Source organism: Narcine bancroftii, chromosome 2, assembly GCF_036971445.1.
Source record: "Narcine bancroftii isolate sNarBan1 chromosome 2, sNarBan1.hap1, whole genome shotgun sequence".
Classification (NCBI taxonomy): Eukaryota; Metazoa; Chordata; class Chondrichthyes; order Torpediniformes; family Narcinidae; genus Narcine; species Narcine bancroftii.
Window position 1 is genome coordinate 53,731,489 of NC_091470.1, and position 144,179 is coordinate 53,875,667.

The following is a 144,179-nucleotide window of genomic DNA, read 5'->3' on the forward strand; positions in this document are numbered from 1 at the left end:
AACAATAGAACCAATTTTCGGTTGACTCTGCGGATCCCAATCTCCGAATTCTACAAGTTGGATTGTTGGCTACAGATGGCAAACGTTCAACATCAGTTTCCGAGGAGCATCTCTTCGGCCATGAGTGAAGCTCGGTTCTCTTCCAGCAGCTTTGGATCTTGAAAACGGCGGGGAGGTTTTACTTGTCGCTGAACGCAAAGAGGGGCAAACTTTTAACAAAGCTCTCTTTGCAAATGCAAATAACCACAGGCAAACTTCTGTGAGGGCAATGCTTTACTTGTCGCTGAACGCAAAGAGCGGCAAACTTTTAACAAGGTTCTCTTTGCAAACTGCAAATAACTACAGGCAAACTTCTGTGAGGTGTCGTATGGTTGTTCCATCTCGGAACGTGTCGCACTGCTCCTGGCTGAGACAGGGTTAAGTTTGGCAGAGCTGGTCTTTGTTTAAACTGTTGTACAGGGTTCCATCTTCGACAGATAACCACTGTCTCACGGTGGGGAGGGGGGGGGGGGCGGTTGCGGGAGTAAGTTTCTAAGTATGTGTATACATCTATCTTTCTCTCATATGGAGAGAGAGAGAGAGAGATTTGCGTGTTGAATGGTGTGAGGGTGAACTTGTATTACACAATTTATAGTGGGGTTAAACCAAACATTGGTGTAATTTCCCAGAGCTTTACTACCGACTGATTATTTTTAATGCCTGGGATACAGGGTGAGATATCTGGATTTATTCTGAATTGATAACCACTCGAACGTGAATTGCAAACGTGGGTTCAACATTAGCTTTTGGAACAAGTTTTGCGCTGGGTTGGAGTTGTCCTGCAGATGGTGCACCTCGGGTAGGCGCGAGCATACTGCCCTTTACTGTTCAATAATGCCTCAAAAAAAACAGAAGTGTGAAGTAAAAGTGCGTTTGTATCCACAATTGGAAGTTGCTCAGGTTCCCGTGAAAACCGGAAACACACCTGGGAGGTGCTGTGGCCCAAAGTGTCAAGACTGCCGCCTCTATCGCTCATCCAGAGCCCGTCAAAAGCGACGAGCTTTTTCACACATATACAGTGACTTTTTCTCCCCCCCCCCCCCCTTTCCTCCCAAACCACACCCCCACCCCCCCCTCTCATCCATTTTAGGTATACAATCTAGGTTGCATTAATCCAGTCAGACAATGTTGTCATTCAACAAAATTACACCAGAAATTCTACTGAGTCCATTCTTTTCTTTCCTTCTCCTTCCATCAACTTAGGTAATGTTTGTCCCCGGTAGGTTTTCGCTATTGTATTTAATGTAAGGCTCCTATACTTGTTCGAATATTTCAATATTATTTCTTAACCAATATGTTATTTTTTCTAATGGAATACATTTATTCATTTAAATTTGGTAGTTTATTCCTTTTAATTTGGTTATGTATTCCATTAATATTTAAAGACATATAGTTCAGCGTAGCCCTTTTATATTTTGTTTATCTTCTCTTTCCGTTTTTCCATCATTACCTTTCCTCCTTTTCCATTTCTGAATAAAAGCGACGAGCTTTATTTCTTTGTGTGGCAGGTGTTGGACGGGAATGAACTGAAGGACTAAACACGAAAGCAGATTTTCAAAAAGATTTGTTTAATTATACAGAGGGTCGTAAATTTTGGCAACGGTGCGATGAGGAAATTGATATTAAAATGACCATTAAAACGATTACTTTTTAAAATTTCCGTATTAAAAGCAAGATTTTAAGTAATTAACTAAAGGTTGGGTGATTCATAGAAGTTCGGAGCACCTTATTCTCGACAATGAAGAACGGAGAGCCTAGAGGAGGGGGATTTCTGAACTTTTTTTTCTGTTTGAAATATTCTGCTCAGGCCGTTATATTGTGTTCAGAAGTTCGCTAAGATGCTCGCAATCTCAACATTTTGTGTTCACTGTCTATTTTCTGCAATACCGACCTTATAAACTCGATGTCTGAGACATTTCTGCGACTATCGTGAAGATGGACGCAATTATTCCAGTCAGCTAAGCAAAGATCTGATCTACCACTTGGTGACACCAGAGTGGCACGGAGCAAAGCCCTTCTGCGTTGACAAAGATCACAACATTCGAGCGTGGCGAGAAAGATCGTCTGAACCCGTTAAAATGATCCCGTTTGTAAAGGCGAATTTATATGAAACTTGTCCCCCATTCCGTTCAATTCACTTCCTGTGCTCTTGATGTCCAAAAATAATATGATCGGCGGTGGTTTAATCTCATCCTGAATCTGCAAAACATCCACGTCCTCTCCCTCATCTCGGTGGGGAGGTGTTTCGCATTCCAAAGCAGCAAGCGCCAACCTCATCTTCCATTGTTACTGAATTCAAGTTCTTTCCCATAGACATCCCGTGCGGAAAACTCCCAACTTTCACACTAACCTTCATCAACCAGCTCCTACGGTGCAATATTCTGAACAGTTTTACTGCGTATTGCTTGGCTCGGATTTTTTTTTTAAATCTTGTGCATGCAAATGCATGAAGGAATTTTATTTTCGGATGGCCAGTACTGCAACTGATTGTGCAACGTACTCTGGGAGTTGTGAAGAACTTGGAGAAATAAAGTTCATTGCTCAGTTCTCAAATGCATTTGACAGCAGGTGTTTAAATAGAACAGATCTCGGGTATCCTGTAAGATCTAGCACATTTTTATCGAAGACCGTGGTAATGCGGGTGTTGAAATCCTTCCCAACAGTCTACCATTAAGTAGAAACATTATTGGATGAACTCGGAAGATATTATTAAACTGGTAAGGTATTTTCAGCTAAGGTCTGCCAGAAATGGACAGGTTGGATTCGCACCGTCCACTTCTTGATTGCTCAACGAGAGCTAATTGAACCAAGGGCCTGCGTGTGATCAGGGCTTCGAGTCGCCCCCGCATCCAACTCAAAGATGGATTCCTGAACTGTGTGGCTTTTACCATGAAGAAAAAAACCATTTCCTGATACAAAATGAATAATACATACGCGTAACGTATCATAAATACACGTTGATCTTAACTACCATGGGTTTATCAACTGGAATCTTCTAATGCCGCCTGGCCGACAATGGATGCTGCGGCAAAAGCTTCTGCTCTTATGTTATATAAGACATATTTTCCGAAAGAACTGGTATATATTTTCTATTCCGCGATGAGTTTTAAAATAAAACACTACGTCAAATTAATAAACATAATGTTAACTCGGAAGAATATTTTAATGAGATGGTGAGTAAGTCCCTGGCCATCGACCACCGTTTATTTCGCACTCAAACTGCAAAGAGCAAGTTCCACACAATGCCCAGCATGAGTCCAGACTGCGCGACACCGACGAAGATTGCGTGATCATTTGAGTGGGAGACACACCATCACTCATCGGCGGAAATTTCGGGTCGATTGTGAAGGTGTTGAACAAATTTGCTAAGCAAATGAAGGCAACATATCCCGAAAACCCGCACAGAACCTGGAGGACCGAGAGTCCATTTGTTACCACTGTGCGAACAAAGAAGTCTGAAATATCTTCCCATCAGCCTCAGGAGTGAAAACTAAATGATTAACACATCAACCACCATTGCACTGGGAGAGGTTTCCAACTGAAATGAACGGAAGTCTGGTTGATTTTTGCAACCAAAAGAAATCCAGAGAAACCGCAACATCTTGTTATCACGCAAAAGGGAGTGTATTTGTTTCGAATTGCTGGCTCTCCTGATCACATTTATATAGTTAAAAGGTCCCAAGATTGTTATTTTTTTCCGAGAATGCTCACTTCCAGTTCACAGCATCAGCCACAGGTCGCAATGAAGTTGCAAACTTGAATTTGCTCGCGTGAGCTCAACACGTGGTGGAGTTTGGAGAACAGATTCATTTCGAATTTGAGTCAATATTTTGGTGAGAGGCAAGAAGTTTGGTAACAAAGTCCGGGGATGAACGAGGATTGGTGTAATTGCACCAACACTCCAGTGTATCCGGTGCGGATAACCCGGATAAACTGGATGACAGTCCTTGGACCTGCATTGTTGCCCAACATTACCTCGATCTCACCAATTCTTTAGTTTTAGTGTTGATTGAGTTTATTATAAACATATACACCAACATTCTTAATTTCTGCCCTCCGGAGGAACTTCATAGAAAAGAACTACAATTGTATACATTAAATTAAAGAGATCATTAAAAACAAAAGATTGATAATAACTTTCACGATGCAAGAAAAACGTGACATTACAAAAATGGGGACAGTCCTCTTGTCTTGTCGGAGCCGTTCAAGATAAGTTTGACCGTGTGTGGTTGAAAATCCTGACAGCCGCTGGGGTGGTGGGGGGGGGGGGGGGGGTGGGGGGGTGGTGGAAGGCTTCTGTATCTTCTACCCGAAGAAAACCGCGGAGGAAGTTGTGATCAAGGTGACGGGGGTCTTTATGACGTCTGCCTCCTTGATGATGGCTTCTTTGGATGGGAAGTCAGAGCCCATGTTGGACTTGGCTATGTTTGCTACCTCTTATATAAAGAGGTGTGGAAATGGAAGCCATTTCAGATTGAAACCAAGTCTATTTGAGCATCACATTTTACCGTCCAACTGCAAACGCTGAAAAAAGTGAAAGGTGTAAAACTGGAATGAGATTGTGACACTTTAAATCCAATGAGGCTGTGCAGAATACAAGCCCCAAACGGAAATCTAACCAATCCCAAGGGCCTCTCGAAGATGCACCTGAATTTGTAGGTCTTTTGCTATTATCCTACCCTTGGTGAGCTTGCCTGCCCTTTAGTGCCCAAAGCTTTCAAACACCAAGCAAGAATCCGTCCAAAGAACCCAGCATTTCGGCGGCCTAACTCCCAAAGGAGTTACCTCCACCCCGGCAAGTCAACTGTGGCAATCCGGGATCCGTCCTTCACGGATCAGGTGGAAGAAGCCTGTACAGATTTGTGGTGATGCACAGGACATAATTGCGAAGACCGTGGATGAGAGGAGAATATTCTGCGATCTACATAAAAGGGTTGAAAATGGAAATAACTCGCATATATACGCAATTCCCATTTATCGTGCAGCGGTGTCTCCTTAATCGCAGAACTTTCAGGCTTTGGTGTCCAAACACTTGAAACATCATTTTCAATGAACTCAATCATTTTTTTAGCATAATTTAGACTCTACTGTTGTTCAGTTTGTTCCGCCGACTTCAAGCACCACCTACACCCAGCGACTGCAACGCTTTCATTAACATCCAATTTTTACCAAATATTATTAAATGGTTGTTTTAAAATCAATGACGTAGAATAGATGGAGAGCGGTGACTATTAACAGAGCAAAGATATTAACATGAACGAAACTGAGTGCTATATGGGGCAGAAGGATACGTTTAAAACTGTAAATGCATGGGCCGATGTTTAATCTCTTGAATAAAGGAGCAAAGTACTGGGGTGGGGGGACGATGTTCCGCTTTATCTTCAGGTCATATCTCCACTTCTGAGAATATGCTCAATCAATGCGCACTGGTGATTTACTCGTTAGAGGGAGCAGCGCCGTCTCCATCATTAATGGGATTAAAGTGATATTCATGGTTAGCCACTCAGTCATCCTCTTCCGCCAGTGTGTGTGTGTGTTTTCCCCAGCGACTTTATGTGTGTTTCTTACTTTGAAATAGAAATGAAAATGAAACGACTTTGCGACAATTTGCATTTTTGCATGGGTGGTGAGATATAAAAGTAAATATCAACCTCCTGCAAATGTTTATTTTCCATTATTTACCAATCAACGCTGGAATTTTTCTGGGTTACTGGAGGCGAAAGGAGCTGTATTGGCATATTCCATGCTTTCCTACTGATTCTGGAAACGATTTATTTTCCGTGGGCTTTAATGAACAATTTTCATGCTGTGGTTGCTAAGTAATGAACTGGCTCATCACAAATTTCAATACGACTGTTTAAATATTTTTGTTTCATATACACCGTCTACTTTTGCAAACTGTAAATATTTATGAAGCATCAAAGCTAATGTTATTACATATTAGCGGTATTTGGTGTTTATCTCATATACAATACATTAGAGTTGAGAGGAAACTCCAATTTGCGAAGAATAAATGTGAAGGTTTCCACGAGATGGCGTCCCTGTATTGTCTGCGAACATGTTGTGGAGTTGCTCGCATCCGACTGAACCTGACTTTGCTACTGACTAATTAAATCCTGTACTCTTTGTTTCCATTTTTGAATCTTGGAGCACCATGCTAAAATCAAGCCTTATTTTGCTCAGATCTTATACGATCACTGTCAACTCTCTATATTGTCAAGAAGACATCGATTCGATGTTTGACTGCCTCATCGTCCAATTTCGACCCTCCAAACCCCCATTTGACGGATTTGGTAGCCCGTAAAACGTTGAACTGTTAGCATCAAAGAACATGATCAAAACTGAAATTTCGTTACATAAATAAAACCCAAGCTGTTCATAATTTTCAGCGTTGGGAATATATCTTCTAGCCTTCCCGGTTATAAGCAAGTTATGTTCCATTGGATTCTAGTTTTTCATCCTAAATGACTCCGCCAATAATGCACGATGAGGTCGATTCCGAGATTACGGGGACACAAACATTTATATGCCACTTGGGAATCAAAAAGGAGAGGAATTTGTTGCAAACGATGCGACATTGTGTATTGTATCATTCGTGGCTCTTTGGGCGAAAGGCAACAGAGGCGGTAATCTGCAGATAGTTACAGTGCTTTGTTTACGTTATGTACTCTCAGCACAGACTGTAACCTTAGCGTGTCGAAACAAGCCGCTCATTTGGACACTGCCCGAGGTAGATAGGACAGAAAGCGTTGTCGTCGCCGCGGCGACATTCACAGCGCGGCTGATATAATTCGCTTTAATGCTATTCCGATCTTGTAAAATACATTAATGCAAACGAATCTGAAATGAGAATAATTATCATAATCACCGTTAAATAAAATTCTGAACTCAATCAGTGCTAATATTACTGCAAATTTTTATTTTACCCAAAAAAGAGAATCCCATCTTCGGGACAATAACGCGAAACACCGAAAAGGTGAGTGAAGTATTCAGTGCCTCTTTCCGACTGATACCATTGAATACTCGCAAACAGCAAAGAAGCAGAAAGCTGCTACGAGGGGATTCAGAAAACCACGGGAGACCAGAACTGCAAGCTTGTGATCACAATTAATTTCCATGCTTCATCGGCCAAGATATTGAAGTCAAAACCACAAAAAAAAATGAAAGGATTCTCGGCCCCCTTTACAGGATCGATTTTCACAACTGTTACTTCGAACGGTGGTATCAATTAGGTTCCACTCGAACTTGAAGAAGTACCAACGGTTCAGTCAATACAGCTGGAATCGTATTGTTTACACAGGGATTGATTTTTGGACGCAATGTCTTTGTGGGGCCCAAGGGCAGTTTCAAATGCACGTAACCGCGCGGGGCGAGACGTTTAACAAGTTATGCTTCATATAGTTTGGTCATATTTTGAGCTGTGCTGGAATTATAGTTGTTTCCACACAAAAAACTTTCCATTTCATCGCAGTTTTCACACAAGCACTTTCAGTTGGAGACGATATTTTGCAGATTACTGAAGCCAGTTGTATTTTAACTGAAGTATAAATGAGAATGAATCTAATGATATATTTCGTCTTGGGGCATTGTTGTAAATGGATTAGCAATTTGTGTTTATGTGAAAGCCAACTTCATATTATTAATATTGTTTTTAAAATAATGATTAATAAAATTCATATTGGGAAACGTCAAAGATATTTTCCCTGATTAAATGAGGTGCGCCACAACAATCGCGATGCAAGTCAATATTTGAAATTATTTTGTTTACAAGGCGCTGGCATAAGATCACCGGCTCAACGTGGCTCTTGAGCTTTACCATTTCGTCCGTTGCAGGAGACAGCAAATTGTAATATTGCAGTGTTTTCGTTGGAGCAAAATAAAACATATGTGGATAAATGAGAGCCAAAGTATTATTTGACACCAAATGTTTTTATTTAAACATTGTGGAACATAAATCAGCGCGCACGCACACAACCCCTTCCTCAAAGATAACATAAGGCTCGTCACTCGTGTGTTTCACATTGAGATCTTCTGAATACTCACGACCTATTTACCAAAAACAATTTAATTCTGAGCATTATGTCGTTTGCCTGAACATGCGAATCAATAATATTCTTAAGTATAGGTAATTGTCCTGTATGACGTTGGATAAATAGTTAAGAGGCACGATAATGTACTCGTTTTGTTATTAAACGAGTGCAGGTAACGAGATGAAAATCTCTGTTTAGGTGTTAAAATGGCGCGGTATTTTTTTGTCATGTTGAATGTTGTTAGGATTGTTGGAATCTTTAAAATTACGAAATGCAATATATGTTTCTAAAGTACCGATTATGTCCGATTTTCTCAACGTATCTCGATTATTCTAAATATTGAATTGAAACGTGAAAAATTATTGTAACACATTCAAGGTTGGCAGTAAATTTCAAGACCACTTCAACCTGTTACAAACTATTAACAGCGGTGAATCATTTTGCTATTTTATCCTGTCATGTGACTTCAGAAAAAAATAACTTTCGAATAACTGGTAAATTAATCATCTGCATTATTTATTTTCCGAGTCGGGCCCATATTGTTTGTTCCGACTCTCCCAGTTGCAAACGAGATTTTTTTTTCTCCCTTCGTCGTTACTTTATCAGAGCCTTGCTTTTTTGTCAGTGACCTTCTACGGCGCGAATATGTTATAACGAACAACCACCTCCGAATAAGGTTTACTCAGCCCTTCCGTCTGCCGCGGTAGGGTTATTGGGATTTTGAGATGCAAGGTCGATATACGAAGTCAATTCGGTGGTTCACAGCGATTGTTCGTCGCCGACTAAACGTGCATATGCACCTCCGAATGTTCTTTTAAGTATACTTCGATTTTACAGGCCACATGTTGCCATTTAAAATAATTCCTCGGCCACATTGAAACCTATTCACCTCAATTTCGGTATCTTTGTTTAAGATGCTGCCCTGAAATTGCTGAAACGTTGCCTCGATTTTAATTTGGAATATATTCCACAATACCCGATTGAGGAAGCTAGTTGCCATTTCCGCAGCATCTTTGTTTGCTCTGGGGAAAAATTGGTATCAAAGGTTCTCTTATTTGTGTGTGTGTTTTTTCAAGAGAATTTCCCAGTGACACAATGTTATGATGGAAAGATGCTGCAAATGACAGCACCGGTAAATGTTCATCTTAATCATCGGTCTCTTCATTTAGTTTGGTGCATTTGTGTGTGTGCAGAGCAGCCGCTGACAACCTACAGGGAGTTAATGAGTGACGAGGCATGGCTGCTGTACCACATAACACTTTCCTGGTGCGAAGACCACTCACTGGGAAGTTTAGTTAACTACTGTTCTCGCAAACCTAATAATACAACCTGTAACAGAAACCCCAAGAAACATGGAGCACGCTAAATACAGAAACTTTCCATCGCTAATTATTAGCCCCAGCAGTCAGTAAAGTATTTGGCTTAGTAGACTGGGCAGCAACTGAATGGGCAATTTCTTCCAAAGTTTTCCAAGCAATGACCCTTTCAGATCACAGATGCAATGACAACATGGAGAAGATTTTTTTGGTGAGATTAATAAGCCTCACACCCCTCCACAAATATTCCTAATCCGAAGTGTTTTGGTATCACTGCATAATCATCAGTTCTGTTACACAATGATTTTTTTTTTATCCAGGTCATGCTTCACTTGTGTTATAGTTGGAGGAGAGTAGCTTTTGGTTGAAATAAGGTCAGTAAGCAGAATTACAAATTTTGGTTGTAAATCCTGTGGTTGACTTTACAACTTTGACTGTATTTACAAAACTAAATTTTATTATACTAGATCATTACAAAACATATTTGCATTTTAAATACATAACAATGGAAAAAGGTTATATTGTGTTGGAAAAGATATACTGGAATGTCCAATAAAGGGTATGTGTTCCTGGTTCCCTATAACTCTGGGGGAGGTGAAATACCCTGGAGTCCACTTCCATGTCAATATTTCTTTTCACTGAAGGTCAAAGGTAAAATTCTACAGCAGATACAAAAGAAATGAGTATTAATTTAAAAGAAATTTATTTTCAAAGCATCAAGGTTTCATAAGCAAAAAAATTCCAAAGATTTTTATACATGAGCAATTTATTAAAAATTCTGTGCTAAATCTTCCTTTCTTATTTGAAGATAAAGGGGGGAGGGGAGGCAATTGGACATTGAATGTAGCAATTATGGTATTCCTTCAGATATTTTATTTTCTCTTTCTTCTTTCAAATGTTTGTTAATGTGTGTTACTGGCCTTTTCTAATAATGATGAATATTCGCCCTTAAAATCTTTTTGTTTGCATCTTCCTCATGGGTGTTTGAATAAATCATTTGTTTTTTGTTCCAACTATTAAAAGAAAAAAAGTTTATTTGAGACTGAATTTCCCAATGTATAACTGGACCAGTTCAGAATCTAGTCAAAGATGATACCTTCCTTCTCTTCAGCCAACTTTTGAAACAAACTATCTTAAAAATGGGCAAAAAAATGAAATATCAGAACACATTGCAAGAGGATTTCCTTCATTGTCTTGCTGTTCAAAAAAAACCCAGCGTGGAATATACATTAGTCAATGCTTCAGAATTGTTGCACATTAATGTTGTTGGAAGTACTGCTAAATCACAGCAACAAGAAAGGTTCAATGCAAACAGCAGCTGTCTATTTTAAAAATCCTATGACGACCAATGCATATGAGCATGCAATTAGCTCGTTTCGATTTCTTTCCCCTTGTTAATCAACACTTTCCTTCCTGCAGAACCATAGTTGCCCCACAAAAGTAAATGTTTATCTAACCTGGCCTTTCCCAGGGATCCAGTCAGGCTAAATCATTTCATGCTACACTGAGTAAGAAAAGGAACAGGTCAGATTCTACTTTAAATATACACGGAGAAAATAAGACGTTCACCATTCGCCTTCTTTAAGCCTTGCAAGCCCGCACACCTGCACAGCGTCGGGGACCATCCAGCCCTTGCGCACATTTTACAGGTCACCTTTGGCTGACAGAGCAAGAGGATCGACCCAAAATACATGACCGCATGAAACATAGAGTGAATGCATCTTAAATCTCTGATCCTTATTTTAGGCTCTCTTTAAACTGTTAACAAAATATAGCAATTAACCACGCACCGCAAAAGTTCAACTCTGTTATTGTCACCTCTTCGCTGCTTTGAACCGATGTTAAACATGACGTTGCAGGAATTCAAATAAAATGCACAGTATTCTATGGGAAAGCCGTACCCACAATATCACAGGTTCTACGGATAAAGTGAGAGAGGATGTGTGCTGTATTTTAGACCTGGGTCTTAATCCGAAGTGCCTTTATTTGTCATCCGAAGTTCTGGCTGGCCGCTTGGTTCAGGAGTTCAGGCCATCTTCGTTTTGTTCTCTCCAGCTGCGTGTGTCTCGGCGTCCTCGTTTCACTTGTCCGAGGAAAGATACCGACCCCAAACCAAGCAGGAGAAACACATTGTAAATGTCAATGCCTGGCAAGCTCTTTCACCGCTATCAGATATTAGACATGGAACAAAGGAGGATTTAAGGTCAGGATATTTCAAGACACTGTGATGCCCCGACCAACACAGCTACAACCGGATCCGCTGTGTAACAGGAAATAACTGCCGGGTTTGAGGGGGGAGGGGGCAGATCTTGGATTTTATTGAATTTGATGGAATATAACTTCGAAATCAATCCGGATCAATGTGTCTGCAGGCACCATCCGCCATCATGGCACCAAGGTGAGCGTCAGGGGTGGTAATGAATGAGAGCAAGTGACGGAGATGTCAGGCCGGCACGGGTGTGCCGGGGTGAGACCCTCCCCAGCTTTGGGGAACCGGGCCACGCCCAATACCCAGCGCCGACACCGGCCCTTGACCCTCCGCCAGCAGCTACGGGGCTTGGGGTTCTGCTCCAATCCCGGGCAACAAACTCCTGGCCTGGAGATGAGGCCCGGGGTCGCCGCTGAAGGAGCCAATGGGCCAACCTCAGGCTTCAGGCCACCGGTCCTCGTCCCACCCCAGGCTGGAGCTCAAAAGAAGCGGCCCGACGTCAACCCGAGGCGGCGGCATCGATCGGCCCGGAGCAGCGCCAGGCATTGGGTTTGGTTTTGGAAGCTGGGATCGCGCCCTCGGCGTTGTAAAGTAGTCCCGCGCCTCTCCTCTATTTTAATTCCTTTCCTTCAAAGTATAAACAAACTTCCAACAAAAACATCAAATATTGACGTACCGAACACTATTATCCGGGCGGAGGGTGAATGCGATGCGTTTGTCGGAAGGGAGGGGAAGAGAAGATGTAGAGCATGGGCCAAGACGCAAGGTGAGACACCCTCCCCTTTCCTCCTCGCTTCTCCCGCCCTTTCGCCAGATCCCTCCGCGGAGACGCGGCGCTGATTGGCTCCGGGCCGTGCCGACGCACAGGCGCGGCGCGGGCTGTGATTGGGCAGCGAGTGAAAAGGTTGCGACGAGGCTTTGGAGCGGAGCGCCCAGGGGCCGCGATGAATTGCAGCAAGCTGGCTCCGCTCGACGTGTTTTTTAAGAACATGAAGTAGTGGCTCTCTCTTTTTTTTTATTGCTACATGAGTTGCCAGCGCTGGCGATTGCGGTCCAACTGTGTTGCTGCAATTTTACCTGTGTGTGATGTTGGACATGGGAGATAAGAAAGAAGTGAAAATGATTCCCAAATCATCGTTCAGCATAAACAGCCTGGTGCCCGAAGCGGTTCAGAGTGACACCCGTCACCGAGCTGCCCCCGAAGACGAGGACAAAAACATCCTGCCAGCACTGGAATCCAAGTCTGAAAACCTGCTCAGCAAAAGTGACGGCAGCTCGGCCGAGCCGCCCTGCGCCGAAGACAAGGACAAGCAGGAGGAGAAGAAGGCCGAGAGCAAAGAAGGGGACGGCTCGAAGGAAGGAGAAAAGAAAAACGGCAAATACGAGAAGCCTCCTTTCAGTTATAACGCCCTGATCATGATGGCAATCCGGCAGAGCCCAGAAAAGCGGCTGACGCTGAATGGTATTTATGAGTTCATCATGAAGAATTTCCCCTACTACAGGGAGAACAAGCAAGGCTGGCAGAACTCGATCAGACACAACTTGAGCCTCAACAAATGTTTCGTGAAAGTTCCCCGGCACTACGACGACCCCGGGAAGGGAAACTACTGGATGCTGGATCCGTCCAGTGACGACGTCTTTATAGGTGGCACCACGGGCAAACTTCGCAGGAGATCCACAACATCAAGAGCAAAATTGGCTTTCAAGCGGGGAGCGCGCCTCACCTCGACGGGACTGACATTTATGGATCGGGCAGGTTCCTTGTATTGGCCTGTTTCTCCATTCCTGTCCCTCCATCACCCCCGAGCCAGCAGTACGTTAAGCTACAATGGAACCACCTCACCTTACCCCAGTCACCCGATGTCCTACAGCTCGGTGTTAACGCAGAACTCTCTGGCAAACAACCACACATTTCCAACCTCAAACGGGTTAAGTGTAGATAGACTTGTAAACGGAGAGATCCCTTATGCCACTCATCATCTCACGGCCGCGGCAGCCTTGGCTGCCTCGGTGCCGTGCGGTCTGTCAGTTCCCTGCTCGGGCACCTATTCGTTAAATCCCTGCTCGGTAAATCTGCTGGCAGGACAGACAAGTTACTTTTTCCCTCATGTTCCTCACCCTTCAATGACCTCTCAAAGCAGCACTTCAATGACGGCCAGGACAGCGTCCTCGACGTCTCCACAGGCGCCTTCAACTCTCCCTTGTGAATCTCTAAGACCTTCTTTGCCAAGTTTCTCCACGGGACTTTCAGGAGGACTTTCTGATTACTTCACGCATCAAAACCAGGGGCCCTCTTCAAACCCACTAATACACTAACAAATCCCTTCGAAAAGACTGTAAGTTAACGTTTTACACACATTTGCATTGTAAATAACTCTCAAAATAAGAAGCCCAGGTATTTTTATTCAAGTCCCCATTTTTTTTTGTCTGCATTTTGTCAACTCCCGTAGGATTGTTTGTTTATTCAACTTCAGCAATGTGCAATTTGAGGCGGTTTAGATAGGAAGCCACTAGTTAAATTAATGTAGACGGTGTATTTAAAATGACTGCATTCCAACTCAGTTTAAATCAGGCAGGTCTTTTTTTTTCAATTGTTCCAACAGAATTCCATAATACTGCAGTATTATAAGTTAACATGGATTTGTTGTGGGCTACTGATTTCAATATTAACGGTAACTTTTTTTGAACTAATACGTTCAATAATTATTTTTTTTTCTCCTAAATTACCCAATTTAAAACATGCCAAATCCTTCGGTATTTTTTCCCATTTGGTTACAAAATTGTTCATGTTTACTTTTAGACCAAAGACGGGGCTAGAAATGCACTCCTTGTTTAAAAGAACAAGTACTTTGAAAATCATAGTTATTTCCAGTTTACAACACTGCCTGCAAAGAATCAGAAGGGGACAAAATTGATGAATGCCTTTAGTTTGTGTTGTGCATAATTCGATGTATGTGATCACTAACAGGTCCCTTTTCATTTCTTTATGTAAATGTAGTGAAATGTGTAAACCTATTGTACTACAAAGATAAATTTTTGCGGACGTGTAACCTGTGTTGCTTAAACGCCTCATGAATTCCTCGAGTGCTTGTTAATGTCGTCTCTAAATTTCATGCTTGTGATATTGTGATCATATGCCCGTGTTGTCACTTAAAATGTTTACTATACAGAAGGCACCGAAATAAAAAAAATAGGTTACATTCAGAAACGTTGACATCTTGTCCTTTTCTTTGTTGTGCACTGGAGTATTTCAAAGGCTTTCCAGTTCCCGCTCGACAAGGAACTAGAATCTGCCAAAGCGATGGAGAACAGAAGCAAGCGCATTTTATCCAGGCCTAAATGATACTCTTCGTTATAGTAATTGAAGATGAAGCTGAATAGTACAATATTTAAGTTGGGCTCCGATTCAGTCATTATATTCAAATATGCTGTAAATGGATAAAATATTTATTGCATATCCTGGTGCATTTATATTTATAAAATTCAACAAAATATTTAAAATGAAAGAAGCAGCTCGTTCTAAAACAAAAACCCACTCCGAATGTATTTCACTGTTGTGCAATTCTTAACATAATGAGGCATTATGTACGTCACTTACTGCACGCAGAGACACAGAAATCTCTGTGATTTGGTATATTTTTGTGCGAAGTGGTAAATCTGGTTTCAAAGAGCATACAGACCTGTCGTTTCACAGTAAACCTGAGAATTTTTTTATGTCGTTTCAACACCCACAGATGTCAATATATGTCAACAGCCAAGGCCACTCATAATTTCGAACATAAATATTTTAACTCAGCCAGATTTAAAGAAGCGCCCCATGTTATACTTAAGTTCATTGCATTTTGGCCCAATTGCAATGTTGTAATGCAAAATGCCAACAATTTTGGTCCAACAATTGAACGTTACCATTTCAGTAATGCAACAAAATCTAAATCCCCCTGTTTATAATAACCTCATCTATGTGAACAGTTATCATTTAATATAGGATTAAATTAATCTGTGCAATATTTGTGAACCCTTATTTTCAGTTTGGGTGGAGCTGTTAGAAACCAAGGCAGTGAAAGGACAGTAACAATAATAAGGGAAATCTTATAATATGACACATTGAAGGAAAACTTGTGCTGTCACATTTCCTGCAAATCCGATCCGCCTGTAGCCTGCCTTATTTTGTTCTTGTGTTGTATTAAAGATGCCCACGAGTAATACAATAAGGCCAGCGCCTCTTACAATAGGCCCGAAGGAAAACGAATCACTGCTCAAGATGTTATCGCTCCAATGTTAAGCGGGATTATATGAAAGAAGGAAGTGTGTCTCCTGAATTAAATACAAGTAAATTTATAAGGAAAGAAAAACGATAGTTTACGAGGGTTGTATTATAAGAGATGTATTATAATAAGAGCCATTACAACTGCTAAAGAAACGTGAGGGTTCATTTACATAGTGGCAAGACGCAGTGACGTTGACTGTTATCTCTGCCACTGAGTCGTCGGAGAAACTGTATCCCCCTTTCTCTCTTCAAAACCTGGGTCCCGAGACCAGAAAATAAAGTTAATCCAACTGTTGATTTACGTTGTGTACGGCTGCTTTGGAAAATGCACAGCTTCCTTGAGAGGTTCTTATTTTACCCCAAAAATCGGGTTAAATGCCCTCCTGGATTTCAGACCTGCGGTTCGATGAGATATTTAATGTTTAATTTCGGAAATAACTTGGAAAGAATGTTAGAGATTTTTGTTCATGTACGTTGTACGAAAAGAAAATCGTCACATCTTTTTGCCTGTCGGAGGCGGGTCGAAGAGCTCAGAAGCAATATCTTAAACTGGGTAAGTGAACGGTTTTTCAGTCTTTCTGAAATAATTCAGAGTGAGTTTATAGTTATTTGTGTATATTTGTGTGTGTGTGTGTATATATATATATTTGTATGGTGTTCCGCACAGAGTTGTGACGCACAATCTTTTGTTCAATGCTTGACTTGAAATGAGGTTTATTGCCTTATTCTAACATCTTAATGACCACAATAGCCAAAGAATGGTTGTTTGAAATATTGCATAATTAAAAAACCTAATGGTACGTCCAAATTAAAATTTGCGCGGGTACAATATGTAATGCGAATAAACACCAGAATACTTCTCCGAGTGGTCTCAGGCGACGAAAAAAAATCCCAACATTGCACCAATATAGTAGGCCTGATGAAACCGACAAAAACAAATTGTGCTTTACATATAGCAATTGTGTTACTCGCCTATTGTCTGGTCACTTTGGGTGTTGCCGGATAAGGAGGGGGAACGGATCGTGAGCGTATTTCTGTTTTCGGAAATGTTGGGCTGTGATTAAGCGGACAACTAATATGAATACAAACATCAGATCTCCAAATACAAAAGCATTTCCATCCGCCAACAGCCAAGTTTAAAAACGAGGCAGCAGGCTCGTTCCGCGTTTTGTTACACACAGTATAAGCTTTTAAAATCAATATATTCCACAATAAAATCCCTTAACTGATAGTTTCAAAAGACAGATTACTGTTCCGAAATAAATAGTATTTCAAGTGCATTTGTAACTTTTCCAAAGTTCCTAACCACTTGGAAAATATGGCGAAACAATTGATTATTCCAAGAAAATGCCTTGTATTATGTAACCAGAAATATATGTAGCGTGAAGTTGTGATTTTCAAAATGCTTGATCGAAGAACACATTAATCGTGTTTATAATTTGTGATAATGTTTTTATTTCCAGTCTCTGTAAAATCACAGACTGGCCTTGCGGCAATATGTTGGAAGCCATTTGCTTGTTACGTCTTACCGAATGAGGCAACTCTTCAACCAATTTTGTCTCCAAATAATTCTACTTTGATCTGATTGATCGCGAAGTGCAACCTGTACCATAGAGAATAAAAGGACTCGTTTTGTCTCTTTCTCGCAATCTTTGAAAGTCCAGTTTATGATAGTATACCTTTCGTTGTCCTTTTTACTGTATTTTCGCGCTCAACCAAAAATTAATTCTAGAGGCGAGTATGGACTAGAAAGTTTGGGCTACCCTAAGGAAAAGGTTTGTTTGTTTATTTGATGAGATTGAAAGGATATTGATTTCGATAAATCGGGGTGGAAATGTTGGTCAGGTCAAAAGTGGCGTTTCCCGGGTTAGACAGAGGTGAAGGCGAAGATCATTCGAGGTTTAAAGGATATGTGAATGGTGCTTCGGGTTCGCGCACTGTAAACCTCACTGGACAAACCTCACCGCAATTCCCTTAAACAGATGGTAAAATCACAGACACCAGGTTCATTCCATACTAGGTCGGTAACTAGCGAAGAACAGCCCAATGCTTGAAATACATCATAACTGCATCTTTTTACAACCAGGATGTCATGATTTGTACAACACTTTTACGTTTAAACTAAGACGACTTCATGGTAAAATATGTTTATACATGACTTTATTATTTTATATTCAGCGATTAGTGCGTCATTCATACATTATCAGGTACGTTATAAAGTCATTTTACTTGTTAATAACCGTTAAATTATTTTTATTAAATTTAGATGCAAATAACTAAGCCCAATTCCGTGCGAGAATAGTGGTTACATTAAATAAAAGCACATCGAAAATATAGAATTAGTGACAAATTAAGTGCTACGTGAATATAAAAAACTGGTAACTAAACTATTTTAATACTGTTAACATTGCGATTATTTAACATTCTTGACATTTGAAATCTGATATGTTATGTATAAACCGTTTGTTCGTTACTCTGTTACAGACAAACCCGTGGGTTTGCTGGTTGAATCCCCGATTCTACTTTTTTTTCTAATTCCTCCAATTTTATTCGAATTTATATGAATTCTCAATTTCTTTGAATTTGAATTTGTGTCTGTGCACATTTAGAAAGTGAAATTCCGCCAATGTGTATCATTACTTAATGTAGGATCATTTCTAAAGCTATGTTAGTGAAATAAACCCGTTCTGCACCATAGTTGCAAGATAGCGACATTGCATTTTTTTTAAATCTCGTGAAACGGATATTGAGGCGTTTGATTCACCGAGGGCTGCGCTCTGATTATGGACACACAATGTTATCGTTTAACAATCTCGCCCTGAAGCTGGATTTTTTGTTGCTTTGGTCATTCCGTTCAGGATATGACACGGGCTTTAGTTTTATACCTTTAACAGCTGATTCACAGCAAAGCATAACATATTCGATTCTACCATATTGAAATAATTCAACTTTTTGACACTTCAGTTGTTTTGTAAGGCACACTTTATTTCTAGATGCATGAAGAATTGTTTATCAAATTGCTGTTTAATATACATAAAATATACAAATACATTTATTTCTGATCCCTTATATACACGTTATAACTGGTCATGCTTAAATTAAAATAGATAGATAGTAATCTTGAAAATTACATTTTAACCCGCAAAGAAAACGACTGTTACCTTAACGAAATGAAGAAACAAATGAGCCCAAAGTAGGATAAATGCCTCTTTACTGAAACTAAAAGAATATTTGGATATATTCTTACAAGTGGAACGTGTTTGAAAATGCGCATAAAGCCACAGCAATTAAATAGCCTACATGATTATACCTGGACCCGACTTCGCTTGAGTGCTGGGGATTCAATGTTATTGACTGTGACAGGACAATTTGTCTGCGGTGTTTTCGTGTTGCGAGCTCAATCTGTGCAATGTTTTTTCATTGCCTGCAAAATGCTTTGGTCGTCGAGATATTCACATTTCGCTTGTTTTAAAATCCAAGCAATTTTCACAGAAGAGTTAAACTGGTATTTTCGATGTCACGCAAGATTTTCCAAGGTTTAACGTTGGGAGATATAATTGTGAATACAGTTCATAATGTAACGCACACTAAATTTATTTTAAAAAAAAACCAGGGATTATGCGTTTGAAGACAGGTAAGTTTATCGTCGTTGGTGTTTTGATTTTATCTTTGACAACCGCTAACATTTTCAAAAATAGATTATTACCGCAGTCAATGGTAGCGTGGGGGCGCTGTTGATAAAGCAATGAGACGCTAACAACAGGTCTCTTTCAATATCTCTTTTTCCTCCTCTCGCTTTCCTTCACAGCTTGTGTCTGTGTTTCAAAAACATAATGCATGTATTCGATTGTCTTTTCAACATTACGCATTTACACCACTATCAACACCAAGCCGTCTCGCTACTCACGGACTCCAACATTGTGGTGTTGTGGTGTAAATTCGAACTCAGGAGTTCGACGTAACTCTAAAGCCAGAGGTAGATGCAATTCTACTCGATTAGATTCAGATTTCAGGCAAACTTTACCGCCGATGGGAATGGAATCCATTTCGCAGTATCACTGCTCTCCTAACAAGTCGACACTCAAGAATTACTGCGTTGTTTGAATAACAGTTCTGTATTACGCAAAGACTTCACATATTCAGTTTTTTTTTCAACGAAAAATGTTCCCGGCATTTCCTTCAGACGTCTTTAAATAAAACTTATGTGTGATGTGAACAGCTGTTAGAATGCGAATATGTAAATCTCTGTGAACATTTTGTTTTATAGAAATGATGTTCAACATTTTTTCATTAATCATTTCAAACGAAATGTTTTTTTGTTTACGTAATAGCAGTGGAGATTTATATATAATTTGAGTGTGTAAATTTCTTTAAGGCCAAAGTTTGTACGCATATTAATATAGATACATTCCATATATTTAATACTTTCTCTTTTTGCATTATATTTGACATTTTGACATCTGGAATACTCTATGCAACCGCGCTTTCCTCACGCTGTAAACATGATCAGGCTGTCAATATACAACAATCCATTGTCGTTTTTATGGATAAACTTGTAAAAGTTCGATTTATATTAATAACTTAGTGTTTCAAATATTCACTAAAGAGATTTTAAAGATCTATTAACCCTAAAGAAAAACATGCAGTGTGGTGTCACATGTTTTGATAATTCTTCACGTCCCACTATTCAGTGTTAGATTTCCTAAGATGGTTGTCATCGGCCATAAAACAAATACACATTTTAAAATGTGTATTGTTTTAACCACCGGGATTTGATTATTAAAAAAGCAACGAATGTTTGATTTGTTAACTCTCGGCGCACTCTTTGGCTTGGCTTCGCGGACGAAGATTTATGGAGGGGGTAAAAGTCCACGTCAGCTGCAGGCTCGTTTGTGGCTGACCAGTCCGATGCGGGACAGGCAGACACGGTTGCAGCGGCTCCAGGGGAAAATTGGTGGGTTGGGGTTGGGTGTTGGGTTTTTCCTCCTTTGCCTTTTGTCAGTGAGGTGGGCTCTGCGGTCTTCTTCAAAACCTACTGTAAATATAACAGATAGCAATGTTATAAGTGGAATTTGAATAGACTGTATTTACTGAGAATTCTCCCTTAAATATGAAAGTTTAACATACATCAATATTGTGTTATTTTAGTTGTATGCAACTTTTAAAATAATACGAGTTTGCAACAATACTACGCATCAAAATAGAAACATTCTCACTGGGAGTCCATTTGATAACCTCCTATCAAAGGTCACCCTCACAATTGTTCCTTCCGCTTCAATAAATAAGTCGCTTATCTTGGTACCACCCTTACCTATTCAGTGTATGCCATAATTCCGTATTTCAGACACCACACGAGGTGAATGGAAATGTATTTTTCTGTGATGAGCCATTGGCAGTATTATGTTTTGATGAGTAACTGCGAGATATTTATAAAATCAGTGAACCGGTGCGGACTCGAAAGGCCAACATGGCCTGTTTCCGCTCCGTAAATGGTTCTATGGTTATATTTAACGTTCAAACGGTGCAGACTCAGTTAACAGTGCCTACATTCTCTATTATGAATATTCTGAAGTGAAAATATCCAATCGAATAAAAATTAAATATTCAAGAACAATCGGACGTTAACTTTGTCTTTGAACGTTCCATTGAAAACGTCCATATATGTAAAGGCTGCCGTTGAAGCTACGCAAAGATCAATATTTAATACAAAATATTGGTAATGACTTGAACACCTTGTCTATCTGTATTAATCGTTGCGGCGCCATGCAAGTTTCTGCACTAATTTTCTGTTAATGACCCACAAATTCTCCTCTCAGTCAATGATGTCTAACCATATTTTATTTTTCTGGGAACATTTCCGTTTTTCTAAAAACAGAGGATTCGACATTTGTTAATGCGTTTCAGTACATGAAGCAAAAAAATGAAAGGCTTTTTATTTTGCCATTAGATAATCCAAACGAGAAAAACAAAGTTAACCAAAATACTCATAAGAGCTTCCCACGTTTTGAGCATTATCGACATAGCGTAAATAAGAATTTGCTACTCTGATTAGTTTATATGTTCAGGAAATGGAGAATGCACTCCTATGTAATTACATTCTATAAGCCATTTGGGACTCGGTGGGGATTTATTTGCGGAAGCACGCAAGAAGGTTCGATTCCGAGTGGAAACTTAATGTGCATAAACCTCGACCTGCTGCACACATTTGCAAATAATGACGTGGAAAATACGTTCTACTGCTCCACTCAAACAGATATCTTTTTTTCAAAACTGGCAAAAAATCGTTGTTGAAAGTAGAATAATTTGGAGCACGTTCATATCAAACCAATATCTAATTTAAAATTATTACTTAAAAATATTGTAAAACAACCGAAACCAAAGATAAGCTCTTTAAATGGAAATTTCACAGCTAAAATAATTATATAAGTTTTCTCTTAAACTTGTACTAAATTATTCATTCAGTTTGCTTAAAATAAACTCTTAGTGAAATCGACCTCTTCAAACGATGTGCACAAATGCGAAAAAAGTGTTCCTAAAAATAAGTAAACAGGTCAACCATACATTTAAAATGAATCATTTATCAGGAATTGGTCACAAATTACACACGCGTTGGTTTGTATTCATTTGCGTTTTATTTATGAAATATTTTACGTCATTATTTCCATCGTTATTGGCTTGCCTTAATATGAGCGTAGTGTTTTGAAACACGGCTCTCATGTCATAAATGCGTTATAAACTGGTAATTATATTGGAAGCAACATTGTTTAACAAACGAACAATATGCACGATTTTAAAGTAGATTCCGACATGACCGCTTGGTAAATGAATGATAAAAACATTTAAAAAAACATAAGCACTATCTGTATCCGCCAACAATTAAAAAAGAACACTTCGATTTGAAAACTTGCAAGTCCATAGTAAAGCTGGTGCCATAGTTAATGTTTAATTAGCAATCGCAAAATAGCTTCATCTCAATTTGGTTACTTTCAATATTTTAATTAGTTTTAGTGTTTAATTTAAATGATTTTTCAGCCATTAGCCAGATTTGCTAATTTATCATTTGCTATTGCGATTATTTTTTCACAGAATCGTTTCTAAAAATAAACTCTGATGCCTGTCTGCAGAATGCTGGACTAAAGTGTTTAACACAGACCGACTTTAATCTAACCTTCCCCGTAATTCGTTCTGAAATTGTTCAAATCAAAACCAGAATGTATCATTAAGAATGTTCCCTGATGGTATTTGTTGGAATATTGCGGATTTTGCGATATTACATGTTTTGGTAATTTAGACAAAATACGATTTAAGTCCATAAATAGACGTAATAGGGAATGGAGGCGCGCGTACGCGCGCGCGCGAGATTCTTCTGGGCCGGTCCGACCTGCAAAGTCCGAGCTCGACTTTGGCAGTGCTGGTTAGAAGTACTGATCTCTTTTTGCTGATTTGCCGGCCCAATAGCCTGAGCTAATGCTGAGGGCGTCGTGTGAATGAACTAGAAAACACTCGACAGGTCGTGAATAATCGTTTTAATGAGTGTGTAAAGCATGCGACGGGGTGCAGAGAGCTGTCGGGTTAAACAAACAACTTGTACCCTGATGTAATCCGATTGTTAAAGTGCAAAGTGGTGTCATTCCAGTTTTCCGTTCCGTTGGTTAAAACCAAGGCTCGAACTCGCGGGAGTCCAATTGTCCCAATTAAAGAAAAATAACAATATTTTCTTAACTTGAGTGTGATCTTGTTTAATGTTAGTCTGTGGTTTAGCCAAGCATCAAGTCAGACAAAAAGGTGATTTGTGATCGCACTACGGTCTTTAATCAAAGTCTAAATTAACACATAGTATACTTCCAATCCATAGACAGCAAGGAATTGATATTGTTTTAATCAAAAGAATTTACATGTTTGGTGTACTTTATTTATCAAAGCAATTGAGAGGGCGGCGCAATGAAAATCCTCTGGCACCCGGTGAAAAGCTTCAATAGGAATATTTGATATTTTATACCCAGATGAAGCGCACAATGAGAGGTTTTCAGACATTCGAAGCAAGGAAAAGCTCACTTTGGAGGTTGATGGACACAGCCTCCTACATAAATAAGCGCTTAAATTTCACATAATGACCGCTTCCAGAATGTAGCCCCTGTGTAAATCTTTCGCAAAATGCAGAGGATTTTATTATGCCATGAAATAGTTACTAGTAATTTGGAGACAATAGGATCAAAATAAATACTTTCCATTACTTACATGGAACGACTCTCCAAAGGCGGGGGTCGGGGGGGGGGGGGGGTGGGGAATGCTGTAAATTTTTCCTATCAGTCAAGTTTAAACGTTAGAATTAAAGAGACACCTGGCGACTTGGGCGAGCTTGTGTGCATCTTCGAACGACAAGTAAACATGAGCAAATTGCGTTTCACTTTGGGAAAGAGGTAGTTTTGTCAAGAATTTAACTATCTGTCGGCATCAGTGTTAAAACATTACGGGTCAAAAATGTAATGCACAAGTTTGTGGGAACTGGCTTGGTACATATTAAAAGAGCGAGAGGAGTTATCGCTATTCTTCGAATTGAATGTTCTTTATGAAGTAATCGCATGCTTGGATACTCATTTACACTCTGCCATTTGCTATTAAATACATGTATTTTGACCTACAAAAATAATGTAAAATTATATTGTCGAATGAACAGACCAGACAGAATATCAGTACCATTCTGTAAAATCAGTCCCAGTCAGTTCACATAGCATGGACAGAAGCTTTCAGTAACTTGTTTGTTCGACGTTTCCAAATTAGTAAAGTGGTAAAGTAACATTTCGGAATGATTTCAGTTCCCACATGAAGATTACGGGTAAAAACGTTAACGCTCATTTTGTAATAACAATCCCACCAAAATTGCATTTTGATCTGGCTGTTTGTTTTCCTTGGTTTGCTGTGTAAGTAAAATGCACTAACATATGTTTACGACAATACAGCTGTGCTTTAAGAAACGTTTGTCTTGCTGAAGTGAAAACAGGTTACAGAAACAAAAACATTTACAACGTCAGAGGCAGGCGGTGACAATTCTTAACACGTCAAGAGCAACCCACGAGTAAGAGAGGCAAAAGGAAAATGGAGTGTTCCCGTCAGATTTCGATGTGACTCCACGTTATATAATTGAAAAGTATTTCTCAAATCTAAACTTTAGAAGTTGGTCTCACACCTGTTTAAAGCGCTAGGGCGATCGAATGATTGGACCATGGATGGCATGTCGCTTCATTGTAAACGAAGCCATTATCCACATTCTAACAATTTGCAAATAACATCTTTATGCATTTGTCCATTAATGCATATTGTACAAGTGTTTAAGGCCACATCTAGATGCAGTAATTGGGGGGGGGGGGGGGGGGGTGCCCAAAAAAAGGATTTTTCAGTTCCTGCTGTGGATGTTTGCACCTGGAGTATCCAGCCACACAAATAGAGGGCGTGAGGCGGCAGCCGTGCGCCGTGGCTGGGTTTGAAGAATCCACGTTGATACTTCCTCCGTCAGTTACAGCAAACGAATATGTGAATCCAAATTCTTTCTAAAGTCATTGTACCTGCTTGGAAGTAACTTCGCTCTCCTAACATAATTGAATATGTTCTGATACCCACACTGGCGCGGTGATGTTTAGGTGCAATGCTTTCGCTTGAAGGATATGGAAGTCATTGTCCGGGATAGTGCGAGAGAAGCGAACTTAAGACAACAAGAGATGTTGTCCAAAGAAAGGGTGAATGTGATGAATGAAACGCTGGTCATAGTGCACGGAGAAAATGTGACATCCATAGCATAAAGTGCTCCTTTATACAATAAAAGCAAGGTTTGGCGCCGTTACTTGTGGTCGGTAAACAGCACCTCTCTGCCGGAGTGGGAATTGCTATTGTTAAACACGCTAAAGCAATTTTGTGTAAGATAAAGGAGAAAGGCCAGAGAGATTCTTGAGATTGAATTTCTTTAAGTATTCCTTCTCACAACAGTTCACTAGTTTTTTGAAAATTACTGTATTAAAAGGAAACATTCTATCTAAAGTTCACAAGAGCAGCAGCTAAGGGTTTGCTATCTCTTTGGTCCTTTTCCCAGACTTTAGTGTGTCTAAGATGTTTGAAGTGCCTTCCATATTTTCGATAGCAAACCTTAACCTGAACTAAAAAAAAATGTTAGAATTCTGTCATCAAACTGGGAGAATCATAAATCAGGCACGTTCACAAATATAAATACAGTATTCACATCGATTTCTATTCACCAGTCTTTTTCTGTGGGTGTTATCATCAGTATTTTTCATTAAAAATGTCTAAGCATCGTTTCGGATAATTAGGCACAAATTCTGAGGTCATCTGGCGATTCTCGAAGTAGAGTTATTTTTGTGTAGCAGATATAGTCATGTATTTTGCATCGACGGCGTTTTATTGGGGATTTAATAGCACGTTTCTTAATGAGATATGCGTGGCATGACCATTTAAATTTGCTGAAATTAATCTTTCATCGTTTGGACAATTTCTTTTCAGGTTATTTCCGTTACCTCACTTAAAACAAGTGTACAATAACAATGAGATAAAGCGTTGCGAATTACATTTATATTCGATAACATATCGCTAATAGACGTTGCGAGAGAAAGCTTCAATCATGTCAATTATTTAGCTCATTTTCCGAGATAGAATCATAGCATGGGCACAGGCCATTCGGCCAAACGTCCTCGCGGTTCTTGTTTAAGTTAGAATTCCGCAATACCACAATCACCCCACCCCCCCCCCCCACCCCCACCCCGAACTCATTTTGTTACGTTATAAACAAGTTGGTCCTATTTTTGGAATGCGTTTCACATTTAAATCTCTGAACGGATGCGGTCCACCACATTTTTCTCCCCAACTTATAAAAAAAGTTCGGAATAAAAGGAAACCTTGTGGATAAAGTAACATACGCTTTGACGATATGATTTTCAAATGCACATAACGTGTCTCTTTTTAACGTTCTTGCTGAAATTGATTCGATTGAGGTCTTTACTCTTTTTGGCATAATTCAGTTAATATGATCTTCACAACGCTTCATTTTTTTCCCCCCGAAGAGCACCAGCATACTAATATTTTAGCACATTTCATTGAGAGTCTTTCAAATTTATAATTTTACTTATCAAAACACCGTTTTTTGACGTTTGCTTTGAAATTAAGTGGCATATAATAGTCCCAATTAACTGAGAATGTAAAATAAAGGTCTTTCACCTCGCTTCCCAACTGGTATGATGGAAATGTTCCGCGTTTCTTAGCATTAAGTTTGGCTTTCACATGAAACACCTACCGGTAATAACATTGTAAAATATGTCACCTTGGTTGTCGTTTTATTACTCACACGTGATCAGTAATTGCTTTCATTCATATTTTTAATCAGATTCTTCTAATGTAAACGTCAAAGCCATTCTATATGTCTATGTTAATATGCGTGTTTGTGAACGCTGCCTTTCTCGCCTTGTGAACAATTTGACGTGTTTGATGAAGAGGTGCAAGATCTGAACACCATCAGGGCACCAATGTAAATACACTTGTATACAAGTTTACCTTATAAAATAAAGAGAAGTTTCAATTTTAGCGCCATTGTGATGTTCGGAGTGCAAAATATTTTCAAATGGTAAGTTTTTTTTTCTCTCTCCCAGGAACAAGTAGAACAGGTACACTTACTGTCAAGCGACCCCACACAGCTAAGCAGATAGCAAACGGTATCTGCTAGCTAACAAGCAACCAAGTAAGCGTAGCATTGTTTTATACTGATAAAACATCATTATTTGATACATATTTACTGCAGGAAGTTGAATTTACTGGGTGGGGGGGGGGGAGGGAGAGAGACTTTGGTAATTTCAAAAGTTCTCGATGTATTTTTTAAAAATGTGTCCTCATGTGTCCTCTTGGAAACGTGCAGAATGTTTGACCTGCTCTGACCATTTTAGTAGGAAGACTGCAGCGTTGAATGTGCAATATTTCAGATCAGATGATAAATCACGCTGAAGTAGGCACATCCATGAACAATTTTGATGAGGAAATGATCCTTAATAATACTCATTGCTTAATTAATACAATTAAAATTGATTGTACTGACTTGTCACGTTGCTCCTTCGCATGACCAAATTGGCTACTAGGTGTCTGTCCTACATTAAAACATGACTGTCCCCTACCAAATACTTTTATTGGTTAGAAAGGATTTGGGGGGTTCTGAGATTATGACAGATACATTTTTGCTTTTTTTCTTAATCGGGTCATTGAATCTGATCAACGACAAAATCTTAAATCCTTGTTTAACAAAATTAATCAGTGCCTTATTCAAATACAACATTTAGTCTGCTAATCTCATGGCAACATTTTAACGTTTGTTAAATTGAAAAACGCTTAAATATAATTTTAAACCTTTTTTTCTCGCACTGATATTGGATGAATTCAAGTGGTGCTCTTTTACCCGAGGAATCTGGGGTCTGATAAAGCTTGGACAGATGGGATGATTCACTCCACAATTTGCTGCTTCTTCAGGGCTGTAACTGAAACAACTTTGAGTTGTATTAACTCAGTTTTTATTGGATTTAAGTCAACTGCACAAAACTGTCTGTAATTTGGCACCAATTGCAGTTGATTGAGCAGTCTCATTCACAAAGACCACGTGAATGGCTTGATCTGTAGCGAATGGAAATATCAGTGGGATAAGAAATACTTGGAGCCAGGCACAGCACACACAGCAGTTCCTGTTCCTGCACAAAATCTCAGGTATCCAACAATTTGTTTCTCATTCTTCTGGATTTGAACTTTCAGTGTTATAACCATTGATATACTGATGATTTAGTGACATTTTAAATGAGATTGCCACTTTTTGTTTTATTTTCAATACTTGTTTCTGTTCTGAAATAATTAGTACCACATGCTATACAAAAATTTCTAGACCAAAGATATCGAGATAAAACCAAGTTTGCATCTTAAAAAGCAAGAGAAATTCAATTCCATTAAAAATATTTATTTTCTGTAATCTAAGGGGAAACTTTCTAATTATAGCAATGTATCCCTTTTTCACTTTTCTGCAAGGTTTAACAAATAGATTGATACATTTTCTTTTAATATGGGACCATATTTTGAAACAAAATAATTTCCAATCTTGTAATCTTAAAATAGTTTTCTTGATGCTGTGATACAATGTTTAGTGCATTATTTTGAAGTGACTATTTCATATCTTCACTACTGTATTTCCAAACATGCAGATTGACAGTCAGTGTTGTTTCAGATGGGTGAAAGATATGGCACTTAAAATACAAAGTTAGGTGCTGACAGATGTTTCAAAAAAGCATACAAATTTCAATCACAGGTTGAACCGAGGCTGATTTTTTTTTGCCCCATCTGTTTTGATCACATGATAGATGACTTGATTGATTATTTGCCCAATAAGTGCTCATCATTATATCAATATCATTTCATATTTTAGAGATAAAAATACACCAGTTTCAAGAGCAATGCCACACATGCTAATTATATATTGTTTGATAATTACCTATGGAAGAATGTGTAGGCATATTGAAGGACAGGGGATCGTGAGTATGCTAAAATCAAGAATGACCTCATGCTTTAATTAACAATTTGCTCCTTTTTTGGGCATCATGTCCAGCATTCATAAAAAAAAATCGAAGCTTATATGTATTAAAAATTGCGTATTCACATTCTCCCTGCTTTGTGAATAAAGTGTGAGGTTACACAATCAAAGTTTTGATGTGATTTAATAACATTTATTTAGTGTGATTGATTAAGATAACATGCACATTGAAACTGTATTACAATGCAAACAAACAAAGTTTTCCTATTCAGATCTGTATAATAGTTGACTTGATTAACTTTTTAACCTATTTGTTCTGGTTATTACAACTGTTCAATGTTTCAGGTGCTACAAATGCATGTGAATAATTTACATTGTTAGTACAAGAAGGATATCCAATAATATTGGCATATACTTTTAAAAGCTTTCAACATTTGGGAAATAGGGATTTGTATTTCTTTTAAAGTCTTCTCATATTCCTTTTACTGGGGATTATTTTGGCTGAGCCCCGGACTGAGAAGTTGTCTGGTGAGATTTGTTTTTGATGAAGAAAAAAATAGGACGTTTTCTTATGCTTTTGTTTGTTATTTCAGTTCCTTACATTCCGATCTGCATTTGAATAGTTCCTTTGGTAAAATAAAATAGTTATTTTTATTAGCCAATCCAATAGAGAGCAAACACAGATTATATGTTTATAACCTTGACTAATACTTTGTCCAACCAGCAAGAGTTTGTATTGTCTCTGACTTTTCAGAGAGCTACACTTTTAGGTCTTTAAATCTTAAGAAAAATATCCTTCTCTAGGATAATTTAATGGAGATTAGAATTCTCGAATGTGGAATTAAACCTGGATTCCAATTCAACCATTGCATAGGCCATATTTAACAAATATAGAAAATGTTGGAGATATTCGCTAGGTGAGGCAGGAATTAATGAGATACAAATTGAGTTGACATTTTAATTTTATGACCTTCCACCAGATCTGAGAAAACTAAGAAATCAAACACTTGGCGTGGAAAACTGAGGTTATATATATATTTTCCCATATAATTTAAGCAAGCTTAAATACTACGCTTGGTTTACTCTGTGGTCAGTGCAAACTTAGTTTAGGCAATGCATAACTATTTAAGTTACTAAACTGCTCTTATTCTAGGGGCCAATAGAGCACTGTAATTGATGACTAGAGAGATTTTATTAAGGCAGAAGTAATCTTTACTGAAAGAATTTCAACAAAGGTGTTTACTCTGCTGAAGGATCTTCGGCCTGAAACATGAATTGTTTCTAATTCCAGACACCTATTCAGGGTTTCCAGACTCCCCATTTTTATTTCTAAGTTCCAGCATCTTCCAGCATTTTTATTTTGTTTTCAGAATAATTTGTATGTGAAGTTCAATTGCACATCAGCACTTGGAATTAATACATTTTTGGTGAATCTTTAATAACTTCTTCCTTTCCAGTGCTCATTGCCAGCAATTATTAATAGATTTGACAAAATCTGTCAACTGGAATTTTTCTTTCAGTGTTCACCATTACTAAATTGCAATAAGTTAGCATGCATATGCAGTTTCTTCTTTCAACATAGCAATCATTTCCCTTTATGGAAATAAATGTTTATGATTGATAGCATACAACATCACTGTTTTAATATTTGTTTTTCAAGCCACAGGGGAGGATGGTGCAACACACCAACAGTGCAAGGTTGTACTTCTGATATGCCACAAAGATTTCAGATACAGAGGTGAAAACATTTATTTTCCATGCTTATTATGATAGAATTATAACAGAAGCCACTTTAGCATTGAATAGATGTAAAACAAATTGTCGGCCTTTTTAAAAGAAATAAGATGATGAATTGTTGCAAAGGAAAAAGCACAAAGTCCACCAGTTGATTCCCCCCCATGAATCTTTCACCAATTTTGAGACTGACAATGGCAAGAGAGCAATCCTGACAAATATTGTGAAAAGGATAATGTTTGATTGTTGAAATTAAGACATGGGGAACTTGTATGAAATCACGAGATTGGTGAATTTGAAAGAAAGAAAGTAATAAAAAGGGAAGCCGGAACTTGTTCCAGCTGCCAGTTAACACACTGCAGGTGGAAGAGGGATGGAGAATGGAGTGCCAGTCAGATTTGTCTTAAATGTCATGAATTTCTCAGGGTTTATTGGAGCTGATATTATCCAGGTAAGCAGATCATATTCCATCACCCTCATGACAGGCCATTTAGATGATAGAAAGACTTTGGGCTGTTAGGAGCTGAGCCAACCCCCTAACGTAGTCTCACACAATGATCTTATTTATGTGGCTGATCCATCTGAAACTCTGATCAGTTGGACATTGATGCTGGTGGAGCTAACCAATGATAATGTTATTGAATGTCAAGGGTATGTGGTTGGAATCTCAGTAGTTAGAGATTGTTTATTGCATGAACTTGCATTTAAAGTTATTAAATTATTACAGCACGGAACGGGTCCTTTGACCCAACTCATCTATGCCGACCAAGTCAGTATTCTGGGCTAGTTCCATTCACCTACATTTGGTCCTTCTAAGCCCCAATACACAAGGTTTGGGACAAAGGCACTTTTTTTCCCCCCTTTATATGCCACTGTGCTCCACAGCTTTAAATTTACGATCAAACAATTCACGTGCAATTGAAATACACATTCCAGATTTTATTCAAGGTTATTTGTATACATTTTAGTTTAACCATGTAGAAATTACAATACTTGTTACACAGTCCCCTCATTTCAGGGCACCATAATGTTGTTTGGGACATTTGACTTCACAGGAGTTTGTGAGCACTCAGATATGTTCAATTGTTTTGTCAGTGCAGGTATAAAAGAGCTTGGCTTGCTTCTAAACTTTTGATCATCTTTTGGATTCTGTAGCTGCTATTTTTCAACACGAGTTGTGCCGATGAAAGTCAAAGACGTCATTATGAGGCTGAAAAACAAGAATAAAACCGTAAGAGATATCCTAAAAGATTACCTAAAATCAATAGTTTTGAACATCATTATGAAGAAAGAGTTCAGAGTTTGCTCGTAACTATAGAAAAGATATCAATAAAATAGAAAGAGTGCAGATTTAGTAGGATGTTGCCCAGATTTCAGGAACTGAGTTACAAGTTAGGACTTTATTCTATGGAGTGGAGAAGAATGAGGGGAGATTTGATAGAGGTATTTAAAATTATGAAGGGGATAGACCGAATAAATGTAGATAGACTTCTTTCCACTGAGGGTAGACAAGTTATAGAATGCAAGACATGGGGTTAAGGGTGAAAGGGGAACTGTTTAGAGGGAACACGAGTGGGAACGTCAGAGTGGTGTGAGTACAGAACAAGCTGCCAGCTAAAGTGGCTCAATTTTAATATTTAAGAAGAATTTGGACAGGTACATGAATTGGAAAAGATATGCAGGGCTATGGACTGGGTGCAGGTCAGTGGGAATAGGCCAATAAAAAAGGTTCAGCACAGACTAGAAGGGCTGTGCTGTAATGTTTTATGGTTCTACAGTTTGCTTTGGCATTTTATTCTAGATATAATCCACCCTCTGAGTAATAAATCTCTCTTGAATCTCTGTCCTCTCACCTTAAACTTATGACCAGTCATTTTAGTATTGTTGATCATAGGAGAAAGACTGTTTATGAGGCCACTCATATGCCTTTTATACTCCAGGAAATAAAGAACCAACTTCTCTAACCTCCTCCTATAACTCAAACATTCTAATCCTGACAATATCCTGATGAATCTCCTCTGAACACCTTTCAATTTAAGTTGCTATTTTCAGGGATGTAGGCATTTGCACTCCTTGATCTGTCATACATCACTCTCCAGGGTTCCAACATTCACTGTGGAAGTCCTACACTGGTTTGGATTACCAAAGTGCAACAGCTCAGATTTGTCAGAATTACACTGCATTTGCCACTCCTTGGCCCACCTTCCCACCTTGCCTGGATCTTGTTGTAAATGTAAATATCCTTCCTCACTGTCCGCTACACCACCTATTTCGAGCCATTTTTGTTTCACACATTACTCACATGATGCATGGTGGGATACTGAGAAGCATAGAGAACCTTAGTCCAAATAACCAGATTGGTAATGTTACCACCTTCTCACTGAACATCCAAGGCTTTATCCTTAGACCCTTGCTCTTTTCCCTGTACACTCATGACTGCATTGCCAAATTCTGCCCCAATGCAATCTCTAAATTCACTGATGACATCACCATTATTGGATGAATTACTGGAAATAATGACTGGATGAAGTCCGAGAATCTGGTTGTGTGGTGCCAGAACAAGAATCTTGCTCTAAACATCATCAAAACCAAGGAGCTTATTATTCCCTTTAGGAAGGGAAGGCTGACGGACCAGGCACCTGTCTGCATTGAAGATATCTCCTGGAGCATAATGAGGCATTTGGGAATCAGACGCACCAATGCCTCTACTTTAACAATCTGAGGCCTTTTGACATGTCATCAAACACTATCAAATTTCTCCAAGTGCAAGGTGAAAAGTATGCTGACTGGCTGCATTACCGCCTGATTTGGTAATTTGAGTGCCCAGGAATGCAGAAGGCCATAGAAGGTAGCAAACATATCCAGATGCATCACAAGCTTTCAACCTCACATCCTCTATGTGAGGAGCTGGCCTCAAGAAGGCAACCAACATCATAAAGGACCCTCATCACCCTGGTTACAACCTCTTCCCACACCTATCTTCAGGTAGAGGGTACAGAAGCCTGAAGACCAGCCCTTTAAGGTTAAAGAATAGTTTCTCCTCCTTTCTCTCCCTCCTCCCCCCATGGCTATCAAGCTTTCAAATCTCCTCTCAGTGCCCTAATCCTGGACTGCTGACACCACAAAAAGGGCTGTCTGCTGTATAGTAACATTAGGTTTTTCTTGCAGTCTTGTAATTTGTGAATATTTATTAATGGTCTATATTTTGTGCATATATTATCTTTTTAAATTTGATGTCTACTACTGTAATTGTGTTTTTTTCCCTCCCTTTATGAAGTACCTGTTTGGCTGCAGAAGTAAGAATTTTGGTGTATATGTAAATTGTGCAAAGTATATGACAATAAACTGTTCATTTGAGTGAATGTAGCACCAGTTATGATGAAGGGTTTTCAAATTGAAACATGAACTGCTTTATCTTTTCACAGATGTTGCTTGGTTAGCTGATCCTTCCAGCATTTCTGCTTTTGTTTTTAAATGGAGCATCAAGGATCCCCATGAAAATGGTCAATTGGAATCTAGGAGTAATTGTTCCAATGGCTGGAGCCATACCCAACCTCATTAGCCACCTCTGAACCATCAAGACTGGAATGGAAGTTATCTAATCTTGAGGGACTGCACAAGTAGTAAGAAGCAGATGAAATACTCTTCATTTTCCCAGGTAAACGCAGCCCCAACAACACCCAAGTGTTTTGCATAATCATGAATTAAGCAGTGCACTTTATTGGTGTCCCCATCCATTAAAATATTGACTCCCCACCACTAGCACTTCCATTAATGTGCATCCTGTGGGTTGTCTTCAAAAGGCACTGCACCCCTCACTGAAACTTTTTCGTCAGCAGCTATTAAAATTGCAAACTCCAGGCCTTAAAAAAAACACGTGCAGGATGTGCACGGGATATCCAGTTTTTGCAAGTTCCCCCAAAATTATATTCTGATCTGGAAATGCATCCACAGTCCTTCATTACCTCTAGACCAAAATATTGGAACTTCAGACTGAGCAATACTCTTAGAGAACCCTTCAGTAGATAAACTACATTAGTTCAAGATCAACACCTGAAAATCTGAAAAATGCAGATTCTGGAATGACAAAAATGATATCAATTCTCCTGAAAATATTATGCATTATCCCAATTCACAAAGCAACAGGTGGCAGTTAGCAAAGTGGTTAGTGCAACAGTTACAGCACCAGTGACCAGGTCGGGGGTCGAATCCCACGCTGTCTGTACATTCTCCTTGTGTCTGGGTGGATTTTTCCTGAAGGCTCTGGTTTCCTCCCAAAATTGCAAGGATATGTAGGTCAATTCAGTGTATTTGGGCAGTACATGGCTCATGGGCCAAAGGGCCTGCTACTGTGCTGTATATTTAAATTTAAAAATGGAATTAAGAAACAGAAGCTACATTAAATAAGATCCTGGCTGATCTTTTATGCCAGTGCCATTTTCCCCATATCGAGCCTTAATACCTAAAAAAGTCAATTAAATCTATTAAACAATACACGTTCAAAGGTGAAATTTTGAGAGTACAGAGTTTGTATGTTCCTGTCAGGAACAAGGGCAATGTTAGCAGGCAAAGGGAACCTTGGTTTGAGAGATATTGTGTATCTGGTTTGGAAGAAGGAAGAGGTACAGAGTAAGTACAGGCACCACAGAGCAAATAAGGTACTTAAGGAATATTAGAAATGCAAGAAAAAACTTCAGGAAGAGAAATCAAGAAGGCTATACTCTATTGACTATATTGAGCAATTAGGCCTCTATAACTCTCTTGGGTAAAGATTTCCAAAGGCTTACCACCCTATAACTGAAAGCAATTATCATCTCAGTTTTGAATAGTAGATCTCTTACTCTGAGATTATGACTGAGTTCCAGTTGGCCAAGCCTGACAACCTACAAATAATTTTTGTAAATCTCAATGAGTTCAGCATACATTCTTTAAACACAAGAGCAAGGGCTCGGTCTGCTAAAATTATTTTCACAAGATAAACTCTTACCCCAAGGATCTCTCCCTCTATCACAAATGTATTCCTCCTTAGGATGATGTCAAATCATAGGTGGTCTCAGCAAATTCCCAAATAATTGGAGACAAATATTTCTTATCTTAGTACTCAAATCTTCACAAGAAAGAGCAGCATTTTTTTTCCCCTTCACAATTGTTTGTTGTACTTGCACACTAGAACCATAGGTCACGAAAGCACAGAAACAGGCCCCTTTCAGCTCTTCTAGTCTGTGCCAAACCGTGTTTCTACCTAGTCCCACTGACCTGCAACCAGTCTGTAGCCCTCCATACCTCTTCCATCCATGTACCTGTCCAAATGTTTCTTAAAAGTTAAAACTGATCCTGCATTTACCACTCAGTTGAAAGCTCATTCCACACTCCTACCACTATGTGAATAAGTTCCTCCTCATGTTCCCCTAAACATTTCCCCTTTCACCCTTGACCTATGTGCTTTGGTTTGTATCTCACCTACCCTCAGTAGAAAAAACCTATGAGATATTACTCTGTCTAGACCCCTCAATTTTAAATAGCTCTATCAAATCTCCCCTCGTTCTTCTACACTCCAGGGAATAAAGTCTTAACCTGTTTAACCTTTCCCTGTAGTTCAGTCCCTGAAGTCTGAGCAATATCCCATTAAATCTTATCTGTATTCTTTCTCTCTTATTGCTATCTTTCCTGTAGTTAAGTGACCAAAACTGCACACAATACTCCAAATTTGGCCTCAGCATTGTCTTGCACATCTTTCTTTCTTTGGCTTGGCTTCGCGGACGAAGATTTATGGAGGGGGTAAAAGTCCACGTCAGCTGCAGGCTCGTTTGTGGCTGACAAGTCCGATGCGGGACAGGCAGACACGGTTGCAGCGGTTGCAAGGGAAAATTGGTTGGTTGGGGTTGGGTGTTGGGTTTTTCCTCCTTTGTCTTTTAACAGTGAGGTGGGCTCTGCGGTCTTCTTCAAAGGAGGTTGCTGCCCGCCGAACTGTGAGGTGCCAAGATGCACGGTTTGAGGCGATATCAGTCCACTGGCGGTGGTCAATGTGGCAGGCACCAAGAGCTTTCTTTAGGTAGTTCTTGTACCTCTTTGGTGCATCTCTGTCCCGGTGGCCAGTGGAGAGCTCGCCATATAACACGATCTTGGGAAGGCGATGGACCTCCATTCTGGAGACGTGACCTACCCAGCGCAGTTTGATCTTCATCAGCGTGGATTCGATGCTGTCGGCCATCTCGAGTACTTCGATGTTGGAGATGAAGTCGCTCCAATGAATGTTGAGGATGGAGCGGAGACAACGCTGGTGGAAGCGTTCTAGGAGCCGTAGGTGATGCCGGTAAAGGACCCATGACTTGGAGCCGAACAGGAGTGTGGGTATGACAACAACTCTGTATACGCAAATCTTTGTGAGGTTTTTCAGTTGGTTGTTTTTCCAGACTCTTTTGTGTAATCTTCCAAAGGCGCTATTTGCCTTGGCGAGTCTGTTGTCTATCTCGTTGTCGATCCTTGCATCCGATGAAATGGTGCAGCCGAGATAGGTAAACTGGTTGACTGTTTTGAGTTTTGTGTGCCCGATGGAGATGTGGGGGGGCTGGTAGTCATGGTGGGGAGCTGGCTGATGGAGGACCTCAGTTTTCTTCAGGCTGACCTCCGGCCAAATATTTTGGCAGTTTCCGCAAAACAGGACGTCAAGCGCTGAAGAGCTGGCTCTGAATGAGCAACTAAAGTGGCATCATCTGCAAAGAGTAGTTCACGGACAAGTTGCTCTTGTGTCTTGGTGTGAGCTTGCAGGTGCCTCAGATTGAAGAGACTGCCATCCGTGCGGTACCGGATATAAACAGCGTCTTCATTGTTGAGGTCTTTAATGGCTTTTTTCAGCATCATGCTGAAGAAGATTGAAAAGAGGGTTGGTGCGAGGACACAGCCTTGCTTCACGCCATTGTTAATGGAGAAGGGTTCTGAGAGCTCATTGCTGTATCTTGTTGGTTTTCGTGCAGTTGGATAACCATGTTGAGGAACTTTGGAGGGCATCCGAGGCACTCTAGTATTTGCCAAAGTCCTTTCCTACTCACGGTGTCGAAGGCTTTGCTGAAGTCAACAAAGGTGATGTAGAGTCCTTTGTTTTGTTCTCTGCACTTTTCTTGGAGCTGTCTGAGGGCAAAGACCATGTCAGTAGTTCCTCTGCGTGAAAGCCACACTGTGATTCTGGGAGAACATTTTCAGCGACACTAGGTCTCGTTACAACCTCTTTACAAAAGCTCTCGTTACAACCCCATCTACCTGTGATGCCACTTTTTGGGAATTATATATCCTTATTCCCAGATTTATCTGTTCTACTGCACTCTTCAGTGCTTTGTTATTTGCTGTGTATGTCCTTTCCAAATGCAACACCTGTCACTTGTCCGCATTCAATTCCATCTGCCATTTTTCACCCCATTTTTTTCTCCAGCTGGACTAGATCCCACTGCCTCATATAATTCTGTCATTTGTTCTGCCTCATTCCTTAATAATTAGTCTCTCCAGTTGGTATCTCTATATATTAGAAAACTTTCCTGAACATATTAGATGAGCTCCAAGCCATCCAGCCCTTTTATAGTATGAGAGTCCCAGTCAATAAGTGGAAAGTTAAAACCTATTGCCATCACAACCATACATTTCCTGCAGCTGTCTGCTATCTCTCTACAAAATTTTACCTCCAATTCTCTCTGACCATTGAGCGGTCTATAATACAACCCCATGTGTGTGGTCATACCTTTTCCTGAGCTCCACCCATATAGACTCAGTCGACAACCACTCTGCTCGGTCCTGCCTGACCACAGCTGTGATATTTTCCCTGACCAGCAATGTCACCCCTCCCCCTTTCATCAGCCTCAACCAACTCCATTCTATTGTGTCTGAAGCAACAGAAGACCGGAACATTGATCTGCCAGTCCAGCCCCTCCTGCAACCAAGATTCACTAATGGACACAATATCATAATTCCACATGCCAATCCACTCTCTAAGCTCATCAGCCTTTCCTACAATACTCCTTGCTTGAAATAGATGCATCTGTTAACATTTCCACCACATACAACACATTGACTTCTGACAATGCATGCAATTTTCACATCACCTTTTCCCTCCTCCACCTTTCTATCTTCTCTGGCACTCTGGTTCCCACCCCCTTGAAAATCTAGTTTAAACCTACTAAAGATTCATTAGCAAATGTGATGGCAGCAACGAGAACAGAGCATGTGCTAGATGGTGAGGGACTTTGATGATTGTTGCTGCTCTCTGACGGCAGCATTGCCTGTAGATGTACTTAATAGTTTAGAGGGTTTAGCCTGCAATGTCCTGGGCTATGTCCACTAACTTCTGGAGGGCTTTACGCTGAGGGGTATTGGTGTTCCAATACCGGACCATGATGCAGTCAGTCAGCACACTTTCCACCAAACCTCTGTAGAAATTTGCCAGCGTTTCTGGTGTCACACCAAACCTCCTGAGGAAGTAGAGGTGCTGATGTGCTTTCTTCACAATGCCATTAGTATGTTGGGTCCAGGAAATATTCTCTGAGATAGTGACTCCCAAGAACTTAAATTTGTTCAGCCTCTCCACCTCTGATCCCTCAATGATCACTGCTTTGTACACCCCTAGCTTTCCTTTCCCGAAGTCAGCAATCAGCTCCTTAGTTTTGGTGACATCGAGTGCAAGGTTGTTGTCATTGAATCATTCAATTTCCCTCCTGTACGCTGACTCATCCCCTTCCTTTATACAACCCACTACCGTGGTATCGTCAGCAAATTTGTAGATAGTGTAGAGCTACACAGACGTAAGTGTAGAGCAGGGGGGTAAGAACACAGCCCTGTGGTGCTCTGGTACTGGTGGAGATTGTGGAGGAGAAGTTCTTAAGAATCTTCCCTGATTGTGGTCTTGGAGGTGGGGGAGAGAGTGAGGAAATCCATGATCCATTTACTCAGTGGTTTTGAGGGGATGATGGGGTTAAATCCCAAACTGTAGTCGATAAAGAGCATCCTGATGACTTCAGCTTGTGCAGTAATCACCCATGGGCATCATATCTGCCTCCAAATGTAATGAAATGGAATCAGTCACGATCTCATGCTAAGTCACACAAAGCCATAGGCCAAGTTGTAGCTGGATTCACCCAACCTGATTGATATTTCATTTGGACTTCTTTTTTTATGTCTTGACTGAGCCCTCATCTGAGTCCTTGACAATAAAGCTCCATGTGGTCACAATTTGGAGAGGTTACCTCCCCACTTGCTTGTCAATGGGCCAATAATCCATTTGAGCTTTATGACATAATGAATAGATCCTCCCTCTAAACTCCCCTAGTACTGTCATCTGAGCTAATTGAGCAACTGTCAGATCGAAAAATAGCATATTTATTTCTTTGTTCTTTGGTGCATGATCAGTCAGGACCTGACCAGGTTTGACTTTGTGGCTTTCTGAAAACAGGTAGGCAAATAATCTTAGTTATGTTGCAAAGAAGGGAACAGTATTGTATGAATGATAAATTCAACTGAATTTTGTGGATTTGGAGATGTGCTTTAATATTAAAGTGGAACTTGAGGACCATAAGGTTTATGTAGACCATCACCATGAAAGATATCTGCTCTCCTGCTGGCCAAGGGCTGGAACACTGCCACAATAGCTACCACTCCTCCTCCAAGTTTATCAGCTGACCAATAAAGCACTCCTCCCTGTTGTTTTTGCTGGTATCAATTGTAGATCACCTTCTGCTGCAAGATACAAGTCCTTTGGAGTCTCTATGGGGATATGTCTTGGCAATGTCCCTGCTTTGATTGATCAACTGGAATAGGATGTAAAATTCAACCTGTACTTGGAAGTGTATGTAATATGTGATTTATTGGTGTAAAATGTGGTCTGTGAATAAAAGTGCATTAGAATTGGTCAGGATAGAAATAGGAGAAAACAATGTTAAGCATGAGTTGTGAATAATAGAAATTGTTAGCTGAGTAAAACGATGGAAGCAATATGGAATATTATGTTTGCCTGCTAGCGTAATTAAATATAAATTTAGACATACAGAACGGTAACAGGCCCTTTTAGCCTTTGAGCCCATGCTGGCCAATTACACCCAATTGGTATGTTTTGAAGGGTGGGAGGAAACCATGGCACCTGGAGGAAACCCATGCAGACACAGGTAGAGCATGCAAACTCCTTACAGACAGCACCATATTCGAATCCCGGTTTCTGGCGCTGTAACAGCGTGGCACAAACCGCTACACTCACCATGCCACCCTTTTTGGCCGAGAGAGATAGTTTGTTGGGAGATAGGATTTTTTCTGATACTTTCATTGTCCTTGGCTTTCTGTGTTACTTGGCTACTCTTCTTTCAGCATAGAATTTCTTTGTTGTCCTTGTTTACCATATCCTCCTTGTGATATTTCATAATATATCTGGGTCCTTCAGGTGTAGAAGAGCTTTTTCCTTTTCTCCATTTCTTCAACAGGAGCATTAAGATCAGCATCAAAAAAGTAATTGTCTTTCTTGAGGCTTTGATGCAGCTCCCAGACTTCTGTTAACATTGGATGAAGGTAATAGACATGTTCACTTTTAAAAATCTTATCAAAGGTTCAATAATCATAACTTGTTAAAACTAAATTAGAGAAAATAAAATAAAGCTTGGAGAAAGAAAGAATGAAGGGGAACTGGAGGGACACATTTCATTGGGCCAGAGATAAAATCACCTTAACAAAACCAAAGAGGAGATAACCAATGCTATTATAGCGGCAGAGAGAATTGAAATTGGACCACAGAGGTTAGAATTCAGATTTATTGTCAGAGCACATACATGACATCACATACAATTCTGAGATTCTTTTTTTCCTGCGGGCAGGGGCAGATTTATTGGTAATGCAAAAAAATTGTACTTAATGTACACATGTAAAGAAATAAATGGAAACAAACTGGCTGTGCAATACACAGAGAAGAAAAAAAAATTGAAGTGTCTAAGTAAGAGTCCTTTCATGAATCTCTGATTGAGTTTGTCATTGAGGAGTCTGATGGTGAAGGGGTAGCCGCTGTTCCTGAACCTGGTGGTGCAAGTCTTGTGGCACCTGTGCTTCTTACTCATGGTAGAAGCAAGAACAGAGCGTGTGCCGCCTGCTGTAGATCCTTTAAGATTACTGCTGCTCTCCGACAACAGCATTCCCTGTAGATGTTCTCAATGGTGGGAAGGGTTTTGCCTGTGATGTCTGGGCTGTGTCCACTACCTTTTACATTCAAGGATATTGGTGACCTCATACCAGACTGTGATGCAGCTGGTCACCACATATTTGTTGAAACTTGCCAGAGTTTCTGGTGTTATACCAAACATCTGCAAACACCTGAGGAAGTAGAGGCGCTGACATGCTTTCTTTACCCTACCATTAGTGTGAAGGATTCAGGAAAAATCCTCTGAGATAGTGACTCCCAAGAACTTAAATTTGCTCATCCTCTCCATCTCTGAATCTCCAAAAATCACTGGATTGTACACCTCTGCTTTTCCCTTCTTGAAGTCAACAATCAGGTCCTTGTTTTTGGTGACATTGAGTGTGAGGTTGTTGTTTGTACACCATTCAATCAAGTTTCCAATCTGACTCATCGCTCCCTTTTATACAATCCACTATCATGGCATTGTCAATGAATTTATTGATGGTGTTGTTGTCGTATTGTGCCACGCAATTATATGTGTATAGCAAGAGGAGCAGAAGGCTAAGAATACAGTCCTATGGTGCTCTAGTACTTATGGGGATTGTGTTAGAGAAGTTCTTACTAATCATCAACGATTGTGGTCTGGAGGTGATGAAATCCAAGATCCAATTACATATTGGGGTGTTGAATCCCAGACCTTGGTGTCTGCTGATTAGTTTTGAGGGGATAATGGCATTGAATGCTTAACTGTAATTGATAAAGAGCATCATGATGTATGCATCTTTGCTGTTCAGGTGTTCTAGGACTTTGTATAGAGCCAGTGAGATGGCATTCACTATAGACAGGTTGCTATGATCTGTGAATTTGAACAGATTCATATTGCTGCTCAGACAGTAGCTGATATGCTTCAACATCAGCCTTCACTGCTGTGGATGTGAATGCCATTGGTTGATATTCATTTAGGCAGGTTACCACACTCTTCATGGGGATGATATGATTGATGCCGGTTTGAAACAGGTAGATACCATGCCCTGCCAGAATGAGATGTTGAAGATATCCATGAATATATTGACAAGTTGGTCAGCACAGGTTTTTATTATGTGGCTGGTTACTCCATCCAGACCAGGTGCTTTCTTCATGTTCACTCTCCTGAAGGCAGCCCACACGTCATCCTCAGATATGGACAGGAAAGGATCATCAAGGAACATGAGGGTGTGCAGTGTAGTTTTTCCTTGTTATGGTGGTTGAAGCATAGAAGGCATTGAGTTCATCTGGGAGTGAAACTTTGCCATCTCCTACTGTACTGACAATAACCACACCAGCAGTGCGAGTATAAGACAGGTTTAATAAACTAATATGTACACTAAGAGGTCTTGTCTCTCTGCAAGGCGAACCTGGAAATTTGTTGATTGGCTGTAATCCACTACCATGCGCAGTTTTTCTCCTGACTTTACTACAACCACCTGGGCTCTCCAGGGGCTGGTGCTCTACTCTATGATGCCCTCCTGTAGTAGCCTGCAGACCTCTGTCCTAATGAAGGCTCTGTCCCTTGGGCTGGACCTCCTGCTCTTTGTGGCTATTGGTGTGCATTCTGGGGTCAGGTTTGTGAACAGCGGAGGGGGTTCTATGTTCAGGACAGACAGGCTGCAGTGTTGTTTCTTCGTAAGGCGTAGTGGGGGGGGGGGGGGCGGGGTGAGGCCCATTGTGCACTATTGTAATGCTTTCTAACTGGCACTGAAAATCTAACCCCAATAGTACCGGGGCACAGAGGTGAGGGAGTACTAGTAATTTGAACCCTCCGTATTTTGTGCCCTGGATTTCTCGAGTAACCCAAAGCTACTGGCTGCTAACAGGATCTGGTGGTCACTTGGGCATGTGGGGAGGGCAAGGTGGTTGACTAACCCCTGGTCAATTAAACTTTCAGTGCTTCCACTATCTATTAAGCAATTTACCCTCACATTATTAATTTTGATGCACACAGTGGCATCAGATAAATTGTGTGGACTCGCCTGATTCATGCGTAGGGAAGCAAGTCTGGTGTGTCCATCGTGTCCTTCTATCCGATAGTACTCGGCATCATATTCATCTCCTGAAGTTTGTGTCCTCTGCTTTGTAGGATTTGTTGAAGATGGCCGGCTGCACATGGCATTCTTCTTCTTCTGTTTAACTGTGGAGAAAGAAGAGCTTTCCCGCCTCTCATTAGCATGAGAATGGGCCTTGGCTGTGGCCTTGGGGCTTCTGCAGACTTTTGCATAATGCCCACCTTTTCCACAGTTGGAACAGACATTTTCTCTGGCAGGGCAGAGGGTTCTGGGGAGCTTTCTTTATCCACAGAAAAAGCACTTGGTACTCTCAAGGTGCTGCTGCTGCTATGAATTCCTGTGAGGCAGCATACTTTTCTTTTCGTGGGGCTAGAGAGTCCAGCAGTGTGACGTTTGTCCCAGCCCCAGGGTCCTGTGAGTACTCCTGCAATTCTTTCCTGTGCTTTCTAAAGCTTCTGCAATAGTCTCTGCCTCATCTAGCCCCATCATTCCTTTCTCCACCAATCGATGTCTCGTCTCAGTGGAGCGTATGCCTGCAACAATTCTGTCCCTAATAAGGTCCTCCGCATACTCCTGAGCTGATACTGCTTTAAAGTTGCAGCCTTTCTCCAGGTCTTGCAGAGAGAGTATAAAGTTTCTGGCAGACTCCCCTACTTGTTGTGACCTGGTCATGAGTCTGTACCGGGAGTGGAGTTCACTATGCCCCTTACTGTAATGCCTCTGTAAAACGCTCATTGCCTCTTGGTAGGACCTAGCATCCTGTATAAGGGAGTAAGGGTGGTCTCCCAGCTGCGCTAACAGCAGCATTAATAGCTCTTTATCCAATGCCTCAGCAGCCTCCACATAATTCAGAAAGCATCTTTGCCTGTGGTCGAAGTGCGTGTCGGCTCCTGGATTTCTGGGGTCGAGCTCCAGCCTGTCTGGTCGCAGCACATGGTTAAGACGCAGTCTCTGGTCCCTTAGGTGTGGCAAGAGTGGACCCTGGGGTACTGGGAGCTGCTGGTAGAGCCTCTGTAGGGCTTGTGTCAGCGTTTGTGACATTCGCAGCGGGCTTAGGGGGGATCCCAGCGGTAGCGTCAGGTCACCGTGGTACTGGGGAAACTGCTGCTGGGGGAGTGACAGTAGCGGTGTCTGCTTTCCCTGGCTCTGGAGTGGTCGGGAATTCTGCACATATGTGGCGATTGGGAGCACAACTTGTGGAGATCCTTCCACCCGCGCTTGTAGTGGCCTCTTTCTGATCGAACTGGGGTTTAGGGTCGGCGGCAGCTGTACCGGCGAACCCACGGGCTGTCAGGGCTCTTGGCCATTTCTTACCTGCCCTATCGTACTTCTGTGGTCTTTCCTGCATTCCACCACAGTTTCAGTACAGCAGTCCCTCGCCATCTCTGTTCTCGGATCCATGTGTGTGCTAGTCGTCCCTGGATTCCATTCCTCAGGAAGAGAACTCAGGTAGTCGGGAATGCGCATTGGAGCAGAAGCAGCTTCCATCCTAGTAGCTATCATAATAGTTTATTAAATTGTACTGACAATAACCACACCAGCAGTGCGAGTATAAGACAGCTTTAACAAACTAATATGTACACTAAGGGGTCTTGTCTCTCTGCAAGACGAACCTGGAAGGCTAGACTGTAGCTCTGGACTGCTTGATATACAAGATCACCGGGATGACCCCTGGTGACCTAATGGTGTAATTACATATCACCACACCCACTGCACCATTTTGACGGTTCAAGAGAATGATTGCTCCACAACTCTCCAGTTGTTATTTTTGCAGTTTAAAGATGGTGTTGTGGAGCTTCATGTTTTAATGATACTTGGCAAAATCTAATGATTTGCATGGCAGAAAAACTCAAGATCTGTTGATTGTGTGACTTTGGAAAAGAGAAAATATTTTCAGTGTAAATTACTTCTTCCTTTAGATTCCCAATGAGAAGTGCTTAAAACATCTTTTACCTGTTAATTTTTTGTTTGGATTGCTATCCCAGTTGCTGCTGAGCCCTGACATTTCTGATTAGAAGAAGTGAAGCTGTTTGTCGTACACATTTGATGTCACCTTTATGATCACAAGTTTCATGAAAATCCTATCTTTTATTGTGACTAATACTGAGCTCAAAACACAATCATCTTAGTAACAAGATTTTTATTTCACATCTTATCTGAAGTGTGATATAAATTAAGTATTTTTTTTAGTTGGAGCATTGTGGAATACATGAATAGCTAATATCTGTAAATTATTAGGTTAGCCTGATCATGCAATTGAAGCATATCTTTAATCCTGCAGTATCCTATACACCTCATCTAAGGTTAGTTTGAATCGAATTGCCAGCTTTGAAATCAAATTGGAGAAATAAAAGATCTTTTTCAAACATCATTTACATCTATTTCCAGTTGTGTGTCTGATATAAAGAACAATCTACTGTGAGATTATAAAGGTTTATTTAAATAAAACAATGCTGAGCGATCAAAATGATCCAAGAAATGGATTTTCAGGGAATACATCAAAATGGAAAAAGAGGGGGTAGGGGGTGAAGGCATTTGCTATGGGCAAGTATCAAACTTATTCAGTATCATCTTAATGCCAATTATTTATTTGGATGCCTTCTACATAAGTTCCTTAAATAATTTGTAATGACCTTGTTTTTTTTTAAACAATATTGAATTTTTACTAATTCTATATACAGTAGATTACATTGCATCTCCTAACAAATTCTTTTCCCATTTCAGTTAATGTCTTTTCCAACTGGTTTATCCTAAATTAGAGTGTGTAGCCCGCGCCGTGTTCTTGGAGGCTGCCTACATCTGCAAGGCTGACTTCGCTGAGAGCGGCTATGTCGATGTCGAGTCTGAGGAGTTCATGTGTGATGAGGGCAGACCGACGTTCAAGTCGGTGGCTGTCAGCCTTGTCTAGCATGGTTCTGATGTTCCAGCATGCTAGCTTGAGTTTGTGTGCATCATTTGAGGGGGAAGACCTGGACATGTCCTCGGGCCTGCACAAAGGAGCTTTTAGGTGGAGTGCATTGTGCGCAGTACTGGCCCCACCCTTATACCCATGGTTCGTGTGCCGTGGCCAAGCAAGCTGGGACGTGGCAGCAAAGTCCTTGGGTCGTAGGTTTTATATCGGAGTATCCTTCTCCTATGCAGGTTGCTTAACCGGACTAAAGAGGCCTGCCTCCCCTTTTAGGTCGAACCATATCTGGAGATCTACGACCGCTGTCCATAGTTATGTAGTGGTGCGCCCTGGAATTGGCCTGCTTGCGTTTACTCCTGCCGCGGTTGAGTGCTGGCAGTGCGGGCGAGCTTTCTTCTGCCCCTCCTGCTGGTCCATGGAGCCCCCGGACAGGCAGCTCGATTACTTCCACGCCTGGCTGTACCACGCAGGGTCGAGTGGGCAGGAACACACAGGACCACAACCTTTCCCACGCCTTGCAAAACACCCTGGATGTTCCCCAGGCAAGGCCGCTCTGGTGGGGCGCAGACTTGGGGCTCGCCCCTGGCCCAGCCTGTCCATGTTTGGTGGGGGTCCGTTGACCAGCTGGGGCTCCGGGAGCAGGGTGCAAGAGCCGCAGGCCGGCCCGTTGGTTCCGAACCGCCCCCACGAGTTCCTGGTTGAGCGGCCTGGCCCTTACCTGAGAGCCGGAGGTTGCCGCTTCAATCTGAGGTGCCTGAAAGCTCACACCAAGACGCAAGAGCAACTTGTCCGTGAACTACTCTTTGCAGACGATGCTGCTCTAGTTGCCCATTCAGAGCCAGCTCTCCAGCGCATGACGTCCTGTTTTGCGGAAACTGCCAAAATGTTTGGCCTGGAAGTCAGCCTGAAGAAAACTGAGGTCCTCCATCAGCCAGCTCCCCACCATGACTACCAGCCCCCCCACATCTCCATCGGGCACACAGAACTCAAAATGGTCAACCAGTTTACCTACCTCGGCTGCAACATTTCATCGGATGCAAGGATCGACAACGAGATAGACAACAGACTCGCCAAGGCAAATAGGCCCTTTGGAAGATTACACAAAAGATTCTGGAAAAACAACCACCTGAAGAAACACACAAAGATCAGCGTGTACAGAGCCGTTGTCATACCCACGCTCCTGTTCGGCTCTGAATCATGGGTCCTCTATCGGCATCACCTACGGCTCCTAGAACGCTTCCGTCAGTGCAGTCTCCGCTCCATCCTCAACATTCATTGGAGTGACTTCATCACCAACATCGAAGTACTCGAGCTGGCAGAGTCCACAAGCATCGAATCCACGCTGCTGAAGACCCAACTGCGCTGGATGGGTCACGTCTCCAGAATGGAGGACGATCGCCTTCCCAAGATCATGTTCTATGGTGAGCTCTCCACTGGCCACCGAGACAGAGGTGTACCAAAGAAGAGGTACAAGGACTGCTTAAAGAAATCTCTTGATGCCTGCCACATTGACCACCGCCAGTGGGCTGATCTTGCCTCCAACTGTGCATCTTGGCGCCTCACAGTTCGGCGGGCAGCAACCTCCTTTGAAGAAGACCGCTGAGCCCACCTCACTGACAAAAGACAAAGAAGGGAAAACCCAACACTCAACCCCAACCAACCAATTTTCCCTTGCAACTGCTGCAACCATGCCTGCCTGTCCCGCATCGGACATGTCAGTCACCAACGAGCCTGCAGCAGACGTGGACATACCCCTCCATAAATCTTCGTCCGCGAAGCCAAGCCAAAGAAAGAAAAAAATTCTAAATTAGGTAAACTTTGTCATGTACCTACAGAACTGGGATTGATATTCATTTATGAGAAGTATTGTTTCACCATCAGAATTTAAGCATAACCACCTGGAGTATGATTGCAGATGTTTACAATCGAATCAGATGGCTTTAAGTAAGTCAGATGGTGTACTGATAGGAAGTGGTTGGTGGAATCAGTATAAATCAGTTAGATTGGCAATGTTAGTGGTGCAATTGAACTGGTCAGGAAACTACTTGCAGTGATCAGATATTCTGGAACTAAGGAGGGAAGAGGGAGCTGATTGTTGATCCACTGACAGGATCACAGGGCAGGGATGGAATAATGCTGGTGTTATGGAAAATAATGCCAAAGATTAGAATCTCTTCGTTGATTCCTTTATAAAATTCAGAGTGGCCAGAATATGACCACAAAGAAGGGATAAAACCTTGGGGGCAAAAATCGGTTTAACATTGGGCCTGGCCATACATGCAGCAGAAACGGCAAATTAATTGCTAAATAAATCACGAAAATCTGTAGACACCATGGTTGAAGTAAAAATACAAAATGCTGAAGAAATTCAGCGGGTCAAACAGTGTCCTTAATGTAGCAAAGGTAAAAATACATAACGTACCCTCAATCTGTCCCTTCACTCTGTGGGGCAGGAGTTAGCGATGAGAAGTCCTGCGCACGTGCACACACAAACAGTGGTGCAGGACCGAGCAGCGAGTGGACGTCTTGCGTGCACGCACACATGATGGACCACTGGGTCAGGAACAACCCGCTATGCACACACACCAGGGGCAAGGAGTACACACACAGCAGAGGGCCAGGAGTGCATGCACATCAGGGGGCTAGGAGCAGCCAGCCATTGGTGACCATCTGGAGAGCTGCTTGCTTTCAAAGGTGCATCGTGCTGCCCATAACAAGGCATCCAGGGACAGAATGGAGGGCAACACTCCTTAAATCAGACTGGTGATTGAATTCTGAGGTGATGGACACTTTAGCCCTGAAGCGTTTGTTGAAAAATATGCTCGCAGACAAACTTGGGTCTGGTGCTGTCAGCCCGTGCAAAGGCATCAGGGTAACTTGCTCTGCTCAGAGCTTTCTGCATGCCTGTCCTGTTCCCATCCCTGTGTTCAAGTAAAAATAAGCAAATGCAGATGTGAACCATCTGAACCTTTCATCAGGTAGCAACTGGCTGGAAATCTGAGGTTTCTTTCTTCATAGATAGTGCCCAACTTGTCGAACTTGTAATATTTGTATTATAAAATATTTTATTATTTTATCATTCTGTCACACATTGTTTGAACAGGGAAAGTTTTCATGAGGAACGAAATGTGAGCTTTGACTTGATATTCATGTCACTCATAGAAAAAAAATACATTAAAGAATGATGAACCAGTCTTAGTTATCATCTAATTACATTCTAATTTCATTCCCAATTCCTTATTGTTGAATAGAGGTGGTAAATCATAACTGATACTCAGTGGGATTGCTGTTTTGTACATTTTTGTGTATTAATCAATTTTTGTAAATCATATTTTATTCAATGATTCTTTCTAATACAGCAAATGATGAAGTTTGGCAGGATGATGGGATAGAAGGAAATCCTCAGTGCGAAATTACTGAATTTAACTGCATTTCCATTTTATTTATTCTGATTACCGCTCGGGGTCAGTAGAAATGATACCAGAACGTAGGCATGGTAACACTGAGAGCCCAACACTCAGATGGACAGAAGGAAGCAGCCCCAGCATAAAGGAAGTGATGGGCAGAGAGTAACAGATAGCAGAATGGAATGGGAAGGCAGGAGCTTAAAAGACCCAGGAACACCTTTGAATAAGTGAGAAGCCCTACTTCATTGGCTAGACTACTTGGAATTGTGGAAGTGTTTGTTATTTTTCTGGTCAGCCTGTCATCTCCTTGTTGATTTGGATCCAAGTGCATATATCTCATGTAATTGGGGCCTAACTTGTCCTCAGTGCCTTAGATTGGCAATGGTCTCTTGCATGGTCTGTAGTAAACTGAGATGAATACATCAGAACCCAGTGTGAAACTCCCTAGGTCCCCTTGCACATCTGAACAATCCACAAGGTTTCATGCATTCCCATTCTGTAAGCAAGATTAAATTGTGAATTGATTAGGTGTTCTTCATCTGAAAGAATTCTTTTGGGATTAGAACTTGCTACTGCCATGAATACTATAAAATAACACTTCTCATTTAAACATTGCAACTGAAATGCAACAAACTGCTGCTCTATCATCAGAAATTAAAAAAAGCGCAGACATTAGATTTAATAAAATAAAATAAATTTCCGGCACTTACAACAGAATCCCACTACCAGAAGGAATTTCTGGCACTTACAACAGGATCGCACTACCAGACACATTCTCCCCTTTCTGCCTTCCATAGGGGCTAATCCCTCCATGACTTCCTCATGCACTCATTCCTCCCCACCAATTTCCCCCCAGCACCTTTCCCTGTGGCTGCAGGATGTGCCATACTTGTGTCCACACCTACACTCTCACCACAGGCCCAAAAAGGCTTTTCAAGGGAAACAACATTTCACGTGTATTTGCAGGATAGATTTATTGCATCTGGTGCTCCCTTTGTGGCCTTCTCTACATCGGAGAGACTGGTCAGATTGGGAAGTCATTTCACTGAGCACCTTCGCTCCAACCACACCAGTGACAGAGACCTCCCAGTAGCCAACCATTTCAGTTCTGTGACACACTCCCATACTCACATATCTGTCCATGGCCTTGTCCCATCAAAACCACCTGTAAATTGGAGGAACAGCACCTGATTTTCCATCTGGGTGCTCTCCAGCCAGATAGCATTAACATTGACTTTTCTGGTTTCTGTTGACCTGCTCTCCTCTTCACCCCCCCCCCCCCCCCACTTTTCCCCTACCTCCTTCCCTTCCCCCTTCCAACTCTCTCTCTCTCTCCTCTATTCACACAACCATCCCTCCTCATTTTGCTTTCTGCTGTGCCCTCTCTGCTTCTCCACCTATCACCTCCTGCCTTTGTGACCACACCTCCCCTCCTACTCTTTTATTCAGATGCCTGGCAACATTTATCCCTGCCGATGTTCCAGGGCTCAAGCCTGAAACATTGGTTATGTATTTTTACCTTTGCCAAATAAAGAACACTGTTTGACCAGCTGAGTTTCTCCAGCACAGTGTTTTTACTTCAAACAAGGTGTCTACAGCCTTTCACGATTTATGACGGAAAATAGATAGTTTTGGCTAAATCTTACATTTTTGTAATGACTCTCTAAACTCTCTAAACTGATGTTCAATGTGCTTCCAAAGGGCAAATCTTGAACATTTGAAACATTGCCACCATATTAATATAGATTTTATTAATATTTTCTGTTTAATTTGTATGTTTATTCCAAGTTTTGAATTCTTATTAAATTCAGTAGTCAAGCTTCCTTTATTGTGATGTAATGAAACAGGTGTAATATTACATAAAATTGGCTTTAGTTTGCTATAAGGCAGACAGATGCGTCATCATCAGAAGTTGCCTGGCACCTCTAACAGTCAGTGGAAGAAAAGCAACCAAGAGTCCCTAAGTGTCTATGGATTCACCTCCAGCACTCCTGCAGCCACACAGACTTCAGTCCAAACCATCAGCAAACTGTGCTCCAGATCCAAACCACTGACATGATCAGGAGCGTTCAGTGCCCTCATCACCCTCTCACATCCTGGCTCCTATACCTGGTACCCCTTCAGCCAGCTTCAAGCCAGTCTCCAGCAGTCCACAGTCTCATGTGAGTCCTTTGACTGCAGTTGCCAATAGCCTGCAGCCTACATGGATTCCTCGCCTCGTGTCACCAACAACCTGTGTGTACTTCAACCGGAGGGCCCCTCACCGGTCCGCCACCGTGGTCACCGTCCTGAAGGTTCATTACCTCTGCTTCTCCTCCTCAGTGGGTGTTGTTCTCCCCATTTTTTGGTGCCCTGCTCCAGTCCTCTGTTTCCCTGGAGTCTGCAACAGCTTGAGGCTGTTGCCAAACACAGGCTCTGCCATCTTGGCCCCAACCCCACCATCACAGAATTTTAAAATAAACCTCCAATAACTCCTTAAACAGGCTGTTTAAAGCCTGTGCAGAGCCATTGGTAGTTGAACTAGGCGGTAGAACCCTCCAGAGGAGCACTGCGTCTCTTCTTCCTGCTCACCCTGGGTCCGGATCAGCAACAGAGCTGCCTTTGCAGCAACTCCAGCAATGCTGCCATTTTATTTCCCCCCCACTGTGCATATCTAGCCTCAACCTGTCGATTGTAAAGCAGGTAATGTTTCAGATCCATGCTGGTGTTCAATGATTTAATTGTCAAATCAGCACTAATCATGGACCAGAAGATACATTGGACACATAAATCAAATCGAAGAGTTGTGATGGCGATAACTAAAATATGGACTCAAGTTGTTCCTTGATGGGCTTTCACATTGGAGAATAGATTGAGATTTCTTGGTAGATATGATTTCTTTCTCCCTCCTTCAGTAACTTTTCTTAATCTGCATACTCTCTTCTCATTTTCTCAGTCATGCTGAATTGCAAAGGGAATGAAAAATGACGCCCACATTTTGGAGAAGTCTTTATCTGTTGTATCACTGGCTGAGGTGTTTGCAATTTGAGTAACTGGTAGACAGCACAAGACACTCTGAATAACCGCAGCAACAGTAGATGTGATAATATAGTAGTTAACTTATAAAAGGGTTATTCCTTCATGAGTATGAGAATTTTTTGTTATGTGTACATTGCACTAACGAAAATGTACAGATGCACTGAAATTCTTTCTTGCTGCAGCCACAATAGCAACACAAGATGCACCAACAACTGTAGCATACATTAAATGATCAAAAATGGCATATGATAGAATAAATATGGAAAGATAAATATGAAAGGATATTTCAATAATGCTGACAGACTATTAGAGGTCCTGAAGTAGTTTATGATTAGGTTAAAGGGAGTACAGGGAGATTCAAGAGCCTGATAGATGTTGGAAAAAAAAAACTGTTCTTGTACCGAGAGGGGCTGGACCTTAGGCTTCCATATCTTCTGCCTGAAGGTCGCAGTGAGAAGGAATTTTGAAGTACTCACCCTCTACTCTGCCATCCTGCTAATGAATACGGGTGCATGGTTCCTCATATTCTCCTTCTTCAGTTCTGCAATGAGCTCCTTGGTCTTGCTAATATTGAGAGTAATATTTTTATTGTGGCACAACACAAACCAAATTCTGGTTCACCAATCTGTACTCTGACTTATTTCACCAACAATACATCGATTGCATTGGAGCTGAAGTTGACTATGCACTCATGGATCTACAGGGAAAAGAGCTGGGGTAAACGTACAACCTTGAGCTGCCCTGTGCTGATTGTCAATCTGATTGTGACCTGCCAATGAGTTGCAAAGGGAGGAATAGAGTCCCAGATCCCTGAGTTTGATTATCAGATTGATTTAATTAGAGCCAATATGATCTGATTGAGTTTGCAGGGATTGTGTAAATTTCCTAGTATGTTTTAAGATTGAGTAGACGAGAACTGAGCTTCTAAATGGCAGCAAAGACATGAAATGAGTGCTATATTCTGATCGACATCACAACCCTGTACTGTATATTTCTATGAACACACCTTTCATGTGCTGACACTCTTACCCATGTGATGTTCAGGGTAATGTGCGTGCATAGTTGGGTGCCATGTTGCACTCATAAGAGTTCTTGAACTACCCCAAAAAATAGGAGCGACCAAGTCTGTTTAGTCCCCTCAGCTTTGTATGGATATTTTAAAGTGTGCCATAGATGCAAGAAAGAACATTGTGATGCTTTTTCTCATTCTGTATTAACTTGTCATTATATAATAAAACTTTTTTTTTTACACAGTGTGGGCTCGACAGTAATGTTAACATTTTGTGAAATATACCTGAGCACATTTTTTTTGTGAATGATCAAATTCTAATGTGGGATGCTGCATTGGATTTCACAACATAATTACTACAAGCAATAACTTCACCTTTGGAAGCTGTGGCATTGTATCATTCTTGCAAATTGTATACTGGAACTATCTTGTAAAAGTGACGGTTTTATCACTTTGCAGATACAAATTAAAATTATAGAATTAGAGAGTGAACAGTTTTTCAAGTTTACAGCAATGAATTAAATATTTATTATACAGTAAAATCCCCATTATCCAGCATTCAATTAACCAGAAACGGAAACAACTGGCAAAAATATCTAGGAAATAAATAAGTATTTAAACAATAAAATACTAAATAAAGTTTTTAAAATTGTAAAATTGTTCTCCGAAGCACACACAACCACTTGGGAGCAACAATTCAGCCAGCGGAGAGCCCAGGTTGTGCTTCGCCCGCAGCAGCTGCTTGAACAACGTTTCAATAAAGTTTAATTTGAATAAAATAGTGGCGTCCAGGATGAAGAGCTGGCTGGTGCTGCTCTCCCGAAGTGTCTTGCTATCCCTACCTGGTAAGAGTCTTTATTAGTAAGGTTTTATCTGTAAACTTGGGAAAAGGATTAATTATGTAGGCGGCATGATTAGTTACAGCACCAGTGACCAGGATTCGAATTTAAAGGAAGGGGCATCGAGAGCTCGGCCGGGACACTTGTGTGAAGGCGAGCCGGGTTCCACCGAGGGCCCAGACGGGACACTTGTGTGGAGACGAGCCGGGTTCCACCGAGGGCCCGGCGGGGACACTTGCATGGAGGCGAGCCGGGTTCCACCGAGGGCCCGGTTAGGATACTTGCGTGGAGGCGAGCCGGATTCCACCGAGGGTGTAATTATGATGACAGCACGGTTAGTGCCGTGGCTAGCACACAACACCACTTCAGCGCCAGCGACTGGGGTTCGAGTTTAAATTTTGTAATTTACGGGAATTAATTGATTAAAGTTAACTTCACAGAAAGACTACAATATTGATTTTTTAAAAAATTTCTTTACATTTTGCATTTGTTTTATTTTAAATGGTGTATTATTAATGCAGGTGTATTAGTTAGGCATTTTAAAATTGAGTCTCAGTCAACTGGAAAATTCGCATTTCCAGCATCGCAATCCCCGTAGATGCTGAATAATAAAAATGCACTGTATTTGTGCCATTATTTCCAACAATTAATAAGGGTAAGGGTTTTTTTCAAGTTGGCACTCAGGATGTCAGCCTGGTGAGAGGTGAAAGCAAACACAAATCAAAGTATTAGCATGTTATATCTGACTATCACACAAAAGTTGGAGCTTGCAGTGGTAAAACAGTCAATGAAAAAGGCAGAGATCCAATAAGTTATAGGTGACTATTATGTAATAAAAAGGAAGTTTGGAGAGAATGAGAGAGAACACAGCGGCAGTTTGAATTAGAAAAGCTTCAATTTGAGATTGAGAGAGAGAAAAAGCAACTTGAGTTAGAAAAAAACTTAGATTGGAGGAACCTGAGAAACAAAAGTAGTTGGAGCTAGAATTAGAAAAACTTAGAGGGGAGAAAGCCAAATGGCAAAAGTAATTTGAGTATCTTTAACCTTCCAGAGGGATAATGTGGAATATCCATGTAAGGAAACAAATTAGGAAATGACCTTGCAGAAGGTAAATTTGTGGTTGGTTGCAAAGCCAGTCATTGATGAAACAAAGACTGTGCAGTGATGCAAGCTATGTCTGAAAAGAAGCTTGACAGAACAGACGTTTGGACCAGAGTTCTTGTATTAAACCCGAGAATAAGGATTTGTTGTTGTCCCAAAAAAAGTTTATAATGGGGCAAAGCAGAGATCCTGATCTTGCTGAGGTGAGAGATAAGACTCTCTCCAAGGAGGAAATTAAGAAAGTGCCTGTTGGTTATTATTTTAAGGAAGGTGTGCAAATGAGGAAGTGGAGACCACTTGATATCCCTGCTAGTGAAGAATCAGCAGTTTTTCACCAGGTTGGAGTTCCTAAAGCCTATAGGGATACAATTTTAACCTTGGCCCACAGCACACCCTTGATTGGTCATCTTGCTCTAAAGAAAACTATCTATAAGATTAAAAACAATTTTACTGGCCTAGCCTAATAAAAGATGTTATGACATCTTGCTGGACCTGCCACATTTGTCAGGTTGTGGTTAAACACAATCAGGGTCCCCCAATGGCTCCTTTACAACCTATTCCTGAATTTGATGAAACTTTTTCTAAAGTTATTGTGGATTGTGTTGGCCCATTGCCTCAAGGAAAAGCTGAGAATCAGTATTTGTTAACTGTCATCTGTCCAGTCTCCAGAAGCAATATCACTTAGAAATATTAAACCTAAATCTGTGACAAGAGCTCTAAAGAGATCCAATCAGACCAGGAAAGAAATTTTATGCTGGGACTGTTTCAGCAGTTAGTTTATAAATTAGGGGCTAACCAAATCATGTCATCAGCGTATCATCCAGAATCTCAAGGTATAATTTGATCCTCAAAACCATGAAGAGGACCTATTACATTGTGAATGAGAAAGACTTAGATGTGGGCATCCATTTGCTCTTGTTTGCAGTGAGAGAGTCTGTACAAGAAACCTCAGGCTTTAGCATTTTTGAGTTAGTGTTAGGATATGAAGTTAGAGGACCTTTACTGTTGTTGAAGGAACAATGGGTATAATGAAGATGTGCAGTTGAACGTCTCAAAATTTAAAGATCTTTTGCAGAAAGTCTGTGACTTGGCCCAAGAGAATTTGAAAATGACTCAAGAAAAATGAAAGTCTGGTATGATTTTTTTATTAAAAAAAGGCCAGGGTGAGAACTTTTAAGCCAGGAGATAAAGCGCTAATCCTTTTCCCCAACAAAATATTATCCTCCTAGAGGAAGTTCGATGTTTTGCAGCAGAATCATGGTGCAAATATGCAAATTATGAACCATCCTACAACAATAATATAGTGCTTGAAAAGTAAGGCATTGTCTTTGGTTCATTGATCATTCAAGAATCTGTTTGCAGTGTGGAAGAAGCTTCTGCTGAGTGCTCATCTTTAAACTCCAATACCTCCTTCCCGATGGTAGCAGAGTGGCCTGAGTGGTGGAGGTCTTTGAGGATAGTATTGCTGCTGGCAGGCCTTCTTCGTGATTGCATCAACATGGAAGCTCCAGGACAGATTGTCGGAGATGTTGACACCCAGGAATTTGAAGTTCTTAACCCTTTCCACTACTGAGCCCTCAATGAGGACTGGGTCATGTTCCCCTGACTCCATCCTGAAGTCCACAATCATCTCCTTGGTTTTGTTAACATTGAGCGCAAGTTGATGATTTGACACCACTCAAAGGGCTGATCTATCTCCCTCCTGTACACTTCCTCATTGCCGTTTGTGATTCTGCCAACAACTGTGGTGTTATCGGCAAACTTGTAAATAGCATTTGAATGAGGACTGGCCACACAGTCATGGGTGTATAATGAGTAGAGCAGTGGGCTAAGAATGCATCCTTTGGGTGCACCTCTGTTGATAATCATTGAGGAGGAGACTTTGTTTCCAATTCATACTAACTGTGGTCTTCTGTTGAGAAAGTTCAGGATCCAGTTGTAGAGAGGGATAAAGAGGCCCAGATTTGGTAGCTTCTTGACCAGCATTGATGGAATAAATGGTATTGAATGCTGAGCTGTAGTCTATGCAGAGCAGCTATATGTAAGAATTGCTGTTTTCACGATGATCCAGTGCCGTGTGGAGAGCAAGTGATATTATATCTGGTGTGGAGCAATTGTGATGATGGGCGAATTGCAGTGGGTCCAGATCTTTGCTTAAGTACATGTTGATTCTGGCCATGACCAGCTTCTCAAAACGTTTAATCACAGTAGAAGTTAATGCTGCTGGGTGATAGTCGAAGGTGAATGAAGTTAATTATCTAGTTAAAAAAAACCTGACCAGAGGCTTAAAACGTAGCATTGCCATGTCAGCAGGTTAAAACCTTTTTTTGAGAACTTGGCTGGTAGCAAGGAACAGCCTTCACCAGAGGTGTTGATTCTTTATAAAACTGAGGAATATAGGGATCGTGAGGCAATAGAAGCTGACTCTTGTGAGGGTCACTTCAAACAAAACTGTCCCAGTTCATCTGTCTAATTCGAGTATTTTGCCGAATTTGGATAGTAATTGGCTTATCTTCAGTCTCAGGAAAAGTAACAAAAGGAAGAGCTACTTTTAAAGTATAGGAACTTGTTTCCAGACGTGCCTAAGAGAACCCCAATAACTTGTAATGAAGTGAATGTTGGAGATGCCAGACCTATCAAACAACATCCATATTGAATGAATGTTGAAAAGTGCAAACTGGCAGATCAGGAGATTGAATACACATTAAAGAATGATATTATTAGATGTTCTACCTCAGCATGGAGTTCTCCTTATTTCCTGGTGCCTAAATCAGATAGGACAGTTAGATTTGCACTGATTATAAGAAAGTTAATTCTGTAACAAAGACAGATGCTTATCCTATCCCTAGGGTGGATGATTGTGTGCACGAGGTTGGAAAGGCTAAGTTTCTTATGAAGATGGATGTTAAAAGTTACTGGTATGTTCCCTTAACAGACAAAAGTAGAGAAATTTCTGCATTTGTAACTTTGTCAGGGTTATAAGAGAATTCCCTATTTGGAATGAAAAATAGGGACGTTTCAAAGAATGATTTATTCTGTAACTCAAGATTTAAAGCATATGGATGCTTGTGACGATGATTTAGTTACAGGGAATGACATATGGGAAGTACATATCTCTGAGCTTGAGAGACTGTTTGACAAGCTTTCATAAGCAAACCTTACTGTTAATTTAGCTAAAAGTGAATTTAGCCATGTTACTGTGCCATGTTACTAGCCATGTTTCTTGGTTATATTGTTGGTCTGTGCAACTTGAAGCCTGTTCAAGCAAAAGTTCAGACAATATCTGGGTTTCTCATTCCCACAGGTAAGAAACTATTAGGAGGTTTTTGGGAATGGTTGGGTATTACAGAAAGTTTTGGTTTTAAGAAAAAAATTGTTGTTATCGCCCACCCCTTAACTAACCTTCTTTTTTTTAAACTTTATTTAAAATTTTATGACATGAATAAAATAAAAATTACATTTAAATAAATAATAAAAAATAAGATAATAAAAATTAGAATACTACATCATTAAACTACACAAATTAACCCCCCCAATAATTATAACACAACATTAATCATCTAATTTAAAATTAGTCCAACCCTCCCCCCAAAATAAAGAGTGAAGAATTAATTAACAATATTGTAAATAAAATAGAAAAAACCCCACTTACAAAAAAAGGATAAAACTTAACAACAAAAAAAATACTAACAACAAAAAAAATATCAATACTAAAATAATACCCTTAAACATATATTTAAATCAAACATAATACATGTATTTAACAAGTGAAATCCACTTTAAAACTAAGTTCAAATATTAAAATCATATAATCAACCACATATCTGTTATTAAAAAAAATCATAATTAATAATACATAAATACAGAATTTCCATTAATACCAAGTTTCCTTTATAATTCATTGAGAGAACAAAAACATCCCTTAGAAAAACAGATAAACTTTTTATTCCCTTCCCCTCCCCTTATATAAAAAAAGAAAAAAAAGAAAAAAGTTCAAACTCTTATAAAGTTCTCCATATTCTTCATTTATAACATCTTCAAAATTCTCTATTGAAATTAACTTAATTTTATTAAACTTTTCTCCCTCAATGTATTTGTACTTAATTTTCTTCTTTTTCTTCTTATCACCTTTCCCCTCATCTTCCTCTTCATCTAATTCAACATCCTCAATTTTTGACTTATTATCTTCTGTGACATCATCCTCTTAAAAAAGAAAGAAAAAAGAGAAACCCCCCCAAAAAAAGAGAAAAAAAGGAGAGAAAAAAATCCTCCTAATTCCCTCTCAATTACAATCAGAAAACAAAAAGAGTTTAAAAAAAAATATTTATTTAAAAAAAATAATTAAAAAACCTTCACTTCTTAACCCAAAAATTAAAAAGAAAAAAAAAACAGGTCGGAGGTCACAACTACCTCCTCCTGTTTAAACCGCCCAAAGCGGTAACTCCCCCAAAATATTGGGTGTGAGATAACTCACAGGTAGCTGATGACTTCTGGAAACTAGTGCCCACCCAGTTCCCTCTCCCAACTCCCATTTCATTAAACTATCAACATTATTTAAACTATTTAAACTCTTCTCAAAAAAAAGATAAAAGATTTATTTTTTTAAATCAACGTTACCACTTCGGTCACCATTGCTTCCATTTCTTTTAAAAAACTGGATCCCACCTTATATCTCTGCTCTCTTTGGAGACCTTGAAGGACTACATCGTTCCTGAAACTGCATGATTGGAAGAGACTGAGCAAAGTCCATAACCTCTTTAGGATTGTCAAAGAACTTTGGCTAATTTCCATCCTAAAAAATCTTCAGTACTGCAGAATACCTGAATGTTCCCTGATGTCTTTTTTTCCACAACCGTTCTTTCACAGAATTAAATTCGCGTCGTTGAAACATAATTTCTTGACTCAAATCTTGATAGAAGAAAACAGGATTATTCTGAATCATCAAAGGAGATCTATTTTGCTGGGCATTTCTAATAGCCGTACGTAAAATTGTCTCTCTGTCACAATAGTTTAAACAACGGATCAAAACAGATCTTGGATTCTGTCCTGAAAAAGATTTTCTTCTTAAAACTCTATAAGCACGTTCCAGTATTAAACCTTCAGGGAATTTATCCTGTCCTAACACTCGTGGAATCCATTCAGTAAAAAATTTTCTTGGATCTGGTCCTTCTATGCCTTCTGGCAAACCAACAATTTTCACGTTGTTTCGTCTAGATTGATTCTCCAAATAATCAACCTTTTTTGCTAAGTTTTTATTTTGGATCTGCAATGTTTCAATTATTCTATTTTCATCTTGCAGTTGATCCTGTGCATCGACTAAACCTTGATCTCACATTTCAAATCTTTCAATGGTTTCAAGCTTAAAAGCTCCATTAATGACTTCCGCCATCGCATTAATCTTGGAAATAAACAGGTTCACAAAATTAGCTAAGTGACTCGATACAGAATATATCTTATCTTCAAGATCCTTAACAGACATTTCAACAGAAGTAGATTCAGGCATAATGGGGTCTTGCTGTTCCTTAGAGACCACGAGATCTTCTGTCCCTTCCCTTAATTTAGTATCTTTTCTAGCAGTTTGACTTCGTATAAAAATCCCTCTCAAAGTCCCCCCAGCAATGCCAGGAGACTGAAGATCAGGGTTATCTTTAAGCCAAATCTCTTTAATCATCTTCACTGAATCGATGTCTGGAAAAACCGTTGTAATTGAAGATGCATTTTGCAGCGCCACCACTATAGCAGTCGAATCACAACTCTTTAACTCTCCAGCTGGTGGCGCCCCAGCTGATTCAACTGTCAAAACCTCAGCAACAACATCTGCAGTGGCCACCGTGCGAAACACTGGCACCCGTCCAGCCCCTTGTTCTGAAAGCTGTTGAGTGCGACCTTCAGAGAGCCTCACCGGCTTAAAACGAAGCTTCAATGCCGAACTCTGCACGTCCTCCTCTGGATCCATTCTACGTTGAGACCTGGCTTCTTGTAAACAAGTAGGCTCAGACAATTTCGGAAAATGTAGTTTTTTAACAGTCTGTTGATATTTTCTTTTACCTTTTTTTTTGCATATCCAACACCTCTTATTATTTATAAACTTTTAAAAGAACTTTAACGGGCACTTAAAGACAAAACAATAAATCAGAGTCAGGAGAGGTCTGGAAGGCACGTCTGTTCCCTACGCCATCTTGCCACGCCCCCCCCTTAACTAACCTTCTGAAGAAGAGTGAAAAGTTTGTTTCAACAGAACATTATCGGGAAGTATTTGACAAACTGAAATCAATTTTATATCACCAGCCTGTGTTTAAGTCACCTGTCTTTAGGAAGCCATTTTTTAGCATTAGATGCTAGGGATGAAGCTGCAGGAACAGTGCTATTACAAAGGAATGGTGGTGATGATATTGACCATCCAGTGGTTTACTTCTCCAAGAAATTTAATAAACATCAAAAGAATTATTCTACTATAGAGAAATAATTATTGGCCCTTGTCTTGGCTTTGCAGCATTTTGATGTTTACATCTGCACAGCTTAGGGACCACTTGTTGTGCAAACTGACCATAATCCCTTAGTGTTTTTGAGTAAAATGAAAAATAGGCAATTGTTAAACTGGAGTCTAATTTGACGGGAATATAATTTAATGGTGACTTGTATTAAGGGCAAGGATAATGTAATTGCTGATTGCCTTTTAAGATGTTAAGTTTGCAATAATACCGAAAATGTTATATTTGTATTTTATCATGTAAAGAGCGAATCTGTTATTTCAAACATTGTAGTTTTCAGTTAAAACTTCGCTCTTACAGCTCAAAATTTTCTTGGTTGGTGGGAGGTATTACATACTCCCAGTTCATTTTCATTTGAGTGGGACTGTCACTTTAAGAGAACAAATTAAGCTGCAAGCCCTGCACTCTGAGGAGATTGACGAGCTTGACAGGCTAGGGACAACACTGGATTTCAATGACTAAACTTTGAATTGATCCAAAGCTGTAATAGCTTGGGTATTTGCACAGACATAAGTATATTTGCACATTGTGGATTTAAATTAGGTAAGTTTAGATAAGGTGTTATTATTGGTAATTAATAGTAAAAATATTATTTTAAATATAACACTCTTGGTTAATTTTTATTGCTGCTGTCTGAGTACAATTGTAGTATGCTAGAAGATGACTTCTTGCATTGGATGTGCGGTGGTTGTGCATAGTAATAAATATTTTTTTGAGATGAAAATTACAAAGGCTGCCTTTACAAGTCTTGGCAATTATTTGCACAGATTAGGCATGGTATTACTGCTGTAAATACATCAAACTACATTTTTAATAGTTTTAGAATGCTAACCGTATTCCACTTGGCTTTTGGATTTTTAATTTTCAATCTATGTGTCATCATGACAAACAGAGATTAGGGAAATTGTCCTGTTAAAAGATTTGCTCATTTGTTGAAAATAATTTTCTAATTTTCCAAGGATTTCTTCAAAATGTAATGCCCACTGTAGCAGGCACTAATTAGTTTTCTGTGAACTGACGTTTCCAACACCCTCCAACTGATGCAGCTTTTAATCACATCTGATTTGATGTAGCTAATCCTACATTTTGTTGGCATTGCCAGAGCTCATTAACACTAAGTGTAACACAAGAACCTAGAACCTTGGTAAGACTACTTCAGTAACCTACAGATAAAACAGAAAATTGTGCATTAAATACAATATATTTTGGCATATAAGTCGACTGAGAGGTAGGTCGACCCCACTATTTTAGCCTCATTTTAATGGTTTTATGGTATATCCGGCATATAAGCCAACCCCCATTTTGTTGGGTTGTATGGCCCTCCCAGAAAACCCAAAAAAAATTTAAATGCCCTTGTCGCAAGTAACAAAGCTGTAAAATAAGTAAGTAATAGAAAATCTCAGCCTACCAGGCAGGAGCAGCGATGGCCCATGGAGCTGGAGCACCAACATGGTGCTCCCAGCGGGAGCAGGAACCTAAGTCTACCAGGCAGGAGCAGCAATGGCAATTTCAGGGTCCAAGGTAGGAGCAGTTATGGTGGTGCCAGCAGTGGGGAGGTGTTGCCAGCTTGTACACTGAATGAACATCAACATCAATCTTATTTTTTTGTGAATTTAAGGTCTGAAAAGTATATCCGGTGTATAAATCAATCCCTTCCCCCCCTCGAGAAATTTTTTTTTCATGGTTTCACGACTGAACTGAAATGCCAAAATATACAATATTATTGATATTTAATCATTCTACAAGTACTACCAAGTTTCAATCAAACATGTCTTTAATATCTTTGGAAAGAAGGTGGTTGAAATCATATGGGTTTTTTAATGTAAAAAATTTGATTTGAATAAAAAAATTTGATTTGATTTAATCTGAAGGTGGCTCCCTTGTGGGACTCAGTGGCAGCCCCACACTGAGCTATGACGATACCGGAAGCATCACGATGGTGCATATGCCACTTCTTCTCCCCACTCTGCTCGCCTGCCCACTGCTTTGTCCAGGCTGCATGTGACGTAGCCTGACAGTGGATGTGTGTCACTGGCTGCCTGACGATCGATGGGGCAGCGAGCCAATGGAAAGCGAATGTTGCTTGAACCGGAAGAAGTCTTCATTCTCCTTCCAGCCAACTTGTTGGTTTGTAATTATAAGTTGCTTGTAAAATGGACATTTTCAACTTGGGGACTGCCTGCAAACTGATATCATGACAAAGCCTTGTATTGCCAAATAGAACCATTGAATCATAGATTTTGATGTTCTTGTAGGCTTTTTGATACTGAACAAGCAACTTTATGGAACCTAGTTTCCTCGAAGTTGATTCTTTAAGTATATGGCATAATACGATGGTTTTAAGATTTTTATGCTTCTTTAGTGAAGATTCTGTGCATATGTACTGTCTTAATTTCGCAATGACTGCTTCATGCTGAAAAAAAAAGCAGTTTTGGGAATGTCATATGAAAATACAGTTTCAAATCACAATCTTTCATTAGTAAACTGACAGCATTGAAATTTACAGTATGTTGATCATTCGTTCATTCATTAGAACTCAATTTTTAAGTAAAGAAACAAATATAAACAATAATAATTGATTTACACACTCTGACATTTAGTCACAGCAGATTTATTTATTTATTGTGACTTGATAGATTTAATCAGTATAACTTTTAATTTACCTCATAATTTGTCTACATATTTTTTTGGTGAAAATATAACAATAAATCAAGAGGCATTCTGAACCCACCATCTTTCCTTTTCTCTCTTTCACACGTATACACATACACACACACACACACACACACACACACACACACACACACACACACACACACACACACTTTTCCAATTGCATTATCAAAAAATAGTTAATTGATCTGAAGATTAACTGATCTGTGGTATTTTTAATTTTGTGCTCTGCATTAAGATACTTTTTTAAAGGATTTCAATGAAAGATCTGGATCTGACAGGAAAATTGCCTGCCATTACAAAGGGATGATCAGCAGGGGAAGTCTGCTCACTGTTCTGGTTTGACAGGGTCTGCCAAATTCCAGTGAGGTGCACATGCTCATCTTCTTGAGAATGGAACCAGCTTCTGATATTAAATATTTTCTGTGTATCCATGAAAGTTGCATTTCCAATCCTTCACAAAATACTAAAATTATATGTTGGCCTGTTAGTTATTGATTGCCACTGCATGCAAATTTCTGTATGATCACAAATACAGTATACACCCTGTTTCTCTTTATTTATGTAAATTGATAATACAGTAAAATTCCCATTAAACAGAATTCAAGCAATGGGCCAAATAAAAATTGAGGAAAAAAATAAATAAGATTAAATAAAAATTTAGATAAAAGTTTAAAATTATAAATTTTCTTCAAAGTGAAGATGGGATCAAACATTTAGCCAATGAGCACCTTAATCATGTCCTACTTGCAGTAGCTGTTTGAATAAAGTTGTGTTTGAATAAAATGGCGTTGCTCAGGGTGAAGAGCGGCCAGTGCTGCTTGCTGCTGTGGTGACTCTCCCAAAGTGTCTCCCTATCCCTGTATAGTAAGAGTCTTTATCTTTATTAGTGTATTATTATGTATATTAGTAAGGCTTTATCTGTAAACTTGGGAGGGGGGGTGTTGTTAATTATGAAGATGGCATCACTAGTGTAGCGATTAGCACAATGCTGTTACAAGTCCATCGACCGGGATTTGAATTTAAATTTGTAAGTTACGGGAATTACCTGATTAAAGTGAATTTTACAGAATTAAAGACTACAATACCATTTTTTTTTCAAATTACTTTGCACTGTCTTGTTTTTTAAGCTGTTTATTCTTAATGCAAGTGTTAGGCATTATAGGAGTGAATCTTAGTTTTAGAAAATCTGCATATTTGGCATCTTCAATCCCTGTGTTGTACATGGTTATGCTGATTAAAACATTGCTGGATGCCAGTGGTTTTACTGTTCTCTTAAGTTATTTATGCCCTTCTCATACTTTTGTATCATTGGTATGAAGTGTGTGAAAAATGTTGAGACTAAATGTTGGCTTTCTGTTTTCTTCATTGAGAAAATCCTGGTTAGACAATTCTAGTCATTAGGTACCATGCAAATCTCAGGTGGTTAACAGGACATAGTTGATAATGTGTTTTAACAATACATTCAAGTCATGTTCACAGGCCTGAAGTAATTTGTTAAATGCCAACATAAGTTGTTGAAATTTTTTACATTCTATGAATCCACAGGAGCTCAAGTTTGCTCTCAGTACATTAACAATTTACAATTAAATGCTGCAAAATTAATCACCGTGCTATTTTACAGAAATTTCAACCGAATTACAACTCACCACAGAAGAAAGTTGGTATTCAAGTGAAGAAAGCTGAACTAGGATTTTGCTGTAACTGATTGCACAAAAAATTATCAAACAAATTGTAAGCAGTATCAAATAAACATTTTCAAGGGCACAAAAGCACTAAAAATGTAGGTGCAAATTCTTCGACCTCTCTTAGTGAACCACAAAGAATGAAGATGTGTATGAATTTTGCAGAGGTGGAATAGGTTGTCTTTTAGTCAGTATTGGCGACAGTCTGTCTGCAATCCGTAAGATGATCCTTGCAGCACCAGAGGAAAGTAGGTAGGATTCCTGGCTTGCAAGCACAGATATTGATCTACTTTAGGCAACTAAACAATGCCTCACCTGTTTGCCTTGTCCCTATATTATTTTATGCAGACTAATGCTTGTTTTGTTTGGCTTTTCTTTTATTTCTGAGCTTTGATACACTTTTGGGAGTACATAAACACAGTGTTGTACATGAACATCATCCTCCTTTAAAGTCCTTTGGTGGCTGAAGACCACCTCCTCCCTGCACAGAGACTGTACTGTTATATCAGGTAAAGCAAACAGCCAATAATTAATTCCCAATGAATAGTATGTTTTACAAGCATGTAGAAGGAATGCAGACAATATATATTATTTGGTTGCATTGCCATTTAAAAAAAAATTGTCATTACCTAAAACGGCTGAAATTATTTATTTTTTTCAATAAGCATTTGAAGGTTTTTGCTAATGGTTATTGTAAATATAATACATATATCAAGCTACATGCTTGTATTTGTTGCCTTTGACATCTAAGGACCTGTCAGATGGGTTTATGAATAATGTTAAATATTAAATAATAATTGTATCATGTGTTGTACAAGTTATGCTGATTGAAACATTGAGACATGAGATTCATTTTAAAGATTAAAATTGTACAATAAAACAGCTAAATCTTTATATCATAGGTTATGAATAAAGCTTATCATTGGATCATGCTAATATTTCAGTTATACAATACAAGGAAAGTTTTGCATCTTTTATCTGTTGTTGAGATAATGTCTATTTCACTGCTATAACCATGTGCCTTAAATTCCTTAATCAGAAAACAAGTTGATAGCACGTGGTGCAAGCATTATGATCTCAAACCCAATTCACCACTGATAACTTTATCCTTTGGTATTTTTCTACTCTTCTTATGAGAACGTACTATGGTAAATCTGTTGGTAAATCAGAGCTTCTTGGCCATTCTTCCTCTATAATTCACCAGTACATCCATTGGAAAGTATCAGGGATTAACTGTGGGGGTTGGATAGATGAGAGGGGTTGCTTGGATAATTTTATTTCCAAAAGTAATTGCTGATTAAAAGTACACTAAAATTTTAATAAAATATAGAGCTTTTTTATTAAGGTGTTTTTAGTTTAACATATACAACATGATGTAACTCCATAGACTAGAAGTTACCTGACTGATAGGCTTTTATTACCATAAATATAATGGAGTAGCTTAGAATTGTGATATTTAAGCACAGTTCAGTTTATTGACTTGAAAGACATCTTTGAAATAATTTTATTTGCATCTTCCAGTCAACATTATTACTGAAAATTAAAGCTGTTTCAAATTTCAACTGATAGTCATAGTTGCGAAAAAAATCTTTTTTTATAAAGTACGATTAATTTTATTGATAGAATCTGATATTTCTTGCTAACACTTTGGAGCTGCTTTCCAATGCAGTCAAACAACAAATTACTATAGCCAAGTGTAGGGTATCAACCCTTAGTTACACCAATTGAGCAAAGCATAACATTCACACTCCCAGTTCCACTAAAGAAAACCTTAATTTTTTTGCATTACAGGTAGATTTCAGGACCCTAAGCAAATAAATTAAAACTCTACTGTCAGTCCCTGAATGGAGTCAAGTCTAATCCTAACCATGCAATAGCAAAAAAAAATTCAAAACTACCTTATCAATATTAAAAACTCCAAGGCAATGCTGACATTGTTCAAACCTATTCCCAAGGAATGGAACACCTCAGATCCTTAAGAATATGCCTCCATTTATAATCTAATAAACATCTTCATTTTTTTTTTCTTAAACTCTGAACTCTGTCAGCTATGTCCCTCTACTACCAGCACCAATTAGAATTGACTGCAACCTCTAGATTTGTTAAAACCTTCTTTGTGCTTATCGATTAGATTCAACGGAAGTGAGTGTCAGGCTAAGCTGAATTGTCACTGCTTTCACAAATGAGTTCATGAAGGTAGCCAATGTTTGAAGGGATGGGTTTCTAGCTCAAAATAAAGCATGTGTGAAGTTTTTTGTACTGTTCCATTCATCTTGCCATTCACTGCAGGATTCATCCACTTGTGTTTGGATGTGGACATGTATCAACCTTTATGCAACCTTGCCATTTGGAAAGCTGGCACATGGTATTAATTCTTCCTGCTCCAGTTCCTCAGAACATGCCTGATGTTTTGAAATGTGCTAGCTTCACTTTTATCATAATTTCTAAATGATGTGCTTTGTTGGTATCAGAAATGGAGGTTAAGACTGTGAAATCAAATCAGGATCGATCTTAATTTTTCTTCGTCTTCATTGGGTGGACAGGATGATGTTCCTGGGTATCCAAAATTAAAACAAAACTATCCTGTGGTGAGCAGTAGAGTTGTGCAGCACAGTAAAGGGCCCTACCATGCTGACTTTGGTACCTATTTAAGTTGATCCCATTTGTTCACATTAGGCTGTATTCTTCTACTCCTTTCGTATCCAAGTAACTGTTCAAATGCCTTTTAAATGTTATAATGGGTTTTTCTATTGAGTTATCAGGAAACTGACCAAATACTCCATCTACATTCTCATACAAGTCATTGTAAAGTATCCAGCACTAATCCCTGAGGTGCATGAATAGTTTCAGACTTCCAGTCAGAAAATCACTCCTCCATCAGTAACCCCTGCCTCCTGTCACCATGAATTTTGGATCCAGTTTGCCAGCACATCTCAGATCCCATGTGCTGCCACCTTCTGGATCAGCAATGACATATATGGGATTAACAAATGCTTTTGTAAATTCAACTTTTTCAATTTTCTTAATTATCTCCCAAAAGCTCAATCAGATTTGTGAAGCAGGATGTCTTCTAATTCCTCAAAATGTTCCTGCATTTTCAAATGAATGTCAGCAAATCCATTGAGCTCATTGTGGACTTTAGGAAAGGAGGCCAATGAACCTTGCACCTGGTTTCATTGACAGGACAGCGATGGAAATGATCAGTACCTTCAAGTTCCTGGGAGTCCACATATCGGACGACCTCTCCAAGAGCCAGTACATCTGCGAAGAAGGCATAAAATGCCTCTAGTTTTAAGAAGTCTGAGGAGATTTGATGTGTTATTGAATTCATTGAACTTCTACAGATGTAATGTTTGCAATTCTGCCTAGTTTAGGAAACTCAAAGGTTCAGGAATGCAAAAGGCTGCAGAACATGGCAAACCAAGCCAAATCCATCATGGGCACTGACCTCCTGTCCATTGAAAGCTTATGTGTAAGGTGATGCTTCAAGAAGGCTGCCAACATCTTAAAGGACACCCATCTCTTGATCATAATCTCTTCTTGCATCTGGTAGAAGGCACAGAACCCTGAGATCCATCACCCACAGCTTACAGGCTCTGAATCTCCCTGTAATAGCCTAACCATATACTACCTCAGGACTACCAAAAGATCTGAATGCACTGCTTTTTTTTCTTACACTAACTTCAACTGTGATTTTTTTTGTTTATTTATGTCTTGATATTCATGATCTTTTATTTTTCTTTTGCATTAGTGGTATCAGTTTGGCTGCATCAAGCAAGAATTTCAGTGCATCTTGTACAAAGAACCTTTCTCACTGTACTAGAATAATGACTAATGGACTTAAGCAGATTTCATTTCAATAATATCCAAATTATTGGTGTAAGCCAGACTGTCCTGAAGATTTTTAGCTTATCCATGGAGCCCTTTTCGAATATAGGGATAGCTTTAGCTATCATCCAGTTTGTTGATACTTCATCCAAGGTTAGCAAAGATGTATTCCTAGATCCTGGAGTCTATTTCCCTGCTTCCCAAAGTATCCTGGCATAGATCCCATCAGGGTTTAGGAATTCATCTACCGGCACAGTTAGCGTTGGAGTTAGCACAACGCTGTAAAAGTGCCAGCGATCAGGACAGGGGTTCAAATCCCATACTGTCTAAAGGGATTTTGTATGTTCTCCTTTTGTCTGTGTGGGTTTTCCCCAGGGGCTCTGGTTTTCTCCTACCGCCGGTTGTAGGTCAATTGGGCTGCACGAGCTCATGGGGAGAAAGGGGCTGTTACCATGCTGTATGTCTAATTTAAAAAAAAATAAAACATTTAAAGGTATCTCTAATACTTTCTCCTCCCAAACACAGATAGGTTCCAGAATATTAGCACAACCATATCCCAATCTCCAATCTCTACATCCTTCTCACTGATGAATACTGATGTAAAATATTAATTTAGGATTCCACTCATGTCCCCAGTTACATATGCATGGTGCACTTTTGTTCCCCCTTTCCCGAGCTATTTTCTTCTGATATACTTATAAAAGATTTTGTGGTTGTTGAGTTATTGGCATTAAATGTACAGTTTTTCACTCAGTCTTATACAAAATAATTCCTTGCACCTATTTTGCTATTATGCACTGAAACAAGAAATTCTGGAGATGTTGTGATTGAAGTAAATGCACAAAAGTACTGAAAAATCTCCACAGGTGTCCAGAGGAGGCAAAAATATACCACCAATGATTCGGGCCTGAACCCTTCGTCAAGGTATGAGCAAAAAGCAGGCAGGTGCCTGAATAAAAACATAGGGGCTGGGGAGGGGGGGACAGGCCAACAGCCAAGAGACCAGAGATGGACATGGATAGGAGGGAAAAGATGAGAATAGATCAGGGGAGGAGTTAGCTCTTGAGTGCAGACCAAGAGGAAAGGAGATAGAGGCATAGAGAATGAGGGAGAGACAAGGAATGGTGAGCAGGAGGAAAGGAGAAGGGATAGGAAAAGAGAAATGGTTTGGTGGGGGGGTGCTAACAGAAACCAAAGAAGTTAATGCCATCTGGTTAGAGGGTGCCCAAATGGAATATAAGGTATTATTCCTCTAATTCGTGGGTTGTCTCAGGTTTGGTAGTTCATGAGACCAAGGACAGACAACTTGGCCCTCACACACATACCCTCAATTAATTGTTCATCTACCCTGGCCTACACCACCCCCAGGTAGGGCAAAGGGACAGGATTGCTCTTGTACTTACCCAGCACCCTACCATCCTCCACAATCTTCACCTCCCACCACCTGAGACATATTCCTCTTCTTTCTCGTCTTCCACAGGGACTGCTCCCTCCTTGACTCTGTTATTCACTCATCCCCTCCCACCAATTGCCCCCATTACTGCAATAAATGCGACACTTGTGCCAACATCACCTCCTTCACCATTATCTGGGGCCCCAAACAGACTTTCCATGTCTGTTGTGGCATAGGAGAAACTAAGCACAGACTGGGAGATCATGTGCTTCATTGACCACCTTTGCTCTGTCTGCTGAAATAGCAGGGATCTCCCAGTGGCTTCCATTTCAAATCCCCACCCTATTCCCAAACGAAGACCACTCACAAATCGGAGGCAATTGGAAACTGATTTCTATTAGCCACCCCAGTCTCCAACTTTCTGTTTCCCTATGTCTCCAGCTTCTCTCTGTCTCTCTTGCTCTCTCCAACCCTTTGTTTCTTTCCTCTGGCACTGCATTAACAGAGCTACCTGAATCATTTCTCAGCTTTTCTTTCAGACAGGTCTACCAATGGCATCTTGGCTGTTGGATCATGCTCATCTCCTGCCGTTTCTTCCCTTCTACCCCAACTTTTTTATTCCGGAACCTGCCTGCTTTTTGTCCCTTTCGTGATGGGCTCAGGCCCGAAACATTGGTTATATATCTTTGCTTCCTATAGACGCTGCGGGTCCTGCTGAGTTTCTCTAGCTATTATGCACTCCCCCTTTAAAAGGCACAAGTTAACTTTCAATAATACAAGCTAACATTATGAGCTTAATGCAATCTTGCAGTCAATGAGCAGCATGGAATGAGTTAATGGCACAAACAATCTGACTGAGCCGACATGCTGCATTCTCCACATAATTCTGAACAAGCATGGCTCAATTGCAAATTATGATACCCTTGTAGAGTTTTACCACAAGGAAACAGCACCTACAGTCCACACCAACCAACTTGTTAGCCCAACCTAACCTCATTTGCCTGTGTTGGGCCCATATTTGTCCAATTCTCTCCCATCCATGTAGCTGTCCAAATGTCTTAAGCATTGCAATTTTACCCATTTCTACCTCGTCCTCTGACAATTTGTTCTGTACACTGCCCTGTTGCTCTTTGGGGGGAGGTGGGGGTTAATCATTTTGCCTGCCCAGAGGTGGAATTTGTGGATGACTTGCACTGGGACTTGTATGTGGACATTGGGCATTTGTTCATAAAAATGAATTTGCAGTCCTGGATTAGTTTTACATTTTGAATTTATCAGATGATTCTTGTTGAGCGTAGTAATGATTATGTTACAGAAGCAGAGATGATGTGTTCATTAATGATGAAAAGCACTTAAAAATTGGTGGGTCAATTATGGGAAGCTGTTGTTTCTACAAAACGTTACCAAACTTGAAGCATACGCTACTTATTTAGTTTGTTAAATTGACTTCAAGCAATGGTGCAATAGCAATAATGTCTTTTGAAGAATTTTTTATATTAAAGCAAACTGTAGAGAATTAAACTTAATAGAACAAGTATGATTCTGCATTTTCATTTAAACTCTAAAATATTTTTGTTATTCCTTTCATAAAGAATTAAAAGGAGTGCATAGGCTTATTGGATCTGTGAATTTTAGAGAGAGAAAGAAGTTACAAATGTCAAAGCATTGGGGTCTTGGGGTTGGAGGCAATGCTGGAAGATGATTTAATGATATTCGATGAAATGTAATGGCTTTGACTGAGTTCTGACAAATTTGTGGGACGGAGAATGGAACTCGAGTTATCCTCTCCCCTATGGATCACATTCTTTCTTGCCTGCCACATCCATGTACCACCTTTGATTGCTCTCAGAGCTGTCAACCATCCATTACCAACATCTTTCCTTCTCGTATCATTCCACCTATGTTATTTTGTGCATTAGTTTTATGTTTGCTTATTTAAATATGAATGAATTTTCTTGCAGTAATTTTGCATTTTTGTTCCACAATGGAATAAAGAATTTTACCCCTGAATGCTCGGGAGAGATTAATATATGGGTTTTCTATATAAGCTCCTTTGCTGAGATGTTGGAGAAGCAATTGGTACATATTCTAAGTTGAATGCATATAATCTTGTTGAATTCATAATTAGTGTGCATAATTAATGGAGATAAGAATGCAGTCTTTCCAAAGGCAGTTCAATAGCAATTTGTAGACAAATTAGTTTAAAGGAATTTGTGCATGCCTTGCTCACTTGACATTTGAGTAATTTTAGCATAAGTATCCTCAGTCAGTACATTTTAAGATTTATTTAGATGGCCACTGGTGAAAGCAGCAAAAAAATAATAATTGGTGGGAATAAACCCAACTCCACTTATGCCACCTGAAATATTGAGTGTCAGCTGCCCTGTCACTGCTACTGCTAACAAGTGATACACAAAGAAAGGCCACTGTTGGCAAAGTAGCACATTGAATATTTCTTTAGCTGCGATATCTTAATCTCTATTACCTTCTTTTAAAGGAACAAATAAATATTATTTCAATGAGCTTCCACCACCAGTCATGTCTCTTTATCACCCTTGCCATTTCAGAATTCTAAGAGACCTGTTTCCCTTCCATCTTCACCAACTTCCCTTCTCAGGAAACTTTTCAATGCAACATTTACGAGGTGCAACATCTGCCTTTCACCTCTGCCCTTCTCGTTGACCAGGGACCAAGAGTGCTTCCAGATGAAGCAGTGATCCACTTCCATCCTAGTGTACTTCATTCAATGCTTTGGTGAAGGCACACTGCCTTGCAAAACACCTGCATTCAATTGCAGAGCAAGCCTAAGCATATTATCTATCACTTTAATTTTTCATCCTGTTCACATCCTCTAAGTATTGCTTTTTTTCATTGCAGTCTGAGCCAACATTTAATTAAATTTAAATTTAGACATTCAGTGGGGCAACAGGCCTTCCGTTCCATGATCCTGCACCACCCAAATACCCCAATTAACCTATAATCCCTGTACATTCTTTTGAAAGTTTGGAGGAAACCTTTACCGTGCCGGTTTTGAATCTGGGTCACTGTAATAGCTTTGTGCTAACTGCTACGCTGACGTGCCACCCTAATTTGTCCTCCTCCAAACAAGAGCCAACAGCAGTTTGAGGAATAAGATCTCATTTTCCATCTGGGTATTTTGCAGCTTTTTGGACTCTACAGGTTTCTGTTGGTTTCTCCTTCTTTCTTTGCATCAGTACTGACCAGTTCTGCGATGGGGTTTCCATCTATAATATTGGTGTGGTTTTTCTCTCATCATTAGTGCAGTCTGACCTGCTGGGTATTTCCTACAGGTCTGCATTTTTCAGTTTGTATGTTAATTTATTTCCCCGTCCCCCTTCTGCACAGCCATAAATCCTTTAGAAATCCAAATAAAGATTTGTATGGATATCCTCAGCAGGTCAGATTAAAGATCTCAGCTCACTACCTCGATGTCCTGATGTCTTAATCTCTCTTGATTCTCCTTGTTTCTATTGGTGTCATTTTGTCAAAATGCCCCCTCCTCCCTTTGTTGCTTTGCTTGTTTGTTTATGAGCAAATTTCTTTTATCTGGTTTGTGTCTTGTATTTTGTCCGTTGCTCTCCATTGTGCCTTCAATCTTTTTAACTTTACTTTTGCATATGTCTCTGACTATATTCCTTTCTAATTTACTAGCTGTTGCTCACATTCTTTGCTCTCTTTCCATCTCAATGACTATCTTTAATGTCAGCACAGATAATCCATTCTTAAATTTCTCAAACCAAGCTCCAGCCCATTGCAAGCCTTTCAAAATTATGCAGTCTACATACTTTTTATGTGATGCCTAAAATCATTAAAATGCATTTTAACTATACAAAGTTGAAGGATTTAAAGTGAGAGTTCCTTCTTGAAGGGGCCATTAAGACAACTAATTAGCTGATTCTTGCCACACTCTAACAACACACATTTTGTGTTTTATCAAAAGCCACTGCAAGACATGTTAATAATTCTTGTTTTGTTTCACATTGCTTTGGGAAGAATTGTCTTGCTTTTCCTCTAATTGGAGTCATCCAGAAATGCCTTGGTCTAATTACTGGATGAAGTCACAGAGTAGTTCCAATATAAATAAAGGCCATTAGGCCCATCAGGTCTGTGTTGATTTTGAGTAAAATTAGGTACACTTCAAGACAGTCTCCCCATAACTCTTTTTAAAATCTTTTCATTACTACCTCAGTTGTCATTGAGTAAGAGTATATGCTCTTCCTCCACAGTTGCCCATAGCATGCATTCCGAACCCAAATAACTTATTTAAAAAGTTCATCAACGATTACTTTTAATGAACCTTGCACAGATTCCTTTTAGGTTTGTTTAATTTTCACGTTTTATTCCTTTAAAGGTGTATCCTCAAGTTGATATGATCTCTTTTTATTCTTCCTACCAAAACATCACAATTTGCTTTAGTAAAGCACAAAACTGCAGACACCATAATTGAAGTAAAAACACAATTGCTAGAGAAATTCAGCAGGCCAGATAGGGTACTTTATATCAAAAATAAAGCTACATAACCAATATTTTAGGCTTGAACCCTTCATCAGGGTATGAGCAAAATGTAGGCAGGTGCCCAAACAAAATTGTGGTGGGGGGAGTGGAAGAGGCGGGGGAGAAGCACTGTCCCTCAGGTAGGAGTAATAGGTGGATAAGGATAAGGGAAGGAGGGCACATAGCAGAAGGGGGAGATAACTCCGTGAATAGAGAGGAAGGTGTAGGAGAACTGGAGGAAAGAAGACAGAGGAATGGGGAAGAGAGGGAGATCAGAGAATGGGTTAGCAGAATCTGTTGAATTTGATGCTAATGCAATCTGGTTGGAGAAGGCCCAGATGGAATATTAGGTGTTTCTCCTCCAATTTACAGATGACCTTGCTTTGACAGTACGAGGCCGTAGAAAAATATGCCAGTGCAGGAGTGGGCACAGAATTAAAATGGTTGGCCGGGAATTCCATGTCATTGAAGTTTTTATTACAATTTGCATTTCTCAGCAGTAAATTTTATCTTCCATATTATCCATCCATTTCATCAATGTATTTATCTTCCCTTGAAGTCAAGAAAGCACATTAATTATCCTACTTCCTCAGAAGCAAAGAATGTCGCCAATGTGTCTTATCAATTTTTTTTAAATCAATGCATCATAAACAATATCCTGTCCAGATTCATCACAACTTGTCTTGGGAACTGCTTTGCCCATTGGCTGCAAGAAACTGCAGAGAGTGTGAACCTCTCTGGCCCTTGTGCAAGCCAATCTCCCTGTCAGCAATTCAATCTATACCTGCTGTCGCTTCGAGAAAGCTGCCAATCAATTAAAGACTGTCTCATCCCAGTCATATTCTCTTATCCCTCCTTCCTTTGGGCAGAAGATACATGAGCTTGAGAATATTTTCCATCCGGTTCAAGAACTCTTTATTTCCAGCTATGATTAGACTCTTGAAGGGACCTCTCCAAAGATGGCATTTCTGCACTGCCTCACCATATCCTTCACTTTAACATTACCTGCTGCATCAAAGTGTTGGTTGACTTGCTTGAACAGCACAAACCCAAGTTTTTCACTGCTTCTTGGTAAATGGGGCAATAAACCAATTCAATCTGTTACTTTTCTCCTCATAGTTACTATGTCCCCAAGTCTTGTCATTTTCACATTTGGAAGTTGTGTCCTGTGCATTCAGATACATGAATATATGTTAAGAGAAGCAGTGGTCCTGGCACAAATCATTAGGGAATCCTCTTGCAGTCAGGAAAATAGGTTTTCTTTCTTTTTTTAAAAATATTTTTATTGAGTTCAACAAAAACCTTTTACACAAGGTAAACTAATGATAACATAAATCAAATCATATCATATATCAATTGTAAATCAGATGTATAACCATAATTATTACATAACACATTTCAGGACATCAAATTCTATAATTATATTAATTAAACAATTAAATCATAGTTTGTACTATATCCAAAAATAATATTGAATGTTCAAATAATCCACATAATGTTCCCTTATAAGATATTTTCTAATTCTCAGATGTGATCATGTTGCTCTGTGATGTGATCCATAATCTGTAGTTAATCCCCCCTAACTTATTTGTCTTAATAATAAAAAGGAGGAATTCATTTTACTTATCCAATATTTTATAGCCTCATTATTCATTGAACTTCAAATGTGTGAAGTATATTATGTAACACTGTCAAGCATCTTTTTTTTATTGATGACATGCCACATTCCCTTCATTGATCCACATTTGATACTCTCAATTTGTGACTGTTATTTAGAAATGTTCGGTTGTCACTGCCATGCTCTAATAACATAGTTTCCATGCAGTTCTTCATTGTTTCTACTCATGAAGAAGCTGAACCGTTTATTGCTCAGAGGTCTCAAGAGCAGAGGGGAACAGGCACATGTGTAGCAAATACTGTATCTTTAGGCAAGGGATGTTTTACTGTGTGTGTTGAGAAGATGAGAAGGAGAAAAAAATCAAAATGATGAATAATAATGATCAAAATGTCCATGAACAAATTAGAAGGGCAAATAACTCAGAAGATATAGAAAATTAAAATAATTCAAGGAGACCCAATGTGTCTAGATAAATGAGTAATACTCCATTTTGATATTAGAGTAAGAAATGGTTACAGCTAAAGTTGTTATCTGTGCCAGTGTTTAGCATTATCCCTGCCATAATGTATTATGTCATGTCTGAATTGACAGGACAGGCCAGGTCTGCTGCAGATCCTGCCATTAAGTAAAGCAGCAACATGACTCTTTTTAGCAGGCTCACTATAAGAAATAGAATAGCTACGTATCTGACTCCCTGCTGATAGTTATGAAGACAATGATCCTTACCAAAGGGTGGTGTAACAGTTCCTGAAAACATGACTAGCTTTCTTGTTAGAATGGCTCAAGTCAACCTCAGCTTCCTATTGATCATTTTTTTCTTCATACCTGCTTTCAAGCCATGTTAATGAAAGCATGCTAAATTACTGTAATTAGTGTGTTTGTGAAGAAGAGCCACTGAATATAACCTGTATCAATGACAGTAGAACTCAAAATTGTGACTGTTGGATGGATTATTTTGTCATGAGATCTCCACACACTATGTTCTTTTACCCACCACTCTAATCTATGAGGCCTGTAAGGAAAATGAAATAATCCATCAGAGCAGATAATCCATCTGCAGAGGTAGGTGTGCAGGTGTTGATATCTGTACTAAACATCTTATGTTCATCTTAATTTTCAAGGAATTCCTTCAGTAGTTCTCTTTTCTCTTCCAAGCCATTCAGCTAAAGTAAATCTCCATTGGGTCGTTAATGGACCTTTGATAAGGGCTCACAAATGGCAAAAACCAATTCAGATATTCCAACAACAAAGAAGAATCTTTCTCAAAATCGCTGAATTAATATTTTTTAGTGTATATATTTACTGCTGGCCATTTCTCTACAGAATTCCCATTTTTTATTTAAATTCAATGAAAGTTGACTGAGGATGTGGAGTCATAATCAGTGTATTCCCATGATAACTTGTTTTTTTTCCTTTTGGGGATTTTCTATATATGGCACACTGGAGAAGACACGGATAAACAAAATAGAGCTTCCATGGTAAAGACTAAATAATGGTGAAGAGATCTATAATATCAGATGAAAGAAATGCATCTGAGCTCCTGACAGAGAGGAAAATTATTTCTGTAGTTTATTCCATACATAGTTCTTGTACTTACATTATTGACTCAAAGGGTAAAGGAGGTGCCAAGTGAACTCAGAAGTTTAAATAAATACTGAAAAGAATTGCTTGGCAGCTCTTTCTCTCAAGAATGAAAGTGTGGTGTAGAATCAGTGATAAAGACAAAGGTCTTGATACTTAGGAGGAATGAGCTTAATGCATCATATAACTGGTATTTTCATTTGTTCTTTGGAGATGGAAACAGATTAAAAAGTTTATTATTAAAATTAGTTTTATGCATTGGTATAAAAATAATGCAGTTGCAAAACAAATGCTGACGATATGAACAAATGCAGTTCTTAATCTGTAATTTTTAGAAATCAAACAAAAACATGGAACATGTAATATCCTAAATATTCATTAAGTTTGAGTATGGGTCATCATTGAAATCTTTATGGATACACTTAAGGATGGACATTTTTTGTTTAGTGCTGTGTAATTGTTTCTAAATTGAAACTGAAATCCAAATCTTAAAAATGTTTGGTCCCTTTGTTTGTTTACATCATGCAGTTTAAAAAAAATGGAATCCTTCATGAATTTGCACATAATCTCCAGGCACGTGGTGCAGTTCTGACATTACTTTTCATAGACCATGTCGCTCACACAGAAATAGACCTTAATTAACTGAGGCCTGGATTTCAAAGCTATCAAGTTGTTCCATCTTCAAAATATTTGCTGAAACTTTTACCAGTTTTTAACCACACACACCACTGATCTTATTTGGCTTCTGATCCATATCCAAAATCAATATTAAATCACGTGTCCATCTCTCATTTTCACATTTCCTGAACTACATCTCTTGATTTTTCCCTTACTAAGTTTCTCTTCACTATTCTCAACCTGCCTCGTTTCAACTACAAGTATCACATTGACACAGCTATTTGTGTAGAATTTTGCACGAGGCTAATTTTTCACCCTACATGACAACAGCGAGGAGGCGAGTGGGAAGTAGATTTTAGACATGAAACAATTAATTATCTAAATTAATGATCTAAATTATTATTTTCTTCAAATACTCTTTCCCTCATTCTGAGCTTTTCTTTTGAGGATTCTCATTTAAAATATGATTCCCATTTAAAGTTGTGTATAAGTTTTGTTCCATTTTTCTTCATAGACAAAGTAGCAATGTATGATTAGAGGTGTTTATAATAGACCTTGAGTACTTGTAATAATTGTTGATAGGCCTTCCAATATTTTTCATTCAGAGATAGTCTAGATATTATTGTTTGTTAATGGTTCTTTTTGATATATTTTTGTTTGATCGTAACATTGAATCTTCCTGATAATTAGACACTTTCCAAGAAATATTTTGAATTCTCTAGTTTAGTCCGACTTTGGGACCCTATGAATTTAATGCTATGTGTAGTGCTAAGACTGTTATTGAATTAGATGCTGCAATTTTAATCATTTCCTTTTCAGAGTGCTGATTATTAATTTAGAGATTTTGTGAATAAGTTTTGTAACATATTTGCAATGTTAGTATTCTCAAAAAAAAACCCAGAATATTGAACAATGTAATTCAAATATTCATGTGAAGGATCATTTTGGAACTAAGTTAAGGATTTGTCAGATTAATTGGCAGTCTAGTTTGCAAATTTTGGGAATACAACAGAGATGTATTTTCTCTCAAGCAAACATCAATGTAAATTATTTCAATAGTTCTCTTAATAATATCACAATTTTGAAAAGTTGTATGTCAATTCTTTTAGCCAAATATTAATAATTCATCTTAATTTTTTTCCCCTGCCTAAAAATGTATGATGGCCAAGCGACGAACAGTGGTTGGGAATAATTCTATATTCCCATTTACTATCCACCATCATTCTTATTTAATTTCTCTTGCTTTCAGCCCTATAATGGACCATGCCTTTGATCTTTCCCCATCATTGTTCCTGTACAGTTTTTAAAAATGCATCTTGAATTTTCTTTCACTTGTTTGGTTAAAAAGTTAATTCTATTTTAATAATATTGTTTTTGAGTTAAAATCATAAAAACAGAGGATAATCTTAATGATATGTAAATACATTTTAGCTATTTATGTTTCCTTCTGCATATAATTTGTAGATCTATCACCAGTCTGCTATTTGAACTTTACACCAGGGAAATAACAAATGGATTTCAATGCATGTTTCCTATTGATGCATTTCTGTTTTTAAAAGCAAAATTATGTGAACAAACAATCTTCATCACAATCTTTGTGTATGAAAAAATGAAATTTGATTTGAGACCATGAATGGTAACTTTTAAAAATGATAATATAGTTAAAATATAATGCGTTGTATGGCTGTGTCACACATTGCCAGTTTATAACAAGCATAACTTTACTTCTATAGTCAATTTGCATAGAGACGCAGCTGGTAGAGCTGCTGCCTTACAGTGCCAGAGACCTAGGTTCATTCCTGACCTCATGCACTGTCTGTATGGAGCTTTCACACTCTCACTGTGACTTTTTGGGTTTCTTGTGGGTGCTCTGGTTTCTAAAGTCACAGATAAGTTAATTGACCACTGTGAATTGCCCTTAGTGTGCGGGTAAATGGTATAAACTGAAGGGAATTGATGAGAATATGGGAGAGTAAATGGGTCAGGTTATGATTTTTGTGGTTTGGGGTGGACATTCCAAAGGAGGACATGGTCAAAGGTTACTATGTATAAATATATACATTGTTACAAGATCAAACCAGCATATCACACAGGGGTAAAGATGAACAATTACTTTATTAACAAAATTCACCTTCAAACTTTAATTTAAAAAAAACCCTTTAATAACAATGCCCACTGGTTAATATGCAAATTTCTATAACAGTGTAAAACTAATAAATTCCCCAGCCTAAATATAACATATGTAAATAAAGTCTAAATTATATTTCCAACCAGCCCACAGAAAAACTTACACACAAGACTCACAAAACTTCGATCTCAACTGAAGCAAAGATCATAAACAAAATTCAGTTTGTTTGGTGAACTGAAGCCAAAAGATCTTTGAGAGAGAGCACAAATTTCAAAGTTGTCATCTTGTGTTGCTTGCAGAGAGAGGAACAATGGCTTGGTCCAGATCCTTCTGGCTGCCTTCGGAATGTTCATTCCTTTTAAAATGCCCAACATTCTAAAATGCCTGCCAGACAATGACTCTGCTTGGACCTCCTTCCACTTCACAGCCACACCCAGTGGTGGTTTGTCTTCCAAATTCAGAAATTTCTAGATCATCTTCTGCACATGCCCAGTCCGTCTCCCACTCTCTCAGCAGTCCACCTTCACCTTGGATCTCTAAGGCAAACTGTCACTTTCCAACACAAAACCACACAACACATAGGCCAATACACAACACAGAACTCTGTAACAACATCTATATATATATATATGTATACACACACACACACACACACACACACACACACACACACATATACATATATATCTACATATATATATGCATTCACATACACTCACACACACACACACATATATATATATATACACACATCTTTGGCTTGGCTTCGCGGACGAAGATTTATGGAGGGGTAAATGTCCACGTCAGCTGCAGGCTTGTTTGTGGCTGACAAGTCCAATGCGGGACAAGCAGACACGGTTGCAGCGGTTGCAAGGGAAAATTGGTTGGTTGGGGTTGGGTGTTGGGTTTTTCCTCCTTTGTCTTTTGTCAGTGAGGTGGGCTCTGCGGTCTTCTTCAAAGGAGGTTGCTGCCCACCGAACTGTGAGGCACCACTCACACACACATATATATATATATATACACACACACATACACACATATATACATACACATGCATATATATATATATAAATATTTGGCTAAAAGAATTGACATACAACTTTTCAAAATTGTGATATTATTAAGAGAAATGTTAAAATAATTTACATTGATGTTTGCTTGAGAGAAAATGCATCTCTGTTGTATTCCCAAAATTTGCAAACTAGACTGCCAATTAATCTGACAAATCCTTTACTTAGTTCCAAAATGATCCTTTACATGACGGGGTCTTCCTTTGAATGGCCATCCTAGCTTGGTTCCATGCTGGAGCACTCTATGACTATAACCATGATAAAATAGCAATTTATCAAACAAAATGAAGCATATTATCATTAAACAATGTTTTAATAATACAAGAGCAATAAAATGTAGGTAAAAAGAACTTAAACTGATGTAAAATTAGATTCTAAAATGAAATGAATTTGTGGAAATTTGAGTATTTATTCTTTGCATTTAGCCTTGATATGAAAATGATATCACACGAGACCATAACCAAAATGACCTGTACATGAGTCTTCACCAACAAGTGCAATTGATCTTTTGTGGAGAGCAAACCATTTTAGGTGAAGGGCAATTAGAGATGGGATAAACAGTTGAATTTACCAACAACTTTTTAAAATGTTTAAATGTATTTTTTTCTATATAAGATTGAGAAAAAACTGAAGTTTTTCAAAGCTCTAAAAACATGAGAATTTTTACTATTTTTCTACAGCATTTATTTCAGTTCCATCAATAACTTATTTCATATTATTATTTCTGGTAGCTTGCTTGCATTCTTATTTCAAAAATATACCTCATTTTTAATTTATATGAATAGTTAAATTCTAAAAGCAAAAAAATACAGAAGAGATTCCAACTGAATCTGGAGATTAAGGTAACGTTTTGCTCAGTACAACAAAAGCATATTCAAAAAGTCTTTTTAAAATTAACAAAAGTGAATTAACCTGTTAATAGAACAATTATTATGCTCTTAACTCTTTTAATAAAATCTTTTGGAATTGCAATCTACATCATCTTGCAGTTGGATCTCCAAATCTAATGGATGATTGAAACTTATAAAGAGAAAGAACCAAATGATCAAACTCTTGGGATTTTCAATACCCAATCAATATGTTAAGCCTTTTCACTTGTCAGAATTGCTATGATTCAAATAAGCCTATACTGTAACCTTCATCCTTTTAATGAGGTACCAGTAAATGGATTTTCTATTGAGCACCTGAAAAATACAAACTCAATTTTAAAAGATTTGTGAGGCTATGCTGTTAGCTGAGGTTGTCTGATGAAAATTGCAAACCTGTTTCAGCCGGATGAGATGCAAGGGAAATTATTCAGCTTTTAACGTAAACTTCACAGACCAATTATCTACCTGGAATCATGGGAGTTTAGAAAACAAACAAGAATGCCTGCTGAGTTATTTCAGATCAGCAGCTTATTGTCATTGTGCAACATCAATAACTTTCAGACAGATCAATTTGTAATTGTAAATCTCACAATATAATTTTGAACATCTGTAGCAACTTTAGGGAACTGCATTAGCAATTTACTTCAATTATCTTTAAAGACTGATCCTCCCTTTTATTGATTTACTGCAAACAGAATGATTAATATTTATTAATTTATATTTACCCCATAACATTTTCCTGCAAATAAAGAACACATTGCACGGTTTGGTTACAACTTGCCTAGAATAAATTGTGGGTACTCACAACTGCATCCAAGATGAAGAGAAGCTAAAGGAATCAATAAGCCACTGATTAAGCAGATTGCAGAAAATTCACGGTTATGAGCTACGACATGTAGGCATTAGTATTGAGCGTAGACCAGAGAAGATGAACTAACAGATCAATATTCCACAGTGCAAAACTTGATTCAAACACAATACACCTACAGCTGATGTTTTCATATTAACTAGTAAAAATGCAAATAAATCTATCCTAGATGTAATCATTTAAAATATAAAAACAATTGTTTTTCTAACTTACTCCATGCAGCATTTTTTATTTTAGCTTTAACTTGATTGTCATACCCAAGTAGGCAATCACGTGTATCACCCAAATTACAATGTAAAGAGTTCCTCAGCTTTTAAGTCAATGCATCTAAATCCTTTCTCTTGGGGCAGCCCTTGAATTGTATTTTGTCTGATGAAGATGGTGTGGGTGCTTTTCTACTTGGGCATATCATTTAAGTCGCTAGTGTCCTCTTTGTACTGATGCCTCAAAATTAACTGATTCTTTTTTTTTTAATTTTCATGCACCAAGTCTTTCTAAATGTATGACAGAAAAAGGGCATTAGCTCTTCTGCAAAAAGAAATCTTTCACTTCCTGATCTTGCAAAAAGCTAGAAGCTATACAAAGTGAAAATTATAAATTGTTTTCTGTTTGTAGAACAGATGTCCATCGTGGGTTTGTGAAGGGAGTCCAATTGGGTTTTTTGAGGAGGTAACAAAAGAAATTGATGAGGATAGGGTGGTAGATGTGGTCTATAAGGATTTTAGTAAAGCATTTGACAGAATGCCATGAGGCATGAGATCCATGTAAATTTGGCTGTGTGGATAGAAAATTGGCTTGCATGTAGAAAGCAGAGAATAGTAGTGGAAGAAAGTATTCTGCCTGGAGGTCAGTGACTAGTGGAGTTCTGTAGGGATCTGTCCTGGGAGCTCTTTGTGATAATATAAATGACCTAAATAAATAGCCGGAAAGATGGGTCGGTAAGTTTGCGGATGATAAGAAGGTTGGAGGAGTTGTGGACGGTCTGGAGGTTGTTATAGGTTACAAAAAATATTGAAATAATGCAGAGTTGGATGTAAAAGTGGCCGATGGAGTTCAATCCAGAAATATGTGAGATGATACATTTTGGAGGTTAAACTAGAGGCTGAGTACAGGGTTACTGGTCGGTTACTTAAGAGTGGTGATGAATAGAGTGAATTTGGGGTCCAAATTCATAGATCTCTTAAGGTCACATGGAGGATGATAGGATAGTTAAGATGCCCAATGGGATGTGGAGCTTCATTAATAGGGGGATTGAGTTCTAGAGGCAAGAGGTCATGTTGCAACTCTACAAATCTCTGGTAAGATCACACTTTGAGTAGTGCATTCAGTTCTCATTACCTAATTATAGGAAGGATGTAAAAGCTATAGAGAGGGTGCAGAAGTGACTTACCAGGATGTTGCCTGGATTGGGAAACAAATCTTATAAGACAAGGTTAGCTGAGCTGGGACTTTTCTCTTTGGAGCATAAAAGGATGAAATGTGACTTAATAGAGGGCTACAAGATAGAGAGGTATAGATAGGGTGGACAGTGCCTTTCTCCCCAGGACAGGAATAGTAAACAGCAGAGAACATATGTACAAAGTGAAGGGAGTGAAGTTTAGGGGAGACATCTGGGAGAGTTGTGGGTGCCTGGAATGCCTTGCCAGGGATGGTGGTGGAGTCTGAAACATTAGGGGCTTTTAAGAAACTTTTGGACAGTCACATAAATGGAAGTAAAATAGTGGCTTACAAGGTAGGGAGGGTTTAGTACTTTAAGGAATATATGGTTCTACATAATTTTGAGGGCCGACCGGCCTGTACTGTGTTGTAGTGTTCTGTGTTCTACAATCTCCATGAAGGTTTTAGAAATCCTGATTTCTATATTTCCTTTACATGGAAGTTTTCCAAATGTTGAAATGCTCTCACTGTTGGAATAACCTAAATTAAAGCATGTTTCAGAGATGAGTAGGTTGGAGTAAATTTGATACATATGTTATGAGCCCAGAGGACCCCAAAACCTAGCAGCAATAGATATTCAACAAGACAAATGGTTACTTAAACAAAAGTTGCTTTTAATTATCTTTAAACATGAAAACAGAATCACACTTTAACTTATCACTATTGACTTAACTAACCTAACAACCCCCTTCTAATTCTAAGTGCATGTTTATGTAATGTAAGTAAGTTCAGAAAAGTTCTTTGATTCACAGTCCAATCTCACTTCTCAATCCTCCAAGTTCACTGGTTGCAGGCAATTCTTATATTGTGCATAGAATTTAACACGTATAAAGTTCACCAGGCTTTGGTGCTTGAAAGGTAAATGGTTACTGCTCAGGAAGGTTCTTGTCAGTTTTCAGAGAGAGATTTTTCATTCAGGTCACCACGGAGTGCTTTTTTTGTTTCTCTTATTCCAAGTGAAATATTAGACAGTCCTTACCTCTTGCATGAACCATAAGGGCTTTGACCAGGTTGAGCTAACAACTCACAACCCGTCTTCCAAATGGAGTTTCCACATGTTTCCAGCTTATCCTGTTCCAGTCCCAGCAGTGTTGCTGACTGTATCTTTCTCTGTCTGTCTGTCTGTCTGTCTGTCTGTCTATCTGTCTGTCTGTCTGTCTGTCTGTCTCTCTCTCTCTCTCTCTCTTTCTCTCAGAGAAAGCCTCTTTGACTACCTCTGCTTGCAAAACCACATGACCCTCTTAGAACAGTAAGTTCCAATGCAGACAGAATGCGGTTCCGACAAGCTCTTTTATCTGTTGCCTTTTTGTAAACAACAATCCATTAGTGAAGTCTCTTGGACAGCTTTTGCAAAGACTCTGACGCCCCAACATGTCTAGCATTAGCAGAGCTCCCGTATTTTAAATAAGATCTGTTTTAAAGTGTTTGTATGTGACCTACACTAACAAACCTTGCCCCAATTTATCTCCCAAAAACATATCTATATTCTGCTTCACATAGTTGTCAAACTTTCCAAGAACACTGTCCATCCTCCCACTTTCAAAGAGTGAGCTTGTTTTTGATGTCTGAGACCTTTTGAAAGAAATAAGCAAAAAATGTGATATACAAGCGATTTAAATATATATATATATTTTTTGCTGAACACCATGGGTTGTAATATTGTCTTAATTATTTCACAAATCTTTTCCTAATGGCTTATTAAATGATGAGGAAAAATTAGCATGCCCCCTGTGTGGTGCAATGAACTCCAAATTCTTTAGAAGAATAGTTTCTTGTTTTTGTCTTGATACTGGTGAAACTACTTGTCCATTTTTTGAGTTATTATCCCCGCTGTCATGGAGAATGCAAATTTATCTGTAACTTTACCGTATATTTTTGTAAATTATTAACTCTTTGATTGTCACCTGTTCACTTCACTTCTTTCTTCTCCATCTGCAACTTTAGGGATATTTTTATTTTAACTATAATATAGATTGGTTTCTTTATTCCCTTAATGTAGCTTTCCACTGATTGGATATTCCTTTTCTTTTTAAGCCAGCCCTTCTTCACCTGCAGAGGTAATGAACCTTGCACCTTAGACTATTCTGCACCCTTATCCTCAAATGCTCACATCACACCATAGTCTGCTGGATATCTGAGTCATTAGGCCTCAATACCTGAAAGTGAGAAGCAATACAGCCAATGGCAGTTATGTTATGCTACATTTTGCAAATTGTAATTGTTTTCACCATTCTGATCTTTAATTTAATTGCCTTTAACAGTGGCATCACTAGGGTTGGTGTCACCCAGAGCAGTAACTCACGGTGTCAGCCCCCCACCCCTTCCTCCCATACCAGACCATACAGAATCCTTAGTCATTTTTTTTGTACCAATGTAACTCGTAAATCGTAATTCCCGTAGATCACTGAATGTAATGGCAATAGTAGTGAGATAAACAACTGGCAAAATTTAAATTAACCATATAACCATAACCATATAACCACATATTTAAATTACAATACAATATCATTCATCATTTTCAGAAAGGTTATTATCAGGTTCACAAATAATAATTACCACAATATTGTAGCTGAAACACCAAAAAATTTGATAAAAGCAGCGACTATAAAAATACCAGCCAGCAATGAAAACAACAGCGTGTGCTTGTAACGTGTGCAGACAAAACCTTGTGATTCAAAGTGTCATTGTAATTGGGTAATAATGACAGCTCTGACCGGAGGCCATTAGAAGGTTCAAAAAGTAAATTAGCATAGAATTTTTGTAGGTATAATTGTACGTAAGCTGGTCTTTCAGAAAATGTTTTATTGTCATAACTAACTATAGGGATATTTTTATAAAAAAATTAATTTCTGCTGAAACATTTCTCAAAAGGTTTACCGACAGTTATTTCGGTGTCACCCAGTGTGGTCCGCACCCCCTTTCCCCTCCCAGTGCTTTTGCATGTGCATTTTTAAATTTGTATATGTGTTTAATCTTCTGTGTGGTCTTTTATTTAAAGTATATTTCCTTGACCTGCTAAGCCATTGATTCCATTAATTGGGAGGGAATATATAATACCTTCCTCAAATTCATCTGCCACTAAAATTCATTTCCGTATTACACTTGCTCTACAATGCTAGACAAGTCAATTTATCTGCCAGAGAAGCAGTGAACATTGATATCAAATGAGGCTACATCATCGTTGCAGAATTTTACAGTCTTTCTCGCCATGATGCTGTATCACACCTCCAACAAACATCCTCTGGATATGAACTAATCTTCACCACTCATGGAAAACATTCATACTATGGTGAGTATACTCCAGACCCAAGGGCGCTGAATCCTCAGTCATCAAGGTGAAGTACGCACGCAATGTCTACATTTGTACATGCTCAGTGGCCAAACCCCAAGACATGATTGATTTGCTCATCCCAAAACATGCAATATTCTATGAATCTGCTCCCATATTCAAACCACTTGATTTGACAGTCCCAGCCATGGGATCCTTATATTTCCATAGATCATCTGATAGCCCCAGTCTCGGCATGGTTACATATGTCATTATGTAAATGGGTTCATTTCTGTTTCATGGTTAGCAAGAACACATTAAATGTCAAATTGATAGAGCTGTGACAAACACTGGGACTTTGCAGCCTTAACATGGTGCTGATGTATCAAGAAAATATGACAAAGCATGGTTTAACAAAATATGGTTAAGGTTAATAGTGTGTTCAACAATTGCAATATTATTAATAGGCCAGATTACAGGAAAACTCACTTTCCTTTAATATAGTAAGTTTGTACTATTCCAGACTCAAAAGGTTTTGTCATCGTCCAAATAATCTGCCACATTTTCTCTTTCTTCCCTAATCAAATTGTTTGTGTGATATTTAATTTTGAAACATCAAATTTTGATATTCTGCTCACTTCTCAGGAATATGAACAAAAATTACATTCATCATTGATCTCTGGGAAACATAAATTTTCTTCAACCCATGGTGGAATCCTGCTCCTCTTCAGTTTGAGGTTCCAAAGCCAATACATAGCATCACAAGTTACTGTGAGGTGTTTATATGTTCTCCCTGAGTCTGCATGGGTTTTCCCCAGGTACTCTGGTTTCCTCCCAACATTCAAAACACATCAGGGTTGTAGATAAATTGGGTGAAATTGGGTAGGACAGGCTCATGGTCATAAGGGCCTGTAACTGTGCTGAATGTCTACATTTTTAAAAATTAAATTTAAATTGGAAGTACATCTGACTTCCTGTTGTGCCACTGGACTCTCCACTGCAATTTATCTCAAATGTTAATTTGAATGGGTTATCTGGGGGGGATGGTTTACATAAACAGTTTTAAAATTTACATAAACAGTTTTAGATTAGATTTTATTTTATCTAATTCTAATGTTTTTTTTAAAATAATTTAAATACATTTCATCTGATTATCAGGGACATTTAGAAATTGGCAAAAGATTCATTTGGGTCCAAGATAAAGTTAATTTGATGATCATGCAAAAAAAAATCAAAGTTGATGCAGTCCCATCATTTTTTTTTTCATTTTTCTGTCAACCACATCTTATACTTGGCATTATTATTTCCCTCTTGTATACACAGGAAATCCTTCCATGTGACTTGTATTTGAATATCCTCTGAAAATCTTGAAAGACTAATATCGACTCAACCAGTTGCATCTTCAGAAATTCACAGAGTTTCTCAACTAAAACTAGTCTTTAAATTTTCTTTATTGGCTGGCTAAAATTACTCTTTCGTACCTGATGATTTCATAATGCTCTTTTTGGCTTGAGAAGCTTGCATAAGGCTAACTGGTCAAAGGGATCGATGTTTTCTTCCTTCCTAAATAATGAAGTTAATTTGAGTATGTTCCAATTCTCTTACTAATTTGTTGTTCTTATGAAGATTGTGAAATAATGTTTAAAACTGCCTCATCATTAATAGTCTTTGTGCAGACTTTCTTGGCCCTGGAATCCAGCTATCCAAAATGCTCTTTTTTTCTTTACTACTCTTATTCTATTTTTCCTTACGTTCTCACTTCCACTATTACTTCTACAAATGACTTGAAATATTTACCATATGTTTCAGCATATAAGTCAAAACCATTTTTTTTTCAGCTTGATTTTTAAGGATTTTATGGTATATCTGGCATTTAAGTTGACCTCAATTTTCTGGATGCCTGACTTGGCCAGTTGACTGGTGTATAAGTCAAGCCCCAAATATTGCGATGCCTGAGATGGGCTGTTGACCAATGAATACGTTGACTCCCAAAAATAGTGCAGATTGATTTGCTGAGTGGAGGTGATTACCATCAACACAACTCGAGATGAAATTATGAAGTGAGTTTTAAGTTGAAACTGATAGAAATGGCCAAGAAAACCAACAACTGCGCTACTGCAAGAAAATTTGATGCGTATGAGAGGTTGGTAAGAGACTGGAGGAAGAAAGAAAAGACTTAAAGAAAAATACCAAAAAGGCAAAGTTTATTGAGAAAAGAGGTCACTTGTTGGCCAGAGTTGGAAAATAACACTGCAGAATGAGTATGTGAACAGAGGCAAGATTGGTACATAGTCACCCAAAATAAAATAAGAACATTTGCACTGCAGTGGGCTAAGTCGCACCCAAACCTCAGAAAAGATTTTGAGGCTACAGTAGGCTGGTGAAATCGTTGCATGAACAGGAAGAATCTGGTATTATTACAAAAAACAAAAATTACACAGAAACTACCAAAAGATTTTGGTCGTAAAGTTATGTTTTCATCAGTTTATAATACAGAACCAGCAGAAACACCAATTTGCATTGGCAAATATCAGAAAAATGGACAAAACCCCCATGTATTTTGACATGATAGGCAATAGAACAATAGAATGGAAAGGTGTTAAAACTGTGCAAATCAGAAGTTCAGGCCACGAAAGGACCAAGTTTACTGTTTTTGTTTTCATGCATGACCGATAGGACGAAGTTCAGACGTATGGTAATCTTCAAATGCAAAATTAAACCAAAAATGAAATTCCCTGCAGGTATTTTTGTACATTTTCATGAAAAAGGATGCATCGATGGATGCAGAGGGGGACTAGCGATCAAGCTGAAATGCCTGGACCTGAAACTTCTGCTCCCTACCATCCTCCTGGCCAATGCACAGTCCTTGGAGAACAAACTTGATGAACTCCAAGCCAGACTTCAACATCATATAGACATCAGGGAGTGCTGCGTGATGTGCTTTACAGAAACATGGGGTAAACGCAGACATTCCAAACACTGCATGGCAGCCCAAGGGCTTACACTCTTCATCGCGCTGATTGAAGACCGGCGTTTGGAAAAAAACAGGGAAGGCGGCATTTGTGTTATAATCAATTCATCCTGGTGCACAGACATAATGATCATGTCCCAGTCCTGCTCCCCTGATCTGGAACATCTGGCAATCAAGTGTCACCCATTCTACCTGCTGAGGGAGTTCACCATCATTCTGGTTGCAGTGTGCATTCCACCCCAGACTAACATCAGGCTAGCACTGGAGGGACTGATCACTGTAATAAACAGCCAGGAGATTCCTTCCCAATCATTGTGGGAGAGTGCAATGAGGCCAAGCTGAAGAAGTCTCTGACAAATTACCCACACGTCATATACACCACCATAAAAAACGCAAACCGAACCATAGCATGACCACACTTCAGCAAGTCTGATCACCTGGCTGTACTTCTACTCCCAGCAAACAAGCAGAGACTGAAGACCACAGCACCAGTGGTGAAGATGAAGGTATGGTCAATGGCAGTGGAGGAGCATCTGCAGGACTGCTTTAATTCAATGGACTGGAATATATTCATGAACTCATCCATAGACTTGAACAAAGATGCAACAGGTGTCACCAACTTCATCAAGACCTGCGTGGATGAGTGTGTGTCCTTGCGGAAATACTGGGTGTTCCCTAACTAGAAGCCCTGGATGAATCAGAGAATCTGCAATCTACTAAGGGCGAGAGCAAGGGTGTTAAAGGCCGGGGATCAAGATCTTTACAAGAAGTCTAGGTACGACCTGCGGAAGGCCATCTCCGAGGAAGCTAGAGACAGATACACGCCAGCTATGGCAGGGAGTGCAGGCCATTACAGTCTAAAAAGCAAGGGTGAACACCATAGATGGCTGCGATGCTCCACTCCCCAATGAGCTGAACACCTTCTAAGCCCACTTTGAGAAGAAGAACCAAATAATGCCTACTAGAATCCTTGAGAAGGCTGAGGAGCCTGTGATATCTGTCTCTGAGGGTGACGTCAGAACATCATTCAAGAGGATGAACCCTCGCAAGGTGTCAGGCCCTGATGGCAAACCTGGCAGGGAACTTAAAATCTGGAATCTTCATGGACATTTTCAACCTCTCATTGCTGCAGTCAGCAGTTAGAGGTTACCACCAACTTCAAAAGGGCATCAATCATCCTGGTTCCCAAGAAGAGTAATGTGAGCTGCCTCAACGACTACCAGCCAGTAGCACTAAAGAGGTTGGTCATGGCCAGAATTAACCCAAGTAAAGATCTGGACTCCCTGCAATTCACCTATCATCACAATTGCTCCACAGCAGATGCAATATCACCTGCTCTCCATTCAGTTCTGGATCACCTCAAAAACAGCTATTCATACATACAGTTGCTCTCCATATACTACAGCTCAGCCTTCAATACCATAATTCCCTCAGTGTTGGTCAAGAAGCTACAAACTCTGGGCTCTGTACCCCCCTCTGCAAATGAATCCTTGACTTTCTCATTGGAAGACCACAGTCAGAATGAATCGGAAACAACCGATCATCAACACAGGCGCACCCCAAGGATGCGTGCTTAGCCCACTGCTCTACTCATTATACACCCATGACTGTGTGGCCAGGCACAATTCTAATGCCATTTGTAAGTTTGCCAATGACACCACAGTTGTCAGCAGAATCACAAACAGCAATGAGGAAGCGGACAGGAGGGAGATCAGCTCGTTGAATGGTGTAATGATAACAACCTTGCATTCAATGTCAGCAAAACCAAGGAGATGATTGTGGACTTCAGGAGGGAGTCAGGGGAACATGACCCAATCCTTATCGAGGGCTCAGTAGTGGAGAGGGTTAAGAACCTCAAATTCCTGGGTGTCAACAATCTGTCCTGGAGCTTCCACATTGATCCAATCACAAAGAACGCTTGCCAATGGCTATACTTTGCGAGGTGTCTGAGATGGTTTGGTATGTGACTGAAGACTCTCGTAAACTTTTACAGGTTTACAGTGGAGAGCATTCTGGCTGGTTGCATCATTGTCTGGTATGGAGGCACCACCTCTCAGGACAAGAATAAATTCCAGAGGGTTGTTAACTCAGCCTGCTGCATCATAGGCACCAGAGTTCACACTGTCGAGGACATCTACATGAGCCAGTGTCTTAAAAAAGCAGCCTCTATCTTCAAAGACCCCCACCACCCAGCCCATGCCCTCTTCAATCTGCTATCATTGGGAGGGAAAAGGTACAGAAGCCTAAAGATGTAAATCGCAAAATTCTGTAGACACCGTAGTTGAAGTAAAAACACAAAATGCTGGAGAAGCTCAGCAGGTCAAACAGTGTCACAAGGACAGCTTCTACACCGTTGCCATTAGATTCCTGAATAATCGATGAACCAAAGACACGGCCTCACTTTTCATGCCCTATTATTGTTATTATTATTTTATTTTTATAATAATGTCATAAGATGGTTATAATATGAATGTTTGCTCTATGATGCTCCTGCAAAACATTGAATTTCTTGACTTGTTCGTGACAATAGATTCTGATTCTGATGGTGTAAAACTATGGATAGACAATGTGTGGAACAGGCAGCCAGGCAGTTTATGCAAAGAATGGAGTTTGCTGGCTTAACTGAGAAGACTACATAATACTTACCTGGTGGTTATCCCAGGTGGTTTGATATCCATATGCAACCTCTCGATGTCTACTTGAACAAGCCATTCAAAGGCCATGTGTGCGAGGAATGGAATACAAGGATACAGATTGCAAAAAAAGTCATTTATAAAAGGCGGGGCAATGTGTGCTGCATCACGTGATCTGCTGTTCAACTTGGTGCTCAAGTCATGGGACAAAGTTAAAGTAAAAACTGTGATAAATAGTTCAAAAAGTGTAGTACCTCTTGTGCAATTGATGGCATAGAAGATAATTTATTGTGGGACACTGAGGTCGAATCTGAAACCACCTCATCAGATACAGACTGTGACCCATACGAGGACTGTTTAAACAGTGAGAGTATGGATGTGCTTGCCGCCGTCTTTGCTTCAGACGATAGTGAGAGTGATTTTGAAGGATTCGAAATGTGTTGTTGTTTTCAGACTATAATGGTGTTTTGAAGGGTTCTAATCATGTCGTTTTCAATAAAAATCTCCATGAAAATCTGTTGCAGTCAGGTTTTTGTTTTCAAGGCTTGATTTATACACTTCTCATAGATCGACTTTTACGTCGAATTGATTTTTTTCAAGAGTCGACTTGTGCGCCGGATCGACATGGATTAGATTTTGAGCTGAATTTAAGATCTCAGAAATATATCCAGCATATAAGTTGGCCACTTTTTTGGATTTCACGACTTGTACGCCAATATATACGGTACTTAACATTTCACAATGCTATTAGCTGTCACAGCTTGTTTTAATACCTCCTTGTGGTTTCTCACTAATGATTTTTTTTCATCTATAGTACATTGGTATTATTTCATTCCACTTCATTTGCTAGATTTCTTATAAAGTTTTTTTTAATGTAATTTTAGATTCAATGACCTGATTTTTTAAAATGCATTCTTGTGATATTCTTCATTGATGGAGGTCTAGTTTTATCATCTACTTTCCTTTAAAATAGTTAAAAGCAGATTTCAGTACAGAATCCTATATTGTGGAACATTCTGTTTGATCTTACTGTATTTTGCATTTTATCTCACATTTGAAGAATTTCCACTACTGATCTGCAGAATGGTCTGCTGTACTCCTATAGCAGTGTTTCTCAACCTTTTTCTTTCCACTCGCATACTACTTTAAATATTCCCTATGCCATAAGCGCTCTCTGATTAGTAAGGGATTGCTTAAGGTGGTATGTGGGTGGAAAGAAAAAGTTTCAAAACCACTGTTTTAATCGTACCTAATTGACTCGTTATGTGCACGGTTTCATAACTCCAAAGGAAATGGGCCAATGACAATTTTTCTCAAGCAAAAAATTTCAGTAACAATTGGGTCTGGAGCAGTGGTTCTCAACCTTCCCACTCAATACCACCTTAAGCAATCCCTTACCAATCACAGAGCACCGATGGCATAGAGATTATTTAAAGTGGGATACGAATAGAAAAAAAAGATTGAGAATCACTGTGCTATAGCAATAGTGAAGGAATGGAGAATATCAATAAAACCCAATTAAGCAATAATGTCAAGGGTAGCTCCTCCACTTTGGATTACAGTAGCCCAAAAATCTAGCTAACCATCATCAGGTCCAGGATGAATAATGCAACCCATGTCATCAGTAATCACAAGCAATGAAAAGAAAATTTGTGCTACAGCAGCACCATAATTTGTGGTAACATTAGCAATGATCTGCTGGAGTTTCTGAAACTTTTTTAAAAAACAGAAAGGCAAAAGGAATCCTGTAAGGAACTGCAATGCAACATGAAGATTTGTTTTATTAACCGTACAGCAATGACTCTTAATCTTTCCAAAAGCCCAGCTTCTCTCCCCCTTTATATGTGCAATTTCACTTTTTATCTTAGTCCTTATAAAGACTTCTGACTTGGAATGTTGACTAACTATTTCTATCCATAGATGCTGTCTGAGCCGCTGAGTTCCTCCAGCAATGTTTTGTTTGTTATGAGTTATATATGTTGAGGAGGAGATGCAAAGAGAGAAAGACATATTTTGTCATCTTTATAAGTTTTAAGCCAAAGACAATAATGGAAATTATATTCATAATATAATTTACTTTGTAAATAATTATGATACTCATTGAACATGTTATCAAAATTTTCTAGAGTACAGTTAAATAGATTTTCAGCTATAACACGGTGTAGCGTTTGCTATGGCAGCGCTACGGAATCAAGAGATGTCCACATGGTGCGAGGGTGAACTAGTAGCTGACTTTATTGTTTGAATTCCTCACGCTGTGCGCAGGGAAGCACCCGCTTCTGGTGACATGGGTGCTGGCTTCAGGAAGTGATGTTAGCGTGTTGCAGCGTTACTCCCTGACTGGTGGTGCACCACCCAGAAGTGGTAATGCCCCCTGGGCAATGCATGTCATTTAAATGAGGGCTTCACCTCAGGAGTGAAGGGGGACCCATGCCACTTTGAGTTGGATGACAGGGAAGGCGATTTGGCCTGTCTAACCATGCAGTCCCTCGGCCCGCAGTGTTTGAAAATGCATTGTGAAAATTTATCCACCTCATGTGTCTATAGGTAACTGTTTGGTGTGCAACAGTAACATTTAATCAGTATGCAATACATAATTGACATTGTTGATGTAATATTGAACAGTGCATATGTGTTGGAGTGAGGCAAGAATTAATGGAAGTTTGAGGGCCAACTTGAGCAGAAATTAAATTAACCTGAGCTCTGTTGGAAGGACGCCACTGAATATGACTATGGAATTATGTCTAATGGACCAAATCACTCTGATGTTGAAAGTAAGGTCTTCAGCTTTCACTTGAGGATCAGAGAAGAAATTGGAAGGGTAAATTTTGATCATTCTCTCAGGTGTCCAATTCCAATACCACAATGTCTATCAGGAATGGGAGCATTCACACTAGGAGAGGTAATATAATTCAGGCCCAATGATTGAGTCAGGTACTCTGGTTGAGAACTGTTATTTTTAAAGCTCCTTCCCTGGAGGGAGATTATACTTGAAAGTTTGCTCTTGTTTGGTTTAGAAATTGTGTGACCACATTGAAGACTCAGCATCCTTGACATCAGGACTCAAAGTTTTACAAGGAATTGTGTGCACAAAACTATCCCTTCTCTTCCAGGAACAAGAAGCTGCATAGCTCACTTAAGTTCAGCATTTCTTTCTTCAGAATTACAAAGTTAACATTTTGTTTATAATGCTGTCTTATCGTTTTTTTTTAAAGATGAAATCATGTTAATTTTTAGTTCAAGATCATGATATTTTTCAAAAATAAATACATGAAATTATTTAAAAAATACATTTCCATGTAATTGAGCATTTCTTAATTAAATCCCCCAATTTTTTTGCAATGCCAATCTTTAAAAAATGTGGAACAAGACCAGTTAAAAGTTTCTGCACTAGATCAATCTGTAACCAGTAAATGGATATTATTAAACTGCATGTGGTACTGCAAACTGGGAAGAAAAGCTCATGGTGAGCTACTTTTGAACAGATCTGCTTCCATGCTGTGACAGGGCAATTGTCAACATGATTTTTCATACCAATCTAAGGCATTTTTAAACACTGGCTACCATGGTAACTGGAGCTGAACAGACTAAGCAGTTAACAAGCCTTTCTGAAGTGAATTTTTTTTTAGTTCCATGATTTGCTTTCCTTGGTAAACATGAAACTTAATACAAAACCTCCCATATTATTTGAAAGGTATCTGATATATTTGAAAGCCTATCTGATACAGGCCACTACAATTTGCAAGTTCAAAGTTCCTAATCATTAAAGAAATTTAAATGTTCCATAATTTATACATAATATTGTTTGCAGTATCTGCAATAATTTTGTTTTAATAACACAATAATTGAACATTAAAGGATCAATGCTGTATCTGTCCTGTAGTTATCATTGTTCTGAGTGCACTGGTAGGGAGTAGACAGCAATAGTAACAGGATGGTTATGTGAATAGAAGACTGTCACCTATGGGTATTCACAAGATTCAGCACTCAGTTTTTCTTGTATATACAGTATTTCAATTATATAGACATCAATGTAAGGAGCAAAATTAAGAAATGTGCAAATGATGGTACAAAATTGGTCAAGTGGTTGGCAGTTAAGAGGAAAGCTTATGACTTCAGGAACGTGTGGACGATCTGGTTAATTGGAGAAAAAGGATATAAATCAAATTTAATCCAAAGAACTGTGAGACAATGGTATGCAGGGAGGTGCAACCATTAAAAGGGATGTACAATCAGACGATATTGTGAGATGAAGAACTAGTGTTCTTACAGTGTACATTTGTGGTTCTTGATAGGGAACTGGACAGGTAGATAAAACCTTAAAGCTACTTTTGTTTACTTGCTGATATGTTGAAAAGAAGTGCAGGGAAATTAATTTGGGATTATATTGTATTTACTTACTCTGACCACACCTTTCAAATCTACCACCAAGGAAGGTGAGAACAGTAAACGCATGGGAACATTACAAAGCCATACCTGATTGTGATTAGAGAAGACCTGATACTGTGCGATATTGTACACCATCTCAGATATACAGGGGAGGGGGTATGCGTCCAGTTGTGTGTACCTATTAATGGTCTGACTGTAGTTAATGACCATCCTGTTCTTCTCCCCATTCCTGACTACCACCATTTGTGCTCTCCAAGGGCTAGCGCTGGCCTCAATGATCCCCTCATTAAGTAGCTGCTGCACCTCTGCCCGAATAACGGCCCTGTCTCCAGCACTGTACCGTCTCCCTTTGGTGATGACAGGTTTACAGTCGGGGGAACAACGGTGGAGGGGTGATTTTGAGCGTGGAGTGCCCGCAGATCGTGCGCGATGAGTGACTGGGTTGCTAGCTATGTGCAATGGAGGAAGGGCTCAAGGGTAGGTGGAGAGCAATGGGCGGTTTGAGAACTGCTGATTACAGACAGTGAGGGGTGGATGGAGCCCATCAAACTCCATCGTCATGCTTTTAAGGTGACATTGAAAATCAAGTCCCAGCAGCATGGCAGTGCAGAGCTATGACATTACCAAAAATTTAAAATTTTATAGTCTGTACCCCACATGGTCAGAGTCACTGCACAGTGGCCACAGACATCCGCCATAGGTAACTTTGAGACCAAGGAGACCTTTTGGATTACTGCCTTACCACAAGGGAATAGTGCTGCACCATGTCAGGATGAATGAAGCTCTCCGTGTTCCCACTATTGAAAAGTCAACTCGTTATGTGGCCATTTACCTGAATGTCCATCATTGACCTGGCGAGCTAATGTAGGCTGTCCTGGTCGCGTGTGATGGAGGCCAGTGTCAGAGCATTGCTTGTTGCTGTGTCTGAGAGATAATGTGCTGGTTTGGAAGATGGCAATGTCCAAGATGGCGGCCCCCATGGCCTGCACGTGGTGCTGCTGAGTTCTAAAGATGGCACCCATGATGGTGGTACCCACAACTTGTACGTGGTGCTGCTAGTTCCCAGCAATGGTGGCATCCCCATAGTCCACATGCGACGCTGCTGGGAAGGGGTTTGGTCAACCCACCTTAGCATGGTGTCCCTTCTTCCTGCAGCTGGTGCAGACTATGTCCTTCACTGGGCAGCATTTCCTCAGGTGCTTGCCCAGACTGCAGAATTAGCACTTCAGGTGCTCCCAGAGTACTGCAGCTGTGGTCAGGTCACTGACAGAAGCTGGCGATGGTGGTAGAAGGTGTTCATGGAGTACTGCTACCATGATCAGACCATTAGCAGGGTGAGGGGCTGGTGGCAAGTCCCAAGATGGCAGTGACCAGGGCAATCACGAGGCAACCATATTGTCAGTTGAATAGGCCACCTACCACGCACCTGCCAGCTCGACTGCTTTCCCATCACCCAGGCCATGCTCACTTCTCACTGCTATCTTCAGGTAGAATGTACAGAAGCCTGAAGTCCAGCACTGCTAGATTCAAGAAGAGTTTCCTTTCAAAAGCAATACACATCTCCATCAATAAACATTTTTTCAATAATGATATGTTAATTGTCATATATATTGTCATATATTGTTCATGTACACTAAAATTCCTACTTGCTACAATTGAAGAGGTATTTTACTTTGTATAAAAAAAACTACAATCATATTCTTAATTAAGTTAAAAGGAGGTGATAAATACAAGAAAATAGATAATATTCAGTTATCTAGTGCAAAAAATACTTAGCAATAGTGCAGACTGTCTTTTTGTAATGTCAGAATAGTCCCTGATTAATATAACAAGAGCCTGTTAGCTTTGTACAGCCTTTGGAAAATAAACTTGACGAACTCCAAGCAAGATTACAGTTTTTCTGTCTGCACCCATGACTGTGTGGCTAAGCACAATTCAAATGCTATCTACAAATTTGCTGTTGACACCAAGGATGTCAGCAGAATCACAGATGGCAATGAGGAAGCGTACAGGAGTGAGATAGATTAGCTAGGTGAGTGGTGTCACAACAACAACCTTGCACTCACACAAGTAAAAACAAAGGAATTGATTGAAACCAGGAGAACACAAACCAGTTCTCATCAAGGGGTCAGCAGTGCAGAGGGTAATAAACCTGATTCCTGGGTGCCAACATCTCTGAAGACCTATTCTGGGACCGTCATGTTGATACAATCATGAAGAAGGCACGCCACCAGCTCTATTTCATGAGAAGCTCAAGGAGATTTGATATGTAACCAAAGGCTCCTGCAAATTTATACAAGTGTACTACGAAGAGCATTCTGACTGGTTGCATCACTGTCTGGTACAGAGGTGCCAATGCACTGGGCAAGAATAGGCTACAAAGGGTTGGAAACTCAGCCAGCACCATCATGGGCATTTCTCTTCCCTCCATTAATGATATTTTTAAATGACATCAAGAAGGCAGCTTCTATCAGCAAGGAACCTCACCATCCAAGTCATGCCCTTTATTCATTGCTTCCATCAGGGAGGAGGTACAGGAGCCTGATGAGAGATTATGTTACAACATTACAAAAACAGCTTTTTCCCCTCCACCATCAGATTTCTGAATGGACAATGAACCAATGGACACTACCTCACTTTTTTTCTTTTTTTTGCACCACTTATTTATCTTTTCAAAATCTTGTATTGTCATAAATTGTAATTTTATCGTAATTTTTGCACCTTGTTCTGTACCATACTGCCACCACAAAACAACAAATTTCATGACCATGTTAAAGACCATAAGCCTGATTCTGGTTCTGAAAGCTAATTTTAAGTGGTGTCACATTAAACGCTTTTTGGTTGTTTTCTTTCATTGTCAAATCTGCTCAGATTTCACTGTCAAATTCATTTCTTATCCATTCATTTTTATACTCATACATCCATATTTGAAGCTTTCCAGATTTGTTTCCATGATGTAATCCCTTTCCTTAACTGGGAACTTCATTTCTTACATGGTAAGAAAATGCAAGAAGCTTTGGAACAATTCGTAGTTCAAGTGATCAAGATACCAAAACCACAGCTGTGATTTCTTGATCATGTCCTGCGCTTGCAACAAAGTCAAACTCTTTCCTTGCAGCTTCAGATTTAATTGGTTGAAAACATTTGATAAGTATGCACATTTGCCAAGCAAGAGAAGTCACTGAAACAATTTTAAAAAATTTGAAATTGAATAGAAAATCACTCACTTCATCCCACAATTCAAATAAGTGGTTTCCTTTGAGAAAGCCAACAAACCTCAATATGCATAAGTATGTGGTTACTCGTCATGACCTTTCTTGTAACACAGAGCAGCAAAAAATTATGATTTCAAAGGAATAGCTTTGATGAAGGCCTCGAAAATGAGAGAATCTGCACATTCTTTGATGCTAGAACCTTTTCTGGGTGTACAGTACATTGCTACAGATTTTCCTGATGGTACCTCCAGCACGAGTCCATTTAGCACCCATCTGCAAATCCATATTTTTTCACGATAAATGTTGTTCATTTGTATGAAATTATTCAAACATAGCCTCTTCTGTTGTGCAAGTGGATATCAATGGCAGAACAAGAAGTCACAAAGTTATTCAGCATAGAAAGATGCCCTTTGGCTGACCAAATCTACCCATCCATCATTAATTTTCTTCTATTTACATCACATTTCCATTAAGTGCCCTAGATTCTACCATCTATCCACACATTAGGAACAAATTACAGTGCCAATTTCAACCATTCTTTACATCTTGTATTGGATGGACACACAAACACCATTCAGACAGCATTAGGTGTTTTGATTGAAAGCGAGTCACTGGCGCTAAGAGAGTAACTTCATTCCTTACATCACTGTGCCACTTTTTTAGAACCATAGAACCTTCGGTCTTTATAGTTTGTGCCAAACTATTATTCTGCCTAGTCCTATCTACCTGTGCCCAGTCCATAGACCTCCATACCTCTCCCATAGATGTGCCTGTCCAAATGTTGCATAAATGTGAAAATTGATCCTGCATCATCGCTTCGACTGCCAGCTCATTCCACACTCCCATGACTCTTTGTGTGAAAAAGTCTCCTTTTATGTTCCCCCTAAACTTTTCCCCTTTCACCCTTAACCCATTTCTTCTGGTTTATATCTCACCTACCCTCAGTGGAAAAGCCCTATCTACATTTACTCTCTAGACCCCTCATGATTTTGTATACCTCTTTCAAATCTTCCCTCATTCTTCTATTCACCAGGGAATAAAGTCCTAACCTGTTTAACTTTTCCCTTTAACTCAGTTCCTGAAGTCCAGGCAACATCCTAGTAAATCTTCTCTGCACTCTTTCAACTTTATTGATATCTTTCCTGTAGTTAGGTGACTAAAGCTGCCAGCAATACTCCAAATTTGGCTTCGTCAATGTCTTATACAACTTTACCATAACAATTCCTGCACTCAGTTCTTTGATTTATGAAGGTCAATATGCCAAAAGCTCTCTTTACATCCCTATCTACCTGTGATGCCACTTTCAGGGAATTATGTATCTGTATTCCCAGATTCTTCTGTTCTATTGAACTCCTCAGTGCCCTACCATTTACTGTGTATGTTCTACCTTGGTATGTCCTTCCAAATTATGACACCTCACACTTGTCTGCATTAAATTCCATGTGCCATTTTTTTTCAGCTGGTCCAGATCCCTCTGCAATCTTTGAAAGCCTTCCTCCCTGTGCCATCTGCAAACTTGCTGATCCAAATCATTGATATAGATTCTCTTCCTGTGATGAACTCTATTTTCTCACAGTAGCATTAAATTGATGGGCTTGGAAACCTCTTTTAACATAGTGTGATGTATTTCCAACTGGTAATAATTTCTTGCCCATTTGTATGTTCCTGTCTTTGGAATGGCTGAAGGCACCCACAAGTCTTTTATGACCAGTGCATAGACTATGCTTGTGACTGCACCCTGCTCCAGTTTCTTCCTTTGATTGAATTTTCTCAGCTTCTTGAAAATTTCTTTTGTCCAATCTTAGCTTTCCAGATTTGGAAAATGCTTCAGAATTTCTACGTCTCACCACATACTTTCATTGTTCAATGGTAATGTGATGCAATGGGGGTGCCGAAGGCTTATTGAGAAATACTGTTTTGTGAATTTTGAATGTGATATTCATTCTCCCCACGTGCAAAACAAAAACAAAAATTGATGGCTTGGACCTCTTAGCTGCCAATCACACACAAGCAGAAAGTGTTGAGTGGAGGTTCAGCCTTGTGTGACTCTGATCTTTAAAGAATAGCTTTATTGTAAATGTTTTGGATTAATACCTAGGTCTGCATGGCTTCTTAGTGGGTGCAGAATATTCTTAAGGGGGAGGGGGAGCAACCAGAGGTCGTGGTACCTAGAGACATAGTCAGGTTGATGCCCTGCGAAGTAAGTTTAGGGAGGTATAAAAGATACTGAAGAGTAGGACCTCCAAGGTGGTAATCTTTGGATCTCAGTGGCACAAGCTAGGAAAGGTCAGGACAAGAAGACAATGCAGACAAATGTGAGGCTGAAGAGATGGTGCAGGGGGCAGGGTTTAAAGTTCTTGGATCATTGGAACTTTTCTGGGGGAGGAGGTGACCTGTACAAATGGGATGGGTTGCACCTGAACTGGAGGCGAACCAATATCCTGGCAGGGAGGTTTGTTAATGCTGTGGATGGTGGGGGGGGGGAGGGCACAAGTTAAACTAGATTCACAGGGAGTGAGAACCAAAGTGAAGAGGCAGTGGAAGAGGTGATTGGTGCACAAGTAAGGAGAGCTGGTAGGGTGTTTGTGTTGAAGGACTGGCAGATAGGACAAAATTGTAGTCAATGCAATGCAACATGGATGCAGAGTCAAAAGTAACAAATAAAGGGCAATATGTTTTGTACCTAAATGCAAGCAACTTAAGAAATTAAGTGGCTGACCTTGTAGTACAGCTGTACATTGGCAGATATGATGCTTTAGCCATCAGAATCATGGCTAAAGGATGGATGTCATTGGGAGATGAATGTATCAAAAGGATAGGTATGGAAGCAAAGGGAGTAGCATGGCTCTGTTGGTAAGGAATAACATTAAATCATTAGAAAGAGACGACATAGGATCAGAAGATATAGAATCATTGTGGGTTGAATTAAGAAACAGCAGGGGTAAAAGGATATTGTTGGCAGTTATATACAGACCTCCAAACAGTAACTGGGATGTGGACAAGAAATTTCAACAGCAAATAGAAAAGGCATGTCAGAAGGGCAACATTATGGGGGATTTTAACATACAAGTAGATTAGGAAACCAGGTTGGGACTGGATCTCAAGAGAGAGAATTAATAGAAAGCCTATGAGATGGCCTTTTAGAACAGCCTGTTGATGCACCCACCAGGGGGGTCAGCTGTATTGGAATGGGAGCTTTAAGTAAAAGAATCATTAAGGAAAAGATTGGGAGCTTGAAGTAAAAGAATCATTAAGGAGCAGTGATCACAGTTTGATTGAGTTCAATTTGAGATTTAACAAGGAAAAACTAAAGTCAGATATATTGGTATTCAATGGAATAAAGAAAATTATACTGGCACGAGAGAGCAACTGGCCAAATTAGATTGGAAGGGGGCAGTAGTAGGGAAGACAGCAGAGCAGCAATGATGGAGTTTCTGCAAGAAATTAGAAAGGTGAAGGATAATACAGGTGGCAGAGTTAACATAGTGGTTAGTGCAACACTATAACAGCGCCAGCAATCAGGTCCGGGGTTCAAATCCCGCGCTGTCTGTGTGATGTAAGTAGAGGTACGCTGCAGTGAAAGATTTTGATAGGTAAATACGCTTTGTATATCTGAATAATTTCCTCTTAAAAACTTTGCTTGTGATATAATAACCTCACTTTAAAGATAACAAACAAATATTTTTGCAAATTTGAAAGTATTCATCTTAATCCAAAATGCTGGCAAATATCACAAGTTAAAAATAATAGTATGGGGGGATAAGTTTTCCAAGAGCCACTGTGGCTTGTCATTACTCTCCCCTCTGTTGTTTGAGGGATGTCTCAGTGTCAGCCCATCAATGCCCAGTAACGAAAGGACTCTTGACCGTGGTCCTTCTCCACAGAACTCTTGAGTTGGCTGCACCAAATCTCAGTGGATCCCTCAGCACATATTCCTGCAGCCTGGAATCTGTCATCCAGCTGCATTCTCTCATTGACATCTCAGATTATGCAGAAATACCAACAGGTTTTGGACAGGCCAAAGGGTGTCTTTTCCGTCGATGACGATCTTCCAGAATTCTGGTTGTCTGTCTCTGCATATATCCCTGTGAACAGCCCATAAATCAGAACGTCCTCTGTCACGCTGCTGCTGGGGATGAACCTTGATAAGATTGATTGCATCCTTCTCCACACACTCTTATCTGAACTGCATTCTTCAAAGAAGGGGGGTGATTGTCTCCACACCATCACAGTCATCTTGGGGCCAATGTGCATGTGCATGACATTTCTCTTGTTCAGAAAGCATCTCACCAGAAGGACTCCTCTTACCGCTAGCCAGGCTAAATCCTGATGCTTGTTAAAGAACTCTGGCAATGAGGTAGATGACCTGGACAATTTGCTCAAAGTACCACCCCGTGCCCCCCCTCCCCCCCGTATCCATCAAGTGCACGTCTTTCAGTGTCTTCAGGAAGTTACGTGGTGACCACTGCCTGATGGACTTATGGTCAAAGGTATTTGTCTGGAAAAAACTTTGCCATAAAGGATAGGTAGTGTGGCAAAGTCCAGCTGACTGGAATGTGGTAATATTAAAATATAATTATTTATTTTAAAAGTCCTAAGTATATAATTTTACTCAGGGTGATGATAACTCTCATGGATAGGGTCATACAATGATGCAGGCATGTATAACCTGAGTTTAGGTTGTGATAAATTTATGCAGAAAATTTGCAGTCTTTTGTCTAAGATCAAGTGTAGATCACCTGGATCTTTGAGAAGGAAGAGTAAAGAAGAGGAAGAAAACTGGGAACACCATTGGAGTGGAAGAGATTGGTATGGACTGGCTTGCGAATGCAGGGACAGATCCATGCTGATTGGAGAGCAATCTAATGGTCTTCCCAGCAGTAAGCCAACCTCCATCAGCCTCATGAGAATGGTCATGACAATGAACCCTTAGGGAAGGCAAAGAATCAATAACTCAGTCACAGTGACAGTGAAGGACATGCACGAAGAAGCTGCTTTCTCAGGACCTCTTTGTCTGAAAGGTCTGAATGGACTGTGGTAGATTTGACTTTACAGAAACTATAGAGAATGCTATGCACATTTCATAAGTAGGTGCTAATTGAAATGATGTCATTAAATGAGTAGAGTATTGTCTTTGAAGAGCCAGGTTGTTTGTTTTGGATCTTTATTACAAGGTTTTTGATCTCTCTGCAAAGTGCTCACTCAGACATCATTGAGAGGTTATTGTTTACTTAAAACAACAGATGGGAGCAGAAGACAAACTCCTATTGATTGCTGGAGAAGGTGGGGGTTTTGCAAGTGAGAGAGAGAAGTACATGCTGCTGGCAGTTTGAATCTCAGATAGAGAGAGAGACAGAAAGGAATCTTTGACTGTGTGTGGCACCGAAAGCAATAACAAGCCAGGAGAAGCTTGATGGAAATGAAACAGAAGCTCCAGAGTGCCGGATGGCTGGAAGTGTTATCTGTTTGATGTTTGTCTTGGAATAGGTGGAATGGAAAGGAACTGTGATAGCCTGAAAGAAAGAGGTTATCATCTGGAGAACCCTGATGGGGCAAGTTTCATCAGCAAGACATTGAGGTGACGAATGGTGGTACCTCAGTTGTGGAAATCCTGGAACAACACATCTCTCTCTGCAAACCTACAAAGAACCTTCCTGAGTGGTAAACATTTACCTTTTGAGCACCAAAGCCTGGTGAACTTTATACATGTTAAATTCTGTGCACAGCATAAGAATTGTCTGCAACCAGTGAACTTGGAAGAATGAGAAGTGAGATTGAACTGTGAACCAAATAACTTTTCTTAAATTTACACACACATTACATACACGTGCGCTTAGTATTAGAAGGGAGTTAAGTTAATAGTGATAAGTAAAAGTTTGATTTTCTGTTTTCATAATTTAAAACAACTTTTGTTTGTCCATTTGTCATTTTGAATATCTATTGCTGTTAGGTTTTGGGGTCCGTTGGGCTTGTAACACCAGGAAAAGAGGAACATGGCTCCACTCTCACTATTCAAGGCCACTCTTCAACCATCCAATGTAGAAGCAAAGCGTGGTAATAGTGCACATGTTCAACCCATATATGCAAGTAATGGCGTGCTAACCATCCTGGGCTATTATCGATGTGTTGATATCAAAGACATGTTTGGAATTTGAACCAGCAAGAGGCAAGTGAAAGTGAAGTGTTCACCATTGGAGGGAGCTGTGGGTACTTTGCCAATGCTGGTCAGCCCAGGATATGCCAGAACTGCAACAAACTTGGGCATGTGGCAGCCCAGTGCATTGCAGTCATCTGCAAGCAAGAAGGCCACCAGACATAGGACTGTGCAAAGAGCAAGTGCTGCAACTTGTGTGGAAAATCAGGCCACCTCTATGGAACCATCTATGCACAGGCAATAGGACAAGGAATAGTCAACATTATCACCCCCAGCGAGCTCAACACCTCTTCAATCTCGACTGTGACATAGACCAGGGTAGAGACCGAGACCAGGTGAAGTGAGGAGACTGCAAGAATGTCCATGTCCAGCCCCCAAACCCCAGCCATAAGGCCAGAGGCTCCTCCTGAGGAAGCAAAGTCAATGGAGAAGGAAGCTGTGGAGGAAAAATGACAGATGGACAAGAAACCAAAGAAACCCAAGATAGTCCCATGAGAAAAACTGGAAATTGATATCACAAACTATGGAAGCAAAGGATCAAGAAACAAACAAGCCAGAAATCTTTCATCGTCTGAGGATGAAGCTAGCTAGCACAAGTGTTGGAAGAAGACAAAGGAAGCACCAAGATGGAGGGGAAAGAAAGTGGGACATTGAGTTATTGGTAAGCCTGATTGAGGGATGGAAAGCACCCAGCAGCCCCACCCCCTCCCCATTTCTGGGAGACTGGGAGCAGTACAGAGGCCATGCCTCACCAACCCCCCCCTCCCCTGCTCCAGGAAACTGGAAGGAGTGCTGAGGGTGATGTCCTCCCCACCCCACCCCCAAACTATGGGAGACCAGGAGCAGTGAAGTTGTAACCACTCATCTTCAAGAGCAGGACAATACATGCCAGCCAAGGGACAGAAATGTAGGAGCACAGATGGATCTCCCACAGCACACCATCAGCTTTGCCAAAGGAAAGATCTTCACAGAGGAAGATCACCCCCATTCCTGAATCCAAAAAGAGTGCTGCAGTTCACCAAAGTGGAGGGCATGAGGGCTCAGGCTGATTGACACTGGCTGTAAGGATTAAAAACTGGAGACTCCTAAAACCACAATAGGGATTAAAATAACGCAATGCTAAATGCACTCCATGATGTGTACATACCTACAACGCCTTGCCAAGGTGAAGGCAGATGCGACTTTCCTACAGACATGTGGGCTCCGACACACACTTGGTCCTATCAGAGGTGGTCACGATGATGGCTTCATGGGATGTTGGTATGGTCAAGGGGAAATAATTGTTGTGCCTCTGGTCTGGGTATCCTGTTGCGGGGAGGCTACTTTGTAATCACCGAGGTTAAGGAAGTGGCTGAGAGGCGTATGCTCGTCCATGGGGAGTGAGAGGCAGGCTGTCTTCCAGCAGCTGCCACTATTACTGGCAATGTCCTGGTCAGTCATTCTAGCTGGTGAATTCAGCTGCATCATCAACAGACTGGACAGCTCCTCCAGAGATGGTTAAAGACACACAGCTGTGTGACGCCTTCAATAATACTGCAAGTGGAGCATAGGCACAGCCTACATGGTCAAGATCAGACAGCTCAATCCATCTCAGATAGACCTCCTCTTCATGTCAAAGGCAGTCTTGTCAGAACCACTAATGTCACGCTAGTATTCTTCTCTGACCAGTGCCTCCTTCACACCGCCTGTCACCTACAGGAGGACTGGAAGGTTGACAGGGGAACGAGGAAGCTGAACATAAAGTTGCTGACCCCTGAGAAAATAGAGACACTAAAGAAGTGTGCAGGTTGGAGAGTGTTTAAACAATTCTTTCATTCTCCAGTGAACTGGTGGGAAGCAACAAAGGAGAACATCAAAGGGTTGTTTATCCTTAAAGGTGTTTGGAGAGCAAGACAGAGGCAGCAGGAACTGAGCCAACTCCAGACTAACCTGCTGCAACTCTTCCATTTGCATTCCAGGGGGGTAGATGTGAGAGAGAAGAGCTGTCAAGCCACTCTATTCACCTTGGAGTCCTTGAAGATCATATTCCAATCCAGAGACCACAGAATGGAGCACGATGTAACATGCTCACTCTTCTTCCAAAAGGTTCACAGGGTGAGCTCTGTGATCCATAGCCTTAAGGAAGAGGATAGATCAGTCACATCCTTTCAGATGGAGATACAGTGGATTAATAGACTGTTTTATGCCAGTCTGTATGTCACTAATGCTATAAACAAAAGGGGGAGAAGGAGGATATCAGGAATTGGACACCAAATTGTTAAACATTTATTACAATATTCTACGCAAAGCCATTTTTAATCTAATCAAGTCTGTTCTGGGACAGGTGATCACCTAGACCAAGCCTATACTATTCTGGGCAAGAAAACTGAGCCAAACACAAAAGTCTGCAGACACTGTGATTGTAGTCAAAACACAACTGGTCTCACAGCATCATAGGAGGTAAAGATATATCACTGAAGTTTCAGGCTAGAGCCCTTCCTCAATGTATGAAAAAAGACAGGCATCTGAATTAAAGGCTGGAAAAAGAAAGGGGGAGGAATGGGAGGGAGAGGAGCATATAGCAATAGACAAAAAGGTGTTAATTGGATAAGTTAAGAGAAAAGTTGAGAATTGATTTTTACTCTGCGAAAGGAGACAGAGAGAAGGGACGAAAGAGTGAGAGAGAGAGGAGATTGACCAGAGATTGCACACCTACATGATGGACGTGGCCTCCACAATGGGGTTTGTGGGAGGCAATCCAAAATTGGATAAAATGCTCTACAGTACACGGACATCATTAGTGCAGTCCAAATCAATGAATGGGAAACAGATAGCTTCCCCATCAAATCTGGAATGATGTTGACAATTAGTTTTAAATAATACACCTGTCATTCTGATAGACTTGCATGTAATTAATTGTGAATTCAAATCAAAAGCAAAGAGATTAAAAGATGGCAAACATATGAGAGACTGAAGATACTTAAAAGATGGCATTTCAATTTAGTATATCTGCTCCCTCAAAATCTTCATATATTATTTGTTTGTACATTTGAATGGTAATACTGTTCTTCCAAAATAATGAAGGAAATAATCAAATATTATTTTTGAACATGTTAAATATTTTGCTTTTAATTTCCTATAAAATTGGCATATAGATTATAAAAAATAAAATTGGCATATAGTTTATAAAAATATTACTCAATATGTAAGTCAAATAGATACGAATGGTTTAAATTTCAGAAATTGTCACACAATTGCTAGAGAAATTACCTAGCAGGCAATGTGCAAATTATATCATTATTTAGCAGTTCCTAAATTGCTCATTTTACAGTAATGTTGAACAGTGCTACAACTGGCTTATGAATATTAGGACAATAGGGATTCTGAAAGAACTCGAACATTGTCAATGCAAGGTAGGTACATGTCATGCTGTGGATTTTTAAAGTGCTCTGAAATCATTTATGCTTGATGGATAAATAAGAATTTATCAGGCATTTAGCATTGAAATACTATTCCCTGCGCTGTAAACCTGACTAGAACAGCTATTTTCGCACACATGTTAGTTAAATGTGATGCTTTATGGAATGGAGATGGATCGGCAATAGACAGAGCCAATGCAAATATTAACCTTTTGAATAGTTTATTCTGCCATCTCTAGAGCAATAAACTGCATAATGAGACACACTGTTTTTACACAGCGAATGTAACACCAAAGGAATTTTTTTTTGTAATTCTTGAACCAAAGCAGTTAGCACATAATGTAAATTTTGACACTGAACTTCTATCTATTAATGCATGCAGATAATGCACATAATGCTCATAAAATTTGAAGGCATGATGCTTGATGACGATCAATATTTTTAGACTATAGTGGTTCTCCCCTTATCCGCAGTTTCGCTTTCTGTGATTTCAGTTACCCACAATCAACCGCGGTCTGAAACTAATCCGACTGCCCCGTTCCCTCCCCACAGTCCCAACTAATCCCACTGCATCACGTTCTCCCCACAACCCTGTATCAGTCCCCACACTGACCCCACTGCCCCGCTCTCTCCCCACAGCCCTGTGTCAGTCCCCACACTGATCCCACTGTTCCGCTCTCTCCCCACAGCCCCGTGTCAGTCCCCACACTAATCCCACTGCCCCACTCCCCACAGCCCCATGTCAGTCTCCACACTGATCCTGCTCTCTCCCCATAGCTCTGTGTTGGTCCCCACACTGATCCCACTCTCCCGCTCTCTCCCCACAGCCTTGAATTGGTCCTCACACTGATCCCACTCTCCCGCTCTCTCCCCACAGTCCTGAATTGGTCCCCACACTGATCCCACTGCCCCGCTCTCTCCCCATAGCCCCGTGTCAGTCCCCACACTGATTCCACTTCCCCACTCTCTCCCCACTGTCCTGTGTCAGTCTCCACACTGATCCCACTCTCCCGCTCTCTCTCAACAGCCCTGAGCTGTAATGATATCTCAATGGATCGATACAAAATCCTGGAACACTTGGATAGCAAAATGAATACATCAGGATGCTCTTTATCAACTACTCTTTGGCATTGAACACCATCATTGCTTCAAAATTGATCAGCAAACTCCAAGCCTGGGCCCCAATACCTTACTATCTAATTAGATCTTCACTTCCAAACCTAAATCAGTGCAGATTGGCAAATACTTCTCCTCCACAATCTCCATTAACACCAGGGCTACAAACCTATCACTGTGACTCATTACAAATTTGCTGACAATGCCATGGTGTGGGCTGTATAAAAATGGGCGATGAGTCATTACGCAAGAGGGAGATTGAAAATTTCACTTAATGCTGTACTAACAACAAACTTGCATTCAATCTCACCAAAACCAAGGAGCTGATTGTGGCTTTATGAAGGGAATACAAGAGGTGTTTGACCCAGTGGTCATTGGGAAATCAGTGGTGGAGAGTTTGAAATTCCTCTGAGTCACTATCTCAGAGGACCTTTCCTGGTCCCAACATACAAATGTTATCAGGAAGAAAGCACATTAGCGCCTTTACTTCTGCATGTGTTTGCGGAGGTTCACTATGAATCGGAAACCTTGGCAAACATCTAAAGCTGTATAGTAGAAAGTGTGCTGACCAGTTACATCATGGCCTGGTATGGGGGCAGCAATGCCTCAGCGAAAAGCCCTGTAAAAGGTAGTGGACAAAGTCAAAACTGTCCCAGCCATTGAGAACATCTACATGGAACACTGCTGTCGGAGAGCAGCAGCATTCATTCAGGATCCACACCACCCAGGACATGCTCTGTTCTTACTCCTGACATCAAGAATGAGGCATAGGTGCCACAAGTCTTGTACTTGCAGGTTCAGTAACAGTTGCTACCCCTCCACCATCAGACTCCTAAAGAACAAACTCAATCAGTTCATTTAAGGTCTCTCACTTTGCATATTATTTATTTATTTATTTATCACATAGTCAGTTAGTTTACCTTTCTGCCTTTGTTTACATTTCTCTCTTTTGTATACATATCTCTTCTTAAGTACAGTGTATAGTTACCGATAAGTAGAAATTCTGCCTGGCCCAAGCCGCAGTAAAAAGAATCTCAGGATTGTATGTGATATCATGTATGTACTCTGAAAATAAATCTGAATTTTGAACTTTTAAATTAAACTTTAAAATTATTACTTTTCTAGTTTACAATGTCTAAACAATGGCATTATGCTTTCACACATTTTCATTCTCTTGTCATTAAAATAGTTTCTTTAAAGAAATTGATGATTTTAAAGGAACATTGAGATAACTAATGCACAGGTGATCAAATCAATTTCTCATCAGAACCATAATATAGTGAGCAAAAGTCATTTGAAAGTGCGTACTGTAGAATGTTTGCTGAGATGGGGAACACCAGTTTTTCATTAATGGCTGAAGGAGACCTTAAATGACACAATTTCAATTACTGACACAAAATAATATAGTCAGTTTAGTTTCTCATTCTTTGGCTTGGCTTCGCGGACGAAGATTTATGGAGGGGGGTAAATGTCCACGTCAGCTGCAGGCTCGTTTGTGGCTGACAAGTCCGATGCGGGACAGGCAGACACGGTTGCAGCGGTTGCAGGGGAAAATTGGTTGGTTGGGTTGGGTGTTGGGTTTTTCCTCCTTTGTCTTTTGTCAGTGAGGTGGGTTCTGCGGTCTTCTTCAATGGAGGTTGCTGCCCACGAAACTGTGAGGCGCCAAGATGCACGGTTTGAGGCGATATCAGCCCACTGGCGATGGTCAATGTGGCAGGCATCAAGAGATTTCTTTAGGCAGTCCTTGTACCTCTTCTTTGGTGCACCTCTGTCACAGTGGCCAGTGGAGAGCTCGCCATATAACACGATCTTGGGAAGGCGATGGTCCTCCATTCTGGAGACGTGACCCACCCAGCGCAGCTGGATCTTCAGCAGCATGGACTCAATGCTGTCGGCCTCTGCCATCTCGAGTACTTCGACGTTAGGGATGAAGGTGCTCCAATGAATGTTGAGGATGGAATGGAGACAACGCTGGTGGAAGCGTTCTAGGAGCCGTAGGTGATGCTGGTAGAGGACCCATGATTCGGAGCCGAACAGGAGTGTGGGTATGACAACGGCTCTGTATACGCTTATCTTTGTGAGGTTTTTCAGTTGGTTGTTTTTCCAGACTCTTTTGTGTAGTCTTCCAAAGGCGCTATTTGCCTTGGCGAGTCTGTTGTCTATCTTGTTGTCGATCCTTGTATCTGATGAAATGGTGCAGCCGAGATAGGTAAACTGGTTGACCGTTTTGAGTTTTGTGTGCCCGATGGAGATGTGGGGGGGCTGGTAGTCATGGTGGGGAGCTGGATGATGGAGGACCTCAGTTTTCTTCAGGCTGACTTCCAGGCCAAACATTTTGGCAGTTTCCGCAAAACAGGACGTCAAGCGCTGAAGAGCTGGCTCTGAATGGGCAACTAAAGCAGAATCGTCTGCAAAGAGTAGTTCACGGACAAGTTTCTCTTGTGTCTTGGTGTGAGCTTGCAGGCGCCTCAGATTGAAGAGACTGTCATCCGTGCGGTACCGGATGTAAACAGTGTCTTTATTGTTGGGGTCTTTCATGGCTTGGTTCAGCATCATGATGAAGAAGATTGAAAAGAGGGTTGGTGCGAGAACACAGCCTTGCTTCACGCCATTGTTAATGGAGAAGGGTTCAGAGAGCTCATTGCTGTATCTCACCCGACCTTGTTGGTTTTCGTGCAGTTGGATAACCATGTTGAGGAACTTTGGGGGGCATCCGATGCGCTCTAGTATTTGCCAAAGCCCTTTCCTGCTCACGGTGTCGAAGGCTTTGGTGAGGTCAACAAAGGTGATGTAGAGTCCTTTGTTTTGTTCTCTGCACTTTTCTTGGAGCTGTCTGAGGGCAAAGACCATGTCAGTAGTTCCTCTGTTTGCGCGAAAGCCGCACTGTGATTCTGGGAGAATATTCTCGGCGACACTAGCCTTCCGTCGCGCATGCAGCCATCTTCAGTGCAAACTCCGGGAGATCCAAAATGAGTGGTGGACTAGCCTCGCCAAGCGAACCCAGCTCAGCGTGGACATTGGCGACTTCAGGGGTTTCTATGAGGCTCTAAAGGCTGTGTCCGGCCCCTCACCCCAAGTCCAAAGCCCACTGCGCAGCTCAGACGGCAAAGTCCTCCTCAGCGACAAGATCTCCATCCTCAACCGATGGTCAGAACACTTCCAATTTCTTTTCAGTGCCAACCGCTCAGTCCAAGATTCCACCCTGCTCCAGCTCCCTCAACAGCCCCTAAGGCTAGAGCTGGATGAGGTCCTCACCCGGGAAGAGACATATAAGGCAATTGAACAACTGAAAAGTGGCAAAGCAGCAGGTATGGATGGAATCCCCCCAGAGGTCTGGAAGACTGGCGGCAAAACTCTGCATGCCAAGCTGCATGAGTTTTTCAAGCTCTGCTGGGACCAAGGAAAACTGCCTCAGGACCTTCGTGATGCCATCATCATCACCCTGTACAAAAACAAAGGCGAGAAATCAGACTGCTCAAACTACAGGGGAATCACGCTGCTCTCCATTGCAGGCAAAATCTTCGCTAGTTTCTCATTATATGCTTCGATACTTACAGATGAGGCAGGCTTTAATTGAATCTGATTTTACATACCCTCCGCAATAATGACAAATAACAGTATGAGCAGTAAATTAATTTAAGTCTTCATTTGCTACCCAGAAAAAAAAAATCATCCCAATCTTAAGCTAATAATGGAGAGCTACAGTGTTAAACAGCTAAGGTCTGAAGAATGCTGTCAACCTTCCCACTTTAACACACTCCCATCCACCAGATAGACAGTCATGAAGACACTGAAATCCTTAAAGCTTAATAATTCCCAGCATTAATGATATCAGAGAGGATATATGCAGTGAGACTTGAACATTGTTCATATCTTTCCAATGCAATGAACAAAATCGGAAACTAGTGTTTTGAACAAAATAGAATTAAGTTCTATTTAATTTATAAGGATAGGAGAACATGTTCCAAAAAATTACAACTTCACTTTTACATGGTAGCATTTATAATGCCGGCTTTGTAAATCACCATGCAGCTGTAGATATTTTTCTATGTTGTAGTTTCATTTAGATACATTAATAAAATCATTTTTCTTCCTTAAGCACAGGTAATGTGCTCAAAGAGCTGGTGCAGGTAATTATGGATCTAAATGCAGACTGTGATGTTTGACATGACAGTCCTTCATTTCAATAATGACCAGGAAAAAAAATGGGATAATCACGTAAATTATCAACCTAGAAAGTGAATTTAAACAGAAATACAAACATTAAAATAATCAAATTACAAATCAATATTAAATTTAATTTTATAAATGCACATTTCACTGAAACTTTCAGAACACATCTCCTCTTTGAATTTATTTTTTTGCAGCGAATATGTCATTAGAAAATTTGACAATTAAAACATGAACGAAGGTAAGTTTATTATCATGGATGTACATATATTGTAACAATGCAATGAAAGTCTTACTTTCTGTAGCTTCCAGACACATAAAAGACACTTAAAGAAATTAAGTATAACTGAGATATCATGAAGAGGAGAATAGCTGGCAAGTATAAAAGGAGGAGAAAAAAGTTAAAATAATAAATATTCACAGTTGGTCGGTAGTGCAGAAAACATTATGTTAGACAGATTTTTGATAGTCATGTAATGGTGTTATGTATCTAAGTGATATGGAAGCTTCAAGATCCTGAAAACTGTTGAAAATACAAACTGTTCTTGGACCTAGAGGTACTGCACCTAAGGCTTCTGTGCCTTATGCCTGAAGGTTGCAATATGATCTTGCCTGCCTCCTTGAGGCAGCATCTCACATAATTTCTTCAATGGATGGGAGGTCAATCCCTGTGATGGATTTTGATGTGCCTTTAGTGGGCAAAGGAGTTAAGGGTTATGGGGATAAGGCTGGAAAGGGGTACTGATGGTAGTGATCAGCCATGATCTGTAAAATGGCGGTGCTGGCTCGACGGGCCGAAGGGCCTACTCCAGCTCCTATTGTCTATTGTCTATTGTCTATTGTTTACTTCCTGCAACCTTCTGTGTTCTGGTCATTTGAATTTCCAAACCAGGTCACAATGCAACACAATACATCTATAGAAGTTTGCTAGAGTATTCATTGACAATGCTGAATCTCCTCAAGATAGTGGATCATTACTTAGAAGAAGATCTCTGGGTTTTTTGGTATGTTGCTTTTTGTGATTTTATTTAATAACTGGTTTAGATCTTCCCAAAACTTTTCCACTTTCTCACATGCCGAAATTGCATGTACGGTTGTTCCCATTTCCTTCTTACAGCGAAAACATCTATCTGATACTGTTGGGTCCCATTTATTTAACTTTTGGGGCATGGTGCTTGACTCGATTTGGATGGAGCACAAAAAAGATTTATTATGATAGCCTTAGCTGTAGCAAAAAAAATGTATTATGTCAACCTGGAAATTAGAAGATAGCCTGAGAATACAGCAATGGTACATAGAAATGAATAAATGTATTCCATTGGAAAAAATAACATATAATTTAAGAAATAACATCACAGTATTCGAACAAATTTGGGAACCGTACATGGAACACAATAGAGAAGTCCTACCGCGGACCTCCACTGCCTAAAATGACAGAAGGAGAAGAAGACGAAATGAACTGACCCAGTATGTAAAAGTAGAAGATACAAATTTCTTGTTTATTTTCATTGTGTGACGACATTGTTTAATGGGTTTAATGTATCATATAGGTTGAACGTTGAGTGAGTGAGGAGGAGGGGTGAAGGAGGGAGGGAAGGGAGGGGGAAAAGAGAGAAAATGACATTGTGTATATTCAAGAGGGAAATGTCTGTGTGTATTTTGGTCAGTAAGGTTCATAGTGTGAAAAATTTTTTAAAAATTTAAAAAGATAGTAGATCATTGATGTACTTTTTTTCAATATAAAGCGAGCTTTAAGTTGAAAGTGATAGAAATAACCATGAAAACCAACAATTGCGCTGCTGCAAGAAAATTTGATGTGCATGAAAAGTTGGTAAGGGATTGGAGGAAGAGAGACTTTAAGAAAAATACCAGATAGGCAATGTTTATTGAGAAAAGAAGCACTCATTGGCCAGAGTTGGAAAATCATGTTGCAGAATGGATAATAAAACAAGCACATTTGCACTGCAGTGGGCCAAGTCGCATCCAATCCTCAGTGATGATTTGGAGGCTACAGTAGGCTGGTGCAATCGTTTCATGAACAGGAAAAGTCTGGTATTACGGCAAAAAACACAAATTGCACAGAAACTACTAAAAGATCTTGATCATAAAGTTGTAAGTTTTTATCAGTTTATTATATGGAACTGGCAGAAACACCAGTTTGGATTGGCAAATATTGGAAACATAGTCAAAACCCCCATGAATTTTGGCATAATGGGCAATAGAACAGTGGAATGGAAAGGTATAAAGCTGTGGAAACCAGAAGTACAACCCGCAGAAGCACCAGGTTTACTGTGGTGTTATCGTGCATGGCCGATGGGATGAAGTTAAGAGCCATGGTAATCTTCAAATGCAAAATTAAACCTAAAATGAAATTCCCTGCAGGTATTTTATACATTTTCATGAAAAAGGATAGATGGATGAAATGGTGTAAATCCTTGGATAGACAATGTGTGAAACAGGTGGCTAGGCAGTTTACGCAAAGAATGGAGTTTGCTGGTCTGGGATATATTCTGTAGCCACTTAGCTGAGAAGACTAAAAGTAGATTAGCACTATATAATACTTACATGGCGGTTATCCCAGGTGGTTGATGTTTATATTGAAACCTCTTGGTGTCTACCAAGACACCATGTACGTGTGGAATGGAATACATGAATGTCGAGTGCAGAAAAGTTTTTTACAAAAGGCTGGACAATGCATGTGCATCGCTTGATCTGCTGTGTAACTTTGAGCTCAAGGCATGGGACAAAGTTAAAGTAGAGACTGTGATAAAATGGTGCAATTGATGGCACGGAAGATGATTTATTGTGGGACACTGACAACGAAGCTGAAATCACCTCATCAGATACAGACTGGGACCCATATGATGACAGTTTAAACAGTGAGAGTATGGATGTTCTTGCTGCCATCTTTGTTAAGGCAAATGATAGTGAGCGTGATTTTGTAAGGTTCTAAATGTGTTGTTTAAAATAAAAATTTCAATGAAAATTTGTTGCAGTTGGGTTTTTTTCCCCAAGGGTCGACTTATATGCTGAATCGGCATGGATTAAATTTTTAGCTGAATTTAAAGGCTCAAAAGTATATCTGATGTATAAGTCGACCCCCAATTTTTTTGAGAGATATTTTTGGATTTCACAACTCGACTTTTACACTGAAATATACGGTATTATCTTTCCATGGACAGAATCTGTGCTCTACCCAAAATATAATTGGGAACAGGTAGGAAAAATTTCCAGTGCTTTAGCCATGCTGGGCTCACCATTTTGAACAAAGGAAATTGTGATTTGTTTTTAACGTGAGATTATTATTAAAAATAGTGATGATATTTTGAATATAAGAAAAGAACAAGCTGTTCCAGAAAATTACAATTTCACTTTTGTCTGATGGTGTTTATATTACCTACTTTGTAAAACATCATGCAACTGTAGATATTTATTTTATAATTTTGTTTTGATCTATTAAAATACTTTTTAATCTGTAAAATCTCAGAGGAAATTCTAAGCGCACATTTTCTCTCATCCTTGCCACTCATCATTCTGCTGATACAGAGAGGCAGAAAGCAGCAGAGAATTTGCACAGATTAACTCCCTAGCTACAGGCAGAAATGGACATAATGTAACACAATAGAGTCAGCTATAAACTCACTGATGAATACTATGGGTAAGTAGATAGCAGTAATGATACCAGGTATTATGAACAATAATGCATGAATTGCAAAAGAGATTTATCTTTTAGTCCCACTTGTTGAAATACTGTACAGTTCAAATAAAAATGGTGAGTTTGAAGTTTGAGCCCAAGCCCGATCTACATTTGTATACCTATCATCTCAAAGTCTAAACAGATTGTTGAACAACATTTGATATATTATGCTGGAGGCCTAATGTTTAAAATTATATAAAGGGAATAGAATGTAAATTTAGCTTACAATTTTTGAATTGGGCATTAATATTTTACCATATTTTTGTCTAGAGTTACAGAATTGCCTCCTCAATCAAAACTTTCATATAGGATTATTTTTATGATTACAGTGACTTGACTGAGATTCTGGAGATACACTGTATAGGTAAACTTGCATTTTTATTATACAGGGTCTGATAATAAAATTTATAATGATTACAGATGGACAATGAAATAATCAGCTAAGTTACAAACACTGCACAAATAAGGCTCTATGTGTCCTTAAACATCGTTTTATTAAAGTAATCTGTGATGATAATACCAAACATGATGTTAATTGTTTATTGTCATGTAAACCAAGTTACAGAGCAAAGCTTTATTTTGCTTGCTATCCAGTCACGTTAACCCATACTAAATTACAGCAGATAGTACAATAATAAAACAAAGTATACAACATCGTATTTCAATAAGTCAAAATGTGCAGGGTATCATGTTGCTAAGACAAAGTTTAGCATAGAGAGAAAAGTACAGTTAAACAGTACAAGACCACTCTTGTTATAAGGCACTTTATGTTGTTCAAGCATCTGAGGAACAAATACGATTTGTCTAATAGAACATTCTTCTGCTATGTGCAAATAAGATCTTTCTTAAGGGACAATTTGGGACCATCTATGACCTTACCAAGATGTAGTAACGTGGAGATTCTAATTTGAAAGGGGAATTAGTATAAGTTTATCTCTAAAATGTATTATATATTCCAAAGTGAGGGTCCAAAGCCAGGCTTACACAGGTCAAAGGAGAGATGGGAGTTGGACTGGGCACAACAATCAATGAAGAGTGGTGGCAAGACCAGTGTCTGGTCAATGTGACTGGAGTCATCAATGCCAGGTACAGGTTGGTGCAATACAATTTCTTGCACCAGCTGTACCTCGCACCATAAAAATTAACATAAATCAAAGCCAAAAATTTCAGAAATTGTGCTTTAGGTGTGGTATGGAGATTGAAACCTCTGTTCACTCCACCTGGCTATGTACAAAGGTGAGATCCTTCTAGAATAAACTGGGGACATTCAGAAAAAAATTTCAAAAGTTGATTTTCCACAGGATCCGGAGTTGTACCTTCTGGGAGATATTGCGGACGTGAGTTTTAGACTCTCCAAATACCAATTTTTTTTCATGAAGCTCCCCTTGTCAGTAGCCAGGAAGCGGATAGCAGTTTTGTGGAAGTCCAACTCCCAACTAAATCTTCTTTGGCTTGGCTTCGCGGACGAAGATTTATGGAGGGGGTAAAAAGTCCACGTCAGCTGCAGGCTCGTTTGTGGCTGACCAGTCCGATGCGGGACAGGCAGACACGATTGCAGCGGTTGCAAGGGAAAATTGGTTGGTTGGGGTTGGGTGTTGGGTTTTTCCTCCTTTGCCTTTTGTCAGTGAGGTGGGCTCTGCGGTCTTCTTCAAAGGAGGCTGCTGCCCGCCAAACTGTGAGGCGCCAAGATGCACGGTTTGAGGCGTTATCAGCCCACTGGCGGTGGTCAATGTGGCAGGCACCAAGAGATTTCTTTAGGCAGTCCTTGTACCTTTTCTTTGGTGCACCTCTGTCACGGTGGCCAGTGGAGAGCTCGCCATATAATACGATCTTGGGAAGGCGATGGTCCTCCATTCTGGAGACGTGACCCATCCAGCGCAGCTGGATCTTCAGCAGCGTGGACTCGATGCTGTCGACCTCTGCCATCTCGAGTACCTCGACGTTACCACATGATGAAATGTGGAAATGCAGAGTTACAATCCCCTGGAGAAAAATCGTATACAATCTAAGAAAGAAATATAACACATTTGGTTAGTGTGACAACCTTACTTGAATTATATTGGCATTCAGATAGATTAGTTTCCCCCCACCCCCGAAAGAGAGATACTGTGACAATCCATCCCCAGTAGGGAAATGAGTGTGACTAATGAAACAAGACATGGTGCAGATGGCGTGTGTTTTCTTTTCAGTTGTTTTGGTTTTATTTTGAGGTTTTTTCTTTTCAGTTTTTTCATCTTTGTTATTATATTCTTAGGTTTTTCTTCTTCCTAAGTTTCTGTAGGAGTTGTTTGCCCCACTGGCATTTGTATCAGTATAAATTAATTAACTGTATTTTCAGCTGTTTGGGGGGGTGGCAGGAGAGGAATAAGTACAGACTCTGTATATACATATGGAGTTTTTTTTTAATGTTGTGAGTCCATGAAAATCAAAAATTAAATATTCTAAAAAAAAGACCCTGATAACAGCAAAAAAGAAACTTTCCTTGAATCCAGCATTCCTACTTTCAAGTTCATTGATCTTTTGCCTGATGGAAGGGGAGAGAAGAGAGAGTGACTGGGATGGGTTGACTCTTTTAGTATTCTAGCAACTTTCCCAAGGCAGCATTAAATATAGATGAAGTTGATGCAGGAGAGTTTGATGGTCTGAGCTGTATTCATAACTTTCTGTAGCTTCTTGTGATCAGGAACAGGGTTGTTCTTATTTCTAAGTTGCAATGCATCCAGAGAGGACGTGTTGAACTTCCTTAAAGCTTCAGAAGAATTAGATTCTTTGATTATTTTGTTGTCCAATGTGGTTCGACCAGGAGACGTTGCCTGGTGAAATTCACTCCGAGGAGCATGAAACCAAACAAGGAGGGACTGTTCACACCTTCACATCTCCTCACGATCCTCCACTGTCAGCATCCAAAGATGACGTGCCGGCTGCATTCAGGAGAGTGAAGCTAAGGAAAACCAAGTACTGAAAAATCTGTGCCAACCAAATAGCTAGTATATTAATGGATATCTTCATCTTCTCACTCTGCCAGGGCATGATAACCACCTGTATCAAACAGGCTTCAATTGTATTGATGTCCAAGAAGAGTGTCGTAACCTGCCTACATGACTATCGACCAGTGGCACTCGCATCCACAGTGATGAAGTGTTTTGAGAGGCTGGTGTTGAAGCATATCAGCTTCAGTAATTTGCTTACTGCAGTAATAGGTCCACAGCAGATGCCATCTCACTGCTTCTTCTCAAAACCCTGGAACACCTACACAACTAAAATGCATAAATCAGGATACACTTTATTGACTATGGTTCAGTATTCAACACCGTTATCCCCTCAAAACTAATCTGCCAACTCCAAAACCTGGGCCTCAATGCCCCACTGTGTAATTGATACAGTCAGTGCAGATTGGCAAAAACATCTCTCACTATCTCCACAGAGCACTACAGGGATGCTTACTTAGTTCTACTCTCTTTTCACCTATGACTATGTTCCTTGGTAAGACAACAATGGTTTGCTGTCGATACTACATAGTAGGTTGCATAACAAGGGGCAATGAGTTGGCATACTAGAGGGAGATCAACAAGTTCACTGAATGGAATACTAATAACAACTTCTCACTCAATGTCACCAAGACCGAGGAGCTAATTGTAGACTTTAGGAAAGGAAAACCAGAGGTATACGATCCAGTGATCATTGAAGGATCAGAGGTGGAGAGGGTGAGCAATTTAAATTTCTAGGGGTCACTATTTTGGTGGGCATGTTTGGAACTATCATATTAATGTCATGTCGATGAAAGCACGTCAGTGCCTCTACTTCTTCAGGAGTTTGCAGAGGTTCATTATGACATCAGAATCTTTGGCAAACTTCTATGGATGTATAGTGGATAGTACATTGACCAGCTGCATCATGGCCTGGTATAGGGACTCTAATACATCTGAGCAAAAGCCTTGCAAAAGGTAGTGGACATATCTCAGTACATCACAGCATAATTCTCCCCACCATCAAGAAAATCTACATGGAATACTGCCATCAGAGAGTAGCAGCAATCATCACATTGCCCAGGACATGCTCTGCTCTCACTACTCTCATCAGGAAAAAGGTATAAGTGTCACAAGACTCATTCAACAAGTTCAGGAACAATTGCTACCCCTCCACCATCAGATTCCTAAAAAAACAGACTCAGCAGACTCAGTTGGCATAGCAGTTAGTGCAATGGCTTTACAGCGCCATCGGTCAGAACTGGGGCTCAAATCCCACACTATCTGTAACGATTTTGTACATTCTCCCCGTGTCTGTGTGGGTTTTCCCTGGGGGCTTTGGTTTCCTCCCACCATTCAAAATTTACTGGGGATGTAGGTTAATTGGGTGTAAATTAGGGAGCATGGACTCATGAGCCAAACTGGCCTGTTACCATGCTATATGTCTAAATTTTTAAAAATTAAATTAGACAGGGACATTTGAAGGCTCTTACTTTGCACAATATCATTGTTGAACATGTATTTCTGTATTGCATAGTCAGTTTGTTTACATTTTTCTCTTTTGTATACCTATCTTTCTTCTCGAGTACAATGTAAAGTTACTGATAAGTAGAATTCTGCCTGGCCTGCTGGAAAAAGAATCTTCATGTTGTATGTGATGTCATATATATATATATGTATACATATATATATATATATATATATATATATCTATTTATACTCTGACAAAAAATTTGAATTAGCATTGAATTTGAGTTTGCGGAGGTTTGGTATGCTATTGAAAATCTTGGTAAACCTCTACAGATGTGAACTGAAAGTGTTCTGACCACCTGCATAATGGCCTGGTATGGGGGCTCTAATATCCCTGAGCAAAAATTCCTGTAAAATGCAGAGGACTCAGACCAGTATATCATAGGCAAAACTCTCCCCACCATCAAGAACATTGCTGTTGGAGAGCAGCAGCAATTATCAAGGATCCATTGCCCTCAGGACATGCTCCGATCTCACTGCTACTATGAGGAAGGGAGTACAGGTGCCACAGGACTCACACCTCCAGATACAGAAATATTTGCTATCCCTCAACTATCAGATTACTGAACAAGAAACTCATTCACAGATTCATTAAGGAATCGTACTTTGCTCATTTTTTAATTAATAAACACATATTTTTGTATTTGCACAGTCAGTTTTGTTTACAGTTCTCTCTTTCTTTGAGTACAATTTTCAATTACTGGTAATTAAATATTCTTCCTGATATGTAGAATAAAGAATCTCTGGATTGTATGCGATGTCATGTATGCTCACTGACAATAAATTTGAACTTTGATTAAGTTCCTCACCATCTTCACCTCAGCACTGTTGATACAGACACGGATATGTTCCATTCCTCCCTCCCATTTCTTGAAGTGTCAACGAGCTCTTTCATTTTACAGACATCATGGGAGTAATTGTAGACCTGATACCATGACACCAGTCTCTTACTTCCTTTTAGTACTTCAGTTCTTTTTGCTTTGGGTCCTAGCCACTGATGCTGGTGTCATCAGCATTTCTCTATAGAGTTGGAAAGGTATTTGGCCACACAGTGTTGAGTATAGAGGAAATATTTTAATGAGCTGAATCACAACCTTCTGGTATTCAGGATTATTATGGAGTAGGTGTTGTTATCAATACTCACTGAGTGTAATCTGCAGGTTAGGAAGTCAAGAATCCAGTTATAGAGGGGTCTTGGAGTTCCAGATGAGGTTGGTTGAAGCCAGAGATATTGTCAATAAATAGAAGTCTACCAAAGGTGTTCTTGTTTTCCAAGAGTCCCAGGGCTGAGTACAGGGCAGCACATTAGTGTAGTGGATAGTACAATGCTATTACTGCGCCAGTGACCCAGGTTTGAACCAGTGATGCCCAGAAGGAGTTTTTATATTTTTCTTGTGACCTGCATGGGTATTCTCCAGGCGCTTTGGTTTCCTCTCATCCTCCAAAAACATATGGGATTGGCAGGTTACTTGGGTGTACATTTCATGGGCAGGAAGGGCCTTCTATTGTGGGTGTACACACACACACACACACACACACACACACACACACACACACACACACACACTCATATTTTAATGCTCAGGTTGGCAAGGAGTTCACTGTGTGGCCTGGTGTGATCGGACGCCAAGGGATTGGCAACAGTAATATAATGGTCTACTGCTTCTCTCGATGTGTACAGAATTTAAACTGCATTACCAACACAATGTTCAGATTGGCAAACAAGCTCAAATTTCCATGGATGCATCCACAATCAAAGAGCTGGCATCTCATTGACTATGAAATCACCCGCCATGAGACATCTCTGACATTTGTATCACCAGAGTTAGGCATGGAGCTGAGTGCTTAATTGATCATGAAATGGTGTAGTCAAATCTATGTTTATAAATCACACCTCCACACAGACTGATTGCTGCCAAGGCACCCAAAAAGCTGAACACCACCAAATTGAAACACCATGGAAACTGTGCTAAATAGACTGGTTGAGAAGCCATCAGATGATATTACTCAACACCGGAATGCTTTCAAAGAAACCGTCTACAGCGCTGCCCAAGACACCTTGGGGAAAGTCAAGCGCAAGCAACAAGACTGGTTTGATGAGAGCAACCAATCTGCAGAATACCTTCTAAGAACTTAGGCAGTTGCACACCAAGCTTTTTGACATCCAAATTTAAGTTCCAAAAAAAATGCCTTTTTGAGTGCAAATTCAAATTTGCAGAGGCAGCTCAGAACTATAAAAAAACCAGTGGTGGGTGAACAAGGCTAAGGAGTTACAAATCTTCACTGACTGTAATGACACCAGAAGTTTCTATGAAGCAATCAAGGTTGTGTATGGTCCATCAAAGCAAAATGAAGAACTTGACATTACTAACAGCTTCACATACCAGGGCTCCACCATCAAAAGCGACCTCTCATTTCATCCTTAATTCGACAAGCGCATCACTAAGGCTATCACTGTGATATCCAAACAAAGCAAAAGAGCGTGGAACAAGAAACACCTTAAAGTTAACCCTAAGCTTGAAGCGTATCAGGCATGTAACCTCAGCACCATTCTTTATGGCAGCAAATCATGGATAACGTATGCCAGGCAGGAGAACCGGCTTGAGAGCTTCTGTCACCCATCCCTTCAAAGCATCCTGAATATATCCTGGCCGGACAGACTCACCATCACTAAGGATCTGGATAATGCCGGTTCCCTCAGCATGCACCTCCTGCTGTGTCAGAGGTGACTTCGGTGGTTTGGCATGAACACCATATGGAGGATGATCTCATCCCAAAAGACCTACTGTACAGTTGTCTGGCTGAAGGATCTCAACCCACTGGCCGGCCACAGCTGTAGTTCAAAGATGTCTGCAAGTGTGATCTGAAACTTGCTCACATCGATGTGCTCAACTGGGATCCCCTTGCTGATGACTGTGGCCACTGGAGAAGCATTGTTAGAAAGGGAGTGGTGAGGAAAAGCAGACATGCCAACTGGAGGAAAAGAGGACACAGAGGAAGCAGAGCCAACAGAGCCAGTCGACCACAACCCATCATTCTGACATTTTCTGCAGCAAGTGTGGCAGAGACTGTCACGTCAGAGTGGGCCTCATTAGCCATTCCAGACACTGCTCTAATAGCAACTGACTACATCCATGGCATTACCATTGTCTTCCAAGACAGACACATATATATGGTTTTGTGTGTGTGTGTGTGTGTGTGTGTGTGTGTGTGTGTGTGTGTGTGTGTGTGTGTGTGTGTGTGTGTGTGTGTGTGTGTGTGTGTGTGTGTGTGTGTGTGTGTGTGTGTGTTCAGTGGTGTGCATATAGATATATATGTGTGTGTATATATAGATATCTAGATATTCATATACAGATAGATATATAAAGAGAGAGATTATATATAGAGAGATATATAGATAGATAATACACACACACACACACACACACACACACACACACACACACACAAAGCTATGCATTGATTTTTGTGTGGGTCACATTCTGGAAATGGGACACAAATTGATTTAGGTGTAAATCAATCATTATAGGTGAAATATTCTGTACAACATAAGATACCATGACACACGTACTGTACCTATTTACCTAAGCCTCTATATTCTACATACATATCTAAATACCATAGTTAATAAAATGTAAATACAGTACAGTACCTATAAAAATGTATATACACAGGTAAGTGGCTGTATGTGTACTGTCCTTACCATAACTGGTGCTAAAGTGTTGTGTGCCATGAAGGCAGAATTTCTGAAGTTAATTTTAGCTCTTTTACATTCCCTCATGTCCTAAATAATTGAATCTGTTTTTGTACATATGAAACATCAGAGGTTATTGTAATTCAGAAGTACATTTTATCTGAATGCTTAAAATCTTTCTTTTTATAATATTTTTATTGAGTTTAACAAAAACCCTTTACATAAAGCTAAACTAATGATAACGTAAATCAAATCATATTGTATACATATCACATATCAATTGTAAATGAGAAACAGAACCATAATTATTATATAGCTTATTTCATTCAGGACATTAATTAATTAAATTGTAACTCATACTATGTCCAAAAATAATACTGAAATCAAAAATTTACAAATAATACACGTAATATTCCTTATAAAAGACATTTTATACTTCTCTGATGTGATCATGCTGTTCTGTGATTATGATTCGTGATGTGTAGTTAAACCACTCCATTACTTATTAGTCTTAATAATAAAAAGGAAAAGAAAAGAATGTTTAAAATCAAGCTGAACTAGAATTCAGGATTAAGTTTCCTGAATCCTATTTATATTTTGATTCCTAGCATATATTTCATAAGAAAAGCCAAATTCTATTTTGAAAGATATTTTTTCAGAACACTGAATAAAATTATATGGAATCCATGACTTTATGAATGGGAACTCATGATTTATTTTGGATTTTTGCTCACAAGCCAGTTAAATGAGAAACGGTTGAATTTTTTTTAAGAATTCACAAAAATGTTCCTAAGAGGTTGCTACAGGAAACAAAGGTTCAGTTAATTGGGGGAATCTCAGCAGATCACAAAGCATCCTGAGAAGCAAATATATAGCCAACCTTTCAGGCCTGAGCCCTTTGTCAAGGTAAGAGCAGAAATCAGGAAGATGCCTGAATAAAAAAGTAGGGGGAGGAGGGAAGAAGGAGCAGGGGGAGGAGCACAGGCCCACAGGTCATCACTGTATATGGGTGGGAGGGCAGAAGGGTAAAAAGCTGAGAAGTGATGGGAGAGTGAAAATGGAAGTGGGTGGGGAGCTCGAGGAAATGAGGCAGACGGATAGGGAAATAGAGAGAAGTGGGGGGGGGGGGGGGCTAATGGAAATGGAGAAGTTAATGTTATTGCCATGTAGTTGGAGATTGCCCTGACAGAATATTAGGCATTGTTCCTCAAATTTGAGGGTGGCGTTATTTTGGCAGACATGTCGGCATGGGAATTTGGAGTGGAATTGATATGGTTGGCCACTGGCAGTTTCTCATTTTAGCAGTGAACAGAACGAAAGGGCTCAATGCAATATTCTTCTAGTCTCTCCAATGTAGAGCAGGTATCAACAGGAGCACCAAATGGAGTAGATAATCCCAGCAGATTCACAAATGAAGTGTTGGTTCACTTGGAAGAACTGTTTAGTTCTCCTTCTTCCATTTCTGTATATTAATCTACAATCAAGGCATCAGAAGACGTTCTTGTTTAACTCAGTTCATTGGGGTATTAGTTATTGGACAGTGGACACACAATAGAATACGAGCACTTCAAATTACAACTGAAGTTTGTGGAGTACAATGAAGTCCATCAAAAGCTTAGATAAAAAGGCTGAGGGCAATGTCTGCAGGTTTGCTAATAATGTCAGAAATGTAAGTCATGAGTTTTTAAAAAGGTTGTAAAGCAATGTAGAAATGTTCAAGGTAATTTGGGGGCAGATGGGAATGGTGTGAAGAAATGTGACCTCAGCTATTTTGAGAGGAAAGATAGAAAAATGAAATATTTTATAATTGTGAAGAAAAGGGATTTGTTGGTTTCTAGAGATACCAGTGTATCCTTGGTGAGCAAACTTGGCAGGGAATTTGGGAAGCTTTTCATTTTGTTTTGAAAAATTACTGTTGTAAGATGACACAAAAGAACCCACAATACCATTACTGTACAGGAAATTCTGCAAAACCTTGCAGTCAGTCCTCCAAATTGGATAAGCTTACCTGCCTTTGGAATTGGAGGATCGGGAGTAAGTCACAAAGCAGTTGGTGCTTGAACATGGAACAGGAAAGCAGAGTTTAGAAGCCCTTGTACCACATGCATCTAAAGAAGCAGATCAGTTTATCAGTACTTCACTGGAAAGCAGTATAGTTGTTGTCTCCCAAATGCAAATCAGCTGCTTCAATGATTTTGTCCTTGTTTTAGTGCATTTTTCCAAGGTGTTTTTGTTTAAAATAAACCATAAATCTAATCAGTAGCCAAACACTTTGGTGAGTACCTATGAAATAGCATTGAGAGTTATAAATGTATTCTTTTTCAGTTAGATAATTGAACACAGGTCTGCTATAAGAAGAAAAATCATTATTAAAGAAGATCTAAATTTATATATTAGAATGACTCCAGTTTTCCTTTAGAGCATTATTTTAAACCCTTGAATGTATTTGTTAAAACAAGCCAAACAGTATCATTTTACTTTCACTGGCCAAAGGAACTTTTATGAAATTAAATACATTCACTGGAATTTCTTTCAAACATTTAGTTACACTAAATTGCTGTGCTAAGAGAAATATGATCACCAATAATATACTGTAAATTTCTTTGTACATTTTGACAACAGTCATATTTCCTTCTAAATCTTTCATCAAACTGTCATTGAATGACACTTGTAATGTCGAGGAAGGGTATTTTGTCAAAATCCGTTGGAAGAAGTTTGGTTTTCATGGGTGGAGAATTTAAAGGTCAACATGACAGCCTATTGGCTTTTAAACCTTTACAAAGTCAATATATTATCCGATTTTAAAGTGTACACAAAAGCTACTTTATAGGTGATTATGTGTGTTTTATTGTGACTTCAGAGTAATGGTCCTCTTTGATGTTTTTTGAAAGGTGAGACTAGCATTAGGTAGCTTGCCCGGGGGTTGCCATTCAAAATTTAGCATGATGCACTGAGCTCAAACAGCTCATCAAGAACAATAGTGCCTTACATTCATTATTACAGCCCATCAGTCATTTGTTTACATTGTATCTGAGAAGTTGGAATAGGGTTTGTCAACTTTCTTTGTTGGAGTAATGAAACAATAGCCACAACAAGATTCAGGATCAAATTCTCACTGTGTCTATTGCCACAGGTTAGAAATAAGGTCGTTTTGATAACTGATGGATATCTATGAGTCTTAATTCTGATGTGCATCTCATTCATTTGTCAGAATTCTGAATGAATATGTGTATGAGATTTTCCTATAATATGTTTGATATAGGATTACTTGACATTTGATGGACTGTAATTGCATCAAATAGTCTTTAATATAGGTATATCTACACAGATGTTTGGAACATTGTCTGATAGCAGCAGTTGTGAGAATAGAGACATACCAAGTACAGGAATGGCAAATATTCAGACAATAAACATATTTCAAGTTAGTTATATATCTTCTTTTACTTATGTTGAATTATAGGACTAGATTTTACAATACCCAATGTCCTATAAATCAAACATACATAAAAGAACAAAACAATGATTAACAATAATTTGCCAACTTAAATTATTATAAGCGGCTTACACTTTGTCCTTGGTATGAATAATAATGGAGTAATACTTCGTTAATTACTTTTGTTAGCGGTGTTGATTTGATATTGACTGCAGACTGCACAAAGTCCCGTGATGTCAGGTCAAATATGTGGAAGAAAACCGCCTATTCTCTTCCTTTACTTGAATCTGTGGAAAAACACTTGGAAAAGCAGGAGGCACAAAAGGATCCGTGGGTCTGGGGCTTCATATGTTGCTACAAAGAGTGGCTTGGTAACACCACCTCATACTGAGCGGGCTGAGGTGTGAATGATTTAGCTGTCATTGTGGGTCTGCAACAGATTCCGAGTAAATTAATACATGACATATATGACCTCATCCTCACTAATCTATCTGAAGCAGTCTTCACTCTGAGAGCATGCTCCATCATGTTTTGCAGAATAGGCTCAATATGAATCTGGCAATTCCAGTTTGGGTATCCATGAGGCACTGTAAGCTCTCAGGAGCAGCATAAATATGTAATCTAAACTCCTGCATCCGCATACTTCTTACTCTACCATTTCTCTCAAGTCAACGATCAACTCTGATTAAACAATGAATGCAGAAGATCATGCTGGAAACAGCATCAGGCATACTTAAAATTAAACTTAAAACCTACATGTGTGCAATTTATAGAGCTGCATGACCATCAGCAAACCCCAAGCTGTGCAGATTGGCAACATCTCCTCCACATGTGACCATCCACATAGGAGCACTCAAAGGATGTGCACTTAGTCCCATGCTATATTGTTTATACACTTATGAATGTACAGCCAAGTTTTGCTCCATTTCAACCTATAAATTTGCTGATGACACCACCGTTGTTGGCCAAATAATTAGAAATTGGGTGTTCAAAGATAGCATGGAGATCGAGAACCTGGTTGGTTGGTACCAGAACAGCCATGTCACGAAAACCAATGAGCTTGTTGTTGATTATAGGAAGGGAGGTAGAAGGAGCACTGATGTGATGGAGGTGAAGAGGATTAGAACCTTCAGGCTCCTGGGAGTTCATATATCGAATATCCTCTCCTGGACCAACTACACAAGGCAACCATGAAGAAGGCATACCTAAATCTCTACTGTCTAAGAAAGTCCAAAGAGATTTGGCATGCCTTCGAATCCTCTATCAAACTTCTACAGATATATTATGGGAAGTCTACTAACTGGTTGCATCACCGCCTGGATTGGTCATTTGAGTAAAAACACAGAAATGCTGGAGGAACTGCAGCGTCCATAGAAGGTAAAGATATATAACCAATGTTTCAGGCCTGAGCCCTTTTACAAGGTATGATAAAAAGCAAGGAAAGCACCTACATAAAATAAATGGCAAGAGAGGAGTACAGACCAATAGGCAAAAGGTGATAATTGGATATGGAGAAGAGGCCAAGAGGGAGAAAGGAAAGGTGAGAATTGATAAGGGAGTGTGGGGAGGGGGATGGCACTCTGAATGCAGAGCTTGGGTAAAGGAGGTAGAGGAAAAAGGGAAGAGAGAGAGAGAGAGAGAGAGAGAAGAGCTACAGGAAAGGACACATAGGGAAAGATAGGTGAAGGTGGTGATGGGGACCAACTGAAACCGGAAAAGTTGTTCCTCTCATTTGCAGGTGGCCTCCATCTGGCAGTGCATAAGACCATGGAGAGACATGTCACAAGGGTATGAGGCAGGGAAATGAAATTGGTGACAACTTGGAGATCCCTGCTATTGTGGTGGACAGAGGTGAGGTGCTCAACGAAGTGATCTCCCAGTCTGTATCCAATCTCTCCAATGTAGAGAAGACCACAAAAGAAGCACTGGATGCAGTTGATGACTCCTGCAGATTCACATGTAGTGTGGCTTCACTTAAAAAGACTGTTTGGATCCCCAAATGTATGGGCACAAGTGGAGCAAGGAGGCAATTGGTGGGAAGGAAGGAGTGAATGAGGGAGTAACATAGGGAGCAGTCTCATGGAATGTAGAGAAGGGAGGAGCATAAAACATGTGCCTGGTGGTGGGATCACACAGTAGGTGGCAGAGAATGATATATTGGATGCAGAGGCTAGTAAGGTGGTAGGTAAGGATAAGGAGAATCCTGTCCTTGTTGCACATGGGGGCAGAGTGGGCCAGGGCAGATGTATGAGTAATGGAGGATATGTGAGTAAGGGCCAAGTTGGAGGGGAAGTCACATTTGAAGATGAAGGATATCGCTGATCATCTGGCATGGAAGACCTCGTCCTGGGAGCAGATGCAATGAAGATGGAGCAATTGAGAGAAAGGAATGGGATCCTTATGTAGACAGGGTGTGAAGAGATGTAGTTGAGATAGCTTTGTGAGTTGGTGGCTTTGTAGAAGCCTTCTGTCAAGAGTTTGTCTCCTGAGATGGAGACAGAAAGATTGAGAAAGGGGACAGAGATGGGCCATAAATTTGAGGTTGGGGTGGAAGTTGGCAGCAAAGTGGATAAAGTCGATGAGCTCTTAATGACACCATGAGACAGCACCAAAGTAGTTGTCGATGCAGTGAAGGAAGAGTTGAGAGTCTTCCTTGTGTAGGTCTGTAGCATGGATTATTCCATGTAGCCAACAAAATGGAAGGCTCAGCTGGGGCTGATGCAGGTACCCACGGCTATCTCTTTGACTTGGAGTAAACGGGATGAGTCAAAGGAGAAGTTATTGAGGGTGAGGACAAGTTCTGCAGCCAGACTAGGGTGATTGTGGAGGGGTACTAATTGGGTCTATTGTTTTTGACAGAAACAGAAAAATTGAGTGGAAGGAATTTTTGATGGAGACGGAGGAATTTGGTCATTTGAGTGCTCAGGAATACAAGAAGGCTACAGAAGGTAGCAAGTATACCTTAGTCTATCACAGGCTCATCTATCTATTGACAAAAAAAAGACAATCCAATCTGGCTAATTACTGGCTATTCAGCCTGTTCTCAGTCATCAGTAAAGAATTGGGAACAATACTCAATTGTCCTACCACATGGCACCTGTTCTCCAGTCACCAGTGCACTGGGGCAATGCATAAATGTGCTAGAGAACTTCAGCAGATTATGTTGAGGCCAATCTTGATGTAAGACTCAAACCCAAAATGTTGGTTACACCTTTTTTGGTTCCTCTGTATGCTGTATGATCTGCTGAAGTTCTCCTGTGTTTTTGTGTATAGCTCTCAATCACAGCTTCTCCAAACTTTCCAGTTTAACCATCTCACTGGTGTCTATTTTGGGTTTTGCTAGACCACTTGACCACACCTCGTCATGTTTCAAAGAGGCGATTTCTCGTGTGGAAGTGGGAATTACTACCCTTGAAATCAAAGCTGAATGTAAGTTTGTCATCAAACAGCTCCTGGTCAAACTGAAGTCTGTGATCATCAATTGGGAAAAGAACTTCTGTAAATCACAAGATATCAGAGCAGAAGTAGGCCCATTGGCCCATCGACTCTGCTCTGCCTTTCTAATCATGAACTGATCCATCCTCCAACTCAGCCCCACTCCCCAGCTTTCTCCCCTTGGTAGTGGACTAATTAAATACCTGTCAGTCTCTGCCTTAAATACACTCATTGGCCTCACTTCCACAGTCACCTGTGGCAACAGGTTCCACATACTCACGACTCTCTGACTAAAGAAATTTTTCTACGTCTCTGTTTTAAATTGATATTGTTTTATCTTACATGGAATTATACCTCATGTAAAATAGGTTGCAGGTGCAGCAGGTTATTAAGAAGGCAAATGGAATGTTGGCCTTCATCGCAAGAGGAATTGAATTCAGGAGTAGGGAGGTAATGTTGCAACTGTACAAGGTACTGGTGAGACCGCACCTGGAGTACTGTGTCCAGTTCTGGTCTCCATATTGGAGGAAGGACATACTGGCTTTGGAGACGGTCCAGAGGAGGTTGACAAGGTTGATCCCTGGGATGAAGGGGTTGACTTATGATGAAAGATTAAATCGTCTAGGATTGTATTCGCTCGAGTTCAGAAGAATGAGAGGAGATCTTATAGAAACATATAGGATTATGAAGGGTATGGATAGGATAGATGTAGGAAAGTTTTTTGAGCTGGCCGGGGAAACTAAAATGAGAGGACATAGTCTCAAGATTCGGGGGAGTAGATTTAGGACAGAGATGAGGAAAAATAGTTTTTCCCAGAGAGTAGGGAATGGTTGGAATTCTCTAACCAGGGAAGTGGTTGAGGCTGCCTCATTAAACATATTTAAAATTCGGTTAGATAAATTTTTACATGATAGAGGAATTAGGGGATATGGGGATAAGGCAGATAGGTGGATAGGGGAGAAGGCAGATAGGTGGATAGGGGAGAAGGCAGATAGGTGGAGTTAGGTCATAAATTAGATCAGCCATGATCGTATTGAATGGTGGAGCAGGCTTGATGGGCCATTTTTGACCTACTCCTGTTCCTACTTCCTATGTTCCTATGTTCCTATTAGAGGTCAATCATTTCAGCCCCAGAACACCATTGCAGGAGATACAAAAGGGCAGCGTTATGACCAAAGATGCTTCGTTAATGGCCTAGAAGTGAATGTTGCTCTATTTGCTGATGATTATGCAATGCTCAATTTCAATCAAAACTTCTAATATGAATGTAGTCCATGCCTGTATACAGTCACACCTGGACAACAGTCACACCTGGACAACAGTCACACCTGGACAACAGTCACACCTGGAAAACAGTCACACCTGGACAACAGTCACACCTGTATAAAGTCACACCTGGACAACAGTCACACCTGGACAACAGTCACACCTGGACAACAGTCACACCTGGACAACAGTCACACCTGTATACAGACACCTGGACAACAGTCACACCTGGACAACAGTCACACCTGTATACAGTCACACCTGGACAACAGTCACACCTGGACAACAGTCACACCTGGACAACAGTCACAACTGGACAACAGTCACACCTGTATACAGTCACACCTGGACAACAGTCACACCTGGACAACAGTCACACCTGGACAACAGTCACACGTGTATACAGTCACACCTGGACAACAGTCACACCTGGACAACAGTCATACCTGGACATCAGTCACACCTGTATACATACACCTGGACAACTGTCACACCTTGACAACAGTCACACCTGGACAACAGTTCCACCTGGACAACTGTCACACCTGGACAACAGTCACACCTGGACAACAGTCACACCTGGACAACAGTCACACCTGTATACAGTCACACCTGGACAACAGTCACGCCTGGACAACAGTTACACCTGGACAACAGTCACACCTGTATACAGTCACACCTGGACAACAGTCACACCTGGACAACAGTCACACCTGTATACAGTCACACCTGGACAACAGTCACACCTGGACAACAGTCATACCTGGACAACAGTCACACCTGTATACAGACACCTGGACAACAGTCACACCTTGACAACAGTCACACCTGGACAACAGTCACACCTTGACAACAGTCACACCTGGACAACAGTCACACCTGGACAACAGTCACACCTGTATACAGTCACACCTGGACAACAGTCACACCTGGACAACAGTCACACCTGGACAACTGTCACACCTGGACAACAGTCACACCTGGTCAACAGTCACACCTGGACAACAGTCACACCTGGACAACATTCAAGCAGTGCTGAAAGTTGTAAGTTACATTTGTGCCTCCAAAGTGCTAGGCATCGCCAGCCATAAGGAGAAAAATGCTAACTATTACCCTTCTCATTCAATGACATGAATGTCATTCAATCCCATTCAACCCTTAACATTATTCCTAATACGGTACCCCGTTGGATGAAAGCTCATTTGCACCAGCCAAATTATCTGAGCAAGGGTTCAAACCTGGAATGTAAGCTGTTTTTCTTTTCACAGGTACTCACTGACTTTCTGAATGGTTTCTGTTTCTGTTTCAGCCTCGTAAGTATCATGGTTACAGGCTGGGTATCCCACAGTGAGAAGGCACACCTCCTGATGGCCAAATCCTTTCTATCATCTACAAGATAATAGAATTGTGATGGAATACATTTCACTTAGCCTGTTGAGTAGCAACTCCAATAACTCACAACAAAGCAGCAGCCTTCTTGATTGGCTTCTTCCAAACGATCACTGTCAACATTCATTCAGCAATGTGCTGTGGGTATGGTGAATACCATCTGCAAAATGTATTGCAGTTACTACCCAGGCTACTTTGGCAGCTCTTCCCAAGCATCCACCTACAGGGTTCCTTCATCACAAACATCATTCTCACTTGGAACTACATGTGTTGGTCCTTCATCATCACTGGATCTAAACTCCAACGCTCCCTAACATTGTGGCGGAAGGATGGCAGTAGTTCAAGAAGATTGTTCTCCGACACCTTCTCAGGGGTAGTTAGGGACCCTTAGAATACCCAAAAAAAAAGACTTTTTTCAATATGGAGGATTACAAATCTCGGGAATTCTCCAGTTGTGAATGATCAGTCATCCAACATTCTCAGTGGTGAAAATGTTGAGTGACTTTAAGGAAATAACAAGATTGGAGTATTGTGTGAGAAGCCTGTAGCTTTGTTCCAAATTAATTCATTAATTCATAGTTCTTTGGCATCTTTGGTGCTCTGCTGTGGAGGCAAGAAAAAGGATATTCTTTATCCCTCACCAGTGGTTTGTGGCCAGTGAATTTTTATTTCTCTCTGTTGCTGTGAGTCGTGCCTTTCTCTGCAGCATTCATGGACTGAAACACAAAAGTCTGCAGACACTGAATGCCGTTAAAACACACCAAAATGCTGGAGGAACTCAGCATATCTTTGTCTCCTATAGATGCTGAAAAGACCAGCTGAGTTCCTCCAGCATTTCGGTGTGTTTTTACAGCATTCACAGTCTCCAAGGTGTGAATATGTTTCCAGTAATCAGATTTTCTGAAGATTTCTCAAACTGGTCAACTTTTTAAAAAATAGTCAACTTTCATGCATTTGCCTTAATGAATCGCAGGTAATTTTACATTAGGAAACAGCATCTCTGCAATTTCTGGATTACTATCAAAAGAGTTCTGGATAATTGTCACCTTCAACCTGAAATCTCCCATAGCATCCTTCTGTTCTGAGCTTAGCTAATTTGGCACAGACCAGGGATCAAAGCCTGTTGCTCATTCACATGCTTTAGGCTGAAATTTGAATCACTATCTTTTACCTCTATTTAAACTATTACAGATCTTTATTGTTGAAGATTGCTGTTCTTCTAAAAGATAATGTGGTGTCTTACTACATGTTTGAGTCTGCAGATCAGTGCTTTTCAGTTCAGTGTTTTGTGCTCAGTAAGTGCAAAATGGTTTGGCTCTCTAGAGAAATTTTAAAAAGTTACTGATAACTGTTGTAACTTAGGATCTAACATCAAATCTTTCATGGACAGAAATGTTCTGAAACACAGTGAAAGTGATCTTTCATAAATGTTTATTTTAGTGAGAGAAGGTGGATACAAGACAAATTTAACTTCACACTAAATCTGCAGAAAGTAGGAAATTGGCCATTCTCAAAGCAGCAAAGCAGAATTAAAACGTACATTTCTAAAACATTGAGGATTTTTGTTTGAAACTTAATATCTGTGTTTATTTTTGTGATATGCTCTCAGATTCAGAGATGAGCAGGCAACTTTGTTATGATATCCTGCATTAATGAATGAATATTTAATGTGAAGAATGCTGGAGAAACTCAGCAAGTCACGCAGCATCCTTAGGAAATAAAAAGCAGCCTGAGCTTTCTTTGGGAGTCCTGTTATTCATTGCCTGAAATATATATTGGGGTCAATTGTGATAATTGAAGACACCAAATAAAACATATGAAATCCTTGACTTCATAAATGCAAAGAAATGCAAGAATGTTATGTTGAAGTAAAATACATATTTGGAACATTAGGCAACATCCAGGCTTCAGCTCAATGAACATCAAAGTTGGAAAAGTCAGAATTAAAAGAAGTTTTTGGTTGCCGAGAAAGTTGCGAGTTATAGACGGTAAAAAAAAATGATGAGTTTGAATGTCTATATAAAAAAAATCTTTGTGGCCTTGCAAAGTAGTCATGTCCTGTTCTGGTTGTGAATTAGTTGAAGCACATTTTGCAGTTATCATTTGTTACATACATTCACTGCTGTGCAATAGTATTAAAATGTTAACCACACTGTTTGAACATTCACAACAATGATTAAAAATTACTCTGCATGGAACTTCAGTTATTAATAACTTTGTATGACTATGTTGCAGTCTATCTTTCATTCACAGTTCTGCAAAAAACATACAAATAATAAAGGGCACCAATATTGACTGTTAGAACCATAGAACAGGCCCTCTGGCCCTTCTAGTCCATGTCGAACTATTATTCTGCCCAGTCCCACTGACAGGCAAGGGCAAATAAATCAAAACACTGGTGGAAGGGAAGCATTTCTGAGGAGTGGTACCTTACATGTGGCCATGTCATTTGTTTGGCCATTCTCATTCCTGATAAACTATGAATGTTTGAATAATGCATTAACTAAAAGAGCTGTAATCATACATATTAGCTCAATCATAATAACAAATGTGAAATCCTCAACTAAATGTCAACACATGAAAATTGATTTAAGAATTAAAGAGGAAAATTGGGACTATTATATTTCATAGAACCAGAGATATCTACTTGTAAATATGCTTTACAAGGGATGTGATCAATACTATTGCACAGCAGTGAATGTATGTATCAAATGATAACTGATAACTGCAAAATGTGCTTCAACTAACTCAAAAGGGTACAATTTCTCTTTAGTTTCACCATCCAGATCTGTCATGATTTTGAAGCCTTTTGTCAAATCTTTCCTCAACTTTCCCTACTTTATGAACCACAAGCTAGAGTTTTCCATCTGTCTTTCATCTGTAGAATGGTTTTCGTAAATATTTCCTTTCTAAGATCTTCACCTCCATCCTGATGCAGTAACCAGAACAGGACATGACTATTTTGCAAGACCACAAATGTTTTTTTTATAGACATTCAGACTCATTTTTTTTACCGTCTATAACTCGCAACTTTCTCTGCAACCAAAAACTTCTTTTAATTCTGACTTTTCCAATTTTGATGTTTATTGAGCTGAAACATTCCAGAGTGCTTTACAATCAACAAAGTATTTTTTAATGCGTGATCACTTGTGATAATAGTAATGTGAACATTGTTGATAAATTTTTCTTTTGCTTGGCTTCGCGGACGAAGATTTATGGAGGGGGTAAAAAGTCCACGTCAGCTGCAGGCTCGTTTGTGGCTGACAAGTCCGATGCGGGACAGGCAGACACGATTGCAGCGGTTGCAGGGGAAAATTGGTGGGTTGGGGTTGGGTGTTGGGTTTTTCCTCCTTTGCCTTTTGTCAGTGAGGTAGGCTCTGCGGTCTTCTTCAAAGGAGGTTGCTGCCCGCCAAACTGTGAGGCGCCAAGATGCACGGTTTGAGGCGTTATCAGCCCACTGGCGGTGGTCAATGTGGCAGGCACCAAGAGATTTCTTTAGGCAGTCCTTGTACCTTTTCTTTGGTGCACCTCTATCACGGTGGCCAGTGGAGAGCTCGCCATATAACACGATCTTGGGAATATGACAATATAAAATGCCTAGTTGAGCTAGATCCAACCCATTGCCAAGACCTACTACTACAATGCACTCCTTCCCAGACTTAGTTTATTTTGCAGAGGTAGAGTGGTGTTGAATAAGCTGGTGGAATCTATACACCCAAAAGATGTCCTGTGAGACAGGGTTGGGTCCAGGAGTAAGCCTCAGTAACACTTTTGAACATATTGCTGAAAGTTAGAGACTGCTTAAAAGAGAAGTAAAAAAAACTAAAACTGATTCATTAAAATATCCAAAAATGATGTAAAATCATAACAAATAATTTTCATATGAACAGATTTGCTCTTTGTATGCCAGTTAGCTCCTCTCTCCATAAAATGATGCTTCATCCACCCTCCAGGTTGTATAGACTTCCATATTTGGTCAAGTATACATGTGAGCCAGTACAAATTGAATCATGTTCCCTGAGGGCAGTTGGCTATTAGTCATCTTGATTCTGCCCAATTTATTTCAGTGGTAT

General features: G+C 39.8%; 1 protein-coding gene and 2 long non-coding RNA genes across 6 annotated transcripts; 2 read left to right on the top strand and 1 right to left on the bottom strand.

The window, feature by feature from the left end:
- Positions 1-9,854: 9,854 nt before the first annotated feature.
- LOC138753549 (uncharacterized) lies at positions 9,855-12,440 on the bottom strand. Of its 4 annotated transcripts, none has more exons than XR_011351248.1 (3): positions 12,271-12,440; positions 11,204-11,550; positions 9,855-10,044 (listed from the first exon to the last, which is right to left on the bottom strand). It is a non-coding gene; the product is annotated as an uncharacterized lncRNA (long non-coding RNA). The 4 variants fall into 4 exon arrangements; XR_011351244.1 differs by having other exon boundaries at positions 11,176-11,550; XR_011351246.1 differs by having other exon boundaries at positions 11,176-11,468; positions 12,271-12,439.
- On the top strand, positions 11,544-17,503 carry foxg1a (forkhead box G1a). Its single transcript, XM_069916696.1, has 2 exons — positions 11,544-13,930; positions 17,325-17,503. The coding sequence occupies exon 1, from the start codon at positions 12,681-12,683 to the stop codon at positions 13,908-13,910; it is 1,230 nt and encodes a 409-aa protein (XP_069772797.1). The 5' UTR covers positions 11,544-12,680; the 3' UTR covers positions 13,911-13,930; positions 17,325-17,503.
- A 10,006-nt stretch (positions 17,504-27,509) lies between these two features.
- On the top strand, positions 27,510-67,465 carry LOC138752345 (uncharacterized). Its single transcript, XR_011350544.1, has 6 exons — positions 27,510-27,598; positions 31,077-31,154; positions 32,306-32,381; positions 34,576-34,808; positions 41,602-41,686; positions 67,397-67,465. It is a non-coding gene; the product is annotated as an uncharacterized lncRNA (long non-coding RNA).
- The last annotated feature ends 76,714 nt before the right edge of the window (positions 67,466-144,179 follow it).

Coding starts and splice junctions, on each gene's coding strand:
- foxg1a (XM_069916696.1), top strand. CDS start 12,681: ATGTTGGACATGGGAGATAAGAAAGAAGTGAAAATGATTCCCAAATCA.